This window comes from Tenrec ecaudatus, chromosome 6, assembly GCF_050624435.1.
Source record: "Tenrec ecaudatus isolate mTenEca1 chromosome 6, mTenEca1.hap1, whole genome shotgun sequence".
Classification (NCBI taxonomy): domain Eukaryota; kingdom Metazoa; phylum Chordata; class Mammalia; order Afrosoricida; family Tenrecidae; genus Tenrec; species Tenrec ecaudatus.
Window position 1 is genome coordinate 116919107 of NC_134535.1, and position 144179 is coordinate 117063285.

Consider the following 144179-nt stretch of genomic DNA (forward strand, 5'->3'; position numbering starts at 1 on the left):
AGGCAAACACAATCAAAGCAGTGTGCCTGTGTACATATCACCCGGCACGCTCATATAAAATATAGATGCCCAGACTGCTTCCCTGGAGATTCTTGTTTAAAAAAATCTGAAGGAAGACTCCTAATTTGTGTACACTTAACAAATAATCATAAATGGTTCTTATTATCAGGAAACTTTCAGGAGAGTAAAAAATCTCCCCGATCCCTAAAATGCTGTGATCAAACTGACTTCTGCTATTCTTTTTTTTTTTTTACGAACCCTGGTGGTGTAGTGATTACATGTGGGCTGCTAACCACAGGGCCAGCAGTTTGAAACCATCAGATTCTGTTCTGGAGACAGATGAGGCTTGCTACTCCCATAAAGAGATTTCAGAAACCCATAGGGGCAATTCTACCCTGACCTACTGGGTCTCTGTGAGTGAGTCTTCTCTTTTACTCATCTTATTCTTTTTGTTTGTTTCCCTGTGAAATTTCCTTCCTCCACTCCACTAGTATTGCATCAGTATCACCTTTGGAGGTTCAAAGCATACCCTTGCCAATTTTCCAAAGAGCCCAGGTAGTGCTCAAAGAGACCAGGTGTTGGATGGCTCACCACAAGGTTGGTGGTCCAACAGCCATTCCGAGGGAAAAGATGAGCCTGTCTGCTCCCATGTAAAGATCCATAGTCTGGGAAATCCTATGGAGGGCTTCAGAATCAACTGGATAGCAATGGGTTTTGTGGTGTTTGCTTGGTGCCCAGTTTCCAGCTGGGGCTGAGAGCCACAGAACATTAGGCTACAGTGCATGTGCTCTTCTGCTGGAGGGCTGCACTGAATAGTTGCCATTAGTCCTCCCGTCACTCTCCCCTCCCTGCCCGTGCTCTGCTGCAGGAGTGGCCTTGCGTGACTGCCACAGTGGGCTCCGTGGCCCTTTGACTTCCAAGTGTGTTCAGCCAATGGCAGGCATCAACAGAAGAGTGGCGAATAGAATAATGTCCGGTGTTTGTTGAGTTTTATCCTCTTTCATTTGCTTAGCTCTAGGATCACTGTGGGTTGACCGTATCCCTTTTGGGGAGACTACACGCCTGTCAGCCCTCTTTTAAAAGTTAGAGCTGTTCTCTTTGGTTTTGTTCCGCCAACGCTGATGCTAACTCCAAATCTGTTGCTAGGCCTGAGTTACTGTGCCAAGCTTTATAGATTCTGAAATCTACAAAGTTTTGTAGATTCTTAGCCCTTCCCAGGACTTTGTACATAGTCACTTTATTAAGTTTTCCTCAATTACCCTCCCATAACTATCAGTCCCGTTGTTTTCTACTCCAGATTGTACATTCAGCCTATCTTATTTAGACAGACCTGTGGAAATAATAACATGCACAAAAACAAGACAGAGAAAAAACAAGCAACAAAAGAAAACAGAACAACAACAAAAAGCCAATGACAAAAAAAGCAACAACACAACAACAAAACAGAAAAGCCTGTAGTTAGTTCAAGGACTGTTTGTTGGCCTTTAGGAGGATTTTCTGGTCGAGTCTGTCCTGGCCCCAAAGTCTATGTTTGGTTTTCCCTGCGGACTTCAATGCTCTGTTCCCCTTGCTGTTCTGTTGCACGCCCTTAGTGTTTTGCCTCAGTGTGGTAGGATCAGATTGGACGGAATTCCCACACTGTGTTCCAGTGTTGTCTCCTGTAGGGCTGTGGGTCAGTGTGGGATGTCGTGTCCCATAGTGGGGCCGGCCATATGGTCTTCTCTGTGGATTGGCTGCTCTGAGTGGGAATATCGTCCTCAAGGCTTGGTGGGCCAGGAGGTGCTCCACTCTCTTCCTCCCCCTTCATTTGCTCCTGTGTGCTCTGATCAGATGTTTCCCTCTCCCTGAGCTGTAGCCTCAGTGTGTCCTCTGAAATAAATTCTTCTGGGGGGAGGGGCAGGTATCCACATAGTTGGGATTGGAGCCGGCCCCTCAGACCTCTCCACTGTACACCTTCTTTTTTAAATGTTGGCTGCCAGTTATTTTCTCCAGCAGGGTAAACTTTGTCAGCTCCTTCAGTAGTTCTCCTTATGGCATCATTTCTAGGCCCTTCTCTATCATCATTTGTGGTAGATATATAATTATTTGTCAATTTGAGGATTAAGAGTGTAGGGGTGGAGTCTAGCTTGTCAATCAGATCATAGTCAATGAGGCCTCTGTGTGGGCATGGCCTTCTCCTGGAAATTCTGGGAAATCCTGATTTTCCTACTTGGAGGCGGGAGACACTTCTCTCTCTTTGCCACATGGAACTACCCTAGTGCCCTGAGCTAGAGAAGCCACATGGACCTCTCCTGATGCAACCAGATCCCTGAAGTCAGAGAAGCCATTTGGAGACCTCTCCCAGCACTGAGATGCTTACAACGCCACTAGATCCAAAGGCTTTCTACCCACTGGCCTGTGATCAACCTGCATTAGGCATCATTGCATGTGTTTCATGAGTCTGAAGAGAACTTTATGGATTGATATCAGACTTATGGACTTGGACTGGACTAGGTTAGGTTGCTTTCTCAATTCCTCTTGTATATGAAATTCTTTCTTATACATACACATGTTTATGAATTTGTTTTTCTAATCTACCCAGACTAACAAATCATTGTTGGATGTATTCCTTTGGATGTGTTCTGTTTTGTCAATGTTATTGATTCAACAAGAAAAATATTTGCAAAGTGACTCAAATGTTTCTCAGCGTCTTATCCAGCTGGAAACCTCTCTACTCCTAGAACGAACAAGTCAGACAGGGGCACGTGCTGTTCATAGAGCAGGTGATGGGCCGAGATGGCCTGGCAGGAGAGAAAGCAGGTGTGTTGGTGAAGTCAGGAGTTCTTGGCCATGGACAAGCTCTTTCCTGAATAAGGAGGGTGAAGCCCCATGGACTCTTATGCCTCATGTTTATCATGGTTCCATTTTAAATGTGTGCCTCACTTTTCCTTTTCTAATTCTAGTTTCTGGCCAGCAAGAAAGTTGGTGTTTCATTCAAAATATTTAGAACAAAGTCTAGTTGACTAAAAAAAATGGTGAAATGTGCTGAGCTTTTCTAATCCTAGTGCTCAGACTTCAAGGATCTCAATGTCACAGCATTAAAACTAATTATAACTTTAGATGATCTGATAACTAATTATACACTTAGACAAGCTAATGTAGGCAATTGGAGGATCCAGATGGTGAGATATTGCCACATGTTATATAGCAATTCAATGGCAGAGCCAGGACTAGAACCCATACCACTCCACTCTATCATCCTGCCACTCTCTTCCGTTCGTTTACCCCATTCCTTTACCACACATTACAAAACTGAAATGAGGAAATCAACAGTGCTAGTACTGAAGCTTCTAAGTCAGAACGAGGCAGAATTTGAATTTTGCAATTGCTTTGGAAGTATTGAGGAAAGAGAGCTCTTTGCTAATTTCATTTGACACAACTCTGGGGTGAAGCAAGTCATCATTGTGTTTGGAGGGTTCAGCTATGGATCTTCTGCTTCTGAGTCTAAACCTTATGGAGCATACATCATTGCAATGGATGGTTTAGGATCATGTCAGTAGATGTACAGAAATCCAGTCAGTATGGGTATAGATAGCCAGGGTCTTGGACCTGAAGCACTGGATGAAATCATCTTAATGAAAGGAGGCTCTGAAAGAGCTCTTTCCTGAATCAGGTCACCGAATAAAAGACTCACAATGTCAACAGTTCTGAGTTAAATCTTTCATTTCCCACCAATTTAGAACCACAAAATTGAACATTTCATGGGACCCCAGGGACAACCTAATTCAATACAATTCAGACCCAGAAAGGACATGGCTCACAGTATTTACAAAACAGCCCCGGGCTTCCCTGGTCAGCACGTGCTCTTCTGCATGCACAGTGCGGATTCCCTGCGTGTCAGCTCTCTGTTCAACTGCTTTTCAGAACAGGGAGTCCAGTGTTGACATAGGGCATTCAACACTACTTTACCATTCGATGGAAGCAATGTTCCTGTATTAAATGAGAGGGAAAGGGAGTAGCCTGAATATTGTCTTGAAAGTCTACTACTAATTAGACTGAAGGCCAGCAGTAATAAAGTTGATGGACTTGACAAATAAGCAAACATAGGAAAGAGGGGTTGCCTTTACCCGTTTGATCAGAAACGGTGCCAACATTTGAATTGCTCCAACGGAAGTACATTCTTGAGCATGTTCTGAGCTGTGCTGCAAGAGCGAATCTGATACTAGGATTCCGCATAGTAGCAAGGGGGGAAAGATTGTGTATATATTAAACATTCCAGAGCAGCTGAATTGTAAGATTCTAACACATCAAGAGGACAGAATTTATCAAAGTTACTGCAGATGCTATTGAGAGTGGCAGAATTTCGGGTGCCTCAGATAATCCCAAACTGAGCCAGCTCATGTAATTCCAGGTGGCTGAAAGCTTCCCAGGGACAAATCACTGTGATATCTGCAAGAGAGGGAAGAAAACCATGTAAAGCAACTCATGCCCAGACAAGTCTCGTCTGCTCAAGAAGGCACCTGCAGGGCTTCCTACTCTTTCCTGTTCATTGCCCAGTGACTGATCAGTTATCTCCAAGGGTTGGTAGCCCAGGAAAGATCAGGTGATTGTGTCTTTATCTTTCTGTGTCATTCTCAAACCCACTCCACCCCCAGAACAGAGTTCCCTAGACTTACTCTATTTGTATCCATAAGCATCTTTGCTGGGGAGATGGAGTTTCTTTGTTCAATTGGTTCTCAGGACAGCTTTTGACAGGCACTATCCTGTGAGGTTACAGCTCATTAATGATACAGAGTCTCTCTTCCCAAAACATAGCCACTGGGAGGGAATTCTAGCCAGGCCAAGGGTTACAGGAAAGCTAGAGGCTCTATAAATTCAGATGATCTGTAAATCCAATGTCTCTTAAGTTAACCTCATACTCAATCTAGATGGGTTCTTAAACTTCTTTGACCTGCTCAAAGTAGCTTTATATGTTGAAACATCAAAGTGAATGAGAGCCCTACTGGTCTAGGGGGGACACATTGAGCTGCTAACCACATAAGGTCAGCATTTTGAAACCATTGTTCCACAGGAAAAAAGAAGAAGCTTTCTACTAATGAGTTAGCCTTGGAAATCCCCCAGGGGCAGCTCTCTCCTGTCCTAGAGGGTCACTATGGGTCAGAATCAACTTGATGGCAGTGAATGAGAGTGATATCAAAGTGGTGGTGCTGTCAGGTAAGCAATGGGCTGGTACCACCAGATCAGTGGTTAGCAAACCCACCGGTGGTTCTGTGGGAGAAAGTTGAGGCTATCTGCTCCTATATAGATTTATAGTCTTGTAAACCTCGTACAGGGTCACTGTGAGTCAGAACAGACAAGATGGCAATGGGTGTACCAAAGTGCATACTTAGAGGCAATCTAAGGGCTTTATTTAATGGAGCCCCCCCCATGCAATGTTATGATTACCAAGAATCTCTCTAACACCTAAGAATTTTAAACAAACTCATTGCCATTGCCTTGTCCATGCCAAATTATAAAGACCATCTAGAAGGGTGTAGAAGGTAGAAAGATCTGCCTCCTAGGGTGTCCAAGATTGACAGAAACAGGTTGCCACATTTTTCTCCTGCACAGCAAACTTCCAGTTAGCAGTCAATTGCTTCACCACTATCCAACAGGGCTCCACAGAGAGGTTAAACAAATTAGCTAAAAACCCCACCACTGTAGAGAAGGAAGTAGAAACCAGGTTGAAAGGCCTCAACCCTTCCCTCAGTGTAAACCTCCTCACTATTCCAAATGCGCTGGCAGAGTTAAGTTTATCTTCCAAAGCTTAAAGTGAATTTGCTGGTCTTGTATATGGCTGGTCAAAATATAGAAGCAGTTTATTTAGAAGAATAGCAAGTGAGTTCAAAAGGGGGTTGAAACAAATTGAGGGCCTAGGAGTGGCATTTGGTTTCAAAATTCAAATATGCTGAGAATCTCCTGGTGAGAACACTGATTACATTGAGAGGCGCCATGCTGATGCGCTGGCCACTTCTGAGTGCTATGGGGTGTGTAAACATGTAACAGAGGTAGGTGCCTCAGGAGGGCCTTGCCTAGTAGCAAAGGAAGATTCCCCAGAGTCCATCGCTATTTCTTAAAGCTCACTCTTGTTGCCTTAAATTACCTCTTTGATTTCTCTATGTCTCAGATTTCTCTTGTGGAAAAAAAAAAGAAATTGGTCTAGACGGACTCTGAGAACCTTTCTATCATAAAGACTCACCCTTATAGGCCCTCTGAAAGTATATACCAAATCAAGACCAATTCATTCCATTGTGAGCCTCAATTCCTAAGACTGTGACCTTTTGTGGGGGGCAGAAAGTCTGATTTTTCTCTTTTGAAGCATCTGGTAGTGTTGAACTACTGACCTTGGGCTTATCTGCCCAACTCGTAATCACTATGGTACCAGGGGTTCACAATATCTTTTTTTTTTATTTTAAGATTCTGTTTTAAAGAGTCTTTGCATGTAGACACACACTTAAGAGGCTGAATTAAACCCCTGAATTTTTATATTCTCAAAGAATCTGCTGCATTAAGTTTCTTTTTCCCTTCCAAGTGCCAATTGAAGTTCAAATTATATATTTTAAAAGGCAGACTTCCCCAGGGAAAAAAAGTCCTCACTTAAACCCATGAGTGACTCACCTGTTCCTAGCCCCTCCATGCCTGGAATGTCATCTCCAAACCTGTGGAAAATGAAGGGAGGAGGGAAGGATGGAAGGAAATAAGGAAGGAAGGAAGAATTGATTAAAGAACAGGGAAATGAGCTAGATTGGAACACAAAGGACCCTGGACTGATTCATTTGGTGAATTTCCTGATTGAGGAGGAGGAAGAAGACAGGGTTTGAGTTTTCATTTTCCCCGAACTCTCACGTTTTGCGTTTTGCCTTGGCCTGGGGCAAAGATAATGGCCCTTGGGAAGTTTTCACACAAAGTGCTTCAGTGGAGGGGTCTCCGTCCCCTGTGTGACCAGAAGAATTATTAACTGCTCAAGTTAGTCACTCTTCATTATTTAAAATAGGCATTAGAGTGAGGGAGGGATAGGAAAAGCATTAAATGGTTAATTAATCAATTAACTCACTTATCCGAAAGCATTTACTGAACACCTACTGTGTGCCAGGCATTATGTCAGGCACAGGATGTAAAGGAAAAATAAAGAGTGTTTTTGAGAAGTGACCACAAGGAACGTGCCAAGAAGAATGGTCAAGAAAGGCTGACAGGCCAGGTCCGAGTCAGATGAGCCTGTGAAGGGCTTGAAGGGTGTCAGTTGCCCTGCTCCATTTGGCCGTGGGTCAGGGAGCTGAGACAAGATGCCCCAAAGACTGAGGGAGAGAGGAAAATAGAGGGCAAGGTGATGCTTTTGAAGGTGTGTGTAATGTTACGAGTAGTAATTTCTTTCACACCATAGGAGCCCGGTTGGGAGTTGGAGGGGGACTTAGAAAGCCTCCCTTTCCATCTCAGGCTTACCCTTTCACTCCCTTCTTAGGGGGCTTGCTTTTGAATTGGCGGGTCTGCCGCTGCTTGAACTTTGGGGGACCCTTGCGTGGAGTGGCAGGACCCTGGCTGGAAGCTGGAGGAGCTAAAGCAGTGCTGTCACTCATTCTGGCCTCCTTGGGTGGCTGGCGTTTTCCTTCCAAGTACCTAAGGCAGCAAATGAGAGAATGTGATGAGGTTTGTTAAGGGAAAAGGGCCATTATATATTAGAACTGCACTGTAAGCCCATAAAAGAAAAGTACTTTGCTGGGAGAACTTGGTATTTTTATTGACACAAAAAGAGAGAAGTTATTTTTAGGGGAATGTTTAAGGGAAAATATGCTATAGATCAATGGTGGCTCTCAGCACAAAACAAGTCCACTGCCATCAACTTGATGCCAAGTCGTAGTGACCCTAGAGGACTGGGTAGAATTGTCCCTGTGAGTTTCTGAGACTGTAACTTTTATAGGGGTAGAAAGCCTTGTTTTTCTCTCTTGGTACTCCTGGTGGTTTTGAACTGCTAACCCTACAGTAAGCAACCCAACTCATAACCCCTATGAATTCCTCAATACTCAGCATAGTGGAGTGTGAACTGACAATTTATGAAAACTTAAAAAGATCCAGGTAGATTGATTGTCCCAATAAGCCTTCCACTAACTTTCTATGTAAATTTATTTTCATCATGTACTTCCCCTCTTGATCACCAGCTTCCTCATCTGTAAAGAGAGGGAAATAGTATCTGTGGTCTTTGAGAACTCTCATGTGTCCTTGAGGAGCCCTGGGGGCAGAATGGCTTCGTGTTGGGCAGAAACCAGCAGGGTCGGCAGTTTGAAACCATCAGCAGTTCCCAGAGAGAAAGACAAGACTTTCTATTCCAGTAAAGAGTCAGAGCAGTTCCACCCTGTCCTATAGGGTCGCTATGCATCAGAATTGACCCATTGGCAGTGAGTTTGGGTTTCCTATATCCTTTAACTAGTTGCTGGCATGTCAACTCCACACAGAGTGCTCCCTAGCGTTTTCAGTAGCTGCTTGTTCTGAAGTAGGCCTCTCAGCCCCCCTTCCAAGTTGCCTTTGAGTAGACTTGATCTCTCAACCTTTTGGTTAGCAGTTGAGCACATTAACCATTTGCACCGCCCAGGGACTTTGATATGTCCTTTAAGTTTTATATAATCTCTTTCATCCAGCTTCAAAAATAACCTGTTTCTAAAGGTTTATTGAACACCTTGTGTTTTTTACTGTAAATTAGAAAAAGGGTTATGGATCATCAACTTTGGAGTCAATAGTTTAAATTGCTAATGAACACCTCTGAAAATTTACCCTTCACTTGAGCCTGGTTACTCTTCTCCCTCTTGGCTTACTCTCATTCATGACACCAAAGTTAACACCCATCCCCTACCTAATTTGTTCCTCTCTTCCTTCCTTTGCCCTCGTGCCCTTGGATATTCAATATATTTTATAGGCTCAGTTCTTTATTTTCCAAGTGTTGCTGTCACGTCGATGTTAACTCACAGAGACCCTGTGGGAAGAATAGCCTAACTGCCTGTAGGGTTTGCAACACTGCATTCTATAGAGAAGCAGACTGCCTCGTCCATCTATGTCAGTGCTGCTGGTGAGTTTGAACGACTAACCTTTCCCATTGCCATTGCATACTCAACTACTGGGTCACCAGTTCTTTACAAACATTGTTTTATTTCATCGTCATAGAATCAGTAAACTTCTTTCCGAGTTCTTAAGCATTACAGTGCAATAGTTGGGCCAAGGGAAGCTCTGAACCCGGATATCAGCACACATGAATACATTCAATATTCAAGACACACATATTCAGAAGAGAAGGTCACTGCAGGAAGGTTAAAGACCATTGTAACGACCCACACATGAGTTTGCATTGTAACGACCCACACATGAGTTTCTGTAGCCTCACATTTCCCAGAATTTTCCAGTGTTTTCTCTTGGCCAGATTATCTGGCATCTTCTGCCCATAATTTCAACCTGGCTGCAAAATGTGCAGTGTTCTTTTTCAAGTACAAATCCAAGAAAATCATTTTTAAAATATATTTTAAATATATTTTAATATAACAAATGGTAATTTTTCTTACTCCTTTTTAATCACTGAAAATACTTACCCAGGGAAGGATGACTCTGAAAAGTCCCAAAGATAATCCCTCACATAATCTACTTTGTGGGAGCTTTGTGTTGGTTTCCTTATTTCACCTATTACAGATTTACACTAATGTTCTTAGCTTCAGTCTTCCCTGATAATCTTTGACCTAGGCTAGCAGCCACTCTTTTTCCCTACCACACTCCAAGTTCCTCAAATCTCATGGGTGTGACTTCAAATAATCAACATTTTGTTCTTTCAAAATCAGATTTAATTGCTATGTCTTCTTAAAAACAAATTTCCATTGCTTTTTTTTCTCTCTCTAACTACTATTATCATTCTCGTCTGCCAGCATTCTCTTTTTCAGTAAAAAGATATGTACGAATATGTCAGCAGGGACCAGACCTGGCCAAGGTCCGGAGAAGTACTCATACTGTGGAGCTCTTTTTTTCCCACTGCACTGTCTCATAGGACCATTTATTGTGTTTCTTTCTGAATCTCTGAACCTAAAATAATACACAGAACATGAAACACCAAATCAAACCCATTGCCATCAAGTCAATTACAACCCTTTGGGGCCCTTATGTGGGGTCATGGTTTCCAAGACTGCATTCTTCAGGGGAGCAGACATCTGCCTCTTTCTCTCATGGAGCCACTGGTGGTTTGAACCACCAACCTTGTGGCTAGCAGCCCAATGCTTATCCCACAGCACTGTCAGAGCTCCTTAGGGCTTGCTACATTTGCCATGTGTATTTGTTGAATGTGAAAAATGGACAAACAGATGAGGCCTGACCCTTGAGCCTTCAGATCCTGGCCTGGTGATTTCACTATCAAACCTACAAAGAAGGGAGCAGCTGGTCTTCACCTCACAAAGTCCTCAGTGGCTTTAGGAAATGAGCCACCGGCTCCTCTGCTCACTGAATCCAATTCTTGTTTTCATGGCCCCCTCTCCAGCCCTGATCAACAGGCAAGGTCTGTGTCCACTCCCCAGTGTGGTTGAGACTGCGTGGATAGGAGGGGGAAAGTCAATAGCCACACGATGCCACCATGTACCGCCACTAACTGATACATCTCAGCTCTACTGGAGCCACAGGCAAAGAGTAGAGAATTTCTCTCAGATCCAATTTTTCAACTACCCAGTCCTGTCAACATAAGAAGAAACCACAAACTTTTCCTTTTTCTGGAAAGCCAGGGTTAGGATCCCCCAGATTTGGCACCTAAGCATATCTAGTTAAATGTGAATGTCAGATAAAAACAAATACTTCTTCCCACTAAACAACAAATAAAATTTAATATAACACATATATAGAGATATAATACACAATGTATTTATTTGATATTCAAATTTAACAGGGCCTCTCCTATTTCACTTTCCAGCCTAAGCTAGGATCTTACTATGTTTGGTCCACAGTTCCATAAGTACCACAAGTTGAGCCTAGTCAGTCAAATTGCTTTCTGGGGACAAGCCATTGTAACAAGTATGCTCCTTAGAATCTGAGAGCCTCGCTTTCAAACTCTTGCTTCCCCACATTGGCTAGGTCTGTGGTGCTCACCCTTCCTTATGCCACCCCCCTTTCATACAGTTCCTCATGTCCTGGTGACCCCCCAACCATAAAATTATTTTCGTTGCTACTTCCTCACTGTCATTTTGCTACTGTTATGAATTAGGCGACCCCTGTGAAAGGGTCATTTGACCCCCAAAGGGGTCACAACCCACAGTTTGAGAACCTCTGGGCTAGGTGCCCTTGCTTAACCTCCCTGGTCCTCATGTCACCTAGAAAATGAATCTAGTAACACCATCCTTTTAGGGCTGAGGAAGATTAAAGGAGAAAATATACCTAAGTCCAGTGTCTGGTGCAAAGTGACTTCAAAAGCAGTTACTGTATCCTAGCTCTTCTGGAAGTCAGGGAAGCCAAGTGACCAAGTCTATAGCTGAGGAAGGTGTTTACCTGGACTTCCATCCTCCTTCCGTCTGGTCAAACTGCTGGAGAGCCCGTGCTGCGAGTCAGAGACATGACTGTCATTGACATAGCCTAGTTCCTCTGCTTCCCTCCGCGTATCCTGCTTCTGTTTTCAAATGCTCTGAGTCTCTTCTGGGTTCCTTTGACACCACTACCAGAAACCCTAAAGAATTACAAATCTCATTTGACGTCCACATTTCCCTGATCATACTTCCTTTTTTTGCAAGTTCCTCTGCGTGTTTAGATCATTTAAGGGTTGCCCGTCCAGACTTGAACAGAGCTCATATCGAATGGTAAGGATGACCCACTATACCTAGAAAATTCCTCCGAAGGAGCTATTTTCCATTTCACCAGGTAGTCTCCAGACACAATTGGCCCTCCGGATTTGCTGCGTGGATAGTACTAGTGACTCTGTGCATTTCATGTACAATCTTTCATTTTTGAGTACCAAGAACTATGGACCAATCTCTCTATGGTTTCTCTAGTAGATTTGGCTGTGCTCTCTGCAAAAATCTTCAAGGGAAGCAGAACACATATGGCCTGTGCTGTGTTAGAAGTCAACCTTGTCCTGACCATACTCTCGGAGCAAGTACAACGGCATCTCTGTGGGCAGAATGATCTGGAATCTAGTGTCAGGATTGATGGAGAAGACATTTCATGTTTTTCCCCTTTAAAGTATCAAGTCATCCATTCCTTTATGAAGCAGGAGGCTTTCCTGTTCTAAATAATGTTACCCTTTCTGCTTTGGGAAATTACAAGCCACTCAGCAGAGGAATATTTCAAGCATAGTTCTTCAGAGCTTCGGGTAAGAAGCACCTTAGACCCCAGGCAGCAGAATCCAGCTGTAAGAAGCTACAGAGAGTGATCCATCAATTGCAGCTGAGAAAAAGCAGTTTCACAAGACTCTTGTGGCAGGCCCTGGAATGCCACGACAGTCATCCCAGACCTCCCGTCCCTCTTTCCCAGCAAAGACACAGGCAGATATAAGAACACAGCCGATTGGTACATCTTTCTCCTGTAGAGTGGGGCTAGGGGGTTTGAACATCACCACCCTTTTGGTTAGCAGCCGAGTGTTTTAATTACTGCCCTACTGGAGATCCTTATCGGCAGAAAGACCATTCCATTGTTGACTGGCTAAGAAACGGAGAGGAAGATGGAGGAGAACTGTCTTCTACATCAAAAAAGTTGGACCTGTAAGTATTACCCAGGGCCCTACTGAGACCAACAGCCAAATAATTTGCAGGGTCAAGACCCAAACCAGAGTCACGAAAAAAAACAAAAACAAAATTCCAGCAAATACCTTGGTTCCGAATAAAACAAACAAACCCTTAACCTCTGAGGGAGGAGGAGGTTAAGCCGCCCCACTCAGCCGGCCATTCCCATGCTTGCTCTCAGCTTGCTTCCTCCTCGTCCTCATGCTCCTGCATCAGCCTGTTGCTGTCTGAGCCGATTTTCCAAGCACATCTTGGGAGTAAAGAACTGCTTGGTCTGCGGTCATTTACTGTGGCCATCCCTATTTCCCCAGAAGACTATTTACTCTGGAGCTGCAAAAAGGAGGGTCAGTTTTGAGTTCCTTCCAGATGAGTTTAGTAGTTAAGGTTTGCAGTGACCTTGCAATCATCAAATTTTGCTTATAAACTTGTGCCATGGCATTAGAAGGAGTTCGGGTTGTAGTTCCATCGTAGCCTCTGCCATGTCCATCAAAAGCCCCAGCCCAGGCATACAAATCCAGCATGTTCGTTTCCCTACGTTTCTTGTTTCCGCGCCAAACCATCTCCCCAACTCTCACAACTACACCCTGTTCCAACTCACACCCAGAAATTAAGAAATACTCACAGAGCTGAATGCTACTCCGATAAGCTGTCCAGTTGCTGTGTCACAATAGATAAATGAAGGGTCCTTGGCTCCTGATCTATCCCCTGAAATACGCACAAGCTACTTAATCCCACTGTCATAGCTTAGAGCACCAATCCAAGGTCAGGGGTGACAGAGGAGTGTGGGGTGAGACTGGGCGAGGCTTACGAGTTCTCTTATAATTACACCCTCATACAAACAGACTCAGTCTCTTTCCTGTTAAATACACATGTATTGAATTCACAAGTTCATTTACAATATCGATATCCAAGGACAGATTAGCAGTTCGTGATTTTATATTTTGAATCCTTTTCTATTGTCAAGTTTACTTCTTGCTTTCCTTCTGTCTCTGGCTATCTTGCTCTCTCTCAGTCTCTCTCTCTCTCTTGCTCTCATACACACACACACACATACACACACACATGCGCGCACGCATGTATCGGGTAGCAATGCACAGCCTGGCACAACATTTACAGGGCTCCGGACAGCTGGAGAGAGAGGAGAGTGCCAGCCACGTGCTGCTGCCCTGAGACCATGCTGTGTGGGCTGTGTCACTGCGCAACACAGTAGTTCTCCCTAACGGACATTCTTCACGAAGCTGGGAATGGCATCATGTTCTGCGATATTTGCAGAAAAGAGGCTGAAGTGAGAGCTAGTAACGTTAACAGATGGCATTTGAGAATCAATTTCTCTTCAGGATTTAGGGCCCAGGATAGCAATGCAATTAATTCACTAGGACACTTGACGTCAGTCGTCTAATTGTTTTGAACCACTCATAATTTTTTATTCATCTTATATAGTAGTAAGTGGCTTAATAAACCTTAGCCCACGTGACAGTCAATTAAACTCATTTGATAAATTTGTCTTAGAGAAATTGAATAACTTATTCAAGACTGAAGTGCATAGTAGACTCTGAATCAAGACCCAGGACTCAGAACAGCTTGCACATTTTAACTCTATTTCTACTTACCCACAGGACAGGAGGGCATGGGCCAAGATGCATGCACTGCAGGTCAGTCTTGTGCCTCACTGGTGAGTTGCAGTGTGCCCTCCCTAAATTGTTGCTGGTTTGAGAATGGCAGTCTATAGGATTACAGAGAAAGAAGGTCAGCTTTCCTTTCTCAGCAGGGAAAGATTCTTGTAGGAGATTACATGAGCAGCTAAACAGCTTAAAGTTTATAAGCTGTTGTCTGGTCTTTACCAAAATCAGAGGAAGAAACAGCCTTGCTGTGTCAACAAACTGTCTTGTCGCTAGTTGAGCTCCTCCAAATCTTCTCCTGTACCCACATGACTATTTACATCTTCCTCAGCTCATACATCAGGCGTGCGCATGATTAAAGTTTTATCGGTCAACATATCAGGGAGTCTCCCTTCATTTGATGAACTGTAGTTCATAACAGAAGTGGGAAAAGGAATAGGATGATCATTCCAGACCTGGGAACTTATTAAAAATATGCAGGCTATGAGCGTCCCCTGGACTTGCTGAATCAGAATCAGCATTCTAGAAGACACTATGGTGCATTGTTTGTATGTCAGGCTGAGAGGTGCTCTTCTCGACCCACAAGTAGGCTTGGTTTTACCACCCTTTTGGTGTTGGAGCAGATTACGACCTCTCTTGGTCTCCATTGATAGAATGAGTTATTGAAAGTTTCAGGGTTCTCATTTTTTTCTATCCCAACACAGTTGAGAGAGATAATGCATAGCTATCAGTAAAATTCAAACCCAATAGTTGTTAGCAACACTGGTGGTGTGACGTACCACCAAGGCTGCTCTCAGAAAAGGGACATCATAACATGACCAAAAGAGACCCAAAAAGTATTTGAGCTCAAATCACCCTATTCTAGTCAAACATCACAGACAGAAAAACATTGTGTGACCCCCAAAACTGAGTGGGGAACTGAGGTGTTCTCATCCAGCACCACCTCAGTGGTATCAGAATAGCTGACTAAGTTGTTTATGGCTGCCTGATAAGAAAGAGTCTTCCCACTCAGCAGAGGACAGATGAAGGTCTTGGACTTGAAGATAACCAGTGATAAGGAGGCACTCTTCTACACCTTACCAAAGTGGTGTCAGAGGGGGAAAGGTGGAGCTCTTACTACCATATAGTAGCAACCAAACATTTAAAGAAAAAGCACCTAGAAATATTAGAAATGAAATTTCAAGCAAAAAATAGAAAACTCAGTATGTGTGTTCAATAACAAAATTGAAGGAAAGGGTTAACTAACTTGAAAAATAGAACAATAGAAATTATCGCATCACATCTGCAAAGGACAAGCCAGTCAGGGTGCATTATAGCATCAATGAAACACACAACTTTCCTCTAGTTCTTTAATGCTTCCTCCTCACCCCCACTATCATGACCCAAATTTTACCTTACAAATCCAGCTAGACCAGAGCATGTACATGGGTACATATAAGAGCTGGAAACACAGGGAATCCAGGACACATAAACCCCTCAGGACCAATATTGAGAGTAGTGATTCTAGGAGGGTAAGGAGAAGGTGGGGAAGAAAGTGGATACCAATCAAAATGATATACATATAACTCCCTCCAAAAGGGACTGATCTAAGGGACCCATCCTCTGTCAGTATCTCTGACAATGCTTTGCTTACTTTATTTATACTTTCAGTATTAAATAATACTTCCAAGCTATGCATAAGGTTTTCAGTGGCTTATTCCTCCAAAGTGGGGAGCTGAATCTTCCTTCATTGTTCTTAGTCTGTGCAAGAGACTCTGAAACTTACTCTTAATTGCAGAGTATCAAATGGAAGAAAGGATGAAGTCAAGGTGCTGAATAGAAAATTTCAAAGCCAGCTCAAGAGGACACAGCCAAATATTATAACAAATAAATATATTACAAATATGTGCAAATACCTAGAATTCAAGGGGGCAGAGGGGAGATAGTGGGCAGGGAGAATATACTCAGCATATCTGAAACAGAAAGAACTGAAAAAATATCCAGGCTTCAAGTTGCAATCTTTCGATTCTATAGGGAAAATATTGCATGATGCAGAAAGCATCAAGAGCAGATGGAAAGAAGACACAGAGTCATTGTATCAAAAGAACTAGTCAACATTTCACCATTTCAGGAGATAACATGTAAGCAAGAACCAATGGTGCTAAAGGAAGAAGTTCAAACTGCATTCAGTGCATTGGCCAAAAATAAGGCTCCAGGAATTGGTAGAGTACCCACTGAAATGTTTCAGAAAGTCGAAGAAACACTGGAAGCACTTACTTTTCTGTGCCAAGAAATTTGGAAGACAGCTATTCGGCCAACTGCATGGAAGAGATCCCTTATTTGTACCCATTCCAGAGAAAGGTGACCCAACAGAATGGCCGAACTATAGAATGATATCATTGAAATCAACATGCAATTAACATTTTGCTTATTATCCAACAAGTTATAGCAGTATATTGAGGAGCTGCCACAAGGTCAGGCCAGATTCAGATGAGGACATGAAACAAAGGATATCATTGCTGATATCAGATGGATCTTGCCTTATAGTTGAGAATACCAGAAAGATGTTTGTTTGTGTTTCATTGACTATGCCAAGGCATTCGACTATATGGACCATAATGAACCGTAGATAATCTTGAGAAATGTGGGATTTCCAGGACACTTCATTGTGCTCATTTGGAACTTGTACATGGATCAGGAGGCACTTGTTCAAACAGAACAAAATAATACTGCATGATTCAAAATCAGGAAAGGTTGTATGCTGTCGTCATACTTGTTCAATCTATATATTGAGCAAATCATCAGGGAAGCTGGTTTGTATGAAGAAGAGTGTGGCATTAGGATTGCAGGAAGGCTTATTAACAACCTGTGGCATGCAAATGACACAACCTTGCTTGATGAAAATGAGGAGGAATTGAAGAACTTGTCGATGAAGATCAAGGATTGTAGCCTTCGGTATGGATTATCACTCAATGTAAGGAAGAACAAGTAGGCCAATAAGTAACATCATGATAAATGGAGAAAAAGTTGAAGTTGTCAAGGATTTTGTCTTATTTAGATCCACAATCCATGCACATGGAAGCATCAGTTAAGAGATCAAAAGATAGTGCATTAGGTAAATCTACTCTATAAGACCACTTTAGAGTAAAGATGTTACTTTGAGGACTAATGTGCACCTGACCCAAGCCATAGTATTTTGCCACTGCCTCATATGCATATGAAAGTTGGACATTAAATAAGGAAGACCAAAGAAGAATAAGTGCATTTGAATTGCAGTGTTGGAGAAGAATACTGAATGACAAACCAATGTGTGTTGAAGAAGTATGGCCAGACTGCTCTTTATAGGCGATGATGACAAGACTTCGTCTTACATTCTTTGGACATGTTGTCAGCAGAGACTAGCACCTGGAGAAGGACATTATTTGGCAAAGTGGAGAGGTGTTGAAAAAGAGGAAGGTTCTCAAACAGCTGCATCAATGGGCTCAGATACAGGAACAATTGAAAGGATCGCAAAGGATCATCCAGTGCTTCATTCTGCTGTGCATACAGTCATAATGGGTTGAAGCCAACCTAATGTCACCAGACTTATAAGAAAGCTCACCATTGGATCATGAAGACTGAAGAAGAATCAATTCACCTGAACTATGATTCTGTCGAAGAAAATTGAAAGTACCATGGACTGCCAGAGGAACAAATGGATTTGTCTTGGAGGAAGTACAACCAGAATCCTCATAAGAAGTAAAGATTGTGAGAGTTCATTTCACATACTTTGGACATGTTTCCAAGGAAAAACCAGTCCCTAGAAAGGAGATATTATGCTTAGTAAAATAGAAGGGCAGAGAAAAAGATGGGCTGACACAGCATTAGATCATTTTCAAGAGTACATCCTGTATTTTCTGAGACACCCAGCCACCTGTCTGGGGTCTTTGGCTTCCCCCTGGGGGGTCTCATGCCCACTGTCTGAACCTGCTGCTCCAGTCGCACTGTCACAGCCCTGGAGCCCCTCTCCTAAACATGAACTAAATAGAAATAACAAAGCTTCTTTTTGCAGAAAAAAAACAATCCCTGACTTCCCCTGGTTTTGTGTTTCTTGAATCCTTAAGAATTTTGACACATGGGGAAAATAATATTATATATAAGAAAAGAGTAAGTAAAAGCAGGTACAAAGTAATTAGAAAGTAATCCAAATTTTAGCGATCCTGTACACTGCTTAGATAAGTGCTCGTCTCTAAGCTTTCTCTGGTGTTTCTTAAAATACCATGGGGTAGGAATTCTAAGAATCTCTTAAAAGAAGCTTCCCAAAATGACTGACGCACAATAGATTCCAGAAAGGAGCCCAGTAGAGTGAAGGAGGAATATTCAGATTTGATCTTCTTTTCCTTCATCTCTGACGTCCTAATTATCAGAGAAATGTTGTTAAATCTTATAAAATAACATAGCTTAAAAATAAATGACTCTCTTACAGACAATAGAGAACAGGAAAACTTCCCAAACTTATTTTGTGAGTTCACTTTTGCCCTCATATCAAACGGAAGAGAAGTGCAAAATGACCATCATAATGACCAAAAATCTGTCATCAATTTAGACAGAATCCACAATAAAATGTTAGGAAATTAAGTCCAGCTTAATGCACAATGACCCCAGGGTCTCCTTACCACCACCACCACCGCCAAATAATTGGATATTTAAAACATCACAAATATAGTCCACTATATTAGCAAGGCTAAAGGAGGAAATTTCTATGAACTCATCAATTGAAACAAAAGAGCATTTGACAAAATCCAATACCCATTCATGATAAAAATCTTTCAGAAAACTTAGAACTCATAAACAGCATCTACAAAACTTCTATAACTAACATCATATTTAATGGTTCAAGATTGCTTTTATCTTCTCTGAGATAAAAGAAGGGATGCCCACTCTCATGATCTTATTCAACATAGTTCTGACACTTTTAGCCAGTGCAATAAGGAAGGGGGTGGGGTGAGAGATATACAGACTGTAGAAGAATAAATAAAACTATTTCTGTTTTCAGGAGAAATTTCTGCAATGTTGGTGGTTCAAGCACACCAGTGACCCAAGGGTACTGCATAGTATTGTGTGCCCCAAAAAGATTTACAGTCTTGGGAACCCTATGGAGCAGTTCTGCTTCATCCTATATGTTCAACTATGAGCCATAATTGGCCTGACAGCAATGGGAAGACTATTCTACAGATGACATGACTGTCTCCATTAAAAAAAAACCTATAGAAGCAACATTAAAAATCCTAATGAATTTTAATTTTATAAAAACCCTCCTAATAAGTTCAAGGAGGATTTCCAGATATAAGATCAATACATAAAAATCAATTTAACTTATACATACTATTTACCATTGTAAACTAGAATAAGCAATGCAATTCCAGGCATATGTCTACTGTAAAATTTTACTCTAATTCCTGCACAATTCAACCAAGCATTAAACTAGGAGTTCCAACAACGTAATGTACATGAGATAAAACATTTTCTTCACGGGTGGAGAAATAACTAATAGTCAGAAAACAATCACTTAATGTGCAAGATAGTCTGTACATAAGTATTAAATTGTACTGTGCAAACAATATGTACTCTAAGAAGAAAGATGGGATCACATCTCCTGAATCAGTGATGGAAACCTGCAGGAAAGGAAGAGGCAGCATTAGAAACATATGAGACAAGCTGTGAGCACTGAAATGAAAATGAATCCCTTACAAGAGGAAAATCAAAGGAAATAGAGGCAAGAACTAGGAGGCAAAGGACATTTATAGAGGTCTAAATACAGGCATGTCCATATGTAAATATATTTTATGTAACATTGAGGAAATAGATCTATGTACATATTTTTATTGGCTAAGTATTAAGGTAGAAGATGGACATTGGGCCTCCACTAAGTACTCTGTCAACAAAGTGCAAGAGCACTTTGTTCTGATAGCCTGGCATTCCGTGATGCTAATCTTCCTGACACAATAGCTGAAGACAAAATGAGTGCATAGCAAATGTGGTGAAGAAAGTTGATGGTGCTCAGTTATCAAAAGATATAGCGGCTGGGATCTTAAATGCTTTAAGACAAACAGTGTCCATCTAGGTGTGAAGCAACAAATTCCACATGGAAGAAGCACACCAGTCTATGTGATCATGAGATGTCAATGAGATCAGGTATTAGGCATCAAAGATCCAGAACAAAAAATCATATCAATGTGAATGAAGGGGATTGGAGAGTGGAGACGCAAAGCCCATCTGTAGACAGTTGGACATTCCCCTTACAGAAGGGTCGCAAAAAAGAGATGAGCCAGCCAGGGTGCAGTATAGCACCAATGAAACATACAACTTTCCTCTAGTTCTTTAATGCTTCCTTTCCCCTGTCCCCCACCATTATCATGATCCCAATTATACCTTACAAATCTGACTATACAAGAGCATGTACATGGGTACAGATAAGAGCTGGAAATGCAGAGAATCCAGGACAAACTTCTCAGGACCAACAATGAGATTAGCAATATCACGTGGGTAAGGGGAAGGTAGGGTGCGAAAGGGGGAACTGATCACAGTGATCTACATATAAAACTCTCCCTGGGAGATGAGCAACAGAAAAGTGGGTGAAGGGAGACATCAGTCAGTGTAAGACATGAAAAAAATTTATAAATTATCAAGGGTTTGTGATGGAGGGGGGAAATGAGGAGTTGATACAAAGGGCTCAGTAGAAAGAAAATGTTTTGGAAATGATGATAGCAACAAATGTGCTTGACACAATATATGTATGTACGTATGTATTGTGATAAGAGCTGTAGGAACCCCCAATAAAATTATTTAAAAGAAAATTAATCCCTTTAGTACTTCTAACATATGTTCTGCAGTAATGAAGATAAAAATGTGATGTGGGGATGATGATGATCATCATCATAGATTTTAGTTTGGACCATTTACTGAACAGTTACTGGTCTAGGCCATTGTACATAGGCCAATCATATGACTTGCTATGGCATACTGAGACCTCAAGAGGAATGGGGGTGGGGGTCAAAAGGAGGTGATGTCAAGGAGTCCAGGAAGAAAAAGAATGTTTGGAAACAGATTGTGGTATCAATTATTCAATTCTGCTTGATCTTATAGAACTATGGAATTGTATGATATACGGTATGTATTAACTCCCAATTAATAATAACATTTTTAAAAATAACATTTCAAGATCTATCTTGAAGTGCAATGATATCTGTGATAGAATGCTAGCTATATATTTACAAGGAATTCCAGTTAATAAAACTATTATTCCAATTTTGCACCAACCACTGAAACTAATAAGGAAGAAATTGAAGAATTCTACCAACATCTTCTTCTTTTTTCCTTCTGGTATTCTCTTTTTTCTTTTTTTCACTTTTAAAGATCATTTTATTAGGGGCTCATACAACTCTTATCACAATACATACATACATCAATTATGTAAAGCACCTTTGTACATTCATTACTCTAATCATTCTCCTTTTTTTAAAACCATTTTATTAGGGGCTCATACAACTCTTATCACAGTCCATACATATACATGCATCAATTGTATAAAGCACATCTGTACATTCTTTTCCCTGATCATTTTTTTTCTCTCTCCTCTTTTCTTTTTTTACATTTTATTAGGGACTCACACAACTCTTATCACAATCCATACATATACATACATCAATTGTATAAAGCACATCCATACATTCCCTGCCCCAATCATTCTCAAAGCATTCGCTCTCCACTTAAGCCCCTTGCATCAGGTCCTCTTTTTTTTTCCCCTCCCTCCCTGCTCTCCCCTCCCTCATGTGCCCTTGCTAATTTATACATAGTTATTTTGTCATATCTTGCCCTATCCGGAGTCTCCCTTCCCCGCGCTTCTCTGCCGTCCATCTACCAGGGAGGAGGTCACATGTGGATCCTTGTAATCAGTTCCCCCTTTCCATCCCACTCACCCTCCACTCTCCCAGCATTGCCCCTCACACCCTTGGTCCTGAAGGTATCATCTACCCTGGATTCCCTGTGCCTCCAGCCCTCATATGCACCAGTGTACAACCTCTGCCCTATCCAGCCCTGCAAGGTCTCCTTCTTTTTTTATTATTTTATTTTTTAAAATATATTATTGGGGGCTCATACAACTCTTATTAAAATCCATACATATACATACATCGATTGTATAAAGCACATCTGTACATTCTTTACCCCAATCATTTTCAAAGCATTTGCTCTCCACTTAAGCCCTATGCATTAGGTCCTCTTTTTTTCCCCCTCTCTCCCTGCTCCCCACTCCCTCATGAGCCCTTGATAATTTATAGATTATTATTTTGTCATATCTTGCCCTATCTGGCATCTCCCTTCACCCCCTTCTCTGTTGTCTGTCCCACAGGGAGGAAGTCATATGTAGATCCTTGTAATCAATTCCCCCTTTCCAAACCACTCACCCTCTACTGTCCCAGTATCACCCCTCACCCCCTGGTTCTGAAGGTATCATCCACCCTGGATTCCCTGTGCCTCCAGCTCCTATATGCACCAGTGTACAACCTCTGCTCTATCCAGACTTGCAAGGTAGAATTCGGATCATGGTAGTTGGTGGGAAGGAAGCATCCAGGATCTGGGGGAAAACTGTATTCTTCATCGGTGCTACATCGTACCCTGACTGACTCATCTCCTCCCCTATACTCCTCTGTGAAGGGATCTCCAGTGAGCAACAAATGGGCTTTGGGTCGCCACTCTGCACTTCCCCCTTCATTCACGATGGTAGGATTTTTTTTTAATGATAATGCCTTATCCCTGATCCCTTTGGCACCTCGTGATCGCACAGACTGGTGTGCTTCTTCCATGTGGGCTTTGTTACTTCTGAGCTAGATGGCCGCTTGTTCACCTTCAAGCCTTTAAGACCCCAGACACTATCTCTTTTGATAGCCAGGCACCATTAGCTGTCTTCACCACATTTGCTTATGCACCCGTTTGTCCTCGGCAATAGTATCATGGAAGTGTGCAGCCAATTATATGATTTTGTTCTTTGATGCATGATAACTGATCCCTTCAGGACCACATGATCACACAGGCTGGTGTTTTCTTCCATGTGGGCTTTGTTGCTTCTGAGCTAGATGGCCCCTTGTTTATCTTCAAGCCTTTAAGACCCCAGACACTATTTCTTTTGATAGCCGGGCACCATCAGCTTTCTTCACCACATTTACTTGTTCACCCGCTTTGGCTTCAGCAGTTGTGTCGGGAGGGTGAGCATCATAGAATGTCAATTTAATAGAAGGAAGTATTCATGCATTGAGGGAGTGCTTGAGTAGAGGCCCAAGGTCCTCCCGCCATCTTAATACTAAACTTATAAATATAGACACATAGATCTATTTCCCCATCCTCATATACTTATTTGCATGTACATGTCTTTTTCTAGACCTCTATATATGCCCTTTGCCGCCGAGCTCTTTCCTCTATTTCCCTTGACTTTCCTCTTACCCCACTATCATTCTCCATCCCCACCTGGGTTACAGCTATACCTCTTCTTTACCTTACCCTTGATCATTCCCTACCAGGCCTGCCACTCCCCCCTCACCACCAACTTGGATCCCATGTTTTTCCCTTGTCCCTGGGTTTGTTAACACCACTTCCTTACCCCACCCCCCACCTCCCCCTATCCCAAGTTCCACCGGAACTCTCAGTCCCGTTGTTTTGCCTCCAGACAGTTCATCCAACCTATCTTATTCAGACAGACCTGTGGAGATAATAACATGCATGAAAAGAAGACAGAGGAAAACAAAGCAACAGTATACAACCAGACAACAAAACAATAAAAACAAACCACTGACAAAGAACAAAACACTTCACGAAAGAAAAGCTTGTAGTTAGTTCAAGGATCGTTTGTTGGCCTTTAGGAGTATTTTCCAGTCCAGTCTGTTGGGGCACCACGCCCTGGCCCCAAAGTCCACTTTCAGCATTCCCGGAGGACCTTGCCACTTCATTCCCTTGCTGTTCCACTGCACTCATCTTCTTATGACATTAGACAAATATGCAAACATAATGCACTGAAAATTACTGGTGGTGGAAATGTGAACCATGGAAAAAAGAGGAAAGAATAGTTGGAAATTGTGGCCTTAATTATTGAAATTAAGCTGGAGATCAAATGATATAATTTTCAAAGACCAATTATTTCATTGCCAATGCCTATTTTCAACAACATAAACAATGACTATTCCTGTGAAACTCACCTTTTGGAATACATAGGAACCAAATTAACTACAACTGTGGGAAGAGAAATTGAGCTTCTCAATTTCATCAGTCCAAACAAGGCAAGAGGCTCACAACAGAACAGATCTTCAATTGCTCATAAGCAAGTATAGGATGAAACTGAAGAAAATTAAAATAAGTCCACGACAGCCAAAATATAGCCTTCCGTATATCTCACTTGGAATTAGAGAACATCTTAAGAACATATCTGACACTTTGAGCACTAATGACAGAAGACTTGATGAGTCATGGAATGGCATAAAAAACATCACACGTGGAAAAAGAAAAGGGAAGTTTTTAGAAGTAGAAAGAAATACCAAAGTGGATTTCAGAAGATATTGTGAAACTTGCTCTTGGATGTAGACATGCTAAAGCAAATGGAAGCAATAATAAAGTAATACAGCTGAAGAGAATGTTTCAAATGGTAACTCAAGAAGATGGGGGGAAAAGTAGTATCATGAAACATGAAATGACCTGGAGTTAGAAAGCTGAACAGGATGAACATGCTCAGCATTAACTCAAGCTGAAAGAAATGAAGAACAAAAATTAAGCCTCTTGTTGCCATTCAGAAGGATTATAATGGGGAAATGTTGATTGATCTAAGAACCATGAAAAGATGAATACACTGTAAAAGGAGGGAGACGCTGTACCTTTAAGAACTTGTCACCATTCAATCATTTCAAGCAATAGCATATGATCAACAAGAATGGATAGTCCTAAAGGAAGAGTCCAAGGTACACTGAAGGCAGTTGTAAAAAATGAGATTCCAGGGATAGATAAGATCCCAATTGCAGTGTGTCAACCAGCTAATGAAAACTGGAAGCAAACAGAGCAGTCTCAGCTGAGGCAGTAAACCCAGTACCCTGAGTGTGGGCACCCCAAGTCAGCGGGCAATGCCACCACCCACCCACCTGCCTCCAGGACTGTATGTCCCCAGAGAAAGTTGACCCTGGGTTTTCTCTTAAATACTCATTTTGCTTTCCAGATAAATGAGTTTATAAACATCGGTAACCAGAGAAATGGGAAAAAGTAGTATTCCCAACAGCCACCTACGCCCTCACAGGGTCCTACCAAACCTGCTGGACCCATAGAGGCTGGAGGAATCCCCAAGACTAGTGCCCGAAATCCACCTTTAAACTTGGATATGAAGATCAAACGGTCAACCTTTACTCCCAGGCAAAGAGGAGGCTCCCCAGAGGGAGGGAAGAGAAGTTAGATCAATGGAAACAGAGCAAACAGAAAGGATTTTATGAGAGTGCAGACCCATTGTGAAAATTGCAAAAGAACAATTTCTATGCAATTTGTTCAAGGGAACCCTAATTTGCTGTGTAAAATTTCATGTAAAACACAATAAAGTATTTAAAGAAAGTGTCCTGGTCACACAAGGTGGGATAATTAGGAAATTGATTTCTTTCAGCAACAGGAACCTCAGTGAATCTGTGAGTTATGGAGATTCCAGACTGAATAACACTGCAGGACCCAGATGGGAGTGTAGAGTGCTGGAACCTTTTAGGCACGGTGGAAGGATAGGAGACATGGGAAGTTATGGAATAGTCTGGGGGAGTGGAGGGTGGAAGTGTTCACGAAAAGTGGGTGATGGGGCACCCAATTGTAAGTAAGCCAATTCACCAGACCCAGGCGACAGAGAAAGGGAGAATATTCAGCCCAGGTCGTTTAGTGCGCTATGGGTTGGGCTGCTAACCTTGAGGTCACTAGTTCAAAACTACCAGATGCCCTGAGAGAGAAAGATGAGGTTTTCTACTCCAGTAAAGAGTGGCAGCCTCAGAAACCCACAGGGGCAGCTCTACTCTGTCCTATAGAATCCCTTTGAGTCAGAATCAACTTGATGGAGGTGGGCTGAGAGTTAGTAAGTATTCAAGAAAACAGAGTATTAAAAAAAAAGGAAGAAAAACTGGAAGCACTCATTTGCCTATGCCAAGAAATTTGGAAGACAGCTACCTGGCCAACAGACGGGAAGAGATCCATATTGTGCCAAGGAAAGGGTGAACCAACAGGATGCGAAAAAATATCATTAATATCGTATACAAGTAAAATGCTGCTGAATATAATTTCAAAATGGCTGCAGCAGTTCAATGACAGAGCACTGCCAGAAATTCCAACCAGCTGGATTCAGAAGATGTTATGAAAGCTAGAGATGGACATTGGGCCTCCACTCAAGTACTTACTCAATGCAAGAACACATTATTCTATTAAGTTGGCATTCCAGCCTGCTCACCGTCCTGACACAATTGCTGAAGAAAAATGTGTGCATAAGCAAATGTGGTGAAGAAAGCTGATGGGGCCCGGCTATCAAAAGATATAGTATCTGGGATCTTAAAGGCTTGAAGATAAACAAGCAACCATCTAGCTCAGAGGCAACAAAGCCCACATGGAAGAAGTACACCAGCCTGTGTGACAATGAGCTGTCAAAGGGATCAGGTATCAAGCATCAAAGAACAAAAAAAAATATCATTTTAAATGAGGGTGAGTACAGAGTGGAGACTCAAAGCCCCTTTTTAGGCAACTGGACACCCCCTTACTGAAGGATTGTGGGGAGGAGATGAGCCTGTGTTCCATCAGAGAGCAGAGCTGTTTTTCGGTTGTCAACACTGCATCACAGGTGCCTAGAACAAGATGGGAACTAGAAGAGGTGTTCAACAAATATTGTTGAAATGCCCTATTGAGGGTAGGGAGATATAGAATTTGAAATGTTTTATAAATTTGATTTTATTTGCAATAAAACTATATGCTATTTTCAAGAACCATCTTATTTTATGTTGAAATGTATAGATAAGATCTGAATTTGGTTTTTAGTGAGGTTTTCTGGGTTTTTTTTAGTATTTTTATAAATTTCATCATATACTATTTTACTTTAAGATTTTTTCCTTGATTAATCTGTTCAATATATCTTTTAACTAAATGACTACCCTCCTCTTCATCATTTTAGTTTCATTAACTCTAAAATTGGATGAATACAGTAATAATGAATCTAATTTACACTATACAGCAAAGAACATGCAGTGTATGCAAACAAAGATAAAATAGAGGCTGGCATGTTCACTTAGTTCTTCAAATAGTTAAACACATGTAAATAAGCCTTTGTGCTCAGTAGCAGTTAGGGAAATGCATAGAATAAATTTATCTGGGGTGCTAAGAAACAATTCCCTCAAATCATTTGACTATGGTCTTTGTGACTTGTTGCCTTTTAAGTTGCTTAGCAAACCACTCGTCTCTGTTGGTTGTGCACTAGTGGCTTGCATCTTCCTGTGATACTGGAAAGTGTGTCGCCAGCAAGGGCTTCAAATGCCAGCAGGATTGCCCGTAGTGGAGAACTTGAAGAGTGTCCAGACAAAGACAGAAGGAGAATGGACCTGGCTAATTACTTCTGAAAATGGTATCCATAGAAGACCCGATGGGAAACAGCAAAACACTGTCTAACATCGTACCAGGAGAGAAACCGCTCAGGTAAAAAGATTCTCAAAATGTAACTGAGGAAAAGCTGCTTCCTTGAAGTAGAGACAGCCTGAATGACAGAGATGAGGTAAAGCTTACAGCACCTTCATTTGCTGATGGGCTACAACTCAACATGGGAAGAAATACTGCAAACACCCATTAATAATTGGAAAATGGAATGTACAAAGTATTAACCAAGGAAAATAGAACATTGTTGAAGATAAAATGGGACACTTAGAGATCTATAAACTAGGCATTAAAAAACTAACAGCCACGGAAGCAATCCCAATTCACAGTGACCCTACAGGACAGAGTAGAACTACCCGCAGGATTTCTCCAGGCTGTGAATCTTTTTGAAAGACTAATGAACAGTGCCACCAAAGCAGTAGACTGGTCTTGACCATTGGATCAAGCAAACATATGGTCTACTATGCCAGCGATGACAAATCAAAGAGAAACAGCATCACATTCATCACCAAAAAGATTTTTTAAGGACTACCCTGAAATACCATGCTGTCCGTGATTACATAATATACATACAGTTACAAGGAAGACATTAAGGAAGTAAAATATTATTACAAAGATAAGAAATAAAAGATGAAGCAGAATCTCAAAAGTAACTCTGAAAGTTGTTCACCAATATAGAGGAGCTAAGGCAAATGGAAGAAATGTTAACATCAAAGCTGAACAGAATATATCAAAGATCAGCATGAAAAGACAAAGTATATAAGTGAAGTATACAAAGACCTGGAGTTGGTAAGCCAAAAAGGAATAACAGTCAGCATAATTCCCACTGAGAAAAAAAAGAAAAGAAAAAATGTAAGTGTTTGATTTTAATGTAGAAAAATTACATGGAAAAACTAGTGAATTATGTAAGAAACATCAAAAGACGATAGAAAGAATACACAGAGTCTTGGTACAAAAAGAATAAATCAAAATTCTACTATTTCCAAAGGTAGCACATGATCCAGAATTGATAGTGCTTAATGAAGAAGCCCTCACTGCACTGAAGGCATCAGTGGAGAACAAGGTTCCTGGAATTGGCAGAGTATTTATTGAAATGCTTCAACACACTGATGAAACATTTGAAGCCCTCATCCGCCTACGGGAAGAAATTTGGAAGACATATGCCTGGCCAACCATTTAGAAGAGATCCAACGTTGTATCATTCCAAAGAAAGGTGACCCAAAAGAATGACAATTATAGAATATCCTGAATAGGCTATGCAAGTAAAATTTTGCTAAAGCTCATTCAATAATGGTTTCCATCATACATCAGCAAAGGCCTGCGAGAAATTCAAGCTGGATTCAGAAGAGAACTTGGAGCAAGGGACACAACTGCTGATGCCAGATGGACTTCGGCTGAAAGCAAAGAATATCAAAAAAATGGTAACTTGTGTTTTATATGCAAAGACCTTCCAGTGTGTGGGTCACAACAAATTATGAATAATATTTCAATGGATGGGAATTCCAGAATAATTCATTGTTCTAAAGAGAAACGTGTAGCATAGACCAAAAGGGAGTCATTCATGTAGAACAATATTGCATAGTTTAAAATCTGGCACAGCCTGTTTATCAGGGGTTTATCCTTTCCCTGTTCTACTATGCTGAGCAAATAATCCAAGGAGAAGATTTATATGAAGAATTTGATATCAGGACTGAAGGAAGTTGGCACTAAGGTAAGGTCACCCTGCGGGAAGTTCCTTTGAGTAAAATTAGATTGGGAGGGTGGAGCTTGTGTCCAGGACTAGCAGTGCCTGGGGGATCTATTGCAGGTCTCGCCACAGACAGCGCAGCTGCACTTGCCAGGACATACGCTCCCCTCCGTTTCCTGCACCGAGGACTCGTGTGCCTGGCAACCAGAGCACGGGTCCCTTGCCTTAATCCCTCTCCCTCTCACCTGAGACCCATGTACCGTATTTATTGTGTCTCTTGTGCACCCCACCCCTCACCAATCCTTGCTGCACCAGCTTCCATTGCTCCATCCACCCCTTCCCCAACTACCCACATTGCCATGGTTCATAAACTGGTGGGTTACCAACCCAGGTGTACCACTAACCATGCTGCCTTGTACTCTCCCCACCCAATGATACACACACCATGGATCCCTATTTATTTTCACCCAAGTGACCTGCCCTAGGTTATAGGTAGATTCATTCTTATCTTCTGAGAAGGATAACACAGGGCTCCTTCCCCAACAGAGGAATTTTAACTCAGCAGACAGAGTTACTCAGTAACCTGCCCCACCCCTGGCTAAGAAGTCCCACTTCCCTGGGACATCACTACATTAGTCTTCTCTACCTTGGACCGTATAGAAAGAGCCCAGAGCCCTGTAGTAACTTATTATACAGGGGCCGTCTGTTATAAACACTCATAATGGAAGGGCTGCACACTCCCTACATAAAATGTAAGGTCCACATGGGACTCTGGTAGATGCAATACAACCAAGAGTTCCTGCACTAGCTGCTTGTGCTCGCTCAAGCTCCCCAATGCCCAGTGAGCCACTCACCATGGACCGCTCAAGCGGCCCTGCACCACCAGCTACAAGCACATCCCATGCTACCAGCTGCTCCCATGAACTCCCTCACCCTCCTCCCTGTGAAAAGCCCTAAGCCTGCTCCCTAACAGCCCACTCTCTATGCGCTCCTGGCTGCCTGTGTTCACTCCATCTCCCTTGTCCCAGTTACTCACCCCAAGCCCAGGTGCTACAAGCCTCCAGGCCTTCGTTGCACATTTGCCCCATGCTGGGAGGAGTCCCAAGACAGACTGCCCCTCTAGGGCACCACAAAGATGTCCAGGTAGTCTTCTAGAAGTGCTTGACACTGGTGGTTTCTGCGGCCAGCAGTTCTTAAGCCCTACTGGGACAATCCTATTGACGAGCTCCTGCATACCCGCCTAATTGCAAGGGTTCAGCTAGGCCCTCCAGCTAGATAACTCCAGTTGTCTAGGGAGATACTCAGCCCCAGTGAGTCAGTTGACACAGCTTGAAACCACAACATAGCTGGTTCCAGGTAGTTTGTAGACTTATTAACCTCTGGGATAGAAAACACACCCTGCACTCTATGCACCACACACACAGTACCATCTTCAGCTCATCCAAAATGCCATGCAGACTACAACCCCACAACAACAGTCACTACAAGACATCAAGAGAAACTAATCACAATGTCTGAAGAGACTACATACCTAGTGACATACATAGAAGAAGCAGTCTGTGAACCACCAGAGAAAGAAATATTCAGAATGCTGTTTAGAGTCATACAGGAAATGAGGAAATCAATATAGATAAAAGATGAAAAAATTTGAAGATAGGTTCCACATACTGAAAGGAAATATAAGAGTTGAGAGACAATGCAGCAAAATCAAAGAAAATAGGTTGGAAGAAGCAGAGAATTGTATCAGCAACCTGGATGATAACCAAACAGAATTCAACAAATGTGAAAGACAATCAAATGAGACAATTAAAGAAACTGAAGAAAACCTGAGAATAATTAGCAATGCTATGTAAAGAAACAATGTTCAAATATTTGGGGTACCAGAACAAGATGTTATGAAGAAGTAGCAAGGGAATTCCTGGAAGAAAACATCCCCAATATAATAAAAGAGAATCCAACTATAATCCAGGAAGCAGAGAGGACACCAATTAGGAACAACACACCAAGTTATAGTAGTCAAATTATCTAACTTTGAGGAAAAAGAGAAAATCATAAGGGCTAGGGAAAAGAATTCAGTCTCTGATAAAGGTAAGCAGATAAGAATATGCTCCGACTTATCAACAGAAACCATGAAGAAGAGGAGAGAATGGAGAAGGAACTTCAGAGAATTGAAGGAGAATAATTGCAGTTTGGGAATCATCTACCCTGGTAAACTCTCTATCAGAATAGAAGGGGAGATTAGTGTTTTCTTGGATAAGGAGCACTTTAGAGAATACATTAAAACAAAACAAAAACAACAACAGCACTAGGAAAGAAAATCAACATCCACAGAACACAAACATGAGACCACCACATAGTACAGTACCATGCAGAAGATAGGTCACTGAAAGCAAGCACAAAAAAGTTGGAAACAGACAAAATGTCCATCAATAGACGAATGGATTAAAAAGCTCTGGTATATTCATAAAATGGAATACTATACATCCCTAAAAATTACTAATGAAATGATGAAGCACCTCATCTTGTGGAAGGAATTGGAGAATATTATACTGAGTGAACTTAGCCAAGCACAAAAGGCCAAGCACAACATGAATCCACCAAGGTAGCTTCAAATAGCAGAAGGGCATAAAAGAAAGCACAAACAACACACAATTCCCAGGCTGAAGACCAGATGTCCTGGCAAGAGTCAAACAAAAAAAGGTGAACAGGGAGCCAACAACGATGGGTGCTAGGTAATAGTAAGTGTTCTGAAATGGACTGGGAGGAGGGTGTAGCTTTTTTCTTCATGTTTGATCAATTGAATTGTATCTGAGAGGAATTACTGAGAGGTGAATGAGACAAACATAACAGTGGGGTAGGAGGGGAAAAAACCAACCCAATATCTATATAAATGTGTGTGTATTTGTATATCTATAAATGCAACAAGGAAGCAGATGGACTTTGGGCCTCTACTTAAATCTTACCTCAGTACAAGATTGATTTGTTCTAATAATGTGGCATTTTATGATACCCACCTTCCTGACCCAATTGCTGAAGATAAATGGGTGCATAAGCAAATATGGTGAAGAAAGCTGATGGTGCCTGGCTATCAAAAGATACAGTGTCTTGGGTCTTAAAGGCTTGCAGTTAAACAAGCAGCCATCTAGCAGGGAAGCATCAAAACCCACATGGAAGAGCACACCAGCCAGTGTGATCATGAGGTGTTGATGGAAAGAGATATCAGAAGTTCAAAAAACACACAGTCAAATCAACATGAAGGGGGGAGGATGTGGTGGAGACCCAAAGTCCACCAGTAAGAAAATTGGACACTCTTAGAAGGGCCTCATGGAATAGAGGATAAAACCAGAGTGCGGTAAGGCACTGATGAGACACATAACTATCCTCTAGTTCTTTAAGATTTTCTACCCTTACTATTAAGACCCTTATGTGTTATGCATTATTGATCATGTTAGATTTGCATATGTTTGTTTGTACATTCAAGATCACTCAATACATGGTAGTCAAGATAGATGACCCCTCAGAGACAGTGACAGGAGTAAATGTTCCCTGATGGTACAGGAAGTGAGCGAGGGAGGGAAGGGTGGGAGAGGGGAGCTGATAGCATTAATGATTGTATAACCCACCCAAAGGGATTGAACAACCGTACTGTATAGGAAGGGAAGGAATATATTAGAATGAGTAAGATATGTCAATACAAATATTATTTAATTTTTTAAGCAGGAAATTATCTTGGAAACAATGGTGAACAGTGTGTGTTTTTTAAGAAAGGATGCATATCTCTGGAAATGCATATCACGAGCAAACATTAGCTCTTCAGTTCTGAGTATCCAGATTCTGGACTTTTCTAAGAAGATAGAGAGGAGAGAGACATTTGCACGCAGACTAAATGTCCTTAAAGAACTGACAACCAGGATGTTTATTGTTACTATTTCAACATGATGCCTTGTGGGACATGATTTATAGCCACCTTCATACATAAGTAGTAAAAAAAACAGGCAACAATATAGAACCTCTATCCCAGGTTCCCTTCGACTGTCTCCTCCAGAGGACAAGAGACAAACACAAGCAAGATGAAGATTCTACTCCTGACTCTGGGACTTATTCTCCCTTGTGCTGGCCTGGACACTCTGCCTGAAGAAAACCTCTCAAGGGTAATGAGGACAGCCTAGCACGGGGTTCCTCCTCTATGCGTGTGCTTATTGCTTTGGGAGATTCTATTGGTACTTCCAAGTTTGTGCACTGATATCTCCACCTATAACTCCCCAAAGCACAAGCTCTCCATTTATATGGTATTGATAAGTTTCTACCACCAATCCCCCAAGAGAAATGCTCATTCATCACACCCTCATGTCTTGCTCCACAGAACTGTGTCCCATAGGGTTTTGCGTGCTTGGTTTTTCAGGAATAGGTAACTGCAACTTTCTTCTGGGATGTCTTCCTCTTGGTAGAGTCTGTCTGGCAACCCCCTGGTTACAATGAAGTGCTGAACTATGTACACCATCAAGGGCATGCTGCGTTTCTACTTATTTTTCTCTCTGTACTTACCATAGAAATAATACATCGGTGCTGTGCTGTACCTGACTGGCTCATCTCTTCCCTGTGTCCCTCTGTGAGGGGATTGTCCAATTGTCTACAGATGGGCATTGGGTCTCCACTCCAGGTTCGTCCCCCACCCCCACCCCCACCCCCCATTCACCTTGGGTATGGTTTTGTTCTGGGTCTTAGATGCTTGATACCCGACCCCATCAATACCTCATGATCACACAGCCTGGTGTACTTCTTCCCCCCAAAAGATATTTGTACATACTAAAGGTTTTCATCAATTCACAGTAATATCTAATTTAATTCTTATTTTACTGAATAAATTGATCAGCCAAAATGGTAAAATCACTCCTATTTTAGACATCTTGTGTTGCTATCATATTTGCTTTAAACTTTCTATTAATAAATTCATTTTTTCCTCTGAAAAATGAGTACCAAACTATATAAAGTACATTATATTGTTTTCTAGTCATATTTTGTTATTAAGTAGCTGATTAATAAAAATATTATTCTTATGTTAGATATATGTGTATTAACATTAAATACATGAACATTCATAGCTTGGAACTAAACTTGTTTTTCAGTTTTGTTAACATGATTGTAATCTTATCCTTTTACTGATGAATTACACTAATTAGGAGACATGTTACTCCTAAAACTTTTTTTTAAAATTTTAACTTTACTAGTGTATTCACTATGGAATTTCTTGGTTAGAACTTCTTTATACTATTCTACCTTTAAAATCTCAATTCACTAAATTTATATATTATAGTCAATCTCTAATTCAAATTAATTGTAAACTACAGGCTTTCACTAAAAGCAAACAAATCAATAAAGTTACCACTATCAACTATTAAAAAAGAAAGAAAGAATACATTGGATGTGAGTTGGACATAGTATGTGATTAAATAGTGTAAACTGTTAAAAACAATTTTTTTAAGTATTGAAAGAAGGACTGTTAGCAACTTATGATATGCAGATGATGCAACCTTGCTTCCTGAAAGCTTGCTGAGTGCAACTTTGCTTGCTGAAGCACTTACTTACAGAGATCAAAGACTATCAAAGACTTCCGTGGGGTTCGCAATTCAATGTAAAGAAAGCAAAAAAGCTTCACAACTGGGTCAATAGACAACATCATGACAAATGGAGAAAAGATTGAGGTTGTCAAGGATTTCATCCTGCTTGGATCCACAATCAGGAAGCAGCAGTAAAAAAAAACTAAAATCAAACAATGCACAACATTGGGAAAATCTGTTGCAAAGATCTCTGAAAATGCGAACGAGCAGAGATGCCACTTTGAAGACGGATGAACCACACCATAGTATTTTCATTGGTTCCTCGGCGTGAAGAGAAGCCTGAAGGAGAACTGATGCACTTGAATGAATTGATTGCATTGACTAAGAAAACTGAAAATACCATTGACTACCAAACAACTGTGTTTTGGAACACATGCAGACAAATTTCTCTGTATATTTGAAGATAACAAAGCTTAGTTTTACATCACTTTGGTCATGTTATCAGGAGAGATAAGTCCTTGGAAAAGGACATCATGCTCGGTAAAGTAGAGTCAGCAAAAATAAAGATCTTCAATGAGATGGATTGGCACACTGGCAGCTCCAATGGGCTCAAACATAGTTACCATTTTAAGGATGGTGCAGGACCAGACATTGACTTATTCTGTTGTGTTCAGGGTTGCTATGAGTTAGAACTGACTTCACAGCACCGAAAACTACAATTTAACACACACTAGATCTTTCTGTTGCACAACGTGGAAACACATCTTGAAATTATAGTTCACAAAACACGAAACTGTTTGAAGACATATTTTCTAATACAGGATCAAGTATAACATTGATATTTTTCTTGTGAATATTCACTACCAGCAAGTCTTCAACATATCTGGTTGATAAAGAAACTTTCAGGGTCCCTGTGGAAACAGAGGTGATTAACACAAACAAAAGCCCAAATGAATTATTGCTACGAATCTGTAAGCAGACTATTTCAATGAATTTATCAAGAAAATCAACATGACTTGAATCAAGAATGACTAGATTTTTATTTACACCTGTACAATTAATTATTAGCAATGCTCATGCAATCGGCCCAATGTTTTTGCATGTACAATCATGCATGTCTATGCTTACATGGGTATTCATGTTCCCACATATGCCATTAATTGACAAGAATGCTGCTCAGAGTTGGCTGATCAGGAGATATGCAGTGTAAAAGAACAGGATTTCAGGCAGCCCAGAATTTCCTTTTCAAGTAGGTTAAAAAAATTTTTTTTTCACTAACTTCCTTCCTGTTCTAACTGCCAGTACTCAGAAGTCAGAGTTGAGAGACAAAGAGGCACCCCGGACAGACGCGACCCACTGAAGGTAAGTTGAAATACCTCTGAGGCACAAAGCAATATCGGGAATCTTTGAATCATGCTAGGGACCCTCAATGGTATGTGCTGTTTTGGTTTTCTAGGGTGTGGTAGGCGGCAAAGTTTATGATAAGAAAAAGCAAAAGAGGCTGCTGGAACGGTTTTGCACCGAAGGGGAAGTCAGAGCAGAAATGGTAGCAATGACTCAGGGGGACAGCTCAGGGAGGGATGGCAGAGTGTGCACTGCAGCCCGCTCGTGAAATAACGATGAAGAAGAGATTTGCAATAACTCCTGGGCAGCACTCCGAGGGCTTTCCACAGGTAGAAGCAGCCGCTGGGCCAAGCTCAGAAGTAAAAATACTGGAGATCCGAACTGATAGTGTCCGTGGATGGTGGGTTGTGGCTGGGGTGGAGATGTGTGGTTTCCTGTTTTTAAGTAGACTGGTTGCAAAGGGGGGATGGGGAATGATTCAAAGATGTCAAACACTAACTGTTTTCCACATTGTACAAACTAAAGAGGTTTCTGGTTTTAGAAGAGAAATGCAAAATGAATCCCTCTCCCCTTTTGGAGTATAATGGGGTGTAACAACCAGGGGGGGAGTACGGGAGGACCCATGATTTACTCATCAGTCACACAAAGATTATATTTCTACCACAAACAAAAATTACGTATTAAATTCCTGCAGTGAGCTGGGCAGAAAGATAACTGCTGTTGTTGCCAGATACTTCAGAAAGCATTGAAAGCAGATGCAGAAGGCACCCACTGACTTATTAAAGAGACACGTTCTTGAAAAATCCAATTGGGTCTTGACTAGAGCAACTAGTCAGATGGCCTTTAAGATATCACGCTCTGGATTTAGCCAATGAAAGGTCAACACCTGTCTCCAGAAGTAGGGCTTTGGGCATTCTCTAACTGTTCGAGGACATCCGAGTCTATGTGTTTGATGTGTTCACAGTCTGAAATTCAATTCTAGACCCAGGAAAGCTTGTGAACTGGGACTAAGAAGCCTCAGGTGATTCTTCCATTCAAGGAGGGGGAAGGCGTCTACTTTCATGTGGAGGTCCCCATACTCCCATTGCTGTACATCAAGACCAAGAACTGTAGGCACCACGGTTGGCATAGTGCATCTGCACAACAGCCATGATGAAGCAAGGAAAATCACAAGAGCTGTATTAACCTAGAAGTCCTGAGTGGCACCAACAGATAAGTCCCTGGCCACAAACCTAAAGGTTGGCAGTTCAACCCCACCCAAAGGCATTTCAGGAGACAGGCCGAGCAATCTGCTTCCAATCGATTGTAACCTGGAAACTCCTATGGAGCAGTTCGATTCTGCACATGTGAGATCACCCCGAGCTGGAATGCACTAAGTGGCAACTGGTTTTTTTTGTGCCCTGGCGAGTTAATTCAGGAAAGGGTATCATTAATCGTTTTCTTTTTAATCATTTAATCTTTTTCATTACATATTTTTGTTAACTTTGTCAGAAGTCTAAATTCAAATACAGATGAACTTCAACATTAAGATCACTGTACTCTCTTGTGAGTTGGGAGGAATTCTGAGACGAGTAGTAAATGCTCCCTTCCCAGTGGGCAGCTCACAGGGTACTTTAATTATACTAATGGTCTAGATGAAACTGGCAGATCTCTCTCCTCTGTGGGAGTTTGGCCCCTCATTGTGGAGGGCATGGATGTGCCTCTCACCAAGTATGTTTTAAGGCACACGAAGAAGTTTCTGGTGGCAATGGCAGTTCCGCCCAGCAGCCATTCTGAAGGAAAGGCGGGGGTCAGTGTAGAGATGCGCGCTGCATTGCAAGCCTCCGCTAGCTAGAAAAGAGAAGCTGGTGAGTGAAATCATGCAACTCGGGGAAGAGAACCGACATTTGCTGAATGCTTTTTATTTGCCAGGTCTGTGATGGGAAAATTACAAATTTAATCCTGGGAGAAGGAGGATGAGGAGGACGATAAGGCTGAGAAGTCATTATTTTGACTAATTTGACTAATGTCAAATATTGGCCTAAAAATAAAAGACAATATGGCACCATGGTTAAGCTCTCAACTGCTAATGCCATGGTTCAAACCCACCAGCTCGTCCGTGGATGAAAAGACCTGGCCATTGGCTTCCATCAAGGTTTTCAGCCAGGAAATGCTCTGGGACAGCTGTACTCTGTGGTGTAGGCACATGGCTCTGGGACAGCTGTACTCTGTGGTGTAGGCACACGGTTCAGAATTGACTTGCCAGAACACCTCAGTGACGACGTGAGAAGTCAGGTTCTTGGGTCAGTGTTACTTCTGTGTGAGATTCTGTATTGGAGCCCATACTGACTAACGCAGAGACGAGTCTCCTGGTGCTCCTGAAACCGACACCATTTATCCATTCAACACACATATTCCGACCCGGCTCACACTCTGCCGTATTACACTCTCTTCTTTCCAGAGCTAAAGCTAGTAAAAGTTCCTCTGGATTTTCTTTTTTTTATTATTAATAATTTCACTAGGGGCTCACACAACTCCCACCAAATTCCACACACACATCAACCATGCAAAGCACATCCGCACATCACTGCCATCATCACCCCCATAGATAGGGACGAGCATACTTTTGTCCTCTAATTTTGGGTGCTTCATTTCAAACTTTGGTGAATGCATTGCTATGAGGGTGTATTTTTTTTTTTTTTTGCTAAGTACTGCCTTGTTAATGCACAGTTTTCCTGGTGATTATTTACAATAATTCTTGCGAGAGTATTTTTCCCAGTGACCTCACATGGTAGGCACTGGGAAACGGAATGGATGGTTATTCTACTTCAAGTGCTTTGTACCGTCTTCTAAACTGATGGTCTGATCTAATTTGTATTGTAACGAACCAGACACACTCGTGTCGGGTCCCAATTTGGGTCTTTGGATCTATTTTTGACATTTTGATGTTCTGCACATAGGCGATGCAGTAGGATAGAGGACTTCCTTCAGTAGAGCGCACTTCTGGGAAACTTGGGGAATACCAGCTCCTCATGCCGCCAGTGTCTTGAAGTATAACTTTATAATCCCCAAAGGAGCCACTCTTCTGGTGGGCAGCAAAATAGGCCAGATCCTTGCCTCATTCTTCTACAATGCCACCGTCTTTCAGAGATGACCCCAATTTTCCATGACCTGTATCCCCAGGTTGGCGTGAAGTAAGATCTATCCCGGTCAACAGAGAGTGGACAAGGAAGAAGGACACTGATTCTGTTTAAATAGCTTCTTCTTTGATGGAAATTCCCTATGCTGTATACTTCCACATTTCTTAGTCTCTATCTGTGTGTGTGTGTGTGTATACACACACACATATATTTCTGTGTATATACACACAGAACCATATTCATATATATTTATATACATATAAGTAATGCTACCTCTTCTGCTTCATAGTCATGGCCTGTATGCCTAGATGCATGCTCTAGCAGATCCAATATTGGGACATCATCTAAGCCTTCACAGTACAAGTATCTTCGTTCTAGAGTCAGAGGGAATTCTCCCCATTAGCTATGCCTGTGTCCATTGTCATGTCCCATAATTCAAAGAGTGACCTCCGGCTTAGCAGAGGGAGCAATAAATAGTTGCTAAAATTAAGTTATGTGGGGCTCTAAAAAAAAGATCATAGTTATATTACTATGTTAGATTATTTCTGTTTATAAGCAATCCTTTCAACTCCCAGAATTTCGTATCTGTTTCTTCTCAAAGAAATAAAATCTATTTTTGAGGCAGGACTGCATCTAGGGGAAAGAAATGAACAAGAGGGTGTTGAGGTACGCCTGTCACAAGCAGCCTCGCTGAGACTCTGCACACTGCCCCGCCAGCCTGAGGCCAGAGGAGAGAGAACATCTTCTCTTGGCCAGTTGAGGTCTCAATCTTTTCATAAGTTCCCATCAAGTCTTCAGCCCCTGAAGAAGGATGATGATTCTGACTTTCTGGTGGTAAAGCTGAGGCTCGGTGAAATCAACCACTTGTCTAAATCCTGGAATATGTCCCTTGCAGAGCCAGGTTTGAATCCCTGCTCTCTCTAATCTAAAGTCCATGTTCCATCAGAAGTAAAGACCGCCTTTCTCTACATCAACGAGAGGCTTGGCTCCCTCTCAACCCAGGAGTCCTCCCTTTACTTAGGATTAACTCGTTTGGAAACGAGCGTTCATGCAGGAAGGTTTGCTTTATCCTGGGATTGGTGTGCATCCTTTAAGTCTTTCAAATGTCACTGAGTCAACAAAGGAAAACACTGGCTTGTATTGAGACACATTCCTGTCACAAATGAGCCCCCTCGTTTGATTTGGCCTTTTCATTGAACTGCGGTATGCTCTTTTGGTGACAGTAATAGTGAGGGAAATCCACCCATGTGGACAAAGGGAGGCAGGGAGTGGAGAAAGCTGCGATAGTAAAGAGAAGGCAGTGGGGGAGGGAGAAAGAAAAGCTAGATGTGCTTTAGGGCCTGACAGATACAAAGTCCATATTACGCATATTACTTAGATAGTTGCTAATTCTCCTTTCACTGGATAGATAAGGAAAAAAATCACTTAAAAAATTTTTATGGCAGAGTGGGTGAGCAGCAGAGGAAGGTGCCAAAAAAGGCCTGGTCACCCCACCCTTGCTCCCTGCCGCACCTTCATTTCCTCTTTTCTCCTTCACAGACTTTTTTTAGTAGGAAGCATTAAACTTTGGGTCGGAGTTGTTCTTGGGTGGCAAAATTGGCTAAGCATTAGACTACTAGCCAAAAGGTTCAAGCCCACCCAGAAGTACCTTGGGAAACCGACCTGTGAACCTACTTCTGAAAAGTAACAGCCTTGGAGAGCTGGTGGAGCAGTTCTGCTCTACCCACATATGGGCACCCTGAGCTGGGCCTGACTTGATGACAATTGACGGCAACTCGGGGGCAGCACAACAGTTAAGCAGGCAACTACTAACTACCAATTACTAAAGGAAAGATTGGCAGAACCAGCCAGAAGTGCTGTGGAAGAAAGATAGGGCAGAGCAGAACTGCCCCTTCTGGGTTTACAAGAATTTAAATCTTTACAGAAATAGAAAGCCTCATCTTCCTCCTGTGGAATGGCCAGTGGGTTTGAACTATTGGCTTTGTGGTTGCATCGGGTGAATCTGCTGCACAAGACTTTTTGAAGTGTTGAAGAGAAGAAAGGTTACTTCCTGGAGAGCCGTTGGCAAACTGTCACAACCATGAAACCCTCACGGAGAACAGTCCTACTATAACACACATGAACCTGCTATGAGTCAGAATCGAGTCAACAGCCCCTGGGGAATAAAAAGTCGGAACTAAGAAGGGGCTTTGTTGTAATCCTCGGGAGCCATTGAGCCGGTTGAACTAATAGTGCACCTACCTTATGTCCAACAGAATGAAACATTGCCTGATCCTGCCCCAACTTCACAATTGTTCTTCAGCTTGAGCCCATTGTTGCAATCACTGTGTCCATTCATCTCGTCGAGGGCCTGCCCCATCGTCACTACCCTTGTAGTTTCCCACACAGGATGACCTTCTCCAGGGACTAGTCTCTCCTGACAGCATGTCTACAGTATGGGAGACCAAGTCTCACCAGCTTGGCCTCTAAGGAGCATTTTGTCTGTACTTCTTCCCAGGAAGGTTTGTTGTTTTGTCGGTCTGCGGTACTTTGGTAATCATCACCAGCACAATAATTCAAAGACATGGATCCTTCTTCAGTCTTCAACTTTCACATGCACATGAGGTCATTGAAGATACCGTGGCTTGGGCCAGGTGCACCATAGTCCTCAAAGTAACCTCTCCTCTTTTCAACACTTCAAAGAGTCTGGGGCAGCAGATTTACCCAACGTAACCACAAGGCCAACAGTTCAATCCCACCAGCCGTTCCACAGGAGGAAGATAAGACTTTCTATTCCTATAAAGATTTAAGTTCTTGTAAACCCAGAAGGGGCAGTTCTACTCTGCCCTAAACGGTCACTATGAGTTGGAATGGGTTCAATAGCAGTGAGATCTTCTAATGCAAAACCAAGACAAACCCACAGCCCTCAAGGGAATTCTAACTCATACCAACACTAAGGACAGAATAGAACTGACCCCATAAGCCATTCAAGGCCATAAGTCTTTATTTGAAAAGAGAATGGCTCTCGTGCCTACCTCATAAGAACGGTGTGAGGAGTGAATGAACCAACACTGATGACAGCCCTTCACTCTCTCTCTTCCTGCAATTGAGTCTCACTGACAACTCAGAATAATCCTGTGGGTTTCTAAGACTGTAACTTTTTTGTTTAGTGTTTCTTTTTATTATTTTATTTTTTTCCCAAGACTGGAAGTTTTTAAGGCGTATAGATCCCCATCTTTCTACTGTGGATGGGGCTGTTGGTTTCAAACTATTGACCTGGCAACAGATAACCCACTATGCCACCAGTGTTCCTGGCACACCCCACTCTGCCACCAGAGTGATATAGCACACCATCCTACATAACTATTAATGTTATTAACATCCATAAAATGAGAGCACTAAAAAAGGAGAATGTTTAATAACTGCTCAGGATATTTTCAATTAAAGACACATAATCATATCTTTGGAGATTTTCTGTACAACTATATAAACTATTCATGATGGGTTTGAGGAAGAATCTAAGGTTTTGTAGGTGCCCTTGTGGTGCAGTGGTTACACATTGGGCTAACTGCAAGGTCAGCAGTTTGAAACCACCAGCCTCTCTGAGGGAGAAATATGAGACTTTCTGTTCCAGTAAAGAGTTACACTCTCAGAAATCCACAGGGCCAGTTGAACTAAACCTTCCAAAAAAACAGACAAACAAAAAAACAAAACATGCTATCTTCTCCTGCTTCTACTTATCATGGGTCTGACCTGGCCTCAGGGAGTGGCAGACTTCCTCTGTAGCACACACTTTCTGCTTCATGGTTTCAGAAATGATGGTTTCAAGATCAGGTTCTGGAAACTCAATAGAAGCGGTGAAGACTGCCAGAAACCCTTGAGCTGTAATCACATTCGTAGACTTGTCCCTTTTTTCATTTCCAGAGAATTTAACTTTTAAAAAGGTTAAGAATCACATAGTAAAATAGCTGGCCCCTTGTAGCATGGTTAAAATGCCCAGCTCCTAGGCACTTTTCCATTATTTTTAAACATCAGCACATTGCAGGCACGGAACAAATACTTGTGAACTTAATTTTGTTTGAAAAAGGATTTCCCTGAGGATGACTTTTTCAGTCTTCATTTGCTTTGTAATTTGCTGTGTTATCACATTTTCACCTTTTTCTAATCATCTTTCCACAGTGAACAAGGACTGGATCTTCTAACCTGGCATTTCTTTTTCTAGTGCTATAAATAGACAAATTTAATTAAATATGGTCCTCAATTTCCTCCTGGTAACTAGAACAATTTTCTATAGCAACCGCACATTATTCTCTGCTCTTCGCTGTCTTTAGATAATACGTTTTCTTCATTGTGTCTCTTTGCAATCAATCAAGAACATTTAAAATTGACAGAAATCTTCATATTGATCAATGTGAAGGCTGAGATTTTAAGATAGATTGATATTAAATCCCAATTAATTTTTAAAAAGAGGATATTGAATATGAAAGAGGTCCTAAAAATCTATACAAAGCTACCTCTAAATTTTATAATCTTAAACCAACATTTGGTTACAAATATTAACTAAAAAAAAATACATTGACCTGCCAATGGTCACATAGGCAAATTCTGTCCTAGACCAAGTAGCTCACTCGCTCTCTCTCTCTCTCTCTCTCTCTCTCTCTCTCTCTCTTTCTCTCTCTCGTTCTTTCTCAGTCTTTGTCTCTCCCTCCCTCCATACCTCCCTCTCTTCACAATTGAGATTATATGCTACAGAATCACAATTCCATATAGATTATTGATTGGATGTGATGTCATTACCTAAGGACCAGGCTTCAAGCAGTCCACCTATTAGAATCAAGTGATATATACCCAAAGTGGCTGCCCACAGTGGTTGGATCCCCTCATCTGTAGATAACCTTCCTGAGTCTCTTCTACTGGTTTGTTTCATGGCCTGCTTTTGGTATCTAGTCAGACTCCTAGAGAGTACCAGCTGAGAACCTGTCTCGTCTGGTTAGTCTCATCTGGTTTACTCTTATTTTGTCCCCTACTGGTTTTCCTTAAACCACCCACAATTTACAATAGCCACCCAGTGCATCCTTTATTTTTTTTTCCCACACTCAGTTGACCTATGGCATTTGGAATGGATGTTGGACAAGTCTCTGTGTTTATTGTGTTATTCTCTAGAGTCTCAGCTTTGAGTGGTGGTTATTCAGCAGCTTAGGCAAGAGTTGACATAGGAACTAACCTACATGCTTCCTTCCTGTACAGGAAGTGGATCTGGGCACTGCAATGCTGATTTCAGAGTTGGGCAAGGCTCATAGTGTTTGACTGGTTATTTATCTGGAAGAGGACTGATGAACCAAAGGATATGCTTTTTGTTTTTCTGTTTTGTTTATTTTTATTCTGTTAAAGTTGATTTTGTTTGGCTTTACTTCCAAATTATTTCTATTTCTATTTCTAATGGTAGCAACACTAAAACTCAAAACCACATCTCAAACCTGGGCAGAGATCTCTTCCCTTGTACTTTAAAGAGGTTTGCAGAGCCACTGGGATGAGATGCAATAGATGTTGCCTTATCATTGTGTCACTTAGCAGCAATGAAGGCTTTGCCCCAGGCACAGAAAGGAGTTACAGTAGAGGTAGAATGAAGGGAATCATGAAATTATGCCGTGCCCAAATATCTTGCTGGCTTCCCCAAATATTTCCATCATTACTACACACGATACCTGAAAGTTTCCTAGTAGACATGTCTTCTTCTTAGTTAGGACACTGCATCTCATATAGTTGTGTGAACTTGGGAAATGCTCTTAATTCCTGGATCTCAACTTTCTCAGCGATAAAATGAGAGATTGGAATATATCACCTCAAAGGCTCCTTGCAGGAGTCCTGGTGGTAAAGTGGGTTACAAGTTGGGCTGCTAACCACAAGGTCAGCAGTTCAAAGCCACCAGTCACTCCTCAGGAGAAAGGAAGCGTTCTACTCCTATAAAGATTTACAGTCTCTGAAACTAAAAAGGGTACTTCTACCCTACCCTAAAGGAACCCCATGAATTGGAATCCACTCTAAGGCAGCGAGTTTGGTTGTTTGGGGTTTGTTTGTTTGTTTTTATCTTTTTTTTAATTTTGTTTGTTTTTGAAGATTCATTTCAATGACCCCCAGTGGCAATGGTAAGGGCTCAGATGCTAATCAAAATGTGAACAGTTTAAACCAACAGGAAAAATTAGGCACTCTGCTTCTGAAAAAATTACAGCATTGAAACCATCAGATTACTCTGTCCTAGGGCTACGGGTGAATTGGAATCAACTCAATGGTACTGGGTTTGTTTTTGTTTTTAAGATACATGTCATCTTTATTGTATACACCCAAAGAGGAATAGTTCATTAATATATTGTTAACACTGTAATGTGGATGTTTCATTACATGTTACTAGATTTTCCTTCTCACAGAACAAATAAATGTAAGTTGGTGATGAAATAAAGTTTACTCCAAGGTAAGACAAAGTGTACCCTTGAAGTACAATGTCATTAGAAATCTGGTAAATACAGAAAATAGCAATGAGAAATGGGCTCAGAAAGGGTAGATAGGGAGAAGTGTACTAAACTTGAGTGTCACAACTTTGTCTGGAGGGAGGAATTTAAAGAATCTTTTGCTGTGCTGTGTCATCTAAAAAGAGCAGGGAATCTTTAAGTACAGAACCAAAGAATCAAGCACTCATTGTGTGCCTGAACTTTGCTAACGGTTATGATTTGAGAGTAATATAACTTTCAGTGCTTGCCCTTAAGGAGTTATTAGTAATTAGTTTTAGTAATGAGTATTAGTTATTAGTAATGTCAGATAGGGACCATTCTGACACATTATACAGCTCTCATTGAGGCCTACAAATGAGCAATATTGTTTTTAAAATATCTTTCAAAGTTATTTTTGAAGTATTAAAAAGCAAAGATGTCACCTGAAGGACTAAGGTATACCTGACTCAAACTATAGTGTTTTCAATCGTCTTGTAAACATTGGAAAGCTAGACCACAAAAGAATTGATGCAGTTGAATTGCAGGCTTGCCAAGCAACATTGGAAACACATGGATCACTGTCTTAGAAAAATCACAGCCAGAATGGTTAGACATGAAGATGGAAAGATTTTGTCTCACAAACTTTGGACATGTTATTACGGGAGCTCAATCTTTGGGAAAGAATGTCATGCTTAGTAAGTAGAGGTTCTGTGAAAAAGAAGGAGAGAATATAGTTGGACACAGACTCACACCTAACAATTGTGAGGATGTCACAGGACCGGGTATTGTTCTGTTGCGTTGCACATAGGGGCGTCATGAGTTGGGACCAACTCAAAGTCAGGCACCTAACAGCACCAACCACCTTGGGTGTTACAGGAGTCAGAGAAAGAGAAGATTAATGGAGTGGAGCAATCTGATATTTTGGGGCAGGTGCTTTACTTTTCTTTAAACCCTCATAATTGGGCGTGTACATACGTCAAACTTGGAAATTAGCAAGACTGGCTGGCTTTTAAAGACTAATCATGCCTATAACTCTCAACGGGGACTATGGGTTCATTGTTCAGAAGTTGTTTATGCTCTCTGATTATACTGTATTATTCAGAAGTGAATTAATACTTCCTTATCAGTTGTAGTCAGTGAACAGAAAATACTCATCAGGGTATAGAACATTTAGGCAGGTCATATCAAAGACTGGAAAGCATTATACCCTTGTTTCTTGAAAATTAACAAGGTTGAATGCTTAGAAAGTGTCCTGGAAAATCACTGAAGACTATGAAACTCAGTTAGGGCAAGTATAGCATGGACACCCTCCACTGGATTTGGGCTAATAAAATCTCTTCCTCTCTGTCTGAATTAGATCACAATGACTGACAATGCCCCGGAACCACATCTGGAGGAGGAGGATGAGCTGGACGGCAAGCTCAATTATAAGCCCCCGCCTCAGAAGTCTCTGCAAGAACTACAAGAGATGGACAAGGATGATGAAAGTCTAACCAAGTACAAGAAAACACTCCTGGGGGACGGTCCTGTGATCGCAGGTAAGTGTGTTTGGGAAACAGGAGCAGATGGAAGCCCCCAGAGGGAGCACAGACCGTGTTTCAGCTACTCGGGAATGAGTGCAAAGGAAAAAGCATTAACTTGCCCCATGTTAAGGAGAGAGCTACAATCTACATATACTGAATCAACTTCCAAATAGTATAATTAAATCTCCTTTGGAGATAAAATTGATGTTGCAGGTAGAGACCGTCGAGTCATTTCTGACTCGTAGCAGCCCTACATAAAACAAAATGAAACACCACCGGATCCTGCACTGACCACACAATTGTTCTTAAGTTTGAGCCCATTGTTGCTATCGCTGTGATGGTCCATCTTGGGCAGGGCCGCCTTCTATTTTTCCTGCCCCTCTGCCAAGCAGGGCACCCTTCTCCAAACACTGGTCTCTCCATAAATGTCCAAAATATAGGAGACAAAGTCTAACCATTCTTGCCTCTAAGGAGCATTCTGGCTGTACATTTTTTAATATATAAATCATTTTATTGGGGGCTTAGAAAACTCTTACTACAATCCATAAATACATCCGTTGTCCCAAGCACATTTGTACATTTGTTGCCATAATCATTCTCAAAACATTTTCTTTCTACTTGAACCTTTGGTATCGGCTCCCCATTTTTCCCCTTCCTCCCTCTTGAACCCTTGATAATTTATAAATTATTATTTTTCCATGTCTTACACTGCCCAATGTCTCCCCTCATCCACTTTTCTATTGCCCATCCCCCAGGGAGGGGGTTATATGTAGACCATTGTGATCGGTTCCCCCTTTCTCCCCACACCTTCCCCTTTCCCTCCTGGTATGGCTACTCTCATTATTGGTCCTGAGGGGTTTATCTGTCCTAGACTCCTTGTGTTTCCAGCTCTGATCTGTACCCGAGTACATCCTCTGGTCTAGTCTGGCTGTACTTCTTCCGAGACAGATCTGTCTGTGCTTTTGGTAGTCCATGATACCTTCACCATTCTTTGCCAGCACCATAATGCAAATGCCTCAATTCTTCTCTAGTCTTCCTTCTTCAGTCTCCAGCTTTCACACGCATATGAGGCTATTCAAAGCACCATGGCTTGGGTCAGGCACACCTCAGTCCTCAGAGGTGCCCTCCTTGCCCTTAAACCAGTGGTTCTCAACCTTCCTAATGCTGTGACCCTTTAATATAGTTCCTCATGGTGGGGTGACAACCCCTCCCCAACCACAAAATTATTTTCATTGCTGCTTCATAACTAATTTTGCTACTGTTATGAATCGGGCAACCCTGTGAAAGGGTCACTCGACCCCCAAAGGAGTCGTGGCCCACAGGTTGAAAGCCACTGCTTTAAGCACTTTAAAGATGTCTTGTGCAGCAGATTCACCCAACGCAGTGTGTGGTCTGAGCTTTTGACTGCTTAGTCCACGATCACTGATTGTGGGTCCAAGCAAGACAAAAATCCTTGACAACGTCAGTCTTTTCGCTATGTATCATAGTGTTACCTGTTAGTCCAGTTTGAGGATTTTGGTTCTCTTGGAATTGAGTTGTAACCCATACTGAAGGCAGAATTCCTTGATCATCATTAGCAAGTGCTTCAAGTCCTCACTTTCAGTGAGCAAGGTTGTGTCATCTGCATAGCACAGGTTGTTAACTAGCTTTCCTCTAAGCCTTCCTCCTATCCTGATGCTACATGCTTCTTCATATAACCCAGCTTCTCTGATTATTTTCTCAGTGTACGGATTGAATCAGTATGATGTAAGGATACACCTTGATGTACACCTTTCCTGATTTTTAAACCATGCAATATTGCCTTGTTCTGTTTGCCCAACTGCCTCATGGTCCATGTGCAGGTTCCGCATGAGCACAATGAATTTTTCTGGAATTCCAATTTCTTCTGAAGGTTATTCATAGTTTTTATGATCCAGAGTCAAATGCCTTGGTATAAGTATTTTTAAAAAATCTTAAGTAAACATGTTTCTGGTACTCTTCTTTGAGCCAAGACTCACCTGACCTCAGCAATGACATCCCTTGTTCCATGTCCTCTTGTGAATCCAGTCTGAACTTCTGGCAGCTCCCTGTCAATGTACTGCTACAACCATTGTTGGATGATCTTCAGCAAAATTTTACTTACTGAGGTATTAATATTAATGATATTATTCTATAATTCGAGCATTCTGTGGAGTCACTTTTCTTTGGACCGGGTAAAAATTTGGACCTCTTCCAAGAAGTTGGCCAAGCAGCTCCAAAATTCCTTGTCATAAATGAATGAGTGCTTTTAATACTTCATCAGCTCGTTAGAACATTTCCATTTGTATTCAATCAATTTATGGAGCCTTGTTTTGGCTAATGCTTTCTGTGTAGCTTGTACTTCCTTCCTCAGTGGGTTGTTAATAGTTCTTGAGCACATGCTACTTCTAGAAATGATTGAATATTGCCTAGTTCTTTTGGGTGAAATGACTGTGTATTCTTTCCATCTCTGTGTTATGCTTCCTGCATTATTCGATATTTTCCCCATAAAGTCTTTCAATGTTGCAATTTGGAATTATTGTAAGTCTTTTCAGTTTAAAATGTGTTGAGCATGGAGATAGGGTAGAGGTTAACATTGAGATACTACGTAACACAGAGAGAGAATTTAAAAGGAAGCTGGACAAACACTTATAATTGTAGTCTCCTCTCTTAGTAACTCTCACATTCTTTCTCATTCTTTTGTCCACCTCACCCCTCACTGACCATTCAGTTTGTCCACACACAATGACATAGCACGATATGGTCCCAAGATATGAATGGATTGTGCCTAGCAGACCTCTTCATCATGTCACTCAGGAAATGTTTGCTGTTGATAATCAAGATGCATATTTTTAAAGTGTGAGGTAAAATAGCATCTCTTTAAGTTATAAGGCCATCATAACCAAACATGGTGAATTTGTCACGTGCACTTCTATTCAAAGTAGCCCCTGTGGCACAACAACAGTGCATTTGGCTGTTAACCAAAAGTTTGACAAGTCAATCCTACCTGCCACTCATAGCAGAAAAGACCTGGTGATGTGTTCCCATAAAAACATTACAGTCTTGAAAATGGTATAGGGCAGTTCTATTCTGTCCCATAGGGTTGCTATGAATCAACAATCAGTGCAACAGTACACAATGCTTCTGTTTCTATTCCAAATCACACTTAAATCATATGTGGGTGGGTATATATAGTGTGTATATGTATATATATATATACACGTGTGTATACATACACACATACTCTCTCTTTGAAATATACATACAAAGGGGATTCAAAATGTTGGTGGAAAAACAAAAATAAAAGATGGGCTGTTTCAGTGAACCCTTTGAAGCCCTTCCTCCGTCTGTAATAGCCTTACTGACATAGTGAATTACATGTCAGGCTGCAAACCAAAGTCAGCAATGAGAGCCCATCAGGCAATGCATGAGGAAAATAGGAGATCTTCTACTCCTCTGAATATTTGAAGTCTCAGAAACCCAAAGGAGGTAGTTCTACTCTCTCTTATAAGGTTGATCTGATTCAGAATCGGCTTGACAGCGGTGACGGTTTTGTTGTACATCTGTCCCCTGTGTTTACATTCCCTTTTGAATCCTGCAGACCCAACAGTCCCCAATGTCACGGTCACCCGGCTAACCCTAGTGTGTGCTAGTGCCCCGGGAGCCATCACCATGGACCTCACTGGTAAGTAGACGCATATGTTCTTCTCAGGGACCTGATAATAGTTTCAGTGAAAACTTGGTTTCTATGCCCCAACCCAGCAGGAGGAACTCCTAGTAAAGTGAATCCAGGTGATATATATACTGGAGCCAGCTTACAAGTCATTCCCTTCAGAGCACACACAATTTTGCCATGCTTCATGAGGAGCCTCGCCTCTTTTTCTACTTCATTAAAAAGAGTGCAGGAATTAGCTTTGATATAGTTACTTGTGTGCTATTTACCTCTGATGGCTGACATCCATATGATAGCAAAAGGATTACTATTTATCTAAAAAGACTGCTGATTAAGATATTAAGAAGCATTCCGCATGCTTCTGGAATACTAATATTTATATAACTAAATGTCAGAGAGAAAATATTTGTCTCATATCAGCCATAGAACTTACCTAAAGGCTAGTAGCCATCTAAGGTCTCCTGAAAACGACCTTGAAATTCCTCTGCTAGGTCTCCCCCCCCCCAGTTCAAGGCTCTGATATTCTTATACAAGAAAATTTCCCCACTAAATGCAAATAAACTAGGTTGTTGCTATTCATTTCTTACTGTGACTAATCCTTAACACCTTACTGTGCTCAACTCCTTCCCTGAGTTTTGGAAGATGGAAATCACGGGGGACATGAGTATCTGAGAGAGTGAAACAAGTGAGGCAACAGTGCCAGGAGATGGGGAACCTTCAAAGGCAAGATCAACTTATTTTATCATCTGCCCAACTCCTGTCAAGAGAAAATTAAGTTCCAATATTGCGCTTTTTTTGAGACTCACAAAGGAAGAGTCTAGAAGAGTCCGTTTAGCAGGGAGGTAGTTCCCCTCTCACTGCACATATCCACTCTCTGCCTTATATGGGCTTTTTTGCTGTCAGAGGGAGGAAATCAGAGGCGGAGAAAACACACTTCCTGTTCAACTGAAATCATCAGAGCAGACCCAGCACACAAGTCAACCACCCTCCATTCTAATACCTCTCCAGGAGAGAAAGTCCCTCGTTAGGGCTCCACCTCTTCCTGAGTGAAATTGGGTAAAGGGACCAGGAGGTCTGCATTGGCACCACAGGGAGTCGGTTGTATTCAGCAGAGCCTGAGATATTGCAGGGAAACACCAGCAGGAGAGATCTTGTTACCCAGAAAGCTAGTAAGGTAAATTCTAGAGGCATACACACTCCAAAAGGTTGTGGGGAAATGGAATTGCAAGATAATGGAATTTGTCCGTGAACTTCTTGAAGCACCCTGGTATATGCCTGTACGAGCTGTCTGCAGGGGATCTTGACACCATTTTTTGAAAAGCAACCTTTGTGCTAAAGGAAGATGTTGAATTAAAGTCAAAATTTACTTCTAAGAAAGTATTACGCACACTGCTGTATAAAATGCCTGCCCATGTACACGTAAATGCCAAACTGTACAGGATCACACCGACAGCAAAAGAGAGAATTATTACCACCCTACACAAAATTCAAGAATTTGAGACCGATTTGGGTTTTATAATATTTGAAGTTTTTATCATTTGGATGACCCTCCTTAGGAAAAATAGTACCAAATGGTCAATACAAATTTAAAAGTAATTATAATGCTCATTATACTATAAATTGAATAAAAAATAATTGTAAAGCTGTAAAATGCCATAGACATCACCAGAGCCATAGAAAGCAATGTGTAGCATCCCTTGATATTTTCCACCGTTTCTTTTGGTGAGGGTAGGGGGAATGGGCAGCACATTCTTTAATCACTTACCTCACTGGGCCATCTAGCACCGTCTTCTATTGGCCATCTAGCACCATCTTCTAAGAATAGAGAGCTAATTCTGGTTTTCCTATAGGATGTTTGATTAAAGCTCATTTATGATTTATAACTATTATTATCAATTACAAAATATTTGATCTTTACAACTTATGGCTGATGATGTCTTATACACTTTTGGAATTGTCCTGACATTAAAGCAAAAGTCCAATTGCATTTCTTTCGTGTCTGAGCTTTAGGGAATACTGCAGCGTGAGATATTTCAGGTTTGTGTTAATTCAGAGACCAATATAAAGGGTGGAATTTCTGCTTTGTTCATTTCCCTGTGTATCTGCTTCTGGAGAAATATAAAGGGTTTCTAAATCCACTTCTACAGGAGACCTCGAAAGCCTCAAAAAACAAACGTTTGTGCTAAAGGAAGGTGTTGAATATCAAGTCAAAATTAACTTCAAAGTAAGTATCTTGCCCCATTTATTTTTATAAAGTATAATTCTTTTTTATCATTACAGATTAAATTTATATTTTCAACATGCTTTGGCCAACCCTCCCATCTCTCCAATGTCCCGTTCTGGGATGTTCTCTTCCAAACTTTGAGACCACTTGTGGCAGAGCCACTTTGTGCCTTTCCCTACTTCTGGTCCTTGCCTTTCACGCTGCTTACATAGATCACTGATAGCAAGGGATCCCTCTCCGTAACCTCCTGATACTCTTAGGCAGGAGGCACCCACTGCACGGTATTCCACCGCTTGTATCATTTCGCGCTTGCATAGCCTGGACTCCATGAGGCAAGGAAATGTTATCTACCCCTTCTTGCCAACATTTCATATAAAACCTTGCAAATAAAAGACTTCGTGACTACATGCAGAAAAATGCACAAATTAAGGAAGTAAGTAATTGAGAGGGAATAGAAGAGAGCAAACTTTAACTGTACTTCAATAATGATTATATAAATACGGGGATTTGGTCTTTGATAAATGACTGGAGATTACAGTTATGGTTGTGGGCAGAGAACAAAGTGAGAGTAAAGCTCGATAGGAAATTAAAGGTGTCTAGTGAATACACATAAACCCCAATAAGCAACCAAAGTCAAGGAGAAAGAAAATCTGGACTTTGAGAAATATTTTAGAAATGTGTAATTTGCTCTCATCTTCTCGTGTTTGCTTTGGTTGCCCCCTCCTCCTACCTATCCCTTCTCTCCAGATCCTGGGCTATGGCTGCCTTTTCTGTTTGGACACTGAGCCCTCTTCCCCACCAATACAGGGGTTAATTCAATGTTCAGGGACACTCGCTTCCCACCACATGCAGATATGCCTCAAAATAAGGTCATTCTGGAGCTAGGTGTTCATAACTTCTCTATACTAGACACTGTGCTATGGTTCATTTTCTTATTTCCAGTTATAGTACTTATTACGGAAGCTTTAAAATGACGTTCAAATATGCCTAGAATGGGTTACATATCAGGCCAGTTAGTAATCATTAATGCTACTATATTAATTTGCCAACTTAGTAAGCCAGTTTTTTTCAAGTGAAACAGTATAAGTGACTTGAACAGTTAAAACCGTGTCAGTTGATCACCCTCTGAGACACATGAGGCCTGATCTGGTTCTCAGTGTTTTCTGTATTCTTTTCTGTTTGCTCATATTGGGGTTTCTCATAGATGTGTTATGTTATTGGGAGCCACCCTCTTGAGCCTTTGCAATATGTTTTTCAGTATATGAAACCCAGGATTGATGAATCTGTAGCGAGGAACAGTGATGGGGTGGTATAAAAAGGAGCTGATTTCCAGGAGTTCAGGAAGGGAAAAAATGTTTAGAAACTGATTGTGGTAGAAATTTGACAACACCGTTTGATATGATTGAACTACGGAACAATATGATATCAGTATTAACTCCCAATAAAAGGGTTTTGTTTTTTTTAAAGGAGAAGCCTTTCCAAAGAAAGGCTATGGAACTAGGGCTTCTATGACCAGAGGAAAAGCTTAGGAAGAAGGTGGTAGAGTATGACCAGGGAATCAGGGCCATACATTTTGGAACCAATGACTGTGGCAAAGGGAGAGCATGCAAGGTCTATCTACTTCAGAAATTTAGGGCCTACGAATATTTTAATTATAATATTTATTTATAATATAATAATCATTATATTTAATATATAAATATAATATATAATATTAATTTGCCAACTTAGTAAATATATATTAATCATTATATTTATTATAAATATAGTAGCATTAATGATTACTAACTGGCCTGATATTAATGATTACTAACTGGCCTGATATGTAACCCATTCTAGGCATATTTGAACCTACATAACTATTGAACTACCCAGCAGGACTAAATTTGAACCAAACTAAAATGCATATTAGTGGATACCAACTCACGGGGGCCCTGTAGGGCAGTGTAGAAGTGCCCAGGACTTTCTGAAACTGTAACTGTTTACAGGAGTAGAAAGCCCTGTCTTTCTCCCAAGGAGCAGCTGGGGGTTTGAACTTTGGACTTTGAGGGTCGCAGCCCAATGCAAAGTTGAAAATATTAGAAAGCTTTTTAAATCTTTATTGAGATGTCTTGAAAACATGTCCAAGAAATTTTTCATTTACTGTAAAAATCCTCTCTCTCTCTCTCTCTCTCTCTCTCTCACACACATACACACACACACACACGAAGGGGAGAGTGAGCCAATGAAAAAGGTCCTATGAATATGCGTACTTTTTATAAATCCAGCCCAAATGCACTTATACTACATGGATCCTCTTGGGGACTTGTTTGTTTGGAAGTCCTTAATGTGACCCAATTACCATTATTGTTCAGAGGTCTTCTTTCCTTCAGGCCACATCTCCCACTAGGCCTAAGGGACCATCTTAGGGACTTCTAGAAAATATATTCATTTTCCCAATTCTTAGAAAACATAACTGAGAGTCAGAGTAATTAAGAAGGTTGATCTTATCATGGTTGCTTCAAGAAGCTATTTTCACTGTATCTGCTTTTGATAACTTTGCATCACGCATTCTACTAAGTAGCAGTATAGAATCTAAGCTAGCAATATTAACTGTTTGTCTGCTCCATAGCCAACAGAACAAAGTCTAGCACTAAGAGACTGATTTAATTATTTTGCCCTCTTTTGCCTCAAAAAGTCAGGGGTGGAGGCATTAAGGATAATTATTATTAAGAAGAAATTCTTTTTTCAATTTTATTAAATCATTTTATTGGGGCCTCTTACAGCTCTTATTAACAATCCATACATCAATTATATCAAGCACATTTGTACACATGTTGCCATCATCATTTCCTAAACATTTTCTTTCTACTTGAGCCCTTGGTATCAGCTCTTCTTTTTTCCCCTCCCTCTCCCACCTTCCCATCCTTGTGAACCCTTGATAATTTATAAATTATTTTAATTTTCATATTTTAAACTGTCCACTGTCTCCCTTCACCCATTTTTCTGTTGTTCATTCCCCAGGGTACATCAATCATTCCCATCAGTTCCTCTCACCTTCCCCCTACTCTCATGGTATCACTATTCTCATTATTGGTCCAGAAGGGGTTATCTGTCCTGGATTCTGTGTGCTGAATCAGTATACCAGTGTACATGCTCTGATCTAGTCAGATTTGTAAGATAGAATTAGGGTCATGATAGTTTGTGCGTGTGTGTCGTTGGGGCGGGGGGGGGGGGTGAGCATTAAAGATCTAGACTGTGTGTTTCCTCAGTGCTATCCTGCACCCTGGCTGGCTCGCCCCTTCCTTGTGACCCTTCTGTGAGGGGATGTTCAATTGTCTACAGATGAGCTTTGGTTCTCCATTCTGAGCCCCCTCGTTTGCATAGAAATGGTTGTTTATTTGGGGTCTTCTGATGCCTGATACCTAATCCTGTGGACACCTCATTATCACACAGGCTGGTGTGCTTCTTCCATATGTGTTTTGTTGCTTCCCTGCTAGATGGATACTTGTTTAACTTCAAGCCTTTAAGACTCCAGACACTGTGTCTTGAAATAACCAGGCACCATCAGCTATCTTCACCACATTTGCTTTTGCACACATTTTGTCTCAGTGATCGTGTTGGGAAGGTGAGCATCCTAGATTGCCAGCTTATTAGAACAAAATGTTCTTATGTTGAGGAGGACTTGAGTAGAGGCCCAATGTCCATCTGCTGCCTTATACTTAATCTATAAATATATGTACATAGACCTATATCCCTATCATTATATAGTAATGTATTAACATATGTACTTGCCTATATTTATAACTCTATAAATGTCTTTTGTCTCATAGTTCTTTCCTCTGTTTCCTTTTACTTTCCTCCTGTGCCACTATCATGCTCAACCGTCATTCCTCTCAACTACATTGCACTTAATCGAACCCCACCAGGCATTCTACACCCTCCTTGCCAATGATTTTGGATCTCTTGTTGTTCCCTTGCCCCTGGGTTCATTGGCTCCCCCTTCCCCTTTCCCCTACCTCCTTTTATCCCCTGTCCCCTCCGGAACCATCAGTCCCATTGTTTTCTTGAGGAGAAATTATTGAAAGTACTTTACTTCTACATATGGGTGAATAGCTAAGCAACTCCTCCAGCTAATGATGCAATTTCCACTTTCATTTGTTTGTATAGACATGGCCACTGTATAAAATTAACAGAAATCCAGTTTGCACCCAGATAAAATGAATCATGGAAAAACCAAATGTTTGGGATGTCTATATATCCCATCCTGTTCTACTGAGTTTTCTGTCAAAGACTTGAGAAAGAGGCAGGATGCCAGACAACAACTGAAGAAGAAAAAAAAAAAGAAATAAGGAAAAAGCAGACATCCAAAGTACTTGCCAGAAACAGGTGGTTCTCACTCATTCCTTATGCATGGAAAAGGATGCTTGGTGTGGCCCATCTCCTCCTAACAAACTCCAATCTCAATTACCCTGCAGGCAGAGCCTTCCAGACTTTTTCCATTACGACTTTTCTCCAGTTTGTTTGCTTTTCATAAGCTAGGTGGATCATTTCCCAGGTTATGGTTTTCAGATATTTGCATAACATTTTCCATTATTACCTTTGTGACCTTTCCAAAGACAAGGACAGTCTCCCGGTCAGTAGTATGGGGGAAGGGGAGTCTAGACCAGAGAAGTCTAGACTGTTTGCAAAAAGTAGAAAGATTATGAGGAGTGTTGAGAACAGGTTATAATTAACCTCGACCCCTTCCAAAATTACAGAAACGATGGTCTCCTATTGTTAAAACCAGATTGGCCACAGTGAGATCTTGATTTCTTCTGTCAATCTATGACTCACCACCACACTAAATGATTGCAGCAACTGTTATTCTGAACCAAATCTTCAGTTCTTTCAACTCTGTTTCAACACAGAGAAGACCCAGTAAAGCAGGGCCATGGGGAAAAGGAAAGATCCTCTTTAACCTGAGTTACTTGGATCTTTCTCTCCTGCAGGTGAATAAGGATATTGTGGCAGGCCTGAAATATGTTCAGCACACCTACCGAACTGGGGTGAAAGGTAAGGACCTGACAGTTTCCTGTCTCAAACTCTGATTCTCACTAATACTTAAACTTCAGGTGATCAATTTATAAACCATATTAGGATCTGATCAAAGCTTTGGACCCCCACCTAAGAAAAGGGCAAACATACTCCTTGGACGGAGATACTAAGGAAGGGTTGGAAGATTAATATTCAGTAGACCTAGTCAAGTCTTTGGTCAACCACTAACCACAGGCAGTCAGCTTCTGGAATTAAGTTTTATTATTAATAAAGAAGAGTGACCAAGATAAATTTAATTCTTAGAAGTAGTTTTATGTTTTATGGCATTTAAAGTGCGACTTATAGTCATCAAACCTGAGTCGGAGAAATACATGACAGCGAACAAAGGCCAGCTCCATAGTATGTGGGAGCTGGTATGTGTGCTCTATTTCTTAGCAAAGAAAGAAAAAAAAATACTTGTCCTAGGATTGAGAAAATCTGTCTGTTTGCAACAGAGAAAACAGCATTGCTTAATATGAGCTCTTTTCAAGAAGTAGTGCCTAAACTGTACATGCCACACGAAAGCTGCCTTCGCTTCTCTTCCATCATATAGACAGAGAATTGAGAGGGGAGAGGGTGATAGGACAGTTTTTACACTTACTTCTGACCTGAAAGTCTCCCCAAGGTGGTAAGCCAGTATCGTACAGAGCAGGTCTACAACATTAATAAACAAAGGATAGACAAAATTAATTTGTTTGTCACTAAAGACTTCAAGTCCATTTCAATTTTATTTTTCCTCCTCTTTCTTTAAAGCCACTCAAAACACTAGTTACGTTTGAGGAATAAGGAATCTGGAGGGGTTTGGGGGTTGTTTTTTTGGGGGGGGGCAGTATTTTTAAAGAAGCATGCTGTGTGTGTGCACAGTTCAACTCACGAAATGAAATCAACAATACCCTATCAAACCCTTCATATATGTGTTAGTTTATTTGTTTTATCCCTACCTCACCTCCCACAAAATCCCTCTCCTATCCCTGTTTCCCCCCCCCCCCATATGGCAGGGGGAAGCGGTTGATACATTTGTCCAACAAAGAGGACCACCCAATTATTCAAATGTCAGAAATATTGTTGGCTTGAAAGATCTCAATTAGCCTTTAAAGTATCTAGTCTCATGAGAAACTAGTTTAATCTCTTATCTCCCTTTGAGCATAGTAAGTGACTCAAGCTTATTAATAGCACATTAAGCCTAACTATGCACTAGCCTAACTACATTTACTTATGCTTCCCATTCCATACTGTTCCAAAGATACACCATATTTCTTCACATACAGCCCAACCAAAAAGAACCCATCACCATCTGGGTCACTCAGTAACCCTGCAAAGGGTTTCCAAGACTGTAAATCTTCTTAAAGGCAGATCACGTCCTAAGGGCAGCTAGTAAATTTGAACCACCAATCCTAAAGCTAGCAGCCCAACACCTAAACCACAATGCAACATATAAAATCCCCCTGTAAATAATGTGCACATGCATAGAGCACACATAGCACAGTAGAGGGCTGATTTTCAAGGACTAATACATTTATAAAACATATGTAATGTGTTTATCATTTGCATGAAATATTTTATCTTATTCATTATAAATATGTTAGGTTGGCTAATTGAACCATTTGTCCCAGTTCATCTTTTTTTTTTTACCAACTTAGCAAATCCCCTTCCATTCAATTATTTTCTCAACTAATTCTGTCCACCCTGATAGTTACTATTATTTGATCAATCTGTACATTTTAAAAATTGCATAGGCAGAAGATCTTTGTTGGAGTCTGGGTAGACTAGAGAAACAAAATTCATAGACACTCATATTTTACAAGATATTTATATAGAGGGGAAGTGTATATTAAGAACACATCCCCACCCAGTGCTGTCCAAGCCCGTAAGTCCGACATTAGCCTATATGTCCAACATCAATCTACAAAGTCCTCCTGCATCTCACAAAACCCACTCAATGACACCAAATGCAGGAGGAAAGCCGGGTCAGTGAATGTGTAAGCATCTCAGCAGGGGTCTCCATGTAGCTGCTCCAGCACCCAGGGCTGCATCGGGGTAGGTCCATGCAGCTTCTCCTCAGGGATGTCTCCAAGGAAAGGAGCCTTGCCAACTGAGTCAGAGAACTAGCTAAGGCAGCCGCACACTGGTCCGACCATCAGAGAACAAGAGACAAGACAGGCGAGGCTCCCCGAGCCATTTATTTCTCTGCCCTTTAATTAATCCCACATGTGTTCATTGGCCAGGTTGGCACAATAAACATTAACTATCATCATCTTTAAAGTCCGTTATACAGAGATTGAAATTAAATGCATTTTTGGTTATGTAATTTAGGTAGACGTAGAACGAAATCCAGAATTCAAGTCTCTACTGGGATTATTTTTAGTGATACAGTCTGTTTAAAAGCAAAAGAAATGGAGTAAAGTAGCTGCTGTAGAGTCAATTACAACTCAAGGCAGCCCTGCACGTCTCTGGGAGAGCTGCGCCCCGTAGGCCTTTCCGGCTCCTTCTTTTTCCAGAAATAGGTTACCAGGCTCTTCTTCCTGGACTGTTTTGGGTGGACTCAAACCACCAACCTCTAGGTTATCAGTCAGGTCCATTAACCATTTCTACTCTCACGTCTTCACAAAGGGAGCTTGGATCCCCACTGATTTGGTGCATTGGCTCATGAGCTTTCTTGGCACTCAAAAGCCGATCTGATGCTTTAAGAAGGGAATTCCAATTATTGGTGCCCATGGCAGATGAGCGAGCCATAGTTTCTGGGGTTGGGGAAAGGAAATTTATGGAAAGGTACAACCAAAATCAAAAGGAAAGGTGCTGCAGCTAAATCCGATAAGCCAGCCTTGGTAAATCCGATGTTAAGCCCTCCTGGGAAGTACAGCCCTTGTCTTTCTACACGGCGAGATTCTCCCATTGGAAGTCTGTGCATCGTCTCCCGCAGACTCTAGCCTAACGCACTTTCCTTTCTTCCTAGTGGATAAGGCAACGTTTATGGTTGGCAGCTATGGGCCCCGGCCTGAGGAGTATGAGTTCCTGACTCCTACAGAGGAGGCTCCGAAGGGCATGCTGGCCCGGGGCACTTACCACAACAAGTCTTTCTTCACCGATGACGACAAGCATGACCACCTTACCTGGGAGTGGAACCTGTCCATTAAGAAGGAGTGGACAGATTAAGAGCACCTGCCCATCCCTCTTCCGACCTAGAAGGATCCTTTCATCCTCCATCACTCCTCACTGTTCACAGCTGGGCCCTTTGCCAACACTCCCCCAGAACCTCCCGTTGCAGCATCTTATCCCCCACTGCCTTGAAATCAGTTCCCAACACAAGTGGCTTCAACCGACCCAAGCCAAACAACCCAAGCTTCAACCCTGCCTACGCCCTGATTCCCGTCAGGGTTTTATCTTCAACATTCTCTGCCTCAGTGCATAGCCATTTAATGACTTCTTGTCTTAATGCCATTTGAGCAACTAGAGGACAGGAAATGGATATGCTCTCATTAACAATACTTTATCTTAGATTCCAGTAGCCCCTCCACCCCTGCATTCTTCTATGGTAGCTGCTGGCTCAAGGAAGGCCCCTAATCACATTCCCTGTCAGTTGGGGCCCTCCCTTCTTTTGTGGGAGAAACTCTATAAATGGCACAAGAGAGGAAGAATAAAAGAAAGATCTGTATATTCTGACTGAGACCCTTATTTCTCTCCTTTCTGCTTTGGAACACACATGTTGGCTGGATGGTTCGCCGTTGCATGTTCCCCTCAAAGGATTGGGAGTGGGAGTGTCACAGTAGGAAACGGAGCAACATCAATGAGAACAGATCAGTCCCCCTTTCCAGTGAAATGGTCAGTGAGCATTCAGATTAATCAATGGTAGAAAAATCTCTCAGTTTGGTCCTCTATCCATCCATCTGTCTGTCCCCCCTGCTTCTCTCTCTCGCTCTCTCTCTCTCTCTCTCTCTCTCTCTCCATCTCTCTCCTTTGCTCCCTCTCTCCCTTCCTCTCAGCATTAGCATGAAAACATTTCTCCTGTTTAAAACTTACGTATCTCACTGCCTGCAAGGAATCTTGACTCGCATTTCCCACATGCACCTGAGAGCCAAATCACATATGGTGAGTCTCCTTGGAAGTCGGTTTCCATGACCGACAGGATGAAGTGGAAGAGCCTGTGTGTGGCATACGAGGCCTGCTATTAGCTGCCCATGGGGTGCTTTTCCAGCAGCATTCTCCATTCCTGTGTTATCGTTATGATTCATTTTTAATATTGAATCATATAATGTTCTCTCAGAGATTACATTGACATCCTTGTACTTTGGCTCAGTTCTACATATGAAACTCCCTTCCACCTTTTGTTGACTGGCAAAATCACATTTCCCCAGGACTCTGCTTGGGCCTCCCCTGCAGGAAGAAAGCCTTCACTAAACCCACTTGTTCTAACTACTTGTTGTCCATTCTGTGATGGCCCTCCATGAGTTTCTCTACTTTTAATCACTTTGCATGACATAACCATATATTTTTTAACTTTTTATTGTGAAATGGGAGATCAATAGCGACGCCCTCAACAATCCACACGCACACTGCTTCCCCTTAATGCAATCCCCTGCAAAGCGCACCCCTCCTTCCGCCTCCTCCCAGGGCTTTCCTCGCTCCCACCCTTCAGCGCGGTCCTTGGGCGAATGCTGCCCCCTGGATCTCAAATGGTTGATTATCTAAGGTGTGTGTACCTTACTAGTAGTAGCTTTCCCCTTAATGATCTGTCTGTTATTTGGCTAAAAAGCTCACCACAAGAGTGAGTGTAGTCTAAACCTGGAAGCTGACTAAGGGCCATTGTCTTGGGAGTGTGGAGTCGCTATTGAAGCCTGGTTTGGTTTTGCATTCAATATTTAAATGATCTGTTTTTATGTCTATCTCTCCCACTTAAAAAGTGAGCTAGGAGCAGCTGCCTCTGATCAAAGTTGTCTCAGTATCCATAACACTTAGGTCAATATTTGGCCTATGATACTCAGAAGGTTTCCATTTAAATAAATTAACCTGACTTTCAGATGGTTGGTTATGTTCTGAGGCCCCGTCAGTGAAATCGGTCTCTTATCTCAGAAGTTGAAGGTTCCCCCAGAGCCAGCTTGCAAAGTTCCCAGAACACCAATAACATCACAGCCAATTAACTACAGCGTGGGCTGCCCGGATTCCCAAACACAAAGGTCGGGAGCAACACCATGGAAGCGCCTCAGTCCACATGCCTGTTTGTCTTACTGCTCCTCACCCAGGGGCTCCCTCCAAGAGTTTCTGCCGAAGGTCCAGGATCCTCAGGTAAAAGAAAAGAGTACTTGAGTAATTCTTGGAAGACATTGCTGTTGGGAGAAGTGTGTGGGGGTGGGGGTGGGGCTGGGGTGTGGAGAAGACTGCAGCAGTCTGGATACACCTTTGCCAAGCATAGCCAATATTTCGGGAAATGCTGAAAAACACGTATGTTGCCCAGTGTATAAGAAGGAATCTGGCACGGTCCTTTAGAGGCAAGTCATGAGGTCGGGCCATCCTCCACGACACTTAAAAAACAAAACAAAATGCGGAGGCATGGAAGGATATCAGTAACTCTAAAAACGGATCTTCTTGGTCTCAGAAAGGGGAACAGTGGTATCAACTCGTTTCCTTTTCCTGTCAGCACCCCAACACCTTCTGCTTCTCTCTCCCCCGATCTCTCTAGATGGCCCCAGCGGCCAAGAGCCCGTGTGGCTCACAGATGTCCCGGCTGCTGTGGATTTCATTGCTGCTGCCGAAGTGGCTGTCATAGGCTTCTTCCAGGTTTGTCCAGATGCCTCCCTTGTAGCTCCACAGAGCCAAAATGTTCTGTCTCCAGAGAGCCTTGACAGGTGCTTTCTGACCAGATGGTGCTGCATTAGAAGCAGTTGGTCACAGGTACTTCAGCACAGTGCCTGCTTTGGCCTTATCAGTCAAGTCTTCTCTCTTTAAGAACATTCTTAGCTCCTAATTCTGCCTCCACTGGATTTCCTTCCAAAGTTCTGAGGCCAATGCTTTAGTCTCTTATGGATTTCCTGAAGCTTTTGCCATCTGGCTTTGCTGAAGCGGGGCCGAGGTGAACCAACTTTTGCACTCGGGCAGCACTCTTTGTGGTGTGCTGCAAGCCCCTGGGTGTTAGGCAATCTCCTTCCTGCCTATGGTCTTTCTCCAAATGGCTTGTCCCTTTTCCCTTTTTCTGCACCCGCTCGGACATGTTGAAAAGGGAAGACCTTTTGCACCTCGAAAGGTGTTAGCCTCCGTTTTCCAGACTGGCTGCCTGGCTGATAGACAGCCGTACAGAGAGAGCACCATTTCCAGATTGTCTGCTCTCTCTGGTGGGAGCGTCCGGCAACCCTTCTGTCCGCTGATGAAGGCCCTGTTCCCTCACTGCAGTCCTTGTCCGTGTTCATTCAGTCATTCCAACTGCCCACTGCCCACCCGCCCATGCTGTCTACACAGCTGGAAATCACTGCTGCGAGCTGCCAGTGGGAGAGGAAGACGGAGCACATTTGTCAGTGATGAGTGAGCCGAGCTGTAGACAAAACAACACCCTCTGGAAGGCAGGGCGGGGCAAGAAAGGAAGGCCGGGGGAGCCTGCAATAAGTTAAATCATCACCAGATGCTTTCTGTTGATCCTCGAGCAATCCCATTTGAAGGAGCAGAGCAGAAAGGAAAGAAATAAAATAAGGCAGCCTTGGGTAGCCATTGTTCATCCCCTGCAATGAACTCCACACAGTTCCGGATTTTCGGCCTTTTTGACGAGCAAGGGGCCTGCTCCTTCTGCTTGAGGGGAGATGCCGGCGTTGTTAAGGAATGTCACCGAGTTCATTTTGACACCTGGAAACCCCATATGTGTCAGAGAAGAACTGTGTTCTAAGGGGGTTTTAACAGCTAAGTGCTTTGAGAAGCAGAAAGCCAGGCTTTTCTTTCGAGGCACCTCTAGGTGGACTCAAATCTCCTCCTTTTCAGTTGGCAGCCAGCACGTTAACCATTGCACCCGGAGATTCGGATGCAAGACTAGTTATCTTCGTTTCTCTTAACATAGCCTCTCTTTCAGTCCAAAAAGATATCAGGGAAGGACACAGTCCCTTCTGTTATTGCCTAGAATTGTGGGGATATCTTAGTATGGCCGGGACATTGATGCCAGGGTGCTGCCTAAGGACTGAAATCATGACGCAAACATGGTTGCCCTGCACCTTCCTAAGGCCTGACTTGTTTAGCCTGGGCAATGCATGAGCAGTGTGTCCAAGGGCAATGCCATAGGTTTATGTGTGGCAGACAAGATGATCCTGCACATGCCAAACAACCCATTATGAACAAGACTTTTTTCCTTCTATCCTTTGTTTCTCCTTCCTTTCCTGGACCTTTTGACAACTCCTAATTCTTATGTTTGCACTTTTTCATTCCTGTAAAAACTGCTTCCCCCAAATCTACTGCCTTGGATGTGTTAATGGGAGCCCTTTTGGCACAGTGGTAACACTTTGGGCTGCTCACTTCAAGGCCAACAGTTCAAAACCATCAGTCACTTCATGGGAGAAAGATGAGACTTTCTACTACCACAAAAAGTTACCATCTCAGAAACTCACAGGGGCAACTCTATACTGTCCTATAGGGTCGCTATGAGTCAGAATGGACTTGATGGCAGTGAGTTTGGGTTTTGGTTTAGTTGTATAAACAAACAAACAAAACCAAGCTCACCTGCAGGTGGTTTGGGCTCATCACAACTCTCTAAGACAGTAGCATTGCTCCTGAGGGTTTCCAAGGCTGTACCTCTTTCTGGAAGTAAACAGTCTCCTTTTTCTACCCCAGAGAAGCTAGTGGGTTCCAACTGCTGACCTTGTGGTTGGCAGTCCAACACAAGAAACCCACTGTGCCACTGGGCCTCCTTTATATCAATGACGGGGCAGTCCAATTCTCCAGGCTCTGAACTTTGAAGTTCCTCTCCTACTGGTGAAGTTTATGGTGAGGCCATGTAGGAGTCCGCTTAGGCTGGGGAATTCAGGAATGGCACTGCCAGCTTAGTCTGCATTCTTAGACATAGATGTTGCTTCGCTGGAGGCTAACCCAAGTCTATGTCTTGTGATATGATTGAGCCCATTTCTCATCTTTATTCTGTTTTTATGTCTGTGTCTCTCCTTTCCGAAATAATTTCTGTGATTTTTCCCCCTCTTGTTTTTAGGATTTGGAAATACCAGCAGTCTCTGTATTTCGTAGTATGGTGAAGCACTTCCAAGACGTAGCCTTTGGGATTAGCACAAATTCTGAGGTTCTGACCCATTACAACATCACTGGAAACACCATTTCCCTCTTTCGTCTGGTAAGTTGGCTGGGCCTCTTGATCCTTCTTGTTTTCCCCTTAGTCTGTGGAATTGAAAATTAGAGTGCAGACATCCTATCTGGTTCATTCTAGTGTTACTCTCTACCCACCACTCTGAAAATGGGCATTTCCACCCCAGATATGCCAATCCAAGGCTACACTGAAATAAGATCCCTGGGGGTCCGCCCATCTGCATGTGTAAGAATCACCTGGGGAACTTGTGGAAATGCAGACCCTCTTTCAGGACATCTGGGATGGGGATGCAAACCCTCAGCAGGGGATCCAACTGGAATTAGTCCTGTTGCAGGCCTACTGGAGACTGAGAAGGACGGTCTGCAACACCAGTGTCAATGCCAAACATTGACAGCAATGATGATTCACTCAGTCTTCACATGGAGCTGGTGAGGTTGGAAGTGACGTTGAGGAATTCATTTAACACATTTAGCCTCAATACTTTCATCCATAAAATAAAATAGGTAGAATCATCTCTGAGGCCATTTCCAATTCTGAAATATTATATCCTTCATAGCTTTGGAAGTATATCTTATATGTAATAAATAGTGGTTCAATAATGACCGTGTGCAGTAGATAAGATGGGAATAATAAAGACATGTTAAATATATGCTCCACGGACCAATCTGAAAATAGAGTGGTTGCTAGTTGCTGTTCAATCCGCGCTGACTCGTGGTGGCCTTCCTGTATAACTGTGGACATAACACCCAAGTATCCCAAATGCAAAGCACACCACGGTGATTAGGATCAAGGAATAGAAATGTTGACATTCCAAAGAAAAAAATCTTTATAAAGTAGACAAGTAAACTGGGACTTCAAAGATAAATAAAATTTAGACCTAGTATAAGAGAATTGATGGCTAGGATGGGGAAAAAATGGAACTTAATAAGGAAACAATGGTCTGGCCAATTTGACTGGATCGCTAAGCACATGTCTGAGGGAAATTACTAGACGGGGGAGAAGCTTGAATATACCCCTATTGTGAATACGTTGCTGGGTTGGCACTAATTTGATTGGCCTTAGAAGCCTTCAATACCTTTAGATAAGAGGAGTAACACAAATAGGAATATGTTTCTGCAGAGCTGGATGGATTGTTAGGTTAAAAAAAAAAAACACAACCCACAAGAAATGGCAAGAACTTTGGCTAGGATGGAAAAACTGACCCTCAAGATGGCAGACAGTGTAAGATTATAACAAAATAATAATTTATAAATTATCGAGGGTTCATGAGGTAGGGGAGAGCAGGAAGGGAGGGGGGAAACTTGAGGAACTGATGCCAGGGGCTTAAGTAGAGAGCAAATGTTTTGAGAATGATGAGGGCAGCGAATGTACAAATGTGCTTTACACAATTGATGTATATATGGATTATGTAAAGAGTTGTATGAGTCCCCCCAATAAAATGATTTTTTTTAAGAAAAGAAAAATGGACCCTCTGACAGGACAGCTAATGTAGCAAAAGTATGAAAATGAGTCAAAGGTTAAAGCCAAGGTGTTTAGAAAGAGTATAGCCATTTATAGAAGTAACAAAAGCATTTCTGATGTGTTATTTTGTTTTTGAGTGCAATATCAAGGTCAGTACTTACGCTGGAGTACCGTTCAGCCATCTCTGTTGTAAGGCTAATTCTGATATAAATCTAACACCTTTTATTTTGATTTTCATTATTATTGTCTTTTATTATCAGTGTCTTTATGAATCTGATTTCTCGTTCCTTTTGGAGTTGGAAGAATTGCATGCAAATTTATATATTTTTTCAATACATACATAAAACACACAAATAATATAATTTATCAATTCTCTTTAGTGTGGTTTGTCAGAACTCAAATGAATATATGCTAAGTCAAGAATGACTGGTATGTGCAGAGCCGGCCCCAATCCCAACTATGTAGACAAACCACCATCACCCTCACCCACCCCCCAGAAGAATGCACCTCAGAAGACAGCACTGACACTACAGCTTGGGGAGAAGGGCACTTCTGATTAGATCACACAGGAGAAACAAAGAGGGATGGAGAGAGAGGGGAACACATTCTGGCCCACCAAGCCCCGAACAGACAATGCACAGAGAGGACCATAGCGCTGGTCCCACCAAGAGACACGACGGCCCTCACTGAACCATAGCACTACAGAGGACAACACTGGAGACAGTGCTGGAATTGTGCCCAATCTGATCCCATCACACTGGGCGAAACACCAAGGGCATGCAACAGAATAACAAGGGAAGAAAAGTGATGAAAACCACAGGGAATACCAAAAATAGAATTTGGTGACAGTGGGGCACCCCATCAGACTCCACCGGAAAACACTTGTAAAGGCCAACAACCAGACCTAGAACTATTTATAGGCTTTTCCATTTTTGTCAGTGGCTTTCTTTTTGTTGTTGTTATTTTGTTTTAGGTTTTTTCAGCTGTTGGTATTGTTTTGTTGGCTTTGACTTCCTTTGTTGTTGTGTTTGGATTTGCCTGGTTAATGTCTCTGCATGTCTATCTAAATAAGATGGGTGGGATAAAACTTGGAGATGAAAAGAATGAGATCAGTGATTCCAGGGGGAGTGGGAGAAGGGGAGGTGGGAGAAAAGGGGGTAGAGGGAACCAACCCAGGGACAAGGGGGCAGCAAGTGATCTAAAATCAATGCAGAGAAGAACATAGATGCCTAGTGCGTTTAATCAAGGGCAATGTAGCAGCAAGGAATTACTAAACCCAAGTGAGTCCAAACATGGTGGTGGGACAAGAGGAAAGTGAAATGAAATAGAAGAAAGAACCAGGAAGCAAAGAACATTTATAGAGGTCTAAATATAGGGATGCACATATGTAAATATATTTGTATATAATAAGAGGGGAATAGATCTATGTACTTAAATCTATATGTTAAGAATTAAGGTTGCTGATAGACATTGGGCCTCAACTCATGTACTCCCTCAACACAAGAACACTTTGCTCTAATAATCTGGCACTCTGTGATTCTCACCTTCCCAACACCATCACTGAAGACAAAATGGGTGCATAAGCAAATGTGGTGAAGAAAGCTTATGGTACCCAGCTATCAAAAGATATAGCATCTAGGGTTTTAAAGGCTTGAAGATAAACAAGCAGCCATCTAGCTGAGAAGCAACAAAGCCCATATGGAAGAAACATACCAGCCTATGTGGTCATGAGGTGTCGAAGGGATCAGGTATCATGCATCTAAGACCCAGAACAAAATCATACCCAATGTGAAGGGGTGGGGGTGTTGGAGTGGAAACCCAAAGCCCATCTGTAGGCAATTGAACATCTCATTGCAGAAGAGTCACAAGGAAGAGATGAGCAAATCAGGGTGCAGTGTAGCACCGAGGAAACATACAACTTTCCTCTAGTTCTTTAATGCATCCTTCCCCCACCCTCATCACCCCAAATCTACTTTTCAAATCTGGCTAGACCAGAGCATTTACATGGGTACAGATAATAGCTGGAATCACAGGGAATCCAGGACAAATAAACCCCTCAGGGCCAAGATGGAGAGTAGCCATACCAGGAGGATAAGGGTAAGGTGGGGGGAGATAGGGGAAACCAATCACAATGATCTACATATAACTTCCTCCCAGGGGGAATGGACAACAGAAAAGTGGGTGAAGGGAGACATTGGTCAGTGTAAGACATGACAAAAAAATTATAAATTATCAAAGGTTCATGAAGGAGGGAAAGAAGGGGAGGTGGGGGCGGGGCGGAATGCAGAGCTGATACCAAGGGTTCAAGTAGTAAGAAAATGTTTTGAAGATGATGGCAACGAACGTACAAATGTGCTTGACACAAAGGATGGATGGATTGTGATAAGAGTTTTACGAGCCCCCAGTAAAATGATTTTAAAAAGGAGAATGACTGGTATGTCAGAAGTCCTCTAGAAATGAGAAGTTGAGGTCAAATATAAAGATTTTTGGATTGCCTGTCCCTTTTCTCTATCTCTCTTTCTCCTCTTATTTGTACCTTTGTAAAAGACATGCTTTGAAAGATATTGCTCTTTTATGCTCTGAAATACCTGGTATATTCAAGATATTTTTATATTATATATAAAGTCTTCCATGATTCACCCACCAGTCCCTTGTCCCGCCAGTTCCCAACTTGGGTTTCACTAAGTACCCAATTATGCATATTATGATGACAGATATTATAATTCATGATTTTGCCTCTTCCTAGAATTCCACCACGTCCAACTTCCCTTTTTCACCTGTCATCACCCAGTTCATTCCTACAGCAGTGAACCGGTTTAGTCATCTTATTCTTCAGAAAGCATTCCTGGAAGAATCCCCAAATTGGTATAAAGAGTCCTCGGTGCTTCCATCTCTCTCTTTTCTTTGGTTGTCTTCGTTAGGTACCATCCACCCAGTTCTGATTCCCAGGGACCCTGTGCACAACAGAATGAAACACTGTCGTTCTGCGCCATCCTCACCTTTGTTCCCATGCATGAGCCCCTGTTTGCAGTCACTGTGTCACTCCGTCTTGTGAAGGCCCTTGTTTCATTTTCATCTTACAATGCATAACATGTATATGTCTTTGTCACCTGTTACAGGTAAACTTATTTTTCACTTTGTTTTATTGAGCCTTGCAGGGGGTCTCATTTTTTTTTAATGGTAAGCTTTATGGCCTCCCTGCATCAAGCGCATCTGAAAAACAAGAACACCTCATTGCCCTCAAGTCAATTCTGCCTCGCAGTGACCCTGTAGCAAGTCTACGGGGAGCATTTTCCCAACCCAAGGTGCTCACTTCATATCGATCTGTCACATTTTATAATTATCATAATCTGTCAAGCTCTTTTGGAATGTTCTTGCAGACGCAGTAAACTACAGTATAGGGGAAACCGTCGTATGCACTGGGAGACCAAGATCTCCATGGGCTTGCTTTATTGTGCTAGCCTGGAACCAAGTCTGCAATATCTCTGTACTTCCTCAGACAGTGAACTGTTCAAGGGCAGACCCATGACACGTTCATCTCTGTGTTCTGAAAGTCTCTAATGTCTGTGGCAGTCAGAGGATCCTCAAATGTGTGGGGCAACTGAACTCATTTACAAAGGTATGCCTGAGAGTACTTGAGAACCCCTCAGCTCTCCCCACCTGCATTTAAGTTTCAGGCTTGTGTTTTCAATATTAATGAAACCTTACCATTAAAAGTTTTGGTACATGTGTGTTTTGGTACATATATGTATGTATGTATATATTGGTATATAACCAGGCTAAGGTCTTTCAGTTTTTCATATTGCCATGAAATAGTGACCATAACCATTCAATATAAAAACTCTAATCAGCTGTAATGTCACAAGTACTTTGTTGTCTACAGATCTTATGAAGACCTCATGTTAAAAAATGGTAGCATGACCAAGATACACGCATGGGGAAGAAAAGAAAGTGCTATTGGTCTTCAAATTTCCAAGGGCCTCACAACCTCTAGTGGGAGAATTGGCTTTGCTTACAATGCATTCTGCTTTACTTTAATAGTTTAGGGACACTTCATCCACATATCATGCAACTCAACATTTTAGCCTATCAAGAAGAGTTGAAACATCATTACCACAATCAATTTTAGAACATTTTCTCCTTCCTTGTACTCATTGTTCTTTGTGAAATTTTTCTTTAATTGTGGCAAAGAAGTACACAACAAAGCATTCTCCAATTCACAACACATATATGTATATATGTATACATATACATATATATAATTCAGTTCCATTAATTATACTCTTCATATTTGCATTACTGATATCCTTTTCCAAATTATTCAACCACCATGAACATAAACTTACTGCCCCCTAAGCAAAAACTCTTCCTCCTTCACCCATTTTAACCATTGTCAAGTTTGGCTTCTTTTTTTTCCCAGTAGTTTTTTTTGATATACTATTCACATAGTTAAATTTCTTCTTTAAAAGACTTATATATACATCATCACAATAGTTCTAATGTTCTCATCCCCCTCAATTTATTCTTTATAAACACTGTTGATCATGTCCCAGACTTGTTCACTCTTTAGCATTTGGCTTTTGTTTACCATCACAAAGAGACACACCTACTCTGACTGAACTTATGAGGCCTCTGTAGACACCATTACTTACATGTCAGCTACCCTACTTTATTGACAGGTATCAAAGGGACTCAGCTTATGTCCTGCCAGCAGTTAGATAAACATTATTTTTCTCAGTGTACACATTCCCAAATTCAGGCAACATTTCAGTAAGATTATGATTCAAATGTCTGGGATAACCCATGTTTGTTTCTGAACAGAGAACACCAACCAGAACTACTCAACGTTTCTCCATATGTATTAGACAGTCGTTTTTTGAAAGTGTTAAGTTTACAGGAAAGTTACTCAGGGAGGACAGAGAGTTCCCACACAACTCAATGCCCTGCACACTGCTCCTCCAATTATTGACATTTGCCCCCCTGTTTGCGCAACTTTTATTACACCTGATGAGCACATGATTATTCATTAAAGTCTATATTAGTACTTGAGTAGAGGCCCACAGTCCCTTGTTGTTTCATTTTCTATTGTTGCTTTGTTTTGCTCTGTCTTGTGTTTTGGCATATTATTATCTCTGCGTGCCTATCTGGATAAGAGAGGCAGAATAAACAAGCTGGAGGAGAAAACAATTAGATGACAGTTCCAGGGGGACATGTGAGAGGGGGAGGCGGGAAAGGAAGTGGGTGTTCACAGAACCACGTGCAAGGGAACAAGTGACCGAAAATTGATGACGAGGAGGGTGTAGGAGGTCTGGTAGGGCTTGATCAAGGGCAGTGTAATAGAGCGGAATTCCTGAAACCCAAATAAAGGCTGAACATGATAGTGGGACAAAAGGAGAGTTAAAGGAAATAGAGGAAAGAACTAGGAGGCAAAGCGCATTTATAGAGGTCTAAATACAGGCATGTATGTCCATATGTAAATATATTTTTATATGACGATGGGGAAATAGATCTATGTGCATATATTTATAGGTTTAGTATTAAGGAATTAGTGATGTCTTTCTAATGCTTCTGACAATGTCTGTGATGGGTGGCGAGGTCTTTTTGATGTCTCTGGGTTGTCTTTCCATCCCCCATGCTACTCCATCAATTGTCCTCTCCTTCTTCCTGGACATCACCTGCATTTGCATTCTCTTTCGCCTGAAAAGACATAAAAAAAAAATAGCCCCTCCCTTTGGGCTGTTAGAACCTGGGCACCAAGTTACTATTAAGGAAATCGTGAAGTTTCTTCTTTTCCTTGGCATTTGCTGGCGAGGTCCAGCTACACTCTTTCCCCTTCAGAATATAAACAAAGAGCCCTTCCCTTTGGGCTGTTAGCAAGCCCAAATCCTAACTTCAATTTTCTTCCTCCTACTGAATCTTTTCACAGTCGGCTTTCTCTTTAGGGGTGGAAAGTGTCCTTTTGCTCTAGGTATTTTCAGAGTTTTTGTTAGAGAGAGAAAACTTGGGGTGAAAAAAGCGGATTGAAATTTGTCACATACAGAACTTCCTTTACACTTACATTTCACCACCCCCTTCTGTTTTATTAATCGAGATTTTAAAATGCAATTTGTAACACAGTTTATATAACTATGCAAATTCACACGTTCTCCTCCAGGAGATAGGCCCAAGCACAGTACCCATGGAGTCAGCCCATAGAAAGCCGACACCAAATGGTATTGCTGAGCTTTCATGACCCATACTGGCTAAATACAAGGATTGAGAGTCTTTTTAATATGACTGATTTTTTTTTTTGCTTTTTCTGAATTAATTTATGTAACATATCTCTTTCCCATAAGTTTATATAGTTAAGTGTGACTATAGGCTTAATTAAACCCTACCAGTCTTTAGGGTCTACACACTGGAGGATTTTTCCTCTTTGCCATACGTTTTTGCTAACTCTTTTTATTCCCTCCGCATGGAAACCAACAACAGCTAGCAGCCTTACCTTGGGCAATTGCTAATGACCACTGACACTAGCTCCTGAATCTAAATGTCCTGAAGACCTATTCCCTTCTCTTATTAATTCCTCATAGAGACATTCCCATTTATCCATAACATCATTCCATAATATTCCAGGTCCTAAACGCAAGTCGGATCCCTCAGGCACTTCTTCTGGTGATTGTTTTGTCATTAGGGACATGAGGAAGTAAAAGCAGTGGGGCTATGTGATCTCCCTTTAAAATAATCCAGGGATTTCAGCTTTAAATAGAGCTCTAAATTCTCCTTCATAATCTTGATTAGCAACTCCAGTAACAATGTGAACACCTTCAGAATTTAGGCTAGATTTTCCCAAGAACAGGCCTACTGTTGCCTCTGGTAGGGGTCCCCAGACACTGGTCTTAACAATGCTGGGGCTCCCCATTGAACCAGCTGAACTTCTCGGTGGTTAAATCTGCCGCTGCATTCCTGCTGGTGGCTGGGCTCAGTGAGAAGACAAATTGGTAAGACTGTGTGAGGCGTTTGATGGAACTGCACGCCCCAGGCTGCATTGGGTGGGGCTTGGAGCATACCCTGTTGCCCGTTTCCCAGCTGGGCAGTTAACAGAACCCCTTCACTGCTGCTGATTTTCTAACCACACTCACTCACCCAGCGTGGTTCCCCTTTTTACAGCGGGGGCACTGGGTCCAGGTTCTCCATAACCCAGCAGCCCCAGTTGTTGAGTTCAATGTGCTACCAGCATTCTCTCTGTAATGTCCAACCTTCCAACAGTTAAAAATTTTCCCTTTGGTTAGTTGCTAAATTGTCTTTTTCTGCTGTTTTTCTCTCTACTCTTAAAAGCAAAGGTGCTTTGGGGCTCTGTTCCTCAGCCTTATTCTTATCTTTATGATTATTCTTTGACCATGAGGTTCTGCTTTGGGTCCAAAGCTGCTCTTTTCGTTTCTTCTAACACTTCCTCATACTCGTTCAAAGAGCTTTTAGTCCGTTGGGTTTTTTTCATTTGGACAGTTTGTCCAAGACGTCTTACTACACTGACCCTGACCTTCAGATTCTTCTCTTCCTCTGTCGGCAGATATTCTAAAACTGCCGTAATTCGTATCCACCGAGACCAGGTTTTAGTGAGTTTTTTATCCCCTTTTCCGTATGCTTTCTTTACATTTCTAGCCACCTTTTCCCAGGTCCCTGGAGCTAAGCTTCCTTCCCCAGGAAACCATAGATGGTATTTTTATACCCTGGTAAACAGTCTTGCCTTTTTCTCTTTGCCTCTGCTACACACTGCTGCTACAACAAATGGGCGAGCTTAATACAGCTTTCAACACAGACTTACTCTTATAACCCGGTTACATATAAGTCCCCCAACTGAATTCTCACTTCAAAACAATTCCCCAAGTGGCCTGTCCTCCGCGGGGTCACAAAGCTGTTGTGTGGGGATTCTGTTCTCCTTTCCTTAAAGTTCCTGTTCAAGCACTGGTTGTTGGGGTTCACGGGTCCCCAACAGGCAAACGGGTCCTTCGGAGTGACTGCGATTGTGGAAGTAATAAAGATATAGATAGAAGCGGAGTTCCTCGTCCCTATGTCAAGATGGAGAGAGTGGCTGTATTTTCCAATGGGTACAACTAATGGGGCTTACAGGTCTTTTAAAAGACATGCATGTCGTACAGTGAGCACATTACATAGTCCATGGGTAATACCATAAGCGGGTAACATAATAAATAAGCAATGAGGTGAGTCATCATTTTGACCGAGTGCTAGTTGACCTCAAACGCCCACAGGGGAGCGATTTATGATCAGTATCAGCAAGAGATGTCAGAAGAGGGTTTGCTACATTGTACAGTGGGTTGGGCTATAGAACCGGTTTGCTCTTAGCTACGGAAAACCTACAGGCACAGTAACAAGCCAGATGCAGGAATGAGATATTGTTAGATCTCTCTGGGGATAGAGTTACACTTTGGTCCTTGGCTCCGCATGAGAAAGAATTCACGCCAAAGCCTCAGGTTTTACGCGCACCCATAGAATTCCTCCCGACCATGCAGCCTGACAGAGACTGCTTGATGTCACGCAAAGATCGCTTTTCCCGCGACTCTCTGTTAGATCTCTCTCCCAAGTTCTCCTCCAAAAGGACCTCTCTCCCTCTGGGGCTCCTGCCTTTTCAAGGATTCCAGGGGGAGGCGTGGTGAACGACCCCAGATAGACCCCATTGGCTGAATTGCAATCACCTGGCCAGGTGGGCGGATCCAGGTCTAACGCCCACCCATGCCCTCCTCGGGAAAACCTAGGCCTCTGAGCATGTGCAGTGCGCCGCCCTTTGTCTCGTGCTTGGCTTTCTGGGAATGCGTCAATGGACATCCCATCCCTGCCTATCTGCCTAACAATATCTTTCATGGGAGCTCCTTCACAACTGCTCCTTATGAAGGGCTATTACCGGGTGCACATTTTCGGCCTGGAGAGTGTGAATTTGAAAATATTTCTATCTCGGAACAAGGGAGATCTTTCTCAAAATAGGGCTGGTTTTCCATGCTCATGGTTGCAAGTATAGAAAGGCCAAATACATTCATTCAAGGTGTTAGTTTACCACAGTAAAGATTTAAAATTTCAGAAAGATGAGTCTACTCTGGTAAAAATTCCAGAAACCCCAAGGGGAGGTTCTGCCTATAATAAAATTGCTATAATATGTTCAAGTATATTAAAAAGTTGGATACATAAAATGGTTCATGATATTAAGTGGGTGCTCCTCCATGATGTGTATCAAAACATCGTTATCAGTACTATGTTATTGTGTTAAAGATATCTTAGTGTATCAGGAAGTATTTCTTTAAGGTTGTTATTTTTTAACACACAGAAAGTATACTATATACCACGACAAATATTTGACTGATGATAATTACTTAAACCTAACTATTTTGACATACATATAAAATTTTTAAAAAGACAAACACTCATTCAGAATCTGGGGACTATCTGTATATGATACAGTGCTTATCCAATATCCAAATTACACAACATCCTATTCCACAGAATCTGTCATAAACATTAAAGAGCACATTACTGGAAAGGACTAAAATGAGTTAATAGATTTGATGCTAGAAATGTTGAGCAAAGAAGGGGCCAGCAGATACTACTTAACTAAAGCATTATTCACCAAAAATCATGAAGACTGACAATATCAATGTTATCAGGAAGAATCATCGAGTTATTTATTGACTGTATGTTATAAGAATGGGAAGAAAGATGATGATTTTCTGCTTCTGTAAATGTTTACAGTCTTAGAAATCCACGGGGACAGTTCTACTCTGTCAGGATTGACTCAAGGGCAGTGAGTTAGTTTTGGTTTTCTTATAAGAAATGCAGTCTTGCACTTCAGAGGATAACATTGGGGCTACAGCTTGGGGAGAGGGGCACATCAGATTTGAGTACACAGGAGAAATGAAAAGGGATGGAGAGGAACGAGAGGACATCCTGGCCCACCAAGTCCCAAGGATGATGTTCCTGCTCGGAATAGACAACACCTGGGGATGACCATACGGCTGGCCCTACAACGGGACACTGCATCCCTCACTGAACCATGGTGCTGTGGGGGACAGCACTGGAGACACAGTGCAGGAATAGTGAACAGTCTGGCCCCATCACACTGGGGCAAGGCACTGAGGGCATGCAGCAGAGCAACAGGGGGAGCAGAGTGATGAAATCCATGGGGAATACCAAAAATAGACTTTGGAGGCATTGTGTGGCACCCCATCAGACTCAACTGAAAAACACTCATAAAGGCTAACAACCAGACCTTGAACTATTGATAGGCTTTTCCATTTTTGTCAGTGGCTTTTTTTGTTGTTGTTAGTTAATTTGGGGGTTTGTTGTTGTTTTGTTGGATTTGACTTCCTTTGATGTTTTATTTGTCTTTGCCTGTTTTTTTGCAATTACTAATGTATCTGCATGTCTATCTAGATAAGATAGGCAGGATAAATAATTTGGAGATGAAAAGAATGGGGCCAATGGTTCCAGGGGGAGTGGGATAAGGGAGTAGGGGAAGTGAGAGAAAGGAAGGGGGGTCGATGGAATCAACCCAGGAACAAGAGAACAAGTGAACTAAAATCAATAGAAGGATGTTCATAGGAGGCCTAGTGGGACTTAATCAAGGGCAATGTAGCAGTAAGGAATTACTAAACCTAAATGAAGGCTGAACATGATAGTGGGACAAGAAGAAAGTAAAAGGAAATAAAGGAAAGAACCAGGAGGCAAAGGACATTTATAGAGGCCTAAATACAGGCATGTACATATGTAAATATATATAATGATAAGGGAATAGAACTATGTACTCATATCTATATGTTAAGAATTAAGGTTGCAGATGAACATTGGGCCTCAACTCAAATATTCCCTCAACACAAGAATACTTTGTTTTAACAACCTGACATTCTGTGATGCTCACCTTCCCAATATGATCGCTGAAGACAAAATGGGTGCATAAGCATATGTGGTGAAGAAAGCTGATGGTAACTGGCTATGAAAAGATATATCAACTGGTGTCTTTAAGGCTTGAAAATAAATGAGTGGCCATCTAGCTGAGCAGCAACAAAGTCCACATGGAGGAAGCACACCAGCCTGTATGATCATGAGATATCGATGGATCAGGTATCAGAAAACCAGAACAAAATCATACCCAATGTGAATGGGGGAGGGGGCATAAAGTGCAGACCCAATGCCCATCTGTAGATAATTGGACATCCCCTCACAGAGGGGTCACAGGGAAGAGATGAGCCAGTCAGGGTATAGTATAGCACTGATGAAATACAGAACTTTCCTCTAGCTCTTTGGTGCTTCCTTCACTCCACTATCATGACCTCAATTCTACCTTACAAATATGGCTGGACCAGAGCATGCACACTGCTACAGATAAGAGCCCACAACACAGGGAATCCAGGATAGATAAACTCCTCAAGCCAACAAGGAGAGTAGAGATACCGGGAGGATTAGGGGAGCATCAAGGGAGAAAGGGGGAATCCATCACAAGGATCAACCTAGTATACTCCCACCCCCACCCCAAGGGGGACAAGTAACACAAAAGTGGGTGAGGGGCATTGGAGGATCAGATAAGATATGGAAATAATTATAACTTATCAAGGTTTCATGAGGGAGAGCAGGTGGGGAAGAAAGGGGAAGAAGTGGGGAGCTGATATCAGGGGCTCAAGTGGGAAGAGAGTGCTATGAAAATGATGATGGCGGCGTATGTGCAAAGGTGCTTGCCCCGCTGGATGAATGTGTGGATTGTCATAAGAGATGTAAAAGCCCCCAGTAAAAGTATTTGGAAAAAAAGGAAATGCATTCTTCCAGACAAAGAGAACTAAAACGGTATTCCCGAAATAGGAATAAACTGATAGGAAACACAAAAAAAAGTAAAATTGCCAACATATCAAACTTTATTTTTAAGGTTTTATATATATCTTATATTAACAAGTAAGCATTTACCAAAAATGTGATTAATCAAGCCACTTGTCAAAACGGAAACCTAGAGATATTGGGAATCTTTATTTAACAAACCATGTCACAGTGCCACCCAAGACATGTCACTGCTGTGACAATGGTACAAACAGAGACTGTTCTCACACGGTTTATGACCATGTGAGTGGTATATTAGAGAAATACTTAGCACTTCTGGAGGGGTAATGCTAAACAGTAATGATCAGAAAGGAGTGGTTAGATCTCTGGTTATGATACATGTGTTCGACTGGGTTGACCAGGGAAACAAATTCAAAGATACTGATACATGTATAAGACAGAGCTTTATATCAAGAAGTCATTGTACATAAAGCAAACATTCCACCCCAGTCCAGATCAAGTCCGTAAGTCTGATACAAGTCCAGAAGTCCCTCTTTGAACTCACGCAGTCCCATGCAGTGATGCAGAAAGCAGGAAGGTCACAGGCGGGTGGGTGCAGAAGCTGTGTGGATCTGGTCTCAGTGGAAGCATCACAGGGCTGGTGCAGTTCTCAGGGTGGATGGTCAACAGCAAGGTGAAGGCGGGAGCGGGAGGGAAGGGGAAGGGAGCTGGTCACCAGAGAGTCAATATCTGGGTTACACCTCCAAAGGAGGTCATTAAGCTGCGACATGATTGACAGGCTACATTCCACTCATATCTTCTTACAGATGCCATGTTGGCACAAAAAAACCTAACCATCACAATACAGAACCTAAAACATAAAAGAATGCACATCAATTGGAATTGTGAGGAGACCTCAAAATCATATTTTAAAGCGGAAAACCTTCTAGTTTACTGTTTCTCTTCCTGATGCCTTTTTTCTTATAGGAGGGAGTGGGTGGAAAATTTGATATATTGAGTAAAATTCTTTCCCAAAACTGGAAAAAAATATATTTTAAAAATTCCCTCCACTCTTGGCTCCAGCCAGATTTTCTTTACAGGACATTATGCAAATAAAACCCTTTACAGGAGGGATATTTCCTGTGGAAATGTTGCTTCCAGAAATTCTATAAATGAATGTTCCAGAGTTTATTAGTTTAAGAAATCATAAAATAACCAAGCATGTTCATTAAAAGTGCAACACACTGTAGAGGCTGCAGGAGGGTGGTTTTCATAAAAGCCCTTTGCTTCCTAGAGAATGTTATCACCACTAACATCGTCCATATCAGCTCTTTCGATTCGTAAACCCCAGGATATCCTAGTCTCACTCTTCTGGGAAATGTGTGGGGCTGCCTGGAAAAGAACAAAAGCCAGGGGCTACTGGCTCACAGCAGAATTAGATCGGGAGGTATTTCCACATATGAAATATTTAAAGATCCCTGATCATGGTCTTAATAATGACGGTTTGGATGATTACCAATGCAAAGACTTTACATATGAAGGATGCTTACCGGAGACCAAACCAGGCCTGTAGCAACAGACAAGTTCTTAAACATTTCCAATACACATTGGCTGTGGTCAGAAGTTTTGCTCAATGGATTTGAAAGTGAGGGGGGACAGTAGGCAAGGACTCCAGTTTCTTTATTTTTATATTTCCTTCCTGCTTTCTATGCAGAACGTTGTGAATTTTTAAATAAGCAGAAACACTAAGTTAGCATTCACTCTTTAAAATAGCTTGTTTCCAAATCCCACCTCTTCATGCAAAGACTTTCTGTACATCAACATTTATGCATTTCATAAATTTGAATTTTGTTAAATGGTTTTGGGAATGAGGTATGTATGGAATACCATCTGAGGTTCATCACTTCAGGGCCCAGAGATTACTGTATAGCAAAAACTGAATAAGTGATTCTTGAACAGAGGGGTTATAATGTCCACATATAATAATGTAATGCCGTCACCTTTGCTGGGAAGTCTATTTCAATCAGGTGCTACAGAGTAGAACTCCTCCATAGAGTTTTCATCGCTGTAATCCTTATGGAAGTACATTGAAGGGATCTTCTTTCACAGCACCAGCAGGTAGATTTGAACCACAAACTTGAGGAGAGCAGGTGAGTGCAAGCTTGAGCTTGTTTGTGCTACTCAGAGACCTATTCGATATGTCTAGAATGAACTAAATTGAAAGGATCACAGTGAGCTGCCTGACTCAAAATGCTCTCTGCCATCAAGTCGATTCCAACTCCTAGATACCTATAGGAAGAATTGCTCCTGTGGGTTCCGGAGACTGTAACTCTTTATGTGGGGTAGCTAGTGGTTACAAACCGCTGACCAGGAGGTTAGCGACTCAGTTTGCAACCACTACACCACCTGGGCACCTTGAACAATTTAGAGGCCCGTAGAAGTTAATTTTTTAAATTAAACCAATGAGAGACCATTTTAAATAAAGAGATGGAAAATAGACCCTCATGGGGAAAAAAGAGGACTTGATGAAAAGGGTTTAAATGGAGAGCAAATGCTTCGAAAATGATGAGGGCAAAGAATGTACGGATGTGCTTTATACAATTGATGTATGCATATGTATGGATTGTGATAAGAGTTGTATGAGTCCCTAATGAAATGTTAAAAAACAAACAAACAAACAAAAAAAGAATGACCATAATGAGCAATTTGAATTTTTACTGTTTAGAGACTTCGGTTTCCCTTTGCCTGACTTCCCTCCAATATCAACTGAAACCAAACATACCATTGACTTTGCTGAATAGACTTGGAGAAAGTATTATGGCCTTGTGAGGAAATGTTCCAATTCCAGGAAAATGCTGATAAGATAATGGATGGAGAAAAACTGGTGGTGGCCTCAAACTACTGCCTGTGCATCAACTGGGGGTGGCTTCCAACAGCGGCCCAGGGCACCACCACTGCCTCTCCTGGGCTCCCGACTCAAGAACAGGCCCTGACCATATAAGCAGTGTTAGAAATCAAAACTGGGAGAATTTGTTACCCAACAGATTTAATGCATGTGAAGGGCTTCGAAAAGTTTGTGAAAATATAGTCAAAAGACTGGTGAAAACTGCCTGAATCCCACCACTGGTCAGTACATTCCCACCACTGGTCGGTACGTTCCCACCACTGGTCAGTACGTTCAGGTAGAGAGGATGAGTCATTCACTTTGCTGTCTGGTGCTTCCGTTGAACTGACAATGATTCTCAGTGCGTGATTAAAGCCAGAGCAGTAACTATTTTCTTTCATTTGTGCCACCCAGGTGGATAACGAACAGCTGCATTTGGACAGCGAAGGCATTGAAAATATTGATGACACCAAGTTAAGCCGTTTTATTGAGATCAACAGCCTCCGCTGGGTGACGGAGTACAGCCCCGTGGTAAAGAGCAGTTCCGTCTTTCATCCCCTCAGTACCAGTGTCGGGGGGAGTGCTTGTCTGTACAGCAGCGATTCTTTTCCTCCTGGGGTTCGCGTTCTTTGACCAATAGCGGCAGTGGCACCTCATTTGAACATTGTGTGTGTGCTAATCTTCTGCTATTAGCCCTTTAAGATGGATCGATCGGACCCTCCTAAACAAAGAAAGACACTGAGACTCAGAAGAGTTAAGTTGCCTGTCACGTGGCAAATAGGAAGCAGAACCTCAATGCCAAGAGGAGACTGGTTCAAAAACCTGAGCTTTTTGGGTCTGGGTGTTCTCTGCGAACACACATTTGACTTGCTTCCCAAGTAAGATCTCCATCTGGGCTGAAGGTCCGCTGTTTTCAGGAGCCTGGGTGGCAGAGACTTCTGTGAAATGTAGCAACCTAAAAATGGAAGGACGGCCCAAGTGGAAAAACTCAAGCTCACTGCTCATGGACTTGGATGTTGCAATAGGTGCTAAATTCCTAAACATTTAGACCAGCGGTTCTCAACCTGTGGGGTAGCGGTCATGCATTGGGTTGTGAGCTACAAGGTCAGGGGTTAGAAACCGCCAGCCATTCCGTGGGAGAAAGACCAGGCTGCCTACTCCTGTAAGGAGTTCCAGTCTTGAGACTCACAGGAACAGGTCCCCCGTCCTTTGGGGTCGCGGTGAGTCAGCATGGACAGGATGGCCGTGGGAAAGAGCAAGCCCGCCTGACTGCGCTATCCATCTCCATCTCGTCTAGCGTCCGGACTCTCCGCAGTTTATAGCCTTATCTTAAATGCACCGCCTCGTTGCTTCCCCTGCTGTAGCACGTCGAGTGATAGCAGTCTTGGTTCCTCGTGTTCTACTTCAGCCCAGAAACGCCGTGCACTTCCCAGTAGTACGCCGTGCATGCATGTCATGATATTTGCAACTTCGACGTATAGTCACGCCTGCCCACTTTCTCATTTGATCCGCACAGCTATGTTTTGAGGTACAAGGGAAGACATTACCGTATGTAGGTTTAGCACACAAGGTCACATGGTGTGTCAGATAAGAAGATATAATGGGCGGCAGAGAATTGAACTGATGGTGGGTTTGTTCCCATGGGCGTTTGCTATTTATAGGACAGCAAATGGAAGCCCAAGAAAGTGAACTTCCTCAAGTCCACCTGTCTCTATCCGTTGGAGCTGGAAACACAGCCCTATTCACTGGCCCTGCTTTCTTTCTTTCTTTTTTGTTTTTTATGACTCATGGGTCTGACCGGACCCTGTGTTTTTTTCCCACTCGCCTCCACCCCCAGCCTCCCAGAGGACACACCACTTTTCCTGATGACAAAAATCCCATCCACCTCTCCCCACAGGTTTGCCCCTGTGGAGCGGTGACTCCACGTTCACCACAAACACTTTCTCAGGTGTTGGCAATAATCACCTCAGAGGATTCTTCTCAAGACCGTCTCCCTCTGGTCGTCGTGTTTATGGAGCTGTCAGCTGCGCGTGCAGAACCGGAAAAGAGATTTTGGTTTATAGTTCATGGAGCCTAGGTTGATAGTTCTGATGTGCTGCCGTGCTCCAGGTCCGCAAAGGCAAGGGCAACGACTGATCTTTGCTGAGTTCGAATGCCTTGCCCATGTCTTAGCTTACTGAACCAGGAGTTGTTGTTGTTGTTGTTGTTGTTGTTAACTTTAATGTGAAGTGTGAAGGCAAATCACAAGGAAATTAGGTAAAACTCTCTTTATAAAAGCAAGTTTTAGTCGAATGCTGACAATTTCATCTCCCATAGTAGCATTATTTTTAAGTTGGTGGCCTACCCAAACTAGTATAGTTACTGCCCCTCGACTGGGGCAGAGCTTTATACCTGTAGCAACTGGGCAGAAAATCACAGCCCTGGGCTTGGACCGCTATGTACATTTAATGCACCAACGCAGCTTCAAAGCCGAATTTGTGTCTTCTAGGATTAAACTAATCCCTTTTGCTCTGCCTAGTCCTCCTGCTAAGAGAATTGAGCTTTTTGAACCTCCAGCTCTGAATTCTTGCCACTTCCTGAAAGTCATCCTCCATCTGGGAAGGTGGATGCATGATCTAATTTTAAGTAACAAAACCAAACTATCTGTGGTCAACTGGATTCTGACTCACAACGACCCTGCAGGATGGAATAGAACTGCCTCCACAGGGTTTCCATGGCTGCAAATCTTGTCCAAAGCAAATTGCCACCTCTTCTGTGGAGTGGCTGGTGGGTTCACATTGTGGCCTTTTGGTTAGCAGCCAAGTGATTCAACCGCTGCTCCGGAGTTCCTCAATTAAGCACTAAAACCAAAAACCAAAACCAAGACCCACCGCCATTGTGTCAATTCTGACGCATAGTGACCCGAGGTGAAGTTTCTAAAACTAATTATTCACACAGGGACAGACAGTCTCATCTTTGTTCCATGAAGCAGCTGATGGGTTTAAACTGCGGACTTTTCTCTTAACAACCCAATACCTGACCTGCAAGGTCACAAGGGGTCCTTCCATTAAGTAAGAGGATCTGTTCGAACAAGAGTCGGCTATTTATACCATCTAGTCTCCCAAATATGAATGGACCTTGTTGAAGCAATTGGATGTTAACTGATCACGCCACGGAATAAAGATATGGCAGTCCCGCTCTGTCAAAGTGCACAGTGTCAGAAAGCTTACAGGGCAGGTCTGTTCTGCCCGTACAAGGTTGCTATTTGTCAGAATCAACACTGTGACAGTGAGTTTGGGGCTCACAGATTTAAAATCTAAGAACACTAGGGGAAATCTTTGGGAAGGAGATGGTCACTGCCTTTCCTACAGATTGGCCTCCTATGACCAATGGAGCCTGAAGACCCCCTGAAGCAGGTGTAGCTTCAGGAAGGACCTTACTTGGGGCTCCTCTTTCCACTAGTCTGGGACTCTGCCCAGTGGTTCTTTAGCCCACCGCATTCTTGAGTACCTGTGTACACGCTGCTGTTACAGCAAGGCTTTCTGTATTCAAAAGAGAGTTGTTAAAGGGAATAGAATTTATTTAAAATACTTATAACACTATTTCCAGAAAGTGAAAATGTAGGCAGCCTGCACAAGTTAACTCTCTCCTGCTTCTCCTCTGTCAGGTTCCCTCACCCTCCCTCCTATTCTCTCAATCACTGCCAAGTCATGGGGTGACCAATAGTTCTGGTCTCCTGAAGAATCTACCGCTTTACTGAGCTGAGAGAGACGAAATGGAATTTTGCCACTAGTTGTGTAGGAGTTAGGAAAGTCTGGTGGCACAGGGGTTAAAACTCCCAACAGCCAACCAAAATGTCAGTAGTTTAAACCCACCGACCATTCCACGAGAGAAAGATGGGGCAGTCTACTTCTGTGAGGTGACTTCGATAGTCACAATAACGCAATGGGGCAGTTCTGCTCTGTCCTAGAGGCCACTGTGCATCAGAATCAACTCACTGGAGTGGGTCTGGGTTTCTGGAATAGGAGCCTGTGCATCACAGTGGTTAAGAGCAGAGACTCAGAGTCAGAGTGCCTGGGTGTGAGCCCTCACCTACTGTTTATTGCCCATGTGACTTTGAGTGAATTACCTAATCTCTCTATCCTCCCATTTGTAAAACTGGGTCTTTAATGGTTAAGTCAGTGATTACCTGTAAAGTGTTCCCAAAAAGTGCGTGTGTATAGTAAATAATAAATATGAACTAGTCATATAAGGCTGAGTATTTTAAGCCTATCAGATGGGTCTTGCAATACTAAGAGGGTCTAGAAAAGAGCAAAGAAATCAATTGCTGCATAACACAATTTTTACCAACTTCGCCATCTTAAAATATTTTCCGGGGATCAGAATTCACGAGTGGCTTAGCTTGGCCTGGAATCTCTCAGGAACTGGCAGTCAGGATGTTGGCCTGGACTGGTGGATCTGTTTCTAAGGTGGCTCACTCATGTTTCTGGCAAGTCGGTGCTGGCTATTAGTCAGATGCCTTATTGCTTTCTCACATGGATCTCACCCTAGAGCTGTTTGAGTGCTCTACATTGGAGCTAACTTTCCCACGTGAATGATACAAACAAGAGCAATGCAGACACCATGATGTCTTTGTCACTTTTATTCCTAGTGAGACTACACTCTATTTTGCATTATCCTGTGAGTTACTCAGATCAGTCCTGCTTCGTGTGCAAGGGGACTACACAGTGGTAAGAAAAAGAGAAGGTAGAACCTAGTGAGAGTTATTTGGGGGGCTGTTTACCATTCATGTTAAGGATAAACAGCTCTCAATCATGTTTTATCTACCCATTCAGGAGGTTGCCAGAAAAGTTTCTTCTTTTTCTCTCTCCTGATCTCATTTTGCCAGACGGTGATCGGCCTATTCAACAGCTTGATTCCAACTCATCTTCTCCTGATGATTAACAAGGCTTCCCCCGGGTATGAAGAAAACATGCAAAGATACCAGAAGGCAGCTAAGCAATTCCAAGGGAAGGTAAGTCTGGAATGGGAAGCACTCTTCTGACATTGCACCACAAGGACAAGAGGAAAGGTAGAGATGAACAAGGAAAGCAAGTATAACATATTTCAAAATAAGAACTACAACATAATCCATCACATTATTCTTGTTTGAACTTAAAGAAGTCATATTTTGTACAATTAAAGGCCTATGTAATCCTACCTCCCCTTAGTAACAAGTCCATTTTTAAATTAACCCAGAGGACTGAAAGGAAATATGTCACCTCTTAACTACACTGTTTTTACTTCTTGCAGTAGTCCCTTAGAGTCTTGAAGCTCTGAGCTTATTTACTACATGAAGCACTTATCGTGTGTCTCACACCTGCTAGGTGTACAATAAGTACTCATTTACTCTCCTTCCTTACTATGTGTCTTGCTTGATATTGCTTAAATAATATGGCTTCAACCACATCAAGACTGCTATATTGAATTGAAGAAAATTTTAATGATGAAAACTGTTAGTCTGGGTACTTTAGAGAAACAAATCCATAGCTACTCATGTATAAGAGAGTTTTATATGAAGGGTAAGTGTGCATCAAGAAAACATCCCAACCCAATGCTGCCCAAGCCCACAAGTTCAACATTAACCCATTAACCCATATGCCCAACACCAATCCACAAAGTCCTCCATCTCACAAAACAGACACAATGACACCGACTGCAGGAGGAAAGCGGAGTCAGTGATATGTAAGCATCTTAGCACTGGCAGGTGTCTCCACAGAGGTAGTCCAGCGCCCAGGGCTGGACTGCGTTGGGGTAGGTCCATGTGGCTTCTCCTTGGGGATATCTTGCAGGAAGTCAGTCTTGCAAGCTGAAGCTGGGAACTGCTAAAGCAGCTGCACCCTGGTCCGACCATCACAAAGCAAGAGACCCGAGAACTCAAAAGGCAAGGCTCACCAAGCCATTTATCTCTCCACCCTTCAATTAACCCCACATGTGTTTATTAGCCAGGTTGGCACAATAAACTAACTAACTCAATTGTCAAATAATTTTAAAAGTTCCTTCCTGGAGTTGACTCCCAAGTGATGCAAAATGTGAACAATCCTCTGAATTTACAAAGATTACTACTTTGAGTAGAAGACTTGAATTAACAGTATTAGTTAACCTTTATCACTTGCTATTTGACAAAAAGGAGCCCAGGGAGTATTGTCGGGCAAGTGTTGAACAGCTGCCTTGCTCACCACAGACTGGTGGCTAAAAACTACCAGTTGCTCTGTTGGAGCTGTCTGCTCCCAGAAAGACGTACAGCCTTGCAAACCCTGTATAGTCCCACTGTGACCGCACTGGGATGGATTTGATGGTAGTGGGATATGCCAAAAGGAGTCTGCAGATGGTGCCAATGGTGAGTGACTTCAGTTGCTCCCGAGAGGTTAGCAACGTGAGTCCACCCTGTGATGTGTACTTCCAAAAGATTAACTACTGAAGACCCACTGGGACACAGTTCTGCAATGGCACATATGGAGTCATCGTGAGTCACAATAGATTCAACAACAACAGACTCTGTTTGTGTTTGTTTCAATACAGAGACTACATCCTCTGATTTCACCTCCACCAACAAAAGGCTAAGGCTAACATGGAGTTTCAGGGGGGGCTGCGACAAGATTTAAAACAAGTTCCCCTGCTTTTCCGCTTTAGGTTAGCCATCTTCTCTTAGAAAACCACGAAGGGCTTCCAGTTTTATACTGTCAAAATTAAATCAATTTGATCAAAGGGAATAAGACACCAAAGCAACGCACACAAAAAATAAAATATAATTCATTGAAACTCCATTGAGATCTAAATTATGTGGCATAGACCATAAAGTCAAGGGATGTAAACCACAATGACTATAAGCTATCTTTTCATTTGCAAGATCTCAAGTTGATTTATCTCTTTCAACTTTCTCCAAGAGCAGATTCTTTTTATTCTGGTCAACAGTGGTGTGAAGGAAAATGGGAAGGTGATATCATTTTTCAAACTTAAGGAGTCTCAACTGCCAGCCTTGGCCATTTACCAGACTCTAGACGATGAGTGGGATACATTACCCATTGCAGAAGTTTCAGAAGAGCAAGTGCAAAACTTATGTGATGGATTCCTACAGGGGAAGCGACTGGTAAGTGTGAGCCTACCCAGTAAACCAAGTCAGTTTTTCCTCCTCTTTCTGTTCAGTGTAAGCGTCCCTGGTTGGTGCAAAGGAACCATGGGGCACAATGCCTAGAACAAGAGCAGTGGTCAGATCCCAGCAGCCGCGCCAAGGGAGAAAGATTTAGTAGTCTGCGTCTATAAAGGAAACTTGATTTGGGTTGCTTATAGGGGTGAGATCTATTCTATCTGATAGGATTTTTATAGGGAGCTCCTAACAATGAGTTGTGTTGTGTTGGCTTGGGTTGTGTTAGGTTGGGTTGGGTTGGGTTGGGTTGAGTTAGGTAGGGTTGGGTTGGGTTGGGTTGGTTGGGTGGTGTGGCACAAATGGCCAAGTGCTTAGCTACCAGCTGAAAGGCTGGTGCTTTAAGCCTACCCTCCTGCTGGGAAGAGCCGGTGATCTGTTCCCAGAAGGGAACAGGCGGAAAAACCCTGTGGAGCACAGGTCTTCTCTGAACACATGGTTGCCATGACTCAGAATCAATTTGATAGCAACCACGGGTTTGGTGTTGTTGTTTAAATGTTTGATTTGTTTCCTGTTGCTTAGGAATTATTTAAGGGAGCCCTGGTGCCATAGTTGGCTACAAGTTGGGCTTCTGCTAACTGTAAAAGTTGGGCTGCTGCTAACTGTAAGGTCAGAAGTTAGAAACCACCGACTGCTCCCCAGGAGAAGGGGGAGGCTTTTTATGCCTGGAAAGATTTGCAGTCTCAGAAACCCACAGAGGGCAGTGCACTTGTCCTGTAGGCTCACCGTGATTCATAATTGACTCCAAGGCAGTAAGCTCTTGGGTTGAGGAATTCGTTAGGCTGTACTGGAGATGCCTAAGAGCAAAGATATAGAAAGATGGGGTGTTTGATCAGTATGCTTGTTAGGATACTGCCATAGTAATAAAACAAGAAACGTTTTTGGAAAGGTCTTACTTACTCAAAGTGAATTGTTTTTTCCACCACTCCATTTAAGGGATCAATGAGAAGCCCATCAAATTCCATGTAAAAAAGTTCATGAGATAAAACTGAAGGTGTGGGGTGGAGATGAGTCAGTCAGGGTGCGATGTAGCACCGATAAAGAACACAGCTTTCCCCCAGATCCTAAATACTTCCTCCCCCCAACTACCATGATCCGAATTCTACCTTGCAAGACTGGCTAGACCAGAAGATGTACACTGGTACAGATAGGAATTGGAAACACAGGGAATCCAGGGTGGATGATACCTTCAGGACCAGGGGTGTGAGGGGCGATACTGGGAGAGTAGAGGGTGAGTGGATTGGAAAGGGGGAACCGAGTACAGGATCTACATGTGACTTCCTCCCTGGGGGACAGACAACAGAAAAGGGGGTGAAGGGAGACACCGGATAGGGCAAGATATGACAAAATAACAATCTATAAATTATCAAGGGCTTATGAGGGAGGGGGAAGCAGGGAGGGAGGGGGATAAAAGAGGACCTGATGCAAAGGGCTTAAATGGAGAGCAAATGCTTTGAAAATGATTAGGGCAAAGAATGTACAGATGTGCTTTACACAATTGATGTATGTATATGTATGGATTGTGATAAGAGTTACATGAGCCCCTAATAAAATGTTTAAAAAAAACTGAAGGTGTAATTTGGAATTTCCGTTTAACAGTTTAGTTTGCTGATTTCAACTTAAAAATAAGAGCGGCCTCTAACCCTAACCACCTCCACCATGATGTTTTCCAGAGAGATAATCATGGATCCGAAGAAAGAGCTCAAAAGGCGGAACTCTGACTTCTCCATGAGACTTCTTCAAACCACCACATATCTGCTTTATATGGAATTAAAAACAGGCAACCCAAACCCCAGAGACACTGGACAAAATCACCAAGCCCTCCAACCACAGGCACACACAGGCACAGAGGCACACACATGCATGTGTACACACTGCTCCGATTTAGCCCTTCAAATCTCATTTATTTTCTTCCCTTCTCCTTAAAAATAACCCAACTCTTTATCTCTTACTATTCCTCTAATTTTCTTCTATGTACTTACATTGTGTTGTTTCATCTGCAATATAACTGAATAGGGCTTTGAAATAAATACTGTGATACCTCTACAAAGGAGACACCTTTCTAGAGGAAGATTGTGCTGGTCTGTCATTTAATACTGATTTTTTACACTGCGTGACTTACACACACTTTTTGCTCCTTAGGGTGACTTAAGAGTTATAATTCTACTTAACTTTATAAGCACACAGGCCTTCTCTGATTCAAGGCTATGAACAAAAGAATGGTTTTAAACAGCGCTGGGGAATTAAGTCTTTTTGTCAGGGGTTAGATGAGGTTTTCAAGTCTGTGAACTCAGCAGAAACAGACCATGTACCAACTTCATGTTCATTTAGCATTTCTGACTCCCCACATAAATCAGCAGCCCCCATAATAAATAAAAGGCAATAATGTTATAGGAAACAACTGCCATCTCTTTGCAGGCCTAACCTTTTGTAAATACCCGGTTGCCCAACTAAGCAGTATGTACCTCAGTGCTTACTGTTTACTACCAGGCCATATGCCTCTAATGTGTTATTTATTGTTCACTCTGTGGGTGGGATGGGAGATGGGTAGAGACCATCCTGCATAAGACTCGCATGGATGTGGCAAAGGAGCTGGGAATCGATTTAGGTAAAAAGTGGGGGGATGAAGAGGGGGGAGGGAGCTGTGGTGGGCAGAGGTCGACTAAGCCATGGATTATTGCAGGTGAGGTGTGCAACCTAGTCCAGGAGGGACAGAGGGAGTGGTTGGCCGAGTGTCTGGTCCACAGGCTTTTACTGTCAACGCACAGATGCAACATTGTTCCAGGAAGCCCTTGGCTCAAAAGGAAAGTGCCTAAGTGCTGAAGGGCTAAAAAAAACCCCACAGATGAACACCTACGGACTGGTCCAAGTGAAGAGGAGAGTGAAAGGCCCGCTTGTTCTCTTCTGCAGGGAAAACTCCATGGCCTCTGGGCGGGGAGTGGGCCACTGGCAGCAGCACTGTGAAAGCGGCAGCGTGCCACACACCTCTGAAACATGAGGCTGAGCGCCTGAGGGGTCACCCAGTCCATGCACAGGGCTGAATGAAGCCACTCAAACGGCCTTTTGCTTGAGGATGAAAGACATTGCTAAGGCAAGCACATCCCAGGAGTCTCTCTTTGGCCCCTGTAAGCCAAAGTTCTTGACATTCTCAATCAGAAAATTCTTCCTGATAACTCCTCCAGGCTGGGAAGCCACTCAAGCTTGCTCCTCATCTATCCTCTGTGAACGACCACTTTGTTTGAATGTATGACACTGGGGTATTTTGGGTGCTACTATAATAGTGGCAGCTACATGACCGGTATTTGAAAGATGAGCATGGCCTCCCTAGGTGGACACGTTCCAGCAGAGCTTCCAGACTGATAAATGAAGACCATCTCGGTGGTCTATATCTAAAGAGAGGCAAGGGAAACCCTATGGATCAACACAGAGCCCTAATCATGGGTGGGAGTTGGTGTGAGTCAACTCAATGGCAATGAGCAAATACTTCTGACAATTATTCATAGCTGCTAGTAAACACCTCACAAAAGACACCTTGTCTTACACACGCCAGCAATTTCCATCCCTTCTTTGTCTTTGGGTAATTTCTCCTGAAGATTCTCCATTCCTCTCCCAGGGAGATATACAGTAGACTAAGTAGAGACATTTCAGGTGTTTTTCATTGTAGAATCATTCACTGGCCCTCACTGTCAATACTGTTATACTTTTTCTTTAAGACATTAAGTGGTAAGATGATGCATTGAAACGCTGCAAAAGGTAGGGGAGGACTTAGGAGACTGTGGTAAAAGGAAGAAGTGGATGCAGAGGAGAACTTGGTGGGATGACAAGAACATTAGTGTCTGACTCTCAGCACTGTTTGTGTGGCTCTGTGACCCGAGAACCTGAGGTCAGAGACAACAGTGGAATGATTCACAGGATAGTTTAAGAACCGAGAATGATAATGCATATGACGTTAAGGATGGCCATTCCCACAGTGGCACAGTCATGAACCACTTGGCAGTTAATCAAAAGGGTGCCAATTATAATCCAGTAGCCACTCTGATGGACAAAGGTGTGTGAGTTGTGCTTCTGTAAAGACTGCAGCCTTGGAAAACCTATGAGACACATCTACTTTGTCTTATAGGATCGTTATGAGTCAGAAGCAACTCAATGGCATTGGGTTAGGGTCATTTTCTTTGTAATACTATACATTCAGTCATCAATTTACATACAACTCTTAGTTAGGAACCAACCACAGGAACAGCCATTATTAAACATGAGAGGTACATACAGTACTTTGTAACAACAAACGGATATTACTTTTTGACGAGCATCAAAATAATATTATAGTACTGCATTAATATGTTAAAGATGCATCTTAATGTGTTTATGCATATGGAAGTCCACTATATTAAGAAAAACATTTGATTCACTAACATTAGATATGAGCCATACCTAACTCTTCTGCTACCTATACATTTGATTTAGAGATAGACTTGGGAACTGAACTTATTTGTAATCTGGGACTCGCTATACTCTCTTCTCTGGGTAGCAGTCATTCCTTTGAATTTACTGTATGGGAAAGAAAATCTTTCCTTGAGGGTCTTCTTAAAATTAATATGCAATGGAGACCCTCACTCATGGGACTGGAGAAGTATTTGAGATAATTCTATCCATTCACTTACTTGGATTATGCTTTATTACAGCTGTGTTTAAAATACATATACTTTGAGAGTCTAGGGGGTAAGAAGAGAGTGGATTCAAGGTGGGGTAACATGAGAGAGCAGTTTGTTCACTCAATCATTCATTCATCCATCCATTCAAATACTGAGTAGCCAACTACAAAGGTGCGGTGCAAGCTTTGTTGTCTAAGAGAACAGAGTAAACTTGACCTTAGGAGGAAAGCTGTAGAGACTGAGGTTAACAAGGAAGCCGGCCACCTGATTAGATCTGAGCCATGGACAGAGAACAGCACACAGGGAATCCTGGATAAAGGAGAAGGAAGAAGAGGTGCCATGAGGAGGTGCCATAGTTGGAGGAGGAAAAGTCTCCCAGCAAAGGGAAAGATGCTTCCTAGACAAACCTATCAACTTAATTTAACCGGTGAGTCTGAGGCAGTCCTAGTGCATCTTTCTTAAAGTACCTGGTTTCTAAGTAGAGAAAAATAAAACAGGAAGCGGGGTGGAGCTGACTCATGCTTCTAATTGCAGAGATTTTCCATGGAGAAACCCAGAGATTTAAAATTTAAAAATTAAGAAAGGAGGAAGCTATATACTGATATCTCTTGAGCTTTAAACCTTTGGAGGAAAAGTACTCTAGAAATCAAAGAAAGATCAATGCAATTTTAAAATTATACCTCTATAAATTTGAAGATGTAACCTTCTTCAAATTATTTCTAGGGTAGACCCGTGTGTCTTTCTTTTCTTTCCCAGCAGCAACCAAGGCCATTGTGTTGTGGGCTCAGTAATACAGTATCTGAGTCACAGTAGGAGCGGGAGAGTAAAGTTGGGTGAAGGGTTAGAAGGTTAAGTTAAGTCATAGGCTAGGAGTAGTTTTATGGAATCAAAACTTTCATGTTTAGTAGCGCAAACAATTACGCTCCGTCTTAATAGCATGATTCATCTTCTCCACAAGGCTGTCTGATCTTATTACGGTAACATAGTGTAAGTCTAGGCTTGAGGAAGAAAAAAGTATGCCATTCTAGCTGTCATGAGGTAAGAATTTTAAAGTTAACAAATAAGTTATATTACAGATCCTTTTCTCCAGAAATAAGGCTCTGAGGCTGGATTTCCTTACAGGAAGTTTACTGGGGATTGTTCTTGGATTCAAAACCTGTGGAGAACTGAAGGGAGGTACCAGGGTTGAAAAAGGGGAAGTTGTGCCATGACCCAGCCAGTAACACAGATCCATGTCCTCGCATGGGGGACTTGGTGTTGAGGGGTCACTCAGGGCATGCCTGCCTTAAGGAACGAGAACTGTTCTACTGTCCACTAAAAGCATCATTAGATGTGGCTACACCCAGGAAAGAGACAGGATCTTGGGCAATCTCGCTTGCTTCAGTCTAGCACTATCTCAGGGTAGGAGCGGGTGGACAGCACCCAAATAAGAACTGTCAGCTGTCATCACCCAAGTACAGCTGGGGAAGGGTGCCACCGTGCCAATGTGTGGGTGTGGGGGGAGGAGAGTAATTGGTTTGTTTCACCACAGCCTTCGCTACACATGCCTTCCTCCCGGATAGTTCTAAAGTTAGCACAATCACTGCACCAATGCTACACCAGCGGGTGTGAAAAGGGTCCATTTATTTCATCAAATGAAATATGCAGCAACTTCTTTGAATTGAGGTTGAGAAAGAACATGAAACTGTGTTGTATTGTTCCACACAAAGGATGGCAGCAGTACCAGAATACTCGTTCTCAAATCCATACACTCATTCATTCTTTGATCAGCTGTTTACTAAACACCTACCACGAATTAGGAAATAGAGCTCACATAGCACAATGCTGATGCCACTTCTTCGAATCCCCAGTCATCAGGCTCCTCAAAGTAGCTCAAGTATGAAATTCACTAATGATTTGAGGAGTGACATGAATTTCTAGTCTACTTAGTAGATATTCAAAAATTTGAATGATAATGATCATTCGCTATAGAGAAAGAAAAGATGTATATATTAATTTGTGAATGAGGCAAAACTGAAGATAGATTTGACTCTAAATTCTGGCCTGATGATTAATTTATACCATCTACATTCCATAGTGTCTGTAACAACTGTTGTTAATTACCTTGTCCTTTTATGACCACTTTGGGGCAAGTGCTGAATGCTAACTGAAAAATCAGTGGTTCAAACCCACCCGCAGTTCCTTGGGAGAAAGATGAGGCTGTCTACTCTCATAAAGATTTACAACACCTCAGCAACTCAAAATAGCATCACGATAGCCAGAATCAACTCAATCATAGTGACTTTGGTTTAAGGTTTACATTCCAGGTCATGGCAAACTTTTGTGGCACCTGGTTGCTAATAATTATCCAGTTGTGATCCGCCCTTTACACTATTCTACCAATTCATGATCTTTCTCCCCCATCTCTCTTCCTAGAATGTGACTCTGGATCAGTACATGGGGTATAGTCTGAGGCAAATTGATCTCTCATCTCAGGGCTGAGCACAAAAAGGAGTAGTCAGGGATGGAAGTATCTGACGGAAACTGTGTGCCCGTTGACCAGTGTCACAGAACTCTGGCTCTCTCCTGCAACCTCTACCCCTAACACCATGATTATCTTCTTGGTCCCAAAGAACAGTCCACTGTGACCATAAAGTCTTCATTCAACCACACCTTGGCAAATATGCTACAGAATAAAAATGAGAAATAATTACTTGTGACATTCTGACCCCTTAGACCTCTCTTGGGTTGACCCATTATGCTCACGCCACATGTCCTTTACCCACTAATAACATACCAGGGCTGGGAAAGGGGAAAGTTCGCCAACAAGTGGAAATGTTAGGTGTTCGTGGGAGGGCAAAGTGACTTGTGGGCAGGATATTTACATAATTGTGAAATGCAAGAATGGTTAGAGCCATTAATATATTATTGATTTGTAAAGTGAACGCTGAAGGGTCAAAGAATTATTGTTCTTTTAAGGATAGTGGGTGTTTGGAAAAGAATAATAACCAATGAGGTTAAGAATAGCTATAATTATTCAAGCCAGACCAAGTGTTAAAATGGTCATTTACTAATGGCTGTGGTTTGAGAACTGTCATCAGCTTAGGATTCTCTAGGGCTCCTTCCACCTACTCATTTTCAAATTTGCTAAATTACATTATATTTTCATGCATCCAGTTCATCGGGGTTTTCTCCAGGACAGAGTTACCATTTCCCAGTCTGTGTGATTCCAATCTATGTGATTACTACAGAGTATTTTAGCATAGCCATTTCCAAGTTCACAACCCCCCCCCAAAAAAAATCCCATAGCTCTCAAAATGTCTGGTTTAGGTACAATGCTTTCAAATTCCAAGCTGAGACTGAAACTTTAGGAATAAACTTAAAAGGATCCTGTTGCTGGGTAACTGACAAATGGAAGAGGAAAACTGATAGTAGTCAAGTGGGATATTAAAGAGGTGCATTTGGAAGGAGACATATATTAGTTATCATCCTTAGTCATCAAAAACAAAATTAAATCCCAATTGCAGCTAACTTTGTTTTATTAATATCTCATCTATCTCTACAAATTCCTGACCATGTTTCTCTAAGGCCACACCCATTAAATAAATGCTCAAAAATTCCTCACAATAAACAAATTTCTCCCCACTCCCACCTTAAAGAAATTGAATATCTAAGATCTAAGCAAAGTGGTCACAGTTTGATGAAAGGGAAGAAATTTTAAACAATGAAGAAATACCTTGGGGAAGAGACAGAACTTAAATAACTCTGCCAGTTATGTCTTGCCTCTGCACTAATTTAATTGGCTATGGGTTTGGTTTGCTTCATGTCTAATAAGAAATAAGAAAATATTTGGCTAAAGGCAGTCTCAGGCGTGGAACACTCTTCATCGCAAGGACGCCTGAAAAGATCTGTGTCCTTAGTCTGATGCTGTTTAGTCATCATCAAGTCACCTTCCTGACCCCCATGAGGTCCCCTACACAAAGGAACAAAATGTTGCTTGGTTTACCCCCCGCCCCACACTCTCATGACCCCAATTCTACCTTACAAATCCAGTTAGACCAGAGCATGTACCCTGGTACAGATAGGAACTGGAAACACAGGAAATCCAGGATAGGTGAACCCCTCAGGACCAATAATGAGAGTAGGGATACCAGGAGAGGAAGGAGAAGGTGTGGGGAGAAAGGAAGAGCTGATCACAATGATCTACATATAACCCCCTCCCAGGGGGATGGAAAACAGAAAAGTGGGTGAAGGGAAACATCGGACAGTGTAAGATATGAAAAAATAATTTTATAAATTATCAGTTTCAGAAGGGAGGGAGGGAAGGAGAGGGAGAGGGCAAAAATGAGGAGCTGATACTGGGGTCTCGACCAGAAAGAGAATGTTTTGAAAATGATGATGGCGGCAGATGTGCAAGTGTGTTTGACACAATGGATGGGTGGATGTATTGTGATAAGACCTGAATAATAAAATGATTGGAAAGAAAAAAAAAGAAAGTCTGAAGTGATCTAAGTCTCAGGAGCAGGCCTGACATTTTTCTTCTCGTATTGTCTCCCCATAAAGGAAATGACCCTGGTTCAGTTCAGGCCAGTACAGCCTTAGTGCACCACTGGGTTGCAAATCAGTCATTAGACTCAACTCACAAGTAGCTGGTGCTATTTCTGTCTGGCTCTCTGAGCCAAAACTCAACCCCCAGTTTGTTTGGTTTTAATAAATTTATTCTGTTGTTATGGACATTGTGTAAAATGGGGGAAAAACAAGTCTAGACTGGGTTTAGCTCCGGAAGTTAGGGCAGGGTATTTTTATTAAAAATAAACATCCTCTTTCTAACTTCCTTTTTGCTCTTTCCTCATAATCTGCTCCCAAAAGCACTTAGGATCCAGAGTCTCAACCGGCAACAAGCCCACGTAGGTCACCTGACCTTTTTGTGAGCAATAAAATCAAGAATACAAGATATTATTAAAGGTCACTTACAAGGGAAGCATAACAAAAATTAATCTGAAACCTGGTAAAATCTATTGACCCACTCGCTATAAAATTTGGCACATTCATCTCAGTGAAAGAGACTCAAGCTTTCATTCAATGATTCTGGGATATTCTTCCCTCCTCACTTAATCTAAGGATGGTAGTCTTTCTCACTTCCTGTTCCAGCGGGGCATCCTTCTGCTCTGTAATGAAAGTCAGGATAAATTTTGCTTTCAGCCCTCTTCTTTCTACTTTTTTGGGTTCCTCTTTCCATTTGGATCTGCCTTTTTCTTTCCTCATCAGGGGATTTTGTGAAGTGCTATTTTAAAATAGCAGTGGTTTTATTAGTGAAGTACAATGGTTGTCTGCAAAAGGAAACTGTTTGAATAAATATTTCTTGTTCCTCAACAGACACTTGGAAGAACATGCCTGTAAAACTAAGCCACATGAATAAGTACTTCTTGTTCCTCAACAGCCACTTGGAAAGACATGCCTGCAAAAGCATGCCACATGAATAAATACTTCTCATTCTCCATTGGAAGAGCATGGTAGAAGGCAATAACTTGGTAGTGAAGCATGCAGCCTCTGGGATATAATGCCCTGATTCTGCTACATACTAGTTCTGTGGACTTAAATTTTTTCTTTAATTTCTTGGTGCTTCATATATCAAAGCATAAATGAGATTAACACTATAACTAACTTTATAGGTTTATGTTCAGGATTAAATGGAATGACAAACTTAAACATCTAGACCATCATTTCACACAGAGAAAGCATCAGTTCTTTTTCTTGAGGAATGTCCTCACATAATCAGAGTTTCCACATAACTTGTTTTCTCTTTTTTGTTCTAATCCCTGATCAAAGTTAAACAAGCAGCCGTCTAGCAGAGAAGCTAAAAAGCCCATCTGTGGACAATGGGGCATCTCCTCACAGAGAGGTCACAGGGAAGGATGAGTCAGTCAGGGTGCAGTAAAGCACCGATGAGACACACAATACTCCTTGAGGCTTCCTCACCTCCCACTATCATGACCCCAGTACTGCTTTTCACTGCAGGCTAGCCCTGAGCATATGCATAGGTAAAGCTAAGAGATAAGAGCCTATGACACACAGAATCCAGGAAGAGGAATGGGAGTAGCTATACCAAACAGAGAAGGGGAAGGTGGGGAGGGGAGAGGAGGAAGGGGGAACCTATTGCGAAGATCAACACATAACCACACACACACACACACACCCCTTCACGGGGATGAACAACAGAAACCTCGGGGGAAGGAAGACAGTGGTCAGTGTAAGATAAGAAAATAAGAATAATACATAATTTATCAAGGGGTCACGAGGGTGGGGGTGGGGAAGGAAGGAAAAAAGAGGAGCTGATAATAAGGGCTCAATAGAAAGTAAATGTCTGGAAAATAATTATGGCAACTATGTACACATATGCTTGATACAATTGATGTACGGATTGTTATAAGAGCTATACAAGCCCCCATTAAAATGATCTTTAAATCAAATAATAAAAAGAAAAGAAAGAAATCCTATGGGGGATGGGCAGTTTTATTGTCTTCTCTATCTAGACAAGAAAGGCGGGATGAACAATCTGGAGGAGAAAACAATGGGCCAATGGTTGGGGGGGGGCGGGGGAATATGGGAGGGGTCGGGAGGAAGAAAGGAAGTAGGTGTTAACAAACCCAGGAACAAGTGAACAACAGTGATCTAAAATTGATGGTAGGGCTTGTTTAAGGGCAATGTAGCTGACAGGAATTACTGAAACCAAATGAAGGCTGAAAATGATAATGGGACAAGAGGAAAGAACTCAGAGGCAAAGGGCATTTGTAGAGGTCTAAATACAGGCATGCACATATCTAAGTATATTTATATTTGACGTTAGGGAAATAGATCTTTGTACATATACTTATAGGATTAGTATTAATGTAGCAGATGGACACCAGGCCATCATGAAGTACTCCCTCAATGCAAGAACACTTTGTTCTATTAAACTGGCATTTCATGATGCTCACCTTCCCAACACGATGGCTGAAGACAAAGCGGGTGCATAAGCAAATGTGGTGAAGAAAGCTGATGGCTATCAAAAGATATATCATCTGGGGTCTTAAAGGACTGAAGATAAACAAGTGGCCATTTAGCTGAGAAGAAACAAAGGCCACATGGAAGCACACCAGCCTGTGTGATCCTGAGGTGTTGATAGGATCAGGTATCAGGCATCAAAGACCCAGAAAAAAAATATATCATTGTGAATGGGGGAGTGCGGAGTGGAGACCCAAAGCCCATCTGTAAGCAACTGGACATCCTCTTACAGAAGGGTTGTGGGGAGGAGACGAGCCAGTCAGGGTGCAGTGTAGCAATGAAGCATACAACTTTCCTCTAGTTCTGTAATGCTTCCTTCCCCCTTCCCCAACTATCATGACCCCAATTCCATCTTACAAATCTAGCTAGACCAGAACAGGTACATGGGTACAGATAAGAGCTGGAAACACAGGGAATCCAGGACAAATAAACCCCCCAAGATCAATAATGAGCATAGTGACAGTAGGAGGGGATGGAGAAGGTGGGGGAGAAAGGGGAAACCGATTACAATGTTCTACATATAGCCTGCTCCCTGGGAGACAGACATCTGAAAAGTGGGTGAAGAGAGACATCGGTCAGTGTAAGATATGACAAAATAATAATAACATAAATTATCAAGGGTTCGTCAGGGAGGGGGCAGGGCTGGAGGGGGGAAATGAGAAGCCGATGCCAAGGGCTCAAGTAGAAAGAAAATATTTTGAAAATTATGATGGCAACAACTATACGAATGTGCTTGACACTATGGATGGATGGATGCATTGTGATAAGAGTTGTATGAGCCCCCAATAAAATGATTTTATAAAAACAGAAGAATCACTATGAATTAAAATCAACTCAATGACAGTGGGTTTACTTTAGTTATTTAAATTCGATCAAGTATTTTACTGATAGGAAATGACATGGAGCTGGGAATGAGGGTGGAGAGGTAGGGTTGAAGCATAAAATAAGAAGCCTTATATTTATCATTATATAAATCAATATCTGCGAACAGAGATTAGGGCCAAGAATGGTAATGACAAAAAATGAAAGAAATGAGAAATTTTACAAGTAAAATAAGGAGGCACAAAATGCGGGCCTCGTCCCTCTCCACAGTGAATTTTTCTCTCACTGAGTCAGTTCCTGTGAAGTCTGCTTCTGCTAGGAGGTGAGGGACAGAACTGTACAACTAACTAATCAAATTAACACACATTCCAAGTAGCCTAGAGTGGTGGAGAGCTAAAATCTGAGTTCTGAATCATTCCACCCACCTCCAGCATTTATTGGGCCTATCTTTGAGCAGCCTAATGTATATAAGTCTAAAATGGAGATATAATGTATATCTGGGAGGATGCACATAAAAATAGAAATAATATAGGTGAAGCATCTGGAGTGTGATTGGTGGTAAATAATAGATTATTTTACTATACTATTATTATCAGCCTTAAAAACTATATAAAGCAATGAAGGAAAAAAAGGGCTCTGATCCCAAGAGACTATTAGGACTAGGATTTATGCCAAATCCTTCTTGGTCCCTAGAGAGGAGATGGAAAATACAAGATATTTGTAAATTAATTTGCCTGAAACAGAGTATGTGAGAAAGTGCGTGGTTAAAAACATTGGCAAAATCTTGTACAAAATTACGGAGCTCTTTCCACATTGCATTTCTCATAAAACATTTTGTGTTTGGCAAATAATATTAGCTGGGAAGGCCCGTAGCCCACTAAAGACTAAGTGACTGAGGCTCTGAGGTTGTATCAGGTCACTGCATGGGCTCTGGAGCCAAAGTCAACCTCTCCAAGGGCGGACGACTTTCTCTTACCCTCTTGCAGAAGAAGTGTGAACGTACTTAGGGTCACAGCCATGTTTCTTAGAACTACCCAATGAGAAGTGATCATTAAGAAAGTGACTGATGACACATGAAGCCTGTCTTGTCAAACCACAAACGTATATTGAATTGGCAAATCACAAATCAATACGCTATGCAGCTCACTTCAGTAGACTTAGGTGGCTTAAGTTCTCTCTATATACATCTCAGTTTCATTGATTTTGGACTCGATGGCAATGAGTTTTTAGTTTGTCTATTTTTATTATTATTACTCAAAGGAGTCAAGAATAAAAGAATTTGAGAGTCATTCCCGAGCACTCCTCCGTTTCCTCTATCTCTTAGTTCAAAACAGTTGATGCCAAAGAGCAAGAAAAATAGCAAGAAAAGAGGAAGAATCTGTTTAGGGAAAGATGGATTTCCATCTACTTTGAAAACTAAATGTGAATATCTTATTTTCCTCGGTGGATGGCTCTAAAATTTGTATTTTCTGTTCTGGCTATTACTCTGAGTTTCAAACACTGAACTCCAACCACAGACTGCATATTCCTGTTTACTTATTACTCACTGTCATCGAGTCAACTTGGACTTACAGCAAGCTTATAGGGCAGAGCAGAACTGCCCCTATGGGTTTCCAAGACTGTAACTCTTTATGGAAATAGAAAGTCTCATCTTTCTCCTCTGAGCTTCTGGTGGTTTCGAACTGATGATCTTGCAGTTAGTAGCGCAATGTGTAACCACTACACCACCAGGTGTCTAGATGCCATCAAAACACATCTTCTTACTGTATTCATTTTTATTTCTCCCTGGAAAACATGCTTATCTCTAAAATAACACCAATGTGCTGTCCAAAAATAAATGAGACATCATTGATACCACCAAACTTTTACACGTGTGTCATTGGCCCACCGATAACCTCTTAAATAATCCACATTTTCCTCTTTTTCTACCTCTTCACCAGCATCTTAGTGTAAGCTACTACCACTTTATACCTGGCCCCAATAAGGTAAGCTCATTATCCAAAACATATGCCGAAACTATTCATCATGAGCAGGAATCAAGTAACATTAAGAGAGAGAGAGAGAGAGAGAGAGAGAGAGAGAGAGAGAGAGAGAGAGAGAGAGAGAGAGAGAGAAATAGTGACTAGGAAGAAGGACTCTAGCAAACTAATGGGAATACAGCAAAGGGATGAAGAGTGAAAGAAGTACAAAGACACGGGAAGGATAAAATTAAAAGACCCGACATTAACTAGTCGAAATTTCAGATGGAGGCTCTCCAATATGAAAATTTAAGAACATTGAGCATCAATGAAGAGAGAATGAACTATCCCCTGAAACACATTGGAATAATCATCTACATGACCCATCCCGTTCTCACACCATAAGAAAATATTTTGAGGATGATTATCATAGGAAAAATAAAACAGCAATTCATATAACGGACTATCTTTGTGATATTTTAAAATTAGAATCTGAAATTTTTAAGATTGCACTGAGTTAATACATTGATTTCAGAAAACTGACGATTTTTATTCATAAAGACATGCTATCCAAAAGCATGGATGACATTGTCATCCATTACAATTAATGGATGGACCTCTTACTGTTAGATTTAAATTTTATGCACAGAGATTCTATGTATTTCTTATTAATGCTACGTGGTAATGTTGTTGGTATTCTGAAATATGTTCTCTTTCCCCTAGATTTCCTGGTTGTTATTAAAGACACAAAAAGAAAAAAAATACTGTTTTGCCAGTTCATCTTATGGAGACAATTTTGTTAAACTCTGATGTGACTCTAATAGGTGCTAATTAGGTGGTTTTTCTTTTCAAGTTTTCTACGGACATTATTGGTGATTTTGCTCTTTCTGTCCTTACAAGCTTTTATTCCTTTTCTTTTTCTCTTTTCAGGGTATAACAGTGGCCAAGACTTCTGCTCTACGGTGAGCTATAGTGGACATTCTTTACCTATTCCTAGCTCTAGAGAAAATGCACACCAACTTTCTCCATTAAGCGCAAGATTTTTATCTGGTGCAGTTTTTTCTGTAGAGAGCCTTTCCTAATTTTGTGGCTTTTCAATCAATTCCTAATTTGATAGATGTGGTATATATGTATATACTTAGTTATATATGTATAGAACAAAACAGTGTTATATTCATACATGCTTTTTCTGCATAATGGAGATAATTATGTATGTGGTTGGTTTGGACCTGTATGTGTGTTGAATAGATCGATAGATATTTTTTCTGATGTTAAGAATAATTGCGTTCCTGAAACCTGCCTCACCAGTGTGTATAATGTTTAAGATTTTCAGACTCTTTCAGCTAATATTTTACTTAATTAATAGTCACATTCATAATTGAAATAGGCCTATATATCCCACCGTCCCCCAGTATTTCTTATGTGGTTTAAAAATCAAGAGTTTACTGGTAATGTGAAGTAAGTTAAAACTTACTGTAAATTTTGTGGAACAGCCTGTATAAAATAAGAACTGTTTCTCAAAAGATTTGTAAGTCTGACATGTGAAGACATCTGGGCCTGGGAATGTTTTAGAAGAGGTATTTGGCTATCATTTTAGCCTCTTTCATATTTATGTATCTGTTCAAAGTTTCTAGTTTCTTCTTGTGCCATTTATGGGTTTTAAACTTGTATTGCAAAGATTCATCTCAATAACATTTCAAAAATAAATGTCCAGTACGCGTGTTCTCTTTCTCTGTTTCACTGATTCCAATATTTCTTTCTTTCCATCTTCCCTGGGGTTGTTGGGTTGCTCTTTTTCCAACTTAAGTTGCATACTTAGCTCACTTGCTCTAAATCTCTTTGGTTTCGTGATAGAAGCATATAGAGTTATACCTTTCTCTTGCAGCACTAATTTAGGTGACTTCCATAAATGTCTCTTATTGTTATTTGCATCAGATTATTTCTTTATTTCCTTTTGCCCTTTACTTCATTTTATCTTAGGGATTATTCAGTAGCATAACAGCTCATTTTCAGATACTTTGGAATTTTAGGCATATCTTTGACATGAAATTCAATTTTTATTGCACTATATTCATAAAACACAGCCTACATGAGACTCAAATATTATTGAGGCTTCCTTGTGACCTGTTATCAGATACTTTGCACATGTTGTAGAGAAGAAATGAGTATTCTTTTTTGGGACTAGAGTTTCTAAAATTCAAAGATAGTTACGTTAAAATCTCTACAGTTCTTTCATTTATTTATTCTCTATTCCTGACGTTCTGTAACATGTTTCTTGGTATCTTATTCTCAAGTTAAAAGGCTAGGTGCACAGATGCTGAAATGTTAGGTGCATACAAACTTGTGATGGTTCTGTTTTCCCATTAAATTATTGTGTTTCCAGTATAAATATACATGACTATCCTTTATGACATTTTTCTTTGACATCATTTTGTGAGCTATTAAGCTTGCTACTCCATCTTCCCCCGATTCACGTTTATATGATCTTTTTCATCCTTTTGTTCTAAAATGTTATGTATGTTTCTTATCTTCAATATGTCCCCCAGAGACCACATAACAAATCTCTTTGGGTCATCTATATTCAATTGATAAGTTTGGTCCTTTATATTAAAATTACTCCAGGGGTCTTTTGCTGCAATGTAATACTGCTACATAACCGATTAAAGCCTAGTCTTTCTCATGACCTGTAATTATTATATGTCTCACGGTAGTGGCGTTGTTGGTTATACATTGAGCTGCTGAGTGCAGTTGGCGCTTCAAAACAGCCAGCCTCTCTTTAGGAGAAAGATGAAGCTTTTTACTCTCATAAGGATGGATAGCCTCAGAAACCCAGAGGGGCAGTTCTACTCTGCCCTGTAGGCTTACCATGAGTTGGAACCAACTCAATGGCAGTCAGATCTCTCTGTTAACTGTAAGATTCTTGAGGACAGGTATACATTCTACTTAACATTCTATCTGGACTAGAGTAGGTAGTTCATAAGTGCTTATGGAGCAAATGAATGAAATATCATTATAATGCTCAGAAAATGCTCTGCCACTGTCAATATTAACTTGTTTTTATAAATGCAATTTAGCAGATGATTACTAAGTATTTACTATTTGCGAAGCAATATACCATTGTCACAATAGATAAAAGCATGAGATTTCACCATCTTCCCTCTTTATGCCACCTTTCACATCTTCTGGACCCCGATATAAATTATATGTCATCTGGTGAAAATGACACAGACATCAACACACACACAGAAAGCAATTCTTTATCAGCTAATTCACAAGGCACACAGCCCCTTGGTGTTCCTTGGGGCAGGGTAATTGGCAGTTCTGAACCTTCATTTTCCTATTAGAAAATTCTAAAAATAATAAATTATATTTTTATATGAAGTTATATATTGAAGTATAATTTGTATACCTATACTTACATGGGGATCTTTTTAGAGATTTATTCAGCTGCTTGTATACCTTTTGTTCCTTGCTCCTTTTGGAGATGTCTATTTTTAATAGAAGAATCATAAGAATTATCTCTTTTTCACCCATGCATTCTATGATGTGTATCTTTGGGTACATGTTGTGAGTGGAAAATCCTTCTTTAAAGCATGTTTCAGTCCTAGACAGTTTATAAAATAGGCTATCTGTTTTGTCAGATCCAAATTCATCTTGAGCAAAATAGGCAAGTCCATTGCCTTTGAATCCCCTCTGCTCATGGTGACAGGACGTGCTACCAAGTAGAACTGCTCCTGGGGGCTCCTGTAGCTGTGATTGCTACAGAAACAGAGCTCCAGGTCTTAATTCCATATGGTTGTGGGGTAGGTTAGAACTGCCAACCTTTAGGATTGTAGCTGAATGTAAACTGTTTATGCCACCAAGGAGGATGTTTTTAGAGAATCACTAAAATGCTTTAACCCGGTGATTTTCTTCATTGTTCCTTTCAGAATACTTGAGATGTATTAGGATTCTTCACCTGTCCTTTGTTTCCATAAATAGTGCCAATCTTAACACCATGTGCAAATCATTCCTCCAAGTCAAGTTTGCCAAATCTATGCAGCCTGTGCTGTTTCTATTTCTTTGCGCAACAGAGAGTCAAGAACAGAGAGTCCATTTCTCTAGCTATCATTGAGTCTACAGCCCAGTCAGATGAACTATGTCTGACCCCAGAAGTAGGGGGGTCCAGGTACCTAGCGCAAAGTGAAGATCAAATATGGAGGCTAAGAAAATTCAAGTTACTGCTGCCAGATTTGCTGAGGTCAAATGGACCTGCAGTCGTTCCAGGAACATTTTCACTTGTGCACCACCGTCCATTTGATTTATTTCTGGCACAAAATTTAAGTGTTTTACCACTGCTTTTCTCGAGAGTCCACAGTACAGAGAACGGCCAACAGCTATATCTACATTCCTATTTGTTCCCAGGAATCTTTGGCTTCAAAATACTTATCCGCAGGACCTTCCAGTTCTAGCAGCTGACCTTATGAGAAAGCTCATATGTCATTGTCAGCTGAAGATGGGAAGATGGACCTGAAATCCTTCCAAAAAATACAGCACAGCTTCTGGGAAAAGGGAACACTATACAAAATTTTCTTCCTGACAGCTTCTCAGTGAATGTTCTGTGAATGTAAAAGAAGCACATAGAGAAACTCTAGAGCCAGTAACTAGATCAATAATTACCTAGGGGTATGGCAGTGGGGGATGGGGGAGAGGAGGGAATGGGGAGCTAGCAACAATAAGTATGAAAAGAAAATGTTCTGAAATGGGGAAAATGCATAGAGTGAAGATGACTTTTCATGCATGAATTTTTGTATATTACTTATAGCTTTTGTATATTCCTCATACTACTTTTCCTTTTCCAGCTAAATGTGAGCTTTGTGTTCTGTTATTCAGCTTAAATGAGTCCTGATGTTGTCGCGGGTTATGTGTTGCACTGTTAACCTCAAGGTCAGCAGTTAAAAACCACCAGCTCTCTGCAGGAGAAAGAGGAGACTTTTTGCTCCCATAAAGCGTTCCAGTCTCAGAAACCCACAGGAGCAGTGCTGCCTTGCAGAGTCGGGTAGCTATGAAACAGAATTGACTCCATGGCGGTGAAGGAGCATATGTGAAAGCCTTGCTTTGATGGGCCAAAACAAAAAGAAAGGGGGGCAAAAAAGAGACAAATGAAATACTACTTAATTAATAAACATTAATTATTCGTATTAATTCAATGAAAATATTAGGATAAAATTAATCTACAACTTTGAAAGCCCTCGAGCAGTTCTGCTTTATCCCACACCATAATCATGAATCCATGTTGCCTCACCCTTTGTGGATTGATTCCCCATGGAAAGCTTTTGAATGTTATTGTTTTCTTTCCATTGAACTTCCTGTAGTCCCAGTCTACGGAAGTTTGATGTTCTACACAAAGTCTGCTATTTTACATAGCTGCATGCTGCAGGCTCTGGTATTAGATCAATATGTGAAAACTTAGATTTAAAAAAAGCATCTAAGTGGAGAATTTACATACCAAATACAGTGAGAAAAAGAAGAAAACTTTTCCAGAGGAACTCTTGCTACTCAAGTGATTTCGCTATGATTTTCCTTAAAAGAAAGTATACTTTTTCATGTGTATTTAAGGTATAATTTATCATTATCCAGAAACTTGTCAAGAATAATGCTATTGAATAAGGAGAGTACATACTTAATTTATAGGTAGCATTTCACATTTCTGGAGTGAGGTCCAGGTACTATGGCAGGTGCCAGACCCAATCCGGAGATGCAAATGGTGGCCAACTAAAAAGATGGGGAAAGAAAGAAAGAAAGAGACGCAGGTAGTAGGGGAACAGGGCACTAACCCACCCAAGGGGAAGGTATTGTTTATATCTCCACAGGAGAGGGAGAGAGCGACCAGATTTCAACCTGGTGCACCAAGACATGAATGCACCATACCTGGCATGAATCAGGGATCCAATAGAGAGGTCTGTGGGTCCAGTCCCAATCCCAACTATGTTGACACTGCACCCCCAGAGATATGCACTTCAGAAGACAGCATTGAAGCTACAGCTCAGGGAGAGGGGTGGGTTTGATCAGGAGCAAATGAAGAAGGAAGGAGAGAGAGTGGAGCATATCCTGGCCCATCAAGCCCCAAGGACGATATTCCTGCTCAGAGCAGCCAATGCACAGAGAGGACCATAGGGCAGGACCCTCCACAAGACACAATGTCCCTCACTATGTCACGATGGGGGATGACACTGTGCAAGAATTGTACCCGATCCTACCCCACCACACCTATGGTGAAACACTAAAAGTGTGCAACAGAGCAGCAAGGGGAGCAAAGCAATGAAGTTCCCATGGAATACCAAAATAGACCTTTAGGCTAGGGCATGGCACCCCATCAGACTTGACAGGAAAACACTCCTTAATGTCAACAAACATACTATTTATAGGCTTTTCTTTGTCATTGGTTTTTGTTGGTGGTGGTTTGGTTTTTTTTGGGTTTTTTTGCTCTGTCTTCTTTTTGTGCTTATTATTGTCTCTGCATGTCTATCTAGATAAGATAGGCAGGATAAACAATCCAGAGGAGAAAACAACAAACTGATGGTTCTGGGGGGACATGGGATAGGGGAAGGTGGGGAACTGGAAGGGGGTTCAACAAATCCAGAGACAAGGGAACAGCAAGTGATCTAAAATCAATGGCGAGAAGGGCATAGGATGCCTGGTGGAGCTTGGTCAAGGGATTTACTGATACCCAAATGAAGGCTGAGCATGATAGTGGGACAAGAGGAAAGTAAAGGGAATTAGAGCAAAGGACTAGGAAGCAAATGGCATTTATAAAGGACTAAATACAGGCATGTGCATATGTAAATATATTTATATATAAGGATAGGGAAATATATCTATGTACATATATTTATATGTTAAGTATCAAGGTAGCAGACAGACAATGAGCCTCTACTCAAATACTCTCTCTACGCAAGAACACTTTGTCCTAATAACCTGGCATTAAGTGATGCTAACCTCCCAACAGGATCGCTGAAGACAAAATGGTTGCATAAGTAAATGTGATGAAGAAAACTGATGGTGCCCAGCTATCCAAAGATATAGCACCTGGGGTCTTAAAGGCTTGAAGATAAACAAGTGGCCATCTAGCTGAGAAGCAACAAACCCCACATAGAAGAAGCACACTAGCCTGTGTGATCATGAGGTGTCAATAGGATCAGGCACCAGGTATCAAAGACCCAGAACAGAAAATCATATCTATGGGAATGAGGGGGATACAGAGTGGAGACCCAAAGCCCACCTGTAGACAATTGGACATCCCCTTAAAGAAGGGTCACAAGGAAGAGATGAGCCAGTCAGGGTGCAATATAGCACCAATGAAACATACAACTTTCCTCTAGTTTTTTAATGCTTCCTCCCCCCCCCCATCATGATCCCAGTTCTACCTTGCAAATCTGGCTAGACCAGAACATGTACACTGGTACATATAAGATCTGGAAACATAGGTAATCCAGGACAGATAAACCCCTCAGGACCAATAATGAGAGTAGGGATACCAGGAGGGGAAAGGGAAAGTGGGGGGTGGGGAGAGAAAGGGGGAACCAATCACAATGATCAAAATATAGCTCACTTCTAGGGGAACAGACAACAGAAAAGTGGATAAGTGGAGAAAACGGTTGGTGGAAGACAAGAAAAAAATTATAAATTGTCAAAGTTTCGTGAGGGAGGGAGTGTGGGGGAGGTGGGGAAATGAGCTGATACCAAGGGCTCAAGTCGAAAGAAAACATTTTGAAAATGATGATGACAACATATGTAAAAATGTGCTTGATTCAATTGATGTATGGATTGTTATAAGAGTTGTGAGAGTCCCCAATAAAATCATTTATTTTATAAAAAGTAGGATTTCTACTTCAGTCAAAGTTAGGAAAAGTATGGGAGACATAGCATTTTTCCCCTTTCTTGAAGTACGCTGTAATTATTCAGTATTTAACTACTTTCTAAGTAGTGATTTCCCACCTTCACAAGAAATTGAATTTATTTTTCACTGAAGAGGTAGGAATACTTGCAGTAAAGGAGATAGTTGTAGACTTTGAAAAGCAACTTCACTGAGCTGCTAGGCTGCTCAAGCATGGGCCTGAGTTTGCTGAGCAGTGCAGTTTGGGAAACATAAATGCCCTAGGCAATGTGTAAGGTGCTGGGAGGATGAGGAGAAATAAAACCCTGGCTTCCCTGAAGAAGTTTAAAATCCAGGATAGGGCATAGTCATGTAAGCAGATCACTTCAATATGGTGTAAGATAACGGTATAAGATTGATAAAGCAGCACCACAGGAGTGCATGACAACACAGAAGGCACGTGACAATTCAGTAGTCGTTTTAGAGATGAACGTTTCCTAGATCATGAGTCAGGACCGTTCGTGGCTAGGGAGAGAGTAAGCAAGAGCAATAACAGAAACATCTGTAATTCAAAGAGGAAGAAGATGTGTGTTTGATTTTAAAAATAAGTCACATTGCTAAGAGAGTTTTCAAAGGAAGGAGAAAACATACCCATTCTGAAAACCTTAGAAAGACATCCTGAAGTAGGAAATGACTTATCCAGGCCATGTAGCTAATCGGTAATAATAAGAACAGTGATGGCTGCTTTCATGTGACATTTACGAGTTACCAGCCCTGCACAAACCTAGATGCCTGACATGGTTTACCTCTTTCAGTTCTCTCTTCAACTATTTGCCATTTTTACCCCCGTTTTTCAGACGAAGAGCATGAGGATGAGAGAAATGAAAGAGATCAGTAAGGACCAGATTAAACAGAATCCGTATTCCGTTCTGGTGACTCCAACACCTATCCTTTTTTCTGCTATCTCATCGTAGCACCAGAAAATGTTTTCATGGTTGTAGGAGGAATTTGAGTTTAATTCTGGAATATTGGGCAGCAGTATGTTGTAAGGCAAATAAAATTCAGAGGCTAACGGCAAAGAACTCACAGCTCGGTGAAGAAGCATGACAAACAAGTGTTCAAGTCGGACTCACATTTACTAAGTCCCTATCCCAGCCCATATCCATTTCACATGCCTTTCTATTGCTCTCTCAGAACAAAACAAAACAAAAATTACATCTTCTTCTCTTCACTTTCTCTTCCCTTCATTTGGATCCAACTCTTACTCTCACTCTAATCTCTCCTCTCAAAACACAGGGAAAGAGCCCTTATTATAAAATCCTTTTTATTTTGTCAACAACATAACAGTATCTTTCAGAATTCCATAATGACAGGAAACAAATAATGGAAGATTGTGTGCAAGACAGGAAACAGAGCATAATAAACTGGAAGAATCAGAGTCTGGGCGAGGCCACCAAGAGTCAAGCAAGCACTGGTTGCAGGACAGTTTAAATAAACACCAGCTAGCAGGGCCGAGCTAAATTTCTGCAGTTCCATCCAACCCACATTTCCCTGAATTTTTTTTCCCGTCACAATTCTATCATGGCGAAATCAAATGTGGAAGGAATTCTGTTTCACAGCCGGACCACTCTTTAACTTGAAGGCATTTCTCGCATTATGCTTTCCCTGATACCACTCTGTGTAGGGAACTGCATGTCCCTCAGCCCTGGATCAAAGCCATATACAACCTTCATGTATTTACTCTCGGTTCTCTGTCATATAAATTGTGCCTAGTGGTCTTCCTGCCCTTGTTTCCCCTGCGGTCATTAGTTACTTGACCTTTGCTAGGATTGGTGCTCAATTGCTAGCAGCCACTACGTTCATTGGACAACACACACCTGTCGGCACTTCCGCCACGCGCCGGTATGCCTCATTAGCATGCGGACTCTTTTGAGCACAATCGCCCGCTATGTATTCCTTATTTGGTAAGTGCGTGACTATTGGCTACCCCAGCTATACCTTATTTCCATATGACGTAATGGTGCCCGCCCTTCGCTGGCTATTTAAGCCTCTGTTCTCAGCTCATTAGAGGAGACTTGATCAGACTCCTGTCTAGTCTGCATTCTCCGCGTCTCTTGCTCATCTTCATTCCCAGTCCCTCTCTCAGGTACCCACGCTGTTGATGACCCACGGGACGGTCAACTCTGGAACGTTTTCTTCGATGTCTTCATTCATCTGTCTTCTAAATCCCATCCTATTTGCAGGGTTTAGAGAGACTATATACTGAGAACAAAGGGGAGGAATTGTAGAGACCTTCAAATCTCTTCCATGAGAGGTGAGTTTTCTCTCCTCAATCAAACTCTAGCTACAAAAATTGCCTTTCTTATTCTCAGGATTCTAAAGCATGTGAAATTCCAATTTAAGTGAATGAAGCTAATAGGAAAATGGAAGCAGGCAGGTTGACTGGCAGGCAGTGATTTAAGGTTCCAATTTTGCAAGACAATCTGTTAGTGTTTTCAGGACCAGAAGTGGAACTCCAAACACAAGTCCCTCTTCCAAAAGGACATTAGGAACAGAGTGTTTCTTCAAACACAAGATTACATCATTGTTTCTCTATCGTGTTCAGACAGTTCAAGGGTGAAATCGTGTAGAACAGTGGTTCACAACCCCCTAATGCCGCAACCCTTTAATACAGTTCCTCATATTGTGGTGACCCCCTAATCATAAAATTATTTTATTACTACTTCATAACTGTTAATTTTGCTACTGCTATGAATCGGGTGACCCCTGCGAAAGAGTTGTTCGACCTCCAAAGGGGTTTCGACCCACAGGTTGAGAACCGCTAATCTAGAAGAACAAAATGAAAGAAGTCTATGCTGTTTGCTCTTGTAAAGAGGTCCAACCTGAGAAACCATAAGGAGCAGTTCTATTCTGTCCTAACAGGTCACTATGAATAGAGTCAACCCAGGAGCAGTGAGTTTATCCCTGGAGGGCACAGACAGTTAAACAAGTTGCTGCTAAATGAAGGTTAAAGGTTCTAGCCCACCCAAATGTCTCAGATGAAAGGCTTGGTGATCTCAAAGGGGCTTCAAAAAGTTCTTAGAAAAGAGGAATTAAAAGATAATGGTATTTGCCTATGAACTTTCTGAAAGCCTAATACTTCTAAGACATCAACCATTGAGAACCCTATGAAGTACAGTTCTATTCTGAAACACATGGGATCATCATAAATCAGAATCTACACAGTGACAACTGATTTTATCTCAATTCCCCCTTTTACAAAGAGCATTAAGTGGTTTTCTTAAAAACACAGCAATTTAGTGACAAGATCAAAATTAAACTGAGCTCTTCCAGTTCTTCTTTAGTCCCCATGAAGGCAAAGACTGATAGCTCTATTTCACCCACTTTTTGAACTCTGTTTTTTGCTTTGTTTTTTACTGGTTATCTAGTCCCTGGCTATTGGTGAAAACCAAAGTAGTAGTAATCTCAAGGTATTAAACTAACTTTTTCAAAAATAATATTCTGTGTGTGATATAATTATATACTACTCATTATGATAAGAACTCTATATGCATTGTTTTATTTAATCCATCAAGTAGTTCAGTGCCTTTGGTGGCATAGTGGGTTATGAATTGGGCTGCTAGTCATAATATCAGCAGTTCAAAACCACCAACTCCTACACAGGAGAAAAATGAGGCTTTCTACTACCTAAATAATTTTGAGAGCCTGTCATTCTGAGATTTACACACTCAGAAAGGTGTAGGACCTGTTCTACTCTGTCCTTTTGGCTTACTATGAATCAGAACTGACTTGAAAGCAGTGGGAATGGTACCACTGGGAAAGGAGAGGCTCGGGAGTTTAAATAATTTTCTTAATGTCCTTCAGTATAATTGCAGAAGGCAGAATTCAAACCCGGGCTTTTCATATCAAAGACCAAAGTCCCCTCCCACAAGGACCATTTGCTATCTCAGATTCAATCATCAGCATCTAAATGTCTACCTTAGATGCTGCCTGAGAAGGTGCCAAAGGTATGGCAGGAATACCAAGATGGAATAAAGCTGAGAGATCCTCCATGAGGGAATTGGGTAGCTTTGAATCATACAAGTGCTAGATTTTATTCCAACCAATCTAATATCTAAAGTTGAAACAAATCACTTAAGAAACCTTTGCATTTCTATTTAAATGAAATATCCTTGAGTTAAACACAAGGTCCATCTAGATATCCACTTCTGACCAAAGGATATCAAAGAACAACATGTTTTCATTTCTCATATCAAATATAAAAGAGTAGAAAGTATTCGCAAATATTTAAACTTCTCTTAGTAACTAATGCGATTCTCACTGTGCTCACTTATTCTTTGTGTGTGTGTGTGTGTGTGTGTGTGTGCGTGCTTACTTATTCTTGAACCACGATTTAGTATCACCTTCAATGACTCTTTAGTTCTTTCTGCTGAACGAAAAAAGAAGAACTAAAAAAACCAAGCCTCAGTTGAAATATTGAAAGATGCTGTGGACGAAAATTGAATGATGCAGGTAGCATCAAGGGAAGATGGAAAAAATACACAAAGTCAATGTACCAAAAAGAACCAGTTGACATTTCACCTTTTCAGGAAGTAGCATAAGAGCAAGAACCAATGGTGCTGAAGAAAGAAGTTAAGCTACACTGAAAGCATTAGCCAAAAACAAGGCTCTTGGAATTGATAGAATACCAACTTAAAATTGGTATTCGGTCCCAAGATGCTGATGAAGCACTGGAAGCACTCACTGGTCTGTGCCAGGGAATTTGGAAGACAGCTTCTTGGCCAACTGATTGAAGGGGCCCATAGTTGTACACATTCAAAAAAAAGGTGACACAACAGAATTCAAATTACACAAAAATATTATTGATGACACACGCAAGTAAAATTTTGCTGAAGATCATCCAACAACAGTTGCCACAATACATTAATAGGGAGTTACCAAAGGAGAGACCTGATTCGGAAGAGGACATGGAAAAGGGGCTATCATTGCTGATGCCAAATGGATCTTAGCTAAAAGCAGGGACTACTAGAAAGATGTCTCCTTATGCTTTATTGACTATGCCAAGGCATTCAACTGTGTGGATCATAAACTGCGCATTGTCCTTATGCAGAACTTGTACCTGGATCAGGAGGCAATTATGAGAACAAACAAGCGAATGCTGCATGGTTTACAATCAAGAAAGCTGTGTGTCAGGCTGTAGCCTCTCACCAAACTTATTTAATCTGTATGCTGAGCAAATAAAGACACTGAATTATATGAAGACAAATGTGGCATCAGGATTGGAGGAAGGCTTATCAACAATGTGCAATGTGCAGATGACACAATCTTGCTTGCTAAAAATGAGGACTTACAGCAATTGCTGATGAAGATCGAGTATCACAGCCTCCGGTATGTAGAACTCATGTGAAAAAGATCCAAATCCTCACAACTGGACTAATGGGTCACATAATGGTGAAAGGAGAAGAGATTGAAGTAGTCAAGAATTGTGTCTTGCTTGGATGCACAATGACCATAACGCAGCAATCAAATGATGAGTTTCCTTAGGTGGATCTGCTGTATAAGACCTTGTGAAAGTGTTGAGAAGCAGGACTGCAACTCTGAGGACTAGGGTGTGCCTGAACCAAACCCTGGCTTCTTCAATTGCCTTCCATAAGCATGTGAATTTCAGACATTAGAAAAGGAAGCTCGAATAATTGATGCACCTGGATTGTGGTTCTGGAGAAGAATTTCTAAAGTACTATGGAATGGCAAAATGGCAATCAAATCTGTCTTGGAAAAGCACTACTAGCATGCAATTTAGGGGCAAGGATGATGAGTGAGTTAGAGAGGGTTCTCTAGAGAAACAAATCCACAACAACTCATAGGTGTAAGAGAGTTTTATATACAGGTCAAGTGCACATCAAGAAAACATCCCAACCCAGTGCTACCCAAACCCACAAGTCCAACATTAACCCATATGTCCGACACCAATCCACAAAGTCCTCCTCCATCTCACAAAACACACGCAATGATGCCGACTGCAGGAAGAAAGCCCTATCAGTGAACATGTAAGCATCTCAGCGCTGGCAGGAGTCCCCAGCACCCAGGGCTGCATCAGGGTAGGTCCATGTGGCTTCTCCTCAGGGATGTCTTACAGGAAGTGAGCTTTGCCAGCTGAAGCAGGGAACTGGTTAAGGCAGCTGCACCCTGGTCTGACCATCACAAAGCAAGAGACCCAAAAACTACAAAGGAGAGGCTCGCCGAGCCATTTATCCCTTTGCCGTTCAATTAACCCCACATGTGTTTATTGGCCAGGTTGGCACAATAAACTAACTAACTCAATGAGACTTAGTCTTAATATTTGGTTATGCTGTCAAGAGAGACTAGTCCCTGGAGAAGGACAGCATGCTTGGTGGAATAGAGGGATAGCACAAAAAGAGGAAGTCCTTCGATGAGGTGGATTGACAGAGTGGCTGCATTCACTTGAGCTCAGGAAGCGCCGGACTGAGCTATGTTGTTTTCCCTTATGCCTAGGGTCGTTAAACTTTGGAACCTATTCAATGGCACCAAACAACAACTACATGTGTCTTTATAGTAATAAACCTTATACAGTCACTCTGCTGTTTGAAGCATTATTTCTGTCTTTTCTAAATTTACTTCTTACAACTTATATGTGTGCTCTCAACCGCTCATGGATTGTAACGTGGTAAGCCAAGCTCTCACTCTTTCATTTGCCTTCATGTCTTCACACATTGTAAGCATAACTCGGTTGTGATGTGATCTCAGGCAGATGCTACTTCATCCTTCGCATATATCTATCTGTTCTCCGGAACAACTCTACTGCAGTCTCCTGCTTCTGAAACTCAGCAATGTTTCCTTCGATGCCTACAAGTCATTTGGCTTCATTTCTTGAGGTTGCACATTTTCCTTAATATAGAAAGAAATATTTTTGTTTGGGCATGTTGGAATAATAAAAGAAGGAAGTGGTTAAGTGTGGGATGACATAGATTATATCTAAAAGGGCACCTTCCTCCCCAAGGAAGGTCATGGTATTGTGTGAGAAATTTCCCAGCTTCATCTCTTTATCATCTCCTCATGTGGAAGAATAAACAGCAGCCTTTCCCAACTTCAGTTACAGCTGAGAGGGGAGACATTGAACCTACTAACTATTTAACGTTGAGCTAAAGAGTATTTTGTAAATTGAGCCTATATTTTCAGTTTTTCCTGGAATCAAGTAATGGCATCAATTGACTTTGTAGACCCTGGGGAGCCTGTGTCCTTAATTTACCACGCCAGAGTTAGAGTCAGATGACAGCAAATAGGAGTGTTTGTTGACCAGGATGAATCTTGGTGATTCCTGAAGTAGGCTGAAAGGTTTAGGAAAGCAACATATTTGAGGTGGAGTTTTTTTGGGTTGAAAATCTCATTGTCAGAGTATTGGGTAGAGAACTGGGAGAATCGGGTTCTAATACTGCATCCATGCCTTTCTCTGAGTCATTTATAAGTCATTTAACTTTCTGGGCTTAACTGTTAATATGTACATATATAGTCCTTATTACCTTATTTAAAAGGACATTGAAGAAATCGATGTCTTAACTATGTCTATCTTTGTATTAGTTCATCTTTAGCTCTGGATCTGGGAATGCAAGGATCCCCATAGACATATGCATAGCATTATTGAAGCAAGTATTAGAGCCTCCAAGAATATTCCATGTGCTTCAGCAGTTAGAAATCATATCTTGGAAATCAAACAGCCCTGTGTTTTAATCCCACCATGTCATTTAGTTGCTTTGTGACCTCAGATAAACTAACCTCTTTGAGCCTCACTTTTGTCATCAGTAAGATCTGAGTACTGATGTTCTGTTTGCTGAGGTATTTGGAGAAGTAAATAACACTGTGGATTTGAAAAAGTAAAGTGATGATGCATCAACACTACTTGGACAGCTGCATTTTTCATATTTGCTATGTTATTTTAAAATATTAAGAAAATTAAATTAAATAGAAAAGGATACAGAAAATTATCTCTGCATGAAGATAAGAAAAATCACAGCTGTTCCCCAAAAGGAGCTCATTTATTTAATTCCCAGGTTTCTCCACCTTTCACCCAAAGTTTCTGCCAATAATTCCCAGAAGTTCTTTCCTTGGTTGAATCCTGACAAACATTCCTTCTCACTTATTCAGCTAAGATAGATTAATAAAAAGAATGGGGGCTTCTGTGGCTGAGAAGCTGTGTGCATGCAAGACTCAGAGGGTTAGAGTCCATTCTTGGACCTTCTCTTCAAAGAACAAAAGAGACATTGGCTCAGGCCCATGAGATGGGCTGGGTTTCTGTCTCTTGTTTCATTGTCCTTTGAAGTCCCTAGAAAGTGATTTCTGTTTTTATCTTCAGGGCTGCTGCTTCCTAACTCTTTTCTCTTTTGCCCTTTTCTTTTACTGGCAAGGATAAGAGTTTTATAGCTGCCAGTAAAATAATAATATAAACTCATAAAACCAACATTCTGTAAATAAAGCTGAATCTCATGGAAAAGGGAGGTTAAAAAATTACTGGAGCCAGGAAAATGCCTCAAAAAGACAAAATGCTTTGAAGTCTAAAAAAAAAGAACGGCTAGGCAAGGGCAGAGAAAGGAGATTTTCTGGGGAAATGCATTACCTTATTATTACTGTGGCTTTATTATTAGTATTGTTTTATTATTGTTATTATTCTGTGACTTTAGTCACAGAAGTACCAAAATTAATATTGAACTATTATACTATTATATAAGTGCTGTAACTACTATGTAACTACACAAATTATTTCAGTATCTCCTCTAGTGATATACCTTTGTGAGAACCTTCTTCCCATGCAGTTTTGCCAAACCTTCCTCTCCTGTATTCTCTCCCAGAAGACAGGACTCTCCAGATTTGATAGCATATGTTTGTCTCATTATTCTGGCAACAGAGTTCGTCTTAAATGTCAATAAAAAGGCCAGCACAATGAGAGTGTGTGTCACTTGATCTTCTCTAGCACTAGTTAACTGTCTAAGCAACGTTTTAAAAATGAGGAGTGAGGTAGTTTATTGTGCCAACCTAGCCTAAAAACACAAGTGGGATTAATTGAAGGGTGGAGAGATAAATGGCTCGGTGAGCCTCACCTTTCTTGTCTCTTGCTCTTTGATCATCGGACCAGTGTGCGGCTACCTTGCCTGTTCATTGTCTCAATTTGCAAGCTACACTACCTGTGGGACACCAAACCCATTGACTGTGTCACTGTAATTTGAGGTTCCTTCAAGACCTGCTTCACTACACCATTGGAATTTACATCTCTTGAGCAGGGGACTGTCAGACCCTGTCATCTGGTTGACTGTTGGTGACCCGCCTTGCTGTTTGCTGCCTGTGCCTGGATAGCCTGAATTGCTCTACAGAGGACTACCAGGTAGTCCTCAGACTTGAAGATCTGCCAGTGTCTCACAACTCTCTCATGTGAGTGAGTTACACTGAGCCATTTGTACCACTTTATAATTTAACTGTTTATTTTTATATTATATATATCTATCTGTATAAATATATATATAATTGTTAGCGTTCAGGTTTTGTTTCTCTAGAGAACCCTGAATAACACGAGGAGCCACTCCACATTTAATCATAACCACTGATCTAAGAACAATTCATTTTTATGATGTGGCCCTGTTGGTATTTTCCCTCATGAAGTGATCATTGAAGATATAGGTGCTATAGCAAAGTGTGGTAAAGAAATCGATGATTCCTGGTATCAGAAAGAGTAGCATCTGAGATCTTAAAGGTTTGTCCTAAAACAAGTAGTCATCTAAATGAGGTGTCAGCTAAGAAGAAGCACATACCAGCCAGTGTGATCAAAGGATCATAACAATAAAAGTCATGGTCAAAGGAAAGCTGTACTAGAGCTTAACTCTGAGAACCCAGTTTGCAGAAGCCTAGAGATAACAGGGAAGGTCCAAGATCCATTTACAGAGTCCCCACATGATTAAGCCTCCATTGAATTCCCTCAGCCTATTAACCAAAGATGTGAATAGTCTTGTCCTCAGACAGAGTGCATTGGAAAGTAGATTACATCAGCTATAATTATGTTAAAATCTAACATCTTACCATGTGTTTCCCCTTTTGACTCATAAAGTACTTGTTGTACTTTACATTATCTTATGCTTATTTATTGAAGTTTTCTGTGTTTTATTTTGTTGTGGTTGGGATATTTTTTTCCATTATTTTCTTTAGAGGAAATTTAGAATGTGTGAATCCATAGAGACAATAACTTAGTTAATACTTTCTGAGGTTTATGGCAGGGAAGCTTGGGAGACAATGGGAAGCTGCTAATAATGCATCCAAGAATGAAAATCATGTTCTAAAATTGATTGTGATGATGAATGCACAACTCTTTTAAATATATTTAAGCCATTGAATTGTGTGGCACATGGATTATATGTTAATAAAACTTTAAAAACTAAATAAATGGTGTAAGATATGAAAATAATCAGTTATCAAGGGGTCACAAGGGTGGAAAGGTGGAGGAAGTGGGGGGGGGGGCGGAAGGAGCTGATACCAAGGGCCCAAATAGAAAATAAATGTCTAGAAAATGATGATGGCAACATATGTGCAAACATGCTTGATACAATTGACATATGGATTGTCATAAGAGCTGTAAGAAAAATCAATCAATTAATTAATTAATTAAAGAGCTGTAAGAGCCCCAATAAAATTAGCTTAAAAATAAATAAATAAAACTCAACAACATATGATGGAAGACACAAGGTTGACCTAACCAGCAATAACAAGGTAAAATGAGGAGCTGCTAATTAAATTTGTGATCTAAAAACAGACTTGTGACTCATGAGGGAAGTTTTTTCTCTCTACTGTATTTTCAGCCCTCAAATCACACATAAAGTATATGCCCAATAATAACCAGTTGTAACATTGCTTTCAAATCATAACAACCCTGTGCCAATCTTAATGTCAGAGCAGAACTGAACTTGTTAGGATTTTCAGTGGCTACTTCTTTGAAACAGATTGGCATGCCTTTCTTCTGAGATACCTCTAGGCCCCTAGGTGAACTCAAACCTCCAGTCCTTCAGTTGGCAGTACCACTCAAGGTCTTGAGAGGGTGGAAAAGAGAATGGCTTAATCTTTGAGGCTGCTTCTTACCCAGAAGAGATGATCATGCTTCTGTCTTTTTTCCTGAAGCTGGATGAAATAGGATATTTGTATTGCTCTGTGGCTTTGGTGCTTGGATTACTGTGGTAATTACATAATTTCATGTCAACTTGATAAATAGGGTGTAGGGGTGGAGTCTAGCCTGACAATCAGGCCACAGCCTGCTGTTGCCTCCTCATGGACATGGCCTTCTCGTGAGAATTCTGAGAACTTTCTCTCTCCAAACGAAGACTTGCTGAGACCTGTGAAGAGTCTGTCTGTCTCTCTCTCTCTCTCTCTGCTTCCCCTTCCTGTTGAAGAGTTGCATTTGGAGAGCCGGAGGAGCCACATGGAGACTTGCTGAGACCTGTGAAGAGTCTCTCTCTCTCTCTCTCTCTCTCTCTCTCTCTCTCTCTCTCTCTCTCTCTCTCTCTCTCTCTCTCTCTTTCTCTCTCTCTCTGCTTCCCCTTCCTGTTGAAGAGTTGCATTCGGAGAGCCGGAGGAGCCACATAGAGACCTGTACTAGTGCTGAGCTGCTTCCACAGCCACCGGATCTACACGACTTTGTACCCACTGACCTGTAATATTCCTGCATTTTGCATCATTGTATGTGTTGCATAAATCTAAAGACAGATTTACGGACTAGTATTAGACTTATGGGCTATTGGACTTGTGGACTTGATCGGGACTGGGCTGGAATGTGGTCTTAATATACAATTACTCTTTGATATAAAGTTTTTTTCTTATACATATGAGTGTTTCTGGATTTGTTTCTCCAGTCAACCCAGAATTCCACAGGTACATATTGCCAAAATAGTTCACTTGAGGAGATTCTTCCACAATCTGAAAAAAGTTAGCAATCATAACATTGTCTTTATCATATATTTGCTGTCACTTGCAGTAGTGTCTTGAAATAGGCCCCCACCACACATACTTTAGCAGCATTTCCTTTCATTTAGAAGGGGACAAACCAAATATGCCAGGCTCTCCTCATTTTTCCCTCTACTTCTTCTACCTCCTTTGTTTTCTTCTCTCTTAGACGAATCAACCCTGATCCTTTTCAATGCAATGCCCCATTCCTAATCCAAAGATTCATCTAAGTCAGCGGTTCTCAACCTGTGGGTCACAACCTCTTGGGGGGGTCAAATGACCCTTTCACAGGGGTTGTCACCTAATACATCCTGCATATCAGATATTTACATTATGATTCATAACAGTAGCAAACTTACAGTTATGAAGTAGCAATCAAAATAATTTGATGGTTGGGGGTCATCACAACATGAGGAACTGTATGAAAGGGTTGTGGCATTAGGAAGGTTGAGAACCACTGCTCTAAGTCTTTTTCTTAAAAGCACAACACTGAAGTTGGCATATGCAAAATCATCTTTGATAGGAGATGTGATATGGGAGAAAAAGAAGAAAAAAGGAGCATTAATGTTTTTTGTACAATTCTTTATAAATTGGAATTTGGCATTGAAGAACCCAGGGTTAGCAGGGTAGAAAGAAGTAGAAAGGGAAGAGGAGGGACTGATGAGAGACGACTCCATACAAAAAGTGTTAAACATACAAAATGCAAGATGACAAAAAGAAATACTGAAGAGCCTTGGGGATCGAGTGGAAGCATGGAGAAAACTTCTGAGACAAGATCAACCTTACATTAGACTGAGAAGTGTGTGACTGCTGATGACTGAAAGGGTACAGTTGCCATGAATACATAGGTATAGAGGAGCCATCTTGCTGGGAAAGATTGACTTCATATACAGTAGAACATAATTGATTGGAACTAGAAAGGACAGAATTTCTTTCATTCTAGAGATGAGAAGAGGGAGAGTAACCTACTCATCCTGAGGATGAAGCATTTTGGATATTAGTTATAAATGTGTTATTGTGCTTACAGGGACTGGGTGAGAGTGGTAAGATTTAATCTCACATACTTTGGGCTTATTATCCAGAGAGACAAGTCCCTGGAGAAGGACATCATGCTTGGTAGATGGTCTTCAAGAAAGAGGAAGGCTCTCATCGAGATGGGCTGACACGGTGGACCAAGCATAACAATAATTGTCAAGATGACACAAGACTAAGTAGTGTTTTGTTTTGCTTGTGTCACTCTGAGACGAGATAATTAAATGGCACATAACAACAATGGCTGTCTTGTTCTCCCAAGCCCATGGAATGTATAGCACATTTATTTCTGTACTTTAAATGTATTGCCGATGTGATGAGCTCGATGCCAAATCCTGGAAAAAGGGGCACCCAAGGTCAGACTAAGTGCAAGTTGTGATTTAAAGAGGAGAACAACCACCAAACTTGTGGGTGGAAATTGTGATGGTTGGATTTATCGTGGATGAACTCACATCGTCTTTATTATGAGGCCTCCTTTGAGGTTTTATCACAAAAACGATCTCTTTTAACATAAGAAAAGGTAGAGAGAAAACCTGGATATCATTGGTCTCTTAGAACACATTCATCTTTCAGAATATACGCAGTTCCTAGGTTACAAACAAAATCCATTCCTAAATATATCTTTACTTCAAATTTGGACGTACGTTGAAATAGCTATGTAGGGTTCTGGTGGGAGTTATAAGGACTGTGGCTAGAAGAGCCATAATAAATAAATCACTTCACCACAGTATCTAATATAGTCAAATATTTACCTTAGTATAAAGCATACCCTTTGTGAACTTAAAAACAAGCTTCCTAGGTAGAATACAATGAAGGAATGGGATATGTGATGGCTGGCACAGTGAGGGAATTGAAATGGATAAAATGAAACACGATGTGTATAAATTATTGTATGTAGCTTATTATCTATTCTATAAACCTTCACCCAATTCACAAATAAAAATTTTAAATAATAAAGATAAAGGAAACACTTCAGATAGACATATAGTACACATCCATATTACACATTACATGTACTTCAAATTTTTAATATAAAAGGCTCTATATGGTTTGGACATTCATGACCCAGGTCTTCCTGTACAGTGGATATAGTTCCTTAAACAAAGAATCTCTTGACTATCCATAAAAGCTCTTTAAAGGGGAACATGTGAGGAAAACTTGACTGCAATCAGCCAACAAGAATTAGGCACGAGGCCCCAGCTATTTGTTCTTTGTTGACCCTTGAAATAAACAGAAGTGAACACATCCACCCACCACTATCCCAGCCCTTTTTCTGTTCTAGCCCAACAGTCAAGATCTCTGAGTAGAAAGCAGATATTTTGACAATGATGATGGCAACAAATGTACAAATGCGCTTGACACAATGGATGGATGGATGGATGGATGGATGGATGGATGGATGGATGGATGGATGGATGGTGATAAGAGCTGTATGAGCCTCCAATAAAATGATTTTTTTAAAGATCTCTGGATACTACAAAATGCTTGCACTTGACACCCTCCAGTGGCAACATGAAAGAAATTTCTGGTGATCTGCTTCCATCAAGATTTACAGCAAAAAAAAAAAAAAAACACCCTGTGGTGCTGCTCTATAGCACAAAGTTGCCATGAATTGTAGCTCAACTTGATGGTAGCTGGTAGCCAAGGGGGTCAAAGGTTCTGAAGCCTAGCTCTCCTCAAAAGCCAATGTATGTGTATAGGAGACTCTTGGAGAGCCAGCCAATAGGGCCACAACAACTGGCAAGAGACCGATGGGGAAGAGGGCTGCAGTGGGGTAGTGGGCCTCTCTCTCCAAGGTCATCAAAACTACCAAATGGAATGCTTCTCCTATGAGAATACAAACAGCATTTCTGGTCCTGTGATGCATATTTGTGAAATGTGAAAGTCTGTGTTTGAAGATACGCTAGCACTGATGAACAAAGTCAATAGTACCAATTACTTCCCTCCATAGGGTCGTGTCTCATTGACTCTGGTTTCCCATGGCATCTAGCACACTGCCTTGCACCTCCTCTACCACTCACTAAAAATCTGTTGGCTTAGTTAATTCACAAGACGGTGGATTTGGAAAATTAAAGTTCAGTACTCTCTTATATTTGCTGCACTTCGGATCCGTGATATCCAGCCTACGGGGACATGGGGAACAGGCCATTTCACAAAATGGGACGTTCGCCTTACAGTGGAGCCAGTCAAGGAAGCAGAACTCTGAGAGGCACCACACGTCTCCACCCTCAGGAGCTCTTCGAAAAATACAGTAAGGAGGTGACTGTTGGATTGGCCCTGGATGGATACTTAGTCCTTCTGGGAAGGTGAGTCTAAGGTTTAACCAGTATCGAAGATGAAATGTGAAGTGTACTCTCTCTGCCACAGCCTCAAATCCATCCATTGGGGAAGCAAGTCAAACAGTACGGCTCTGTCTGTGGACCAAACCTGAAAGGTCTGCAGTCAAGACCAGGAGGGTAGATCAGTAAAGGAATTAGAAAAGCAAACACGTGTTTGTGGCAACTCCCTTCCCTGTGAACTTCTGCCCAGCTCTGGTCTCCAACCTAGGGTGGCCACAGCTGCTGTACCAGGACAGCATCCTGCTGCAGCCGAGATCACATTCAGGACTGAGGGAAAACTGCCCACCCAGAGTAGATAATGTCTGGAAGGAATGACTACTTGGGAAAAGTCCCAGCGCTAGTTTAATGCCAACCAGTCCCCACCTTCTCCGGCCCCCTCCCACTGGTTCCTCCCCTCCCAGCCACTCAACTTCTTATAAAAACTACACAGTCTTACACAAACAGCCTGTAGGAGCCTCCCTTCCTACTGATGCCCAAGGCAACAAGAGGAGCCACAGGACAACAAAGTCGGAGTGACCATGAAGAGCCTGCTCCTTCTCACCATTCTGGCTGCCTTAGCAGTGGCAATCTTGTGTTATGGTGAGAGACCGTCCTCCCTCCCTTACCTCGGATTTTCTTTTCTGTCTCTAACTTTAGTTCACTAAAGATTTTAGATTTTTTCCTCTCCCTTTCCCATCTTTTTCCCCTTTCTCTGCTATAATCATAGAGTGTTATTAATTTAGCTGTTCCCAGTTCCCAAGGACATCGAGTATTTTGTTACATTCTAAATATCCAGGCGTATGTAGACAACTAAAAAGACAAATTCTACCTCTAGTAAGTCACTCAGGATGAAAATATATTTCAAGATATTTTGAGAAATGCCCAAATTCATAACCCCTGTCTGCCCACATTTAAAGATGTTTATTTTGACTTTTGAATCACTTGGTTAAAAATCCTGGTTGAATCACTTACCGTTATGAAAATAAATAAGACTTTTATGTGAAGGATTAAGCATAGCCGCTCTAGAGACAGGACAATCTCATGGATTTATTTACTGCATGTGTTGAATGAGCTAATTCCAGGTGAGTTTCTCCATTAAAGAACTTCAGAGAGAAAAATAGATTGTATGACTTCTGCTACCAGCAGGTAAACTCTCCTCTTTTCAGTTGTGAAATGTCTGTGACTGCGAGGACTTTATGGAAGACAATCTGAAGCACAATTAGGTCAATAAATCAGCCTTAGGCTTCAACGATCTGGATAGTTGCAGTCGCTTTTCACTCCTAAACGATCTTAGCAAACATGTGTCTTACACGCCCAAGTTTTAAAATTATTCACAGATTTTCCATAGTGGAGCCTGTGGTTTCTTCACCTCCCTTTTTTAACTTTTCAAGCAAATTCGCCTGCTTGTAAATGCAAGTCTCCTGTTCTTCCATCAGTCCTCCGGAGGGTTGGTTTGCTTTGAAAGCAAAGCATCTCAGTTGGCTCTCTGCACTGGGCTTGTGCCCGATGTGAGTTGTTCCACTGGAGCCCGTGGTTTCTGTGGCTGCCAGCTTAGCACAGGTTTTTAAGAGGCTGTGGGACCGCTTGGAAACCTGTCCTGGTAAAATCCAGCCGAGCAACTGCACAATCTGCCTGTAGTAGCTAGCTAATTTTTTGGACCCTTCTCTCACTTCAAAACCTCTCTGATAGGCCCCAGGGATATTTTTAAAGTTCTCTGGGGACTCCTGTGCTGCACTTAAGTTAGCTTTTTCCTATAGTCTGAAGGCTTCGTGCCCTTGGGAAACGTTGACAAAGACCTAGCCATTGACTCCTGTACGCAGAGATGCTCCTGGCAAGGGGAGTGTCTGAACACAATACAATTCTCATATCTTCTTGAGCCTGCCTTTCCACTCCTTTCTTTCCTATAGTGGACTAACACAGTGTGTGATAAGCAACAATAAGATGCATCTTTTTGTTTTAATTCCAGAATCTCATGAAAGCATGGAGTCCTATGAAATTAGTAAGTGAAACATTTGTCTTCTATACTTAAATCTCATGTACAAGGAATGTCTCTCTATTCTTAAAAAGACAAAATATGAAGTACAACAAGGAAGACATAGTCTCTTTGGGGAAATTAAAGAAAATATTCAAGTCCAATCATCATACAAAAAGCACCAAGTAAATAATTGTTTAAGCTCAGTAGTCATTTAATATGATTTTTAAACTACATTCCACATACCACAAACTCTTCTGGAAATTTCTAGTTAGCACCACATCAACCACACAAGTGGGAAACAAGGAGTAATAGACGGCATTGGAGGCCAAGTCCGCTAGCAGACCCCAGTCGCCAGCGTTAAGTCAACCGCTGCTGACTCTGGACGGAGGCAGGCTGAACAAAGGCCAAAACAACATGCCACTCCCTAATCTATGTACCACTTTTCAGACTACTTAAACTGTTCACACTCTAAAAGTATGCCTAGAAAGGCAGACATTTTCCTCAAGGACATTAACAGAACAGTGAAAATACCACAGGGGGGGGGGGGGAGGCATGACGATGGCCCCCAAGCAAAAGACAACGTGCTGTGGTCATGTGATAGCCTTGGAGACATCCATAAGGATGACCGATTTCTTTGGACGCAGCAGTTCGTGAACTCTTCCTCCTCGTCTCGCGTCCTTTTCCCGGGTCTCGGGGTTCGATGGGAGGCAGACATAAATGACCCCTCACGTAGATGTGTGTCGGAGAATATGCACGGAAGCCTCTTCAGCTACCGCCTCCCTACAACCGCCTCTCTGTGTTTTCCGTTTGAAGGCCCCTTCCTAAACAGGAGAAACGCCAACAGCTTCATATCCCCGCAGCAGAGATGGAGAGCCAAGGCCCAGGAAAGGTGGGTGGCAACATTTTGCTCCATCTGAGGTCTGAAGGGAGTAAGAAACGGGTTATCATCCTCTATATTCTTTCTAATTACGTACAAGCATCAAAGACTTTGAAAACCATATGGAGAAAACCATGCCATTCTTGGAAGACTACTTTGTGAAAGATCAGACTATAGGACAAAAACAAGTTTCTATTTTCATTTGGGGGGGGGGAAATCCCTCTTGTTTTAACTTTGCCCATTGTTCCTCAAATTATCTTATTTCCACGGTTTTTTGTTGGTTGTCGGGTTGTTGTCTTTTGTCTTCTTTTGTTTTGTTTGGGGAGGGGAGCTCACCCTAATCTTGCTTGCTTTTCCTTTCCCTGTTTTTATTTCTCTGCCCTCTTTACGCTTCCCGACGCTGACCTCTCTCTTTTGCCCTTGCTAGGGTCCGAGAACGAACCAAGCCCGCCCACGAGATTAACCGGGAGGCCTGCGATGACTACACACTTTGTGAACGCTATGCCATGGTTTACGGATACAATGCTGCCTACAACCGCTACTTCAGGCAGCGCCGAGGAGCAAAATGAAATCGGAGAAAGTCGCCTTCATTCCGGAGCCTGGTGGCTGGTTTTATATTCCCTTGCTGTAGGTCACTGAAGTATATAGAAGCCTACACGTTGCTTTGTTTCTTACGTGTCCTCTTGTCCCACTACACCCCAGCCCCTAGAATGTTTGGTGCATAAGGAAAATGCAGTGTCGTGGAGGACAAATGTGTGGTTGTTCCATAATAAATTTCTGGTTGGGTACTTTCATTTTGTAAGTCTGATTTCTTCTGGGAAATAACGGAGGCATGTAATTTACAGCCCGCCCAACTCAATGTCAAACTCCCTACCATTGAGGCCATTCTGACTCAGCAGCCCTGTAACTCACTACCATCAAGTGGATGCCGACTCATAGTGACCCTATAAGCCTGGGGGGTACTGCCCCTGTGAGTGCCTAAGACTGAAACTCTTAACAGGAATGAAAACTTGCTCTTTCTCCAGCTGAGTGGCTGCGGAGAAATCACTGAGGACCTTGCAGTTAGCCCAACACGCAACTAGGAGGCGCTATTAATCATCATGTCTAGCGCTGATTCCATTGAGTCGTACTGCGGGGGAACAAGTGTGAGGACGGCAGGGACCAGACAGGGTTTCCATCTGCTGTGGGGCAGGGTCACTGTGGGTCAGAATCCACAACAACACCCAGCAAGTGTTCATCAGAGGCAGGAGTCTCCGAAGGCACAGCCAGAATGGCCGCAGGCATTCACAGCCATAGAATCCGTGGATCATTTCTCCTGATATATTTTCCAAGATTTCGAAACATCACAGAAGACGACTCATGCTATCTCTCTACCTCTGAGCTATACGGGGCTCCTCTGTACCACCTCACCACATGCACCAGAATTCTATCTTTCTTTAAAATGTCATCATTGGGACTCTTACTTGGATCAAAGAAATCTGTTTGCCTTTATAATCACCAGGGATTTTTAAAGCAATTCAATCATGGGGCATGGGAGCCAGATAGGATGTTACACACACACACACACACACACACACACACACACACACACACACACACACCCCAAGGCCTGGTTTTGCAGAGGAAAGGAGACTCAAAAAGTCTCTGTGCTTGGTAATTAGAGACCGAGCCTGAGAATTCTCAATCCTAATCCATTCTCATCCCTCCCTCTTGCAATGCTTGTTTATACCCATCTAATTACAACTATTTCTTCAGGCAAGTCCACTGCCTTCACTTCCTTTACATGGTACTTTTCTAACCCTCCCAATTTCTACTCAAAATTCAGGTGAATCATGAAAACAATAATGATGAAATTCACCCAGCTCCCATGACATGACTCAAGCCATCATCCAGCCCCTTGGGCATTTATGTGGAGTTAACTACAGTAATTTATTCAACCATGTTTCGATTACATTTTTTTTCAATGTCCATTCTCTTGTCAAGCATAGTTTATGGCAAATTAAGGGCAGATATTATAAATTGGTGGAAGTTGCAGTTACATGTTGGGCTGCTAACCACAAGTTCAGTAGTACAAAACCACCAGCAGCTGCTCTGAGAGAGAAAGATGGAGCTTTCTACTCCAGTAAAGAGTTACCGTTGTGGAAACTCACAGGGGAAATTCTACCCTGTCCTATAGAGTCACCGTGAGACAGCAACAAGTTGATAGAAGTAAATTTGGTTTTTCTCTTTTTCTTCTTTTTTCTTTTTTGGTCTATAGCTTTAGTACTGTGTTCTCCACGTAAAAGATAGTCAATAGCAATTGACCAAACAACAGACTAATAGTGCTGCCAAGCAGTGATCATCCAATTCTGAAACGGTTAGATTCATAATAATAGTGTGTACTGTCTAATGTATACCATCATATTAATACAGTAGTGGTTTTCATTATTTTCTAAGCTCTTTTGTAAGCAGTAACTCATTAGATCTTACAACCTTGTGGAGGGTTGGTGCAACGACTGAACTGTGTTCCCCAAAAGTATTTGCTATACAAAAAGTCAAATGCTATAGGCTATTTAAAAAGACCAATAAGGAAACATTGTTTCATGGTTGCTAGACATTGGAAGGGATGAGAGGAGTTAATCACTAGCTAGAGTTGTTGTGGTAGTTGGGTGTCATCAAGTTGGTTCCAACTCATAGTGATTGTATAAACCACAGAGCAAAATACCACCTGGTCCTTCTCCATCCTCACAATTGTTCTTATGTTTGCATCCATTGTTGCAGTCACAGTGTCAATTCATCTCGTCAATAGACAAGTATTAACTTTGGCGATGGGAGAGGCAAGAGACAATAAATGAGAACACCATACAACATAAGCAAAGCAAAGGAATACACTTGGAAGTGAAAAATAAAGGACAACAAAGGTAAATAGTCTTACATACTCAGTCCTGCAATATCAATAGACCAAACATGATCTATGAGTAGATACATAGGTAGGCATGCTAGCTGAACAGATGTGGGAAGACAAATGAGAAAACACCCGTAAGTATACATTTAGAGCATCTACATATCTCATTGTATGTGCTACAAATATGTCTAAGGATATTGTAGAGCATGCAGAGGGCATTGTTCTGAAAACGTCTTAGTGATAACCAAACTCCAGGAGGGAATGAGTCACCAGGTTTGGAGACTTAGGGCCACGGTTTTAGGGGATGTTTTGATTAATGGGCATAATATAGTCCACAGAGACAATGGTCTACACCCTACTTTGATGAATAGTGATTGAGGTCTTAAAAGCTTTCAAGAGCTGATACCAGGGGCTTAAGTGGAGAGCAAATGTTTTGAGAATGATGAGGGTAATGAATGTACAAATGTGCTTTGCACAATTGATGTAAGTATGGATTGTGATAAGAGTTTTATGAGCCCCTAATAAAACAATTTTAAAAGTTTTTAAAAGCTTGCAAAGAGCTATCTAAAATACAATCATTGCCTTCTACCCCTCTAGTACAAAGAGAAGTGAAGAAAATGAAAAGCTTAACAGGACAAATGGACCACTTGAACCTCAGGCTCCACTGCCCCAAAACTAGAAGAACTAGATGTGCCTGGCTAGCAGGACCAACAGTTCTCATCAGGATCACAATAGAAGTTCATAGACAAATAGCCAGAGAAAAATGCAGAACAAAATTCAAAATCAGAAAATCACAATTCATACTGGTCTCATAGAGACTCGTGGAACCCCTTAAAATGTGGTCCGTAGCTACTCTTCAAGTCTGCAGCTAAACTGAACCCCAAGCGATCAACTTTCTAACAAGCAATCTTAAACATACACACACTGCCGTCAAGTCCATTCCAACTGATGCTAGCCTTATAGGACAGACTAGGACTGTTTCTTTGGGTTTCCAAGGCTGGAAAACTTTCTGGGAGCTGAAAGTATAATCTATCTCCCACTGAATTATTGGTAGATTAGAATCGCTGATCTTGAAGACAGCAGCCAAAGACTTAACCAACTATGCCACCAGGGTTCCTATAGAGAGGCCTATAAAATGAATAATAGCAAATAATAATAGGAAGGAATGTACCTTCCAGTTCAGTAGACCACATGAGACCAAAAGGACAGTCTTTGCCCCAAAACCAAATTCAGAAGCTATAAGGAGCAAGAAACAGCAGTGGAAATGGAGAGCCCAAGAAGAAAGTGATAAGGTTACTACCACATTGAGGGGATTCCAGTCAAGGTCATAAAACAAACTATGCATAAATTGTTTAATGAAAATTTAAATCTCTCTGTAAACTTTCACCAAAACTACAATAAAAAGTAAACAACAACAAATTTAAGTGAGTGCTGTAAATGAAATCTCGTTATTCAGTGGTTTAAACATTGGCCTTCTAACTGAAAGGTTATTGTTTCAAGCCCAACATTTTCTGCACTAGAGAAAGATGAGGTTGGCTGCTTCTGTAAATAGTTACAGTTTCAGAATCCAAAGGAACAGTTCTACTCTCTCCTATGGGGTCATTGTGAGTTGGGATTGACTCCATAAGAAAAGGCACAGCTTTCGTTCTTTTTTTCAAAATTATTTTATTGGGGACTTGTACCACTCTTACTGCAATCCATACCTCCATCCATTGTATCAAGCATGTTTGTACATTTGTTTCCATCAGCATTTTCAAAATACTTACTTTCTAATTGAGTCAATGGTGTCAGCTCATTTTCTCCTCCCCCACCCTCCTCCCTCATGAACCCTTGATACTTAACTATTTTTTTTCATGTCTTACACTGACTGATGTCTCACTTCACCCATTTTTCTGTGGTCCTTCCCCCTGGGAAGGAGTTATATATAGAGCATTGTGATTGTTTCCTTCTTTCTCCCCCCACTTCCCCCTTATTCATTGCTACTCTCATGATTGGTACTGAGGGGTTTATCTGTCCTAGATTCCATGGTTCCAGCTCTTATCCATACCAGTGTACATGCTCTGGCCTAGCCAGATTTATAAGGTAGAATCGGGGTCATGATAATAGTGGGGGAGCATTAAAGAACTAGAGGAAAGTTGTATGTTTCATCGGTGCTATACTACACCCTGACTGGTTCATCTCCTCCTTGTGACCCTTCTGTAAGGGGATCTCCAATTGTCTATAGACAGGTTTGGGGTCTCCACTCTTGAGAATGATACATCACAAGGAAAGAAACTCAACAAGGAGGCTAGAGATCTAAACACTACAATCAGACAATTTGACCTGATAGATATTTACAGAGCGGTTCACCCAAATTAAAAAAAAATCACATTCTTTTCAAGTTCACATGGCACATAATCGAAGATAGACCACATGTTGGGGCATAAATCTAATATGCATAAATTTAAGCACATTGATAACATACAGATAATACTCTCTCTGACCACTGTGCCATAAACCTAAACATCAACAACAAAAGGAAGATGAAGAAAACAAGGGCAAACAACTGGAGGATGAAAAACTCTCTATTGCAAAAAGAATGTATACTGGCCCAGATCAGAGATAAAATTGGAAAATTTCTAGAAACCAAGGAGAATGAGAACCTGACATAACAAAACTTATGGGACACAGCAAAGGCAGTTGTCAGAGACATAGCAATATATTCACAGATGAAAGTGGAAGAGAGACTTATAATTGATATGCTGGCAAAAAAAACTTACAGCAACCAGAGCAGAGTCAACAAGACAATCCTCCTAATAGCAAAAGAAAAGAAATATTCAAAATTAGGGCTGAGATTCAGGAGAGGAAAAATAAGAAAACTATGGGAAAAAATAATGCTGCTAAAAGTTGGTTCTTTGAAAGGATAAACAGAATTGAAAGACTGCTGACAAACCTAACTAAAGAAAGGAACAAATTTTAATAGCAAGAATAAGGGATGAAAGAGGGGCCTTTACAACAGACTCTAATGAAATCAAATGGATAATTACACAGTGCTACGAAGGATTGTACTCCAATCAACTGAACAACTTGGAAGACATTGACAAATTCTTGGAAAAACAACCCCTCCCCAGACTATCACCGACGGACATTAAGAATCTCAACAAGCCCATAGCAATAGAAGAACTAGACAAAGCTATCAAGGGGTTAACAACAACAACAACAAAAATCCCTGGACCACATAGTTTCTTTTTTTTTAAAGTACTTTATTAGGGGCTCATACAACTCTTATCACAATCCATACATACATCAATTGTGTAAAGCACATTTGTACATTCATGGTCCTCATCATTCTCAAAACATTTGCTCTCCACTTAAGTCCCTGGCATCAGGTCCTCATTTCCCCCCTCCCTTCCCACTCCCCCTCCTTCATAAACCCTTGATAACTTATGAATTATTATTTTGTCACATCTTTCCCTGTCTGATGTCTCCCTTCACCCACTTTTTTGTTGTCTGTCCCCCAGAGAGGAGGTCACATGTAGATCCTTGTAATCGGTTCCAACTTTCCAACCCACCCTCCCTCTACGCCACTCACACCACTGGTCCTGAAGGGATCATCTGCCATGGATCCCCTGTGTTTCCAGTTCATATCTGTACCAGTGTACATCCTCTGGACTAGCCAGACTTGCAAGGGAGAATTTGGATCATGATAGTGGAGGGGGAGGAAGCATTTAGGAACTAGAGGAAAGTTGTATTTTTCATCTTTGCTACATCACACCCTGATTGGCTCATCTCCTCCCCGAGACCCCTCTGCAAGGGGATCTCCAATGGCCTATAAATGGGCTTTGGGTCTCTACTCCGCACTCCTTCACTCATTCACTATGGTAAAATTTTTTGTTCTGATGATGCCTGATACCTTTGACACCTCGTGATCACACATGCTGGTGTGTTTCTTCCATGTGGGTTTTGTTGCTTCTGAGCTAGATGGTCGCTTGTTTACCTTCAAGCCTTTAAGACCACAGACAACATATCTTTTGATAGCCGGGCACCATCAGCTTTCTTCATCACATTTGCTTATGCGCCCAATTGTCTTCAGCGATCATATCATGGAGGTGAACACATAATGATATGATTTTTCTTTCTTTGATGCCTGATAACTGATCCCTTCGGCACCTCATGATCATACAGGCTGGTGTGCTTCCTCCATGTGGACTTTTCTGCTTCTGAGCTAGATGGCCAATTGTTTACTTTCAAGCTTTTAAGACCCCACATACTATATCTTTTGATAGCCAGGCACCATCAGCGTTCTTCAGCACATTTGCTTATTCACCTGCTTTGTCTTCAGCGGTTGTGTCAGGAAGGTGAGCATCATAGAATCCCAATTTAATAGAAGAAAATATTCTTGCATTGAGGGATTACTTGAGTGGAGGCCCAATGTCCTTCTGCTACCTTAATACTAAACCTATAAATATATGCACGTGCATCTATTTTCCCATCCTCATACATAAATGTATTTGCATGTCTTTATCTAGATATCTATAAATGCCCTTTGCCTCTCAGTTCTTTTCTCTATTTCCCTTTACCTGCCTCCTGTCCCACTATCATGCTCAGTCCCCACCTGGGTTTCAGCAATTCCTCTTGGTTACGTTACCCTTGATCAAGCCCTACCAGGCCTCCCACACCCTCCTCTCCACCAATTTGGATCATTTGTTGTTCCCTTGTCCCTGGGTTTGTTAACACTACTTCCTTTCCCACCCATCCCCCTCTCCCATGCCCCCCCCCCCAACTGAACTGTCTGTCCCATTGTTTCCTCCTCCAGATTGTTCATCCAGCCTATTTTATTTGAATAGACCTGCGGAGATAATGACATGCACAAAAATAAGACAAAGCTAAATCAAGTAACAATATACAACAAAACAACAATAAACCAACAACAAACAAACACAAGAAAGAAAAGCTTGTAGTTAGTTCAAGGATCGTTTGTTGGCCTTTAGGAGTGTTCTCCAGTCCAGTCTGTTGGGGCACCACACCCTGGCCCCAAAGTCCACCTTCAGCATTCCCTGGGGACCTCGCTGCTCCATTCCCTTGCTGTTCTGTTGCACTCCCTTAGTGTTTTGCCTCAGTGTGGTGGGATCAGATCGGGTACAATTCCCACATTTTGTCTCTGGTGTTTGGACCATATAGTTTCACAGGAGAATTCTACCAAGCATTTAGGGAAGAACTGACACCAATCTTACATGAACTCTTCCAGAAAATAGAAAAAGATGGCAAACTCCCAAATTCTTTCTATGAAGGTAGTATAACTCTGAAACCAAAACCGGGCAAGGATCCCACAAGAATCAAGAACTACAGACCAGGATTCCTAATGAACATTGATGCAAAATCCTTAACAAAATACTGACCATTAGAGTACAAAAGTATATAAAAGAAATAATTCACCATGTCCACATGGGATTCATACCAGGGATGCTGGGATGGTTCAACATACGAAAGATCATTAATAACATTCACCACATTGACATTAAAAATTATAAGAACCCCATGATAATATCAATAAATGTGGAAAAAGTAATTGACAACATCCAACACCCAACCTGTTTAAGACACTCAAGAAGATAGGAATGGAAGGAAAATTCCTCAATATAATACAAGCTACATATGAAAAACCAACAGCTAACGTGGTAGTCAATGTAGAAAAGATGAACACAATCACACTGAAAAGGGGGACCATACAAGGATGCCTTTGTCCCCACTCTTATTTAACATCATACTGTTGGTCTTAGCTAACAGCATATGGCAAAGAAAAGGCATCAAAGGAATCCACCTGGGGAAAGAAGAGGTAAAACTGTCATTATTTGCAGATGATATGATTTTATATATGGGAAATCTCGAAAGCTCCACAAGGGATTACTGGAATCTATAGAAGAATATGGCAGAGTGGTAGCATACAAGATCAACAAACAGAAGTCTATCAGAATGCTATACACATCAGACAAGACCACAGAAGAGGAGCTAAAAAATGTGGTAGCCTTCACAAAAGCCAAGCACAAATTGGAATATCTAACTACTCGATTAAAAAACAAAATAGGACACTATCACAAGAAACCAAGAGTGACCAGAACAAATGGAAGAATATCCCATGCTTGTGGATTGGAAGATTCAATATAGTAAAGATGTCAGTTCTGCCAAAGGCACTATATAAGTTTAATGTAATTACAATACAATTATGCTCATCGTTCTTCAAACAATTGGAAAAACTGATTACCAACTTCAGATGGAGAGGGAAGAAGCCCAGAATTAGCAGAGAACTGCTCAAGAAGAAGGACACAGTGGGAGGGCTTGCTTTACCTGACTTTAGCACATATTATGTAGCCACAGTGGTCAAAATCTCATGGTATTGGTATAATGACAGATACTCAGGCCAATGGAAAAGAACTGAAAACTCAGAAATAAAATCAGCATACAGACAACTGATCTTTGATGAGGGCCCAAAAATATCAAATGAGAAGTGGATGCCCTCTTTATCAAGTGGTGCTGGAAAATAATGGATATCTACCTGCAGAAAAATGAAGCAAGACCCTTATCTCACTCCATGCACAAGAATAAACTCAAGGTGTATCACAGACCTTGAAGTTAAACCCCAAACTATTAGGGCCATCAAAGATGAAATTGGGACAAACCTGAGAACTTTGGAACAGGGAATACATAGGCTATCAGAAATAGAGAAGGACACAAATACAGATGAGTCACAAATTGACAAGTGGGATATACTGAAGATAAAACACCTGTGCACATCGAAAGAATTCACCAACAGAGTAATAAGAGAGCCCACAGACTGGGAAAACATCTTTAGCAATAACACATCAGACAAAGACCTTATTACTAAAATCTGCAATACACTGCTAGCTTCCAAAAAGAAAAAAACAAACAAAATGAATTACCCACTGAGGAGGTAGGCAAAGGACCTGAACTGAAGTTTCACAAGGGCAGAAATCTGAATGGCCAATAAACATATAAGAAAATGTTCTCAATCATTAGCCATAAGAAAAATGCAAAATTAAATCAATGAGATGCCCCCTAACACCCTCAAAGATAGCTCCATTGGAAAAATATCAAAAAGTTACAAATGTTGGAGGGGCTGTGGTGAGATAGGAACTCTCATCCACTGCTAGTGAACTTGTAGGTATATACAGCCACACGGAAATCGATTTGGCGATTTCTAAAACAGATGGTAATTGAGCTACTGTATGACCCAGCAATCCTCCTACTGGGAGGCAGAAAGGGCAAGAAACAAACCAGGGCCAGACATCTGTGCTCCAGTGTTCATCGTGGCACAGTTCACAGTTGCAATGAGTTGGAAACAACTCAAATTTCCATCAACAGATGAATGGATTAAAAAACTGTGGTAGATACATGCAACGGAGTACTATGCATCGCTAAAAATCAGTGATGAATGCATGAAGCACATTGCTGCATGGGAAGAAATTATGCTAAGTTAAGTGAGCCAAGCACAAAAGGACAAGTACAACATGAATCCACTGAGGTAAGCTTAAAAATGCAAAGGGAGCAAAGGGAAAAAGTTACCATATACATATATTCCTGGGGTGAGATCCAGGTAGTAAGGCAGGGGCCAGGCCAAATCCAGGGATACATATGGCAGCCAACTAAAAAGGAGGGGGAAGAAAAGAAAAAAAGGCATGGATAGCAGAGGAAAAGGGCACTAACGCACCCAAGGGGCGGGTATTGTTTATATCTCCACAGGGAAAGAGGGACCAGACTTCAACCCAGTGCTCCAAGACGTGAATGCAACATACTAGCATGAAGCAGGGAACCAATGCAGAGGTCTGAGGGGCCGCACCCATCCAAACTATGGGACAGCCCCCAGAAGAATTCAGCAGACAGCACTGAATCTACAGCTCAGGGAGAGGGACGTGTCTGCTCAGAGCACATAGGAGCAAATGAAGGGGAAAGGGGAGATGGTGGAGCACTTCCTGGCCCACCAAGCCCTGAGCAAGACATTCCTGCTCAGAGCAGCCAATGCACAGAGAGGACCACAGGGCAGGCCCCACTAGGAGACATGACGTCCCTCACTGACCCATAGCGCTATGAGGGACAACACTGGAGACACAGTGTGGAAATTGCGCCTAATCTGACCCCACCACACCCAGGCAAAACACAAGTGTGTGCAACAGAATAGTAAGGGGAGCAGAGCAAGGAAGTCCCCAGGGAATACCAAAAATAGACTTTGGGGCCAGGGCATGGTACCCATCAGACTCCACTGGAAAACACTCCTAAAGGTCAACAAACAGAACTTGAACTATTTATAGGTATTTCTTTTTTTGTTGTTGGTTTTTTGTTTGTTGTTGGTTTTTTGGGGGTTTTTGTTGTTGTTTTGTTTCTTCTGTTGCTTTGTTTTGTTCTGTCTTGTTTTTTATGCATAATATTCTCTCTGCAGGTCTATCTAGATAAGATAGGTGGGATAAACAATCTGGAGGACAAAACAATGTGATGGACAGTTTGGGGGGGACATGGACGAGAAGGAGGTGAGAGAAAGAATGTGGGTGTTAACCAACCTAGGGACAGGGGAACAACAAGTGATCCAAAATTGATGGCGAGGAGGGTGTAAGAGGACTGGTACATCTTGGCCCAGAGCACTGTAACCGAGAGGAATTACTGAAACCTAAATGAAGGCTGAACATGATAGTGGGACAAGAGGAAAGTAAAAGGAAATAGAGGAAAGAATTAGGAGACAAAGGGCATTTATAAAGGTCTAAATACAGGTATGTACATATGTAAATATATTTATATATGCTGGTGGAGAAATAGATCTATGTGCATATATTTATAGGTTAGTATTAAGGTAACTGATGGGCATTCGGTCTCTAACTCAAGAACTCACTCAATGCAAGAACACTTTGTTCTATTAACCTGGCATTCAATGATGTTCACCTTCCCGACACAATCGCTGAATACAAAACGGGTGAATAAGCAAATGTGGTGAAGAAAACTGATGGTACCCGGCTATCAAAAGATAGAGCATCTGGGGTCTTAAAGGCTTGAAGATAAACAAGCTGGCATCTAGACGAGAAGCAACAAAGTCCACATGGAAGAAGCACACCAGCCTGTGTGATCACAAGGCGTTGATAGGATTGGGTAGCAAGCATCAAAGAAACAAAAAATCATATCATTGTGAATGGGGGGAGTGCAGAGTAGAGATCCAAAGCCTATCTGTAGGCAACTGGCATCCCCTTACAGAGGGTTGCGGGGAGGAGACAAGAGAGTCCAAGTGCAGTATAGCAATGATGAAACATACAACTTTCTTCTAGTTATTTAATGCTTCCTCCCCCCCCCCCCAACATCTTAATCCCAATTCTACCTTACAAATCTGGCTAAACCAGAGGATGTACATTGGTACAGATAAGAGCTAGAAACACAAGGAATCTAGGATAGATAAACCACTCAGGATCAATAATGAGAGTAGCAATACCAGGAGGGTACGGGAAAGGTGAGAGGAGAAAGGGGGAACCAATCACAATGATCTACATTTAACCCATCCCTGGGAGAGAGCCAAGAGAAAAATGGGTGAAGGGAGACATCGATCAGTATAAGACATGCTAAAATAATAATAATTTATAAATTATCAAGGGTTCGTGAGGGAGGGAGTGGAAAAAATGAGGAGCTGATATCAAGGGCTCAAGTAGAAAAAAATGTTTTGAAAATCACGATGGCGCCTCGTTTTTTATAAAATATTATCATTTTGTCATATTTTACACTGTCCAACATCTCCCTTCACCCGCTGATACCAAGGGCTCAAGTAGAAAGCAAATGTTTTGAGAATGATGATGGCAATAAATGTGCTTGATACAATGGATGGGTGTATGGATTGTGAAAAGACTTGTATGAGCCCCCAATAAATGATTTTTTTAAAAAGAAAATGATGATTGCAACAAATATACAAATGTGCTTGACACAGTGGATGGACGGATGGCATGTGATAAAAGTTGTACGAGCCCCCAATAAAATGATTTTTTTAAGAATTCAAATGAAGTATTGCATTAACTAAATCTGTCTTAAGACCAACTGCAGGAATAATGGCTGTAACTTGCTATAATAATCTTTGTAAGTGTCTGGGTTTCCCTAGGAGAGGATCAGACCTCAGGATTGAGAATATATCAAAGTATGAATTAGGGAATTGAGAAAGGAAGCACTTGGACTTGCTTCACTCACCTGAGAAATAGATTTCTATTAAAATCTTAGACTCCCTGAATGTGTAGCCAGAAACTATTGTAATTTTCCCCTGAAAAATGAAAAAGACCAAGTAGAATGCAAAGGGAGCTGTGCTCAGAATGTTAATAGGAAGCAAAAGATTTAAAAATCTAATTGAGGACTGAAGATGCTGTGATGCCATCTTCAGGACTAAGACACTCCATCGCCTACAATGCTAAGGCTTTCAGCTGAGTGGTGAATCTGAAGTTGTCCTTAGTTGAAGAACGCCCCAAGTTCCCTCCTTTCCAGAAACAAGCAGCATCTAATAGCTGGCCGATGTAAGAATATAAAATACAATCTCTTTCCCCTTACACTGGAATTGTATTTTCTTGTG

The 144179-nt window shown here is 41.6% G+C and overlaps 4 protein-coding genes across 4 annotated transcripts; 3 read left to right on the forward strand and 1 right to left on the reverse strand.

The window, feature by feature from the left end:
* Positions 1-4351: 4351 nt before the first annotated feature.
* PDE6H (phosphodiesterase 6H) lies at positions 4352-7592 on the reverse strand. The gene is made up of 3 exons (XM_075553077.1): positions 7459-7592; positions 6637-6677; positions 4352-4428 (listed from the first exon to the last, which is right to left on the reverse strand). The coding sequence occupies exons 1-3, from the start codon at positions 7590-7592 to the stop codon at positions 4352-4354; spliced, it is 252 nt and encodes an 83-aa protein (XP_075409192.1).
* Positions 7593-36539: 28947 nt separating this feature from the next.
* On the forward strand, positions 36540-62287 carry ARHGDIB (Rho GDP dissociation inhibitor beta). The gene is made up of 6 exons (XM_075553078.1): positions 36540-36607; positions 47530-47710; positions 51294-51377; positions 53513-53589; positions 58560-58623; positions 61598-62287. Exons 2-6 carry the CDS (start codon positions 47536-47538, stop codon positions 61795-61797), a joined length of 600 nt encoding a protein of 199 aa, XP_075409193.1. The 5' UTR covers positions 36540-36607; positions 47530-47535; the 3' UTR covers positions 61798-62287.
* A 1543-nt stretch (positions 62288-63830) lies between these two features.
* ERP27 (endoplasmic reticulum protein 27) lies at positions 63831-105640 on the forward strand. The gene is made up of 7 exons (XM_075553330.1): positions 63831-63924; positions 64319-64416; positions 66812-66949; positions 83472-83588; positions 87925-88050; positions 89968-90165; positions 105605-105640. The coding sequence occupies exons 1-7, from the start codon at positions 63831-63833 to the stop codon at positions 105638-105640; spliced, it is 807 nt and encodes a 268-aa protein (XP_075409445.1).
* A 22698-nt stretch (positions 105641-128338) lies between these two features.
* On the forward strand, positions 128339-131499 carry MGP (matrix Gla protein). The gene is made up of 4 exons (XM_075553079.1): positions 128339-128467; positions 129834-129866; positions 130656-130731; positions 131147-131499. The coding sequence occupies exons 1-4, from the start codon at positions 128407-128409 to the stop codon at positions 131286-131288; spliced, it is 312 nt and encodes a 103-aa protein (XP_075409194.1). The 5' UTR covers positions 128339-128406; the 3' UTR covers positions 131289-131499.
* The last annotated feature ends 12680 nt before the right edge of the window (positions 131500-144179 follow it).

Bases quoted from the DNA above. Each gene is read 5' to 3' on its own strand.
- PDE6H (XM_075553077.1), bottom strand. From the start codon at position 7,592: ATGAGTGACAGCACTGCTTTAGCTCCTCCAGCTTCCAGCCAGGGTCCT. The intron at 6,678-7,458 runs GTAAGCCTGAGA...CATTTTCCACAG, and splicing joins CCTAAGAAGGGAGTGAAAGG to GTTTGGAGATGACATTCCAG. The intron at 4,429-6,636 runs GTGAGTCACTCA...CCTCTCTTGCAG, and splicing joins CATGGAGGGGCTAGGAACAG to ATATCACAGTGATTTGTCCC.
- ERP27 (XM_075553330.1), top strand. From the start codon at position 63,831: ATGGAAGCGCCTCAGTCCACATGCCTGTTTGTCTTACTGCTCCTCACC. The intron at 64,417-66,811 runs GTTTGTCCAGAT...TCTTGTTTTTAG, and splicing joins CTGTCATAGGCTTCTTCCAG to GATTTGGAAATACCAGCAGT. The intron at 90,166-105,604 runs GTAAGTGTGAGC...TTCTCTTTTCAG, and splicing joins TCCTACAGGGGAAGCGACTG to GGTATAACAGTGGCCAAGAC.
- MGP (XM_075553079.1), top strand. From the start codon at position 128,407: ATGAAGAGCCTGCTCCTTCTCACCATTCTGGCTGCCTTAGCAGTGGCA. The intron at 128,468-129,833 runs GTGAGAGACCGT...TTTTAATTCCAG, and splicing joins AGTGGCAATCTTGTGTTATG to AATCTCATGAAAGCATGGAG. The intron at 129,867-130,655 runs GTAAGTGAAACA...TTCCGTTTGAAG, and splicing joins CATGGAGTCCTATGAAATTA to GCCCCTTCCTAAACAGGAGA.
- ARHGDIB (XM_075553078.1), top strand. From the start codon at position 47,536: ATGACTGACAATGCCCCGGAACCACATCTGGAGGAGGAGGATGAGCTG. The intron at 51,378-53,512 runs GTAAGTAGACGC...CCACTTCTACAG, and splicing joins CATCACCATGGACCTCACTG to GAGACCTCGAAAGCCTCAAA. The intron at 58,624-61,597 runs GTAAGGACCTGA...CTTTCTTCCTAG, and splicing joins CTACCGAACTGGGGTGAAAG to TGGATAAGGCAACGTTTATG.